The sequence below is a fragment of the Zootoca vivipara genome, chromosome 5 (assembly GCF_965207765.1).
Source record: "Zootoca vivipara chromosome 5, rZooViv2.hap1.1, whole genome shotgun sequence".
Taxonomy (NCBI): domain Eukaryota; kingdom Metazoa; phylum Chordata; class Lepidosauria; order Squamata; family Lacertidae; genus Zootoca; species Zootoca vivipara.
In genome coordinates this window covers 22,759,287-22,903,465 of record NC_142588.1, presented here as the reverse complement: position 1 = coordinate 22,903,465, position 144,179 = coordinate 22,759,287, and the positions used below count along the sequence as shown (strand labels likewise).

Sequence of the window (144,179 nt, the reverse complement as noted above, 5' to 3'; positions counted from 1 at the left end):
TTGCCTAATACTCTTCTCCCCCCCCACCTCCACTGTTAGCACTGATTCCTTTCTCCAATTCTCATTCCCGCCCTTTACAAATACTGTTTAGGAGCCCACCGTCTTGACTTGGGAAACAGTCCAACACTGACGGATAGACCATCCTAGGTGGGCCGGCCTCAGCGAACTGACTTGGGGCTTCCTCTGAATTGTTAAAAATGAGAAAATGTGAGCCAAGTAGCCTGGCCCAGCCCTGAAGGAAGGAGTGGCAGGCTAGAGTTTAGGAGATGGAAGAAAAGGCTCCCACACAATTTGGTACATCCTTGGAATAGCAGTGGGTCCAAGATAACCATGCTAGATGAGTTAAAGGGCAAATTGTTGATAAGCTAAGCCTGCCTTTTCCATACCCTGCACGTATCTTGGGAAAACTAGAAAATCCTGTTTTTTCTCACACAATTTCATGCTGTTATTTCCCTCTAAGAAAGCTCTGTTTTGGGGTTGCGATCTTGTGCAGCACCCCAAAATGCATTATTTGGGCATCATTCCTGGGGGAAAACAACACATTTTTTCTTGGGGAGGGGAGAATCACAGCACGAAATTGCACAAGATCACGACACCCAAAATGGCCACCATTCTCCTACAAGAAAAAAGAAATATGGCATCCATCCCGGTGTTTGCCTTTGGTGCGCTTTCCATTATTTGGAGTGTTGATATACTTGGCATTACAGTCTGCTCGTCTGCCATGCATATATAGACATCTGTCCTCACGAAGTGCTGTAGGACAGGAAGCCAGTCTGTAGTTAGTGAGCTTGGAGTCAACAAGGCCTACTCTAAGTAGCAAAGCCTGCATGGTGGAAGGTAGGTGACATTCAAGTAGGCCATTCTGAGCACTCCATGTGAGGAAGCCATGGATGTATAGACTGGCTCAAAGAGGGGTTAAAAGGCAGTTTCCACAAACTCCTCACCCTTCCAAGGCATTTCTGTGGGTGAAGCAAGGATTTTAGTCTGCCTTAGTGAAGTGGAAAAGTACACAAATGCATGGATATTAACACAAATGACAAGGACTCGCGTGGTCCTAGAGGACTCTGAGAAAAGGGTGTCAGAACTCCACACCTAATTGACATATACCCAACCCTACAGCTCTGCCAACCCTCATAAAAGACACTGCTCCATTGAATCACCAGTGCTTGGGGTGAAGAGAGACACCATCACCCCCAAGAAATGCTGCAGTTCTTTCCTCTGCCCTTGCAGTGAAACGACAAGACATGCATTTGAGAGAACCATTCGCTGGTTCAACTGGTCATCGTATCCCTTCCCTGCTAAATGCACTGCCCACACCTAAGCTTTCATTTTCTCTTCCTCCACTTGGAGAAAATCAACAAAGTACCATGTAGAGGCTCAACCACTTTCTTTCATATTCTGGATCAGGCTTACCTCAAGATGCTCTGTGTTCCCGTCTGCTGTGAAGCAGGCAATAGTCTCTCCTTTGGTAGAGGCCAGGCTCCACAAGAAAGGAAGAAGTGGTTTAGCTTCCACTTGAACCAGCCACCCAGCTGTCAGGTATTAAAATTAACCTTCATTCCCCAGCTGAAGGAAGATGAGCAAGCAAGCAAGCAGGCAGGCAGGCAGGCAGGCAGGGGACAACCAAACTGACAGCTGAATTCAATTCACTGGTATTCACTCCTGTCTTTTCAGGTGTACTTGTAGACTAGAGAAGGGACTTGTGGCGAGTCCTCTTTATGCATCTTTCTTTACACTTGACTAGGTCCAAGACATTTTGATGCCTGGGGGTAAGGCCAAGATGATGCTCCCCTCCTCCTTCTACGTAATATGGAAAGCTGACTGGATGGGCGACTGGATATTACTTAAATGCTGGCAACAGGAGAGAGTCTTCCATTGCACCTGAGGGCAGCTAGCTAATTATGGAGGAACAGCAGAGGTCACATGACACACCCTTCAACAGAAGGCTGCAGGTGGCATGAGGAAACACCTTTCCCCCAATCTGTTGAAGTCACCACATTTTCCCTTCTGGTGAGGCCAGCCCTGATGCTAGTCTAGAACAGGGTTTCTCAAATTTGGGTCACCACCTCTTTTTAGACTACACGTCCCATCAACCCTGACCTCTGGTCTAGCTAGCTAGGGATGATGGGAGCTGTAGTCCAAAAACAGCTTGGGAAATCCTGGTCTAGGAGGATTCCAGACTATACAGGAAAGCCACAGCAAAGGCAACTCCAGCCCCAGGAAGCAAACGGCGAACCTTAGAGCCAGGAAGGAAGCAGAAATGGTGGGGTGGAAAGACAAACCAGCACTAAGCAGGGCAGAAGCTGGCAGGAAACCAGAAGCCACAACTCACCACAAGGGCCATAGCAGTAGATGAGAATTTTAAAAAGAAACTTTGCCGGCCATTGGAGCCATGCCAGATGGGAACTCTAATGCTTTTTTGTGTGGCTGTGCTCAAGGGCAATGCATTTTAAGGAGTTAAGCACTTTTCTGCCTGGTGGATAAATCCTCCTTTTCCATATGGGCAGAACTCTGTTTTATAAATTTGTAAGTAGGAAGACAGCAAATAGGCTTTCACTACCTGCATTGCATATAAAGGTGGGGAGGGGAGGGAAAGCCCTTTGGCTCATCCCGTTTTCAATATTAAGTTTCGCTTTATATTGCGACTACAAATGGGAAGGAGAAGACCAAAATTCAATGTGCAGAAATGTTTGCCGTGTGTCAGCAGCTGAAATGAACCAGAATTTTGTTGTGGGCGCTAAAGGGCCAAATGAAGGATCTAAAGGCGCTTCCAAACTAGATGTTTAATCTGGAATAGACACCACTATTTGGTTTTAAGGGGCACATGTTGTTTCTACTGCTGTTGTTCTTGCGACTACAGAAAATCTGAGCTCTTTCTAGGCATGCTAGCATTCATTGCTTGAGGCAGGCATCGCACTCTGCCTAGCAGTGAGGCAGGTCTGTGCAGAGGGGACTTGCCCAACACCCAGTGGTTGCAATGTTCAACAGAGAAGTTCCAAGCTTGACTGAGTAGCATCAGAAAGGGTCTGTTTTTGGGTGCGGGAAAGTGATGGGGGTCAGTTGACATCATAATTATTATTATTATGGCAAAGCAAGAAATTCACTGTCTTTGGTAGAGATGCCCTTGGCTCTTCTGCCCAGTCCATTCTGAATGTCCAAACAGATAGTCCAGATTGCTGTTACTGTATAGATCAGGCTTCCTCAAACTCCAGATGTTTTGAGACTACAATTCCCATCATCCCTGACCACTGGTCCTGCTAGCTAGGGATCATGGGAGTTGTAGACAAAAATCATCTGGAGGGCCGAGTTTGAGGAAGCCTGGTATAGATCATATGGTGACAAAAAAACATAGAAATGTAAGATTATGGTTGCTAGACTTACTTGGCTTCACTTATAAGAAAAGCATTCAGAGCTGCAATTGCAGAATGGGAAATAAAAGAATTGGAGGTTATGTATATGGATTTCAAGCTAGAATGTAATTCAGTGCCTCATGATATCTTAGGGGAAGTAATATATTAGGTTGGCTTGGAAAGAAGCACAGGCAAACAGTTCCAGAGAAACCCCACCCCAAAAAACCAATTTGCAGAAAGGTCATGATTAACAAATAATTACAGATAAGCAACTTTGTATGTCTTACTTATTTTAAAAATGTGTTCCCCGCATTGCCAGTACACACAACTCTTGTTAAGTCCTCTTTAATCCTCCGAAAATGAAGCTGGATCCTGTGTTAATGATTAAGCAGAGGCAAACTGTTTAGCAGAAAGAATGTTAAATTCCAGGAGTAAAGTTTGGGAGAAGATTTGGGTTCAGTTTTCCACAACTAGCTAAATGCTAGTCAACAGGCCTTTTGGAGTTGCTCTGGGTCTTCCTTATACACAAGGTAACTATTAGACATGTACCGATGCCTCAGCATTTTTCTGAGCGCAGCAAATCTTTGCAGCGTTACGATTTGTCCAGGATGAGTATTGTGCATACTCAGAAATTCACATTTGATGGCCAAATAGAGGGCCAGGCTCTCGCATCTGAGCAGGAAGCATCAGCACGAAGATCACAGTGGCCAGTCTTTTGCAGGGAGACAGCTTCAGTGTGAGGTCACAACTAATTATGAAGTCAGCATGAAGTCAGAGTTTCTTTCAAGCAGGCTGTATCAGCAAGGGATCACAATGATCACATGATTCTTCAAGCAGACAGAATAAGCCCAGTGGTAGATGGTGCCCGATGGGGTTGGTGGGGTGGAGAAACCAACAGTAGATGGAACTGGTGTCAAAGAGCCAACTCATTTTGGTTTTGCACCCATCCTCCTCCCTGCTGAGTTCTACAATGGCAACTCTGAAACTAAAGAGGAGAAAGCTGGCAGGGAGCACCACAGCCCCCTGGGCTGGAGTAAGTAAGGCAGGTTGGGACTGACTGAAGGCAGATTGGGGTTGGAGGGATGGTGCCCCACTTGCACCAATGGACCAGCCTCCACTGGTATGAGCATGGGATCAACTAAACCAGGCATCCCCAAACTTCGGCCCTCCAGATGGTTTGGACTACAATTCCCATCATCCCTGACCACTGGTCCTCTTAGCTAGGGATCATGGGAGTTGTAGGCCAAAACATGGAGGGCCGCAGTTTGGGGATGCCTGAACTAAACAATCTACAGTACTAGATATTTGGGGATTGGAAACCCAGTGTATTGTGTATCTTTCCTTTATCATCCATGTCCCATGACTTCTGACACCCTTGTGTTGATCTCAAGACGATAGTGTGAAGCCCTGTTGACTAACGTTGAGCTACAGTACAATAATGAGAGAACTAAAATAATTAGATGGGCCAGTAGGTTGTTCTTTGCTATTGAAGGACTGGTCTACACAATATGGGAAATCCATAGCTGCTGCCTCTCAACATCTCTCCCCAGTAACATGACAGCCAGTGAATTTGAAATAGTTGTGTCATGTCAACCTGAAGTATTTAACCCCTAAAGTTGTTGGTTGCTTAAGTGAACTTTTAGGGACAAGAAATAAAATTGATGAGATTTTCATGATTTTCTGGATCTCTCTCTCTCTCTCTCTCTCTCTCTCTCTCTCTCTCTCTCTCTCTCTCTCTCTCTCTCTCTCACACACACACACACACACACACACACACACACACCAAAATATAATAACTTTCACAAAAAGCAGGAGTCCATAAGGGGGGGGGGAATGGAAACTACCACCGAACACATCTCATTTCCTTAACCTTAAAACTTATTTTCAGCTGGATTAAGTTCAGGAAAAATATATAGATCATTTCACATTTCTTTGTTTCAGCCAGTTTGCCCATGCAAATATTTAGCATCAGTTATTCAGTACGGAATTTTCGGCCGTTTCTTTGATTGATGAATTCAAGGAAATAGATATTTCTGTTCCTTAGTTACTTTTCAGAATGGTCTGGTTAATTCTCTTGCCAGTTTTTCCGAGCCAGGAGGCAGCGAGTGAGCTGTGTTGGATGCTTGATGCCGGAGTTTGTTTTTGATGCCCATGAATGTGTAGAATGGTGAGGAGGAGGAGGAGGCTACCACAAGTCCACCCTGTAACTATTTCAAGGCCTGACATTGTTCTTCAAGCAGGACATCTAATTTGTCAAAGGGGTTGTCATCCCCTCCCCCTTCACCCTTCTATTCTCATTGCACAGGGAAACCCTGGCTAATGGCTTTGAGATTGCTACTGAGAATGGGGGGCAGAGGGGTGTGTGTGTGTGTGTGTGTGTAAGGATGCATAATTACTACCGGGCCCTCATCACATTCAGTGCTCAAAGTTTTGTACAGCTGGCTAAGCATCAACTTACAGAAGGCAAGGGAAAGCCAAGGATGGGTTCTAACATTTGTTGCTAAGAGGACTAGCAACATGTAAGCGTTTATTTTAACCACTGAAAGTATGGGGGCCATTTTGCACATCAAACCAGCGACAATGCTGGTGCATCCTCAATAAGGAACCGTTTTTAGCAATGGCTAAAAACATAATGTGTGAAGTGGCCTTCATAGGCCAAGCCTACACCTGCATAATACTGCACAACAAGAAGTGCTCCTGTTCCGTGTTCTCTCCATTATGCTTCATTCCATTTCCCCTCCCGCCAGGTTTTCCATTCTCCCTTTCCCCAATAGTCAGCTCATTCTGTGGTCAATGAACATGCTCAGTCATCACTGGGTTGTTTTGGACATTCTCCCCTTGTTTTCTAAAGTATTTTGTTCTTTTGCAAACCTTGGAGTTCTCTTAAACTTGCTGATACCTCCATCCTGTCCGTAGCTGATGCTGTTTTTGGCTTTCTAAGAATCTACATCTATTTCCAAACTCTGGAAATAGAGGGAATGATGAGGTGGTAGGGAAGATTGCGCCCCTTCAGGCTATAGGTGGGGCATTCTGATTTTAATCTCTTCTCTGCATTAAATAAATGTCCTGCAGACAGAAAACCAGACCAGCTGTTGTTGTTTTTATCCTCATTTACAGTGTGTGTGTTTTTAACTTGGAGGATTAAAGATGCAAACATTTACCTGCAGTTTGAAGCGGTTCAGTCCATTAATCTGGAAATGCTATCCTATTGTATTCCACCATGAGATAGTTAAAAATGAAGGGTAGTCTGGAGATACTATTAAGAAACAATGAATAAATAAAAATCTACCTCTGGCTTTAGGCTATGCCAGCATCTTCTCTTGCAAATATGAAAATGACAATGGTCATATCTGTTTCTCTCAAGTGGGCGTCCTTTCAAATTACAGGTCCTGATCTGGAGAGATTTTGCAGCTGTATGTCCCTAAGCTTTTAAAGCAACCATTAAACCGAAAAGCAACATGAGTTCCTGGCATTGTCTATGGGAGATTATATTCTCCTCTGCTCCAAATAACTGGTGACCTCTGAAGCCTCAAGACGCCACAGTGAGGCAAAGGAGATCACAAGGAGAAGCGACGGTAAGTGGTGATGAAAACAGCTGGTGGTGAGGTTAGGAGAGACATCTGAGGAGGGATGATCAAAATGACTGTTCTGAGCTCCCAGCTGCATGTAAGGGCACCAGAGAAACAAAAACACATTGGCAATGTTGACGGGAAGGGCAGAGGTTGGGGGAGCAGCTGGCAATGCAATGACTGGTGGTAAAATTGGAGACACAAGCTGCTGGAGGAAAAGGGGTTTGTTTGTTTGTTTGTTTGTTTGTTTGTTGTTTTTGTTTTTTAAAAGGTCCACATACAAACTAGGCCACCCTCATTCTAGCTTTTGCTCTGTGCTGCGGGTGAAATTGCAGAAGAACCCAAGCCTTCTGATTTGAATATGGGGCCTGCTGGCCCTTATAAAATGCCCAAGTCCTCTGCAGTCTCTCATTTTAGGAGCTCATTGCTGCAAAAGGCCACAGAGATATCCCCCTGCTTCTCTACCCTTCCTGCTCCATGTCTTTGTCAACTCTCTGACAAAGCAATCTCAATTGCCTCACTAAAGCCGCTGGGTTTTTTTAAAGTCCTCATGAAAATTCAGCAGTCTTGTAGTGTGAGTTTCTCCTCATATAAACAAATTTCTCTGCAATTTTGCCTAAAATACACATTTCTGCAATGCAATTTCCTCTAATATAATGTATTTCCATATTTTATTTTCTCCAAAAGATTGCATACCTTTTTTTGGTACACATTGTTGTTGTTGTTGTTGTTTAGTCGCTTAGTCGTGTCCGACTCTTCATGACCCCATGGACCATAGCACGCCAGGCACTCCTGTCTCCCACTGCCTCCCGCAGTTTGCTCAAACTCATGTTGGTAGCTTCGAGAACACTGTCCAACCATCTCGTCCTCTGTCGTCCCCTTCTCCTAGTGCCCTCAATCTTTCCCAACATCAGGGTCTTTTCCAGGGAGTCTTCTCTTCTCATGAGGTGGCCAAAGTATTGGAGCCTCAGCTTCAGGATCTGTCCTTCCAGTGAGCATTCAGGGCTCATTTCCTTAAGAATGGATAGGTTTGATCTTCTTGCAGTCCATGGGACTCTCAAGAGTCTACTCCAGCACCATAATTCAAAAGCATCAATTCATTACTTGAAGGATCGTCTCCACCCCCATCATTCTGCCCGGACACTTATGTCCAGCACCGAGGGCCTTCTGGTGGTTCCCTCGTTGCGAGAAGCCAAGTTGCAGGGAACTAGGCAGAGGGCCTTCTCAGTAGTGGCACCCGCCCTGTGGAACACCTTCCCATCTGATGCCAAAGAGAAAAACAACTACCAGACTTTTAGAAGACATCTGAAGGTAGCCCTGTTTAGGGAGGCTTTTAATGTTTAATAGATTACTGTATTTTATTTTTCTGTTGGAAGCTGCCCAGAGTGGCTGGGGAAACCCAGCCAGATGGGCAGGGTATAAATAATAAATTATTATTATTATTATTATTATTATTATTATTATTATTATTATTATTATTATTTGGCTAAAATAACTGCATTGCAAAATTCAGACAAGCTTGACTTTCAAAGGCTGCCTGTATTTTGTTTCACACATTGTTTAGGAAAGTGTGGATTAGTTGGGTTCACCTTTAAATGTGAGCTGATTCAGATTTCTCCCCCATCCCTAACGGTGGATGAAAGTTTTGTGCATCTATCCCTAACCGGACAGGGAATTGCATGCACCAAATGGGAACTGCTGCATGCATGATTTCTCTCTGCATGGGATTGCATGTTCTTGTCAGTAATTTAGTCGTCTTCTTCAGGGCAAAGAAATATGATGCACTTTTCAGTCGCAAGTTTCTTAAAAGCAGAGGACAAAAAAAGAGAGGAATAAGAACAACAATAATAAAAAACACTGACAATCCCAGTGAGAAAAACCTAGCAGGAGAAATGAAAATAGCACCTGTCAGCTGTTGCTGAGAGGGAGCAGAGGGCTGGATTTAAAGCCTGACTCCCATTTCCCCACTAGGCAGCCAAATGGCATGATTTCAGATTGTCCAAAATGTTGACCCATACGCATAAAACGAATCAAGGCCAAGGGTCACAACTCTGCACCTAGTTAAAGTGGCCTGAATCCTATTGTAGTCAATGGGAGTTAAGCAGCCTCAATGTGTACAGGACTAAATTCAGCAGAAATGCACACCCAATACTATTCTTGCACTTAGTAACTAGGCTTCGTGAGTTTCATTCGTTTGCAAGCCTTTTAAAATAGCCCCCTGTGAGTCATAGTTCTGAAATGCCAATTATGTCTAAATAATCACATTACCTAAAGTGTTGTTGAACTCTTCCATCATAATGGGCCTATTATTCAGCTCCCTGTTATCAGTACAAAGGCAACTGATTGCATTTCTGCTACAGTGGGTGGCTGGAGACACGGGGGATTTGATAAAGAAAGAATTTTACATTCATGTTTTGGAAGCTTTCTGGAAAAGTCGAGCAATGTCAAATAACCAATAATGGAGGCACGGCTGAGGAAACACTGACAATTGTCCATGACCTTCACCTCTACTTATTAATTGCTTCAAGTGCTTGCTCTATCACTGATGGTTTATGTGTGCTTACCTCCTAACTCTACATTTTTGGGCCACCACCAAACGTGAGACGTGGATTCCTCAAACTGATGCAATGGCAGGATCCTGATGGCACTTGAGAGGGAAGTGCTTAGGACCTACATGCTGCAGGTTTGATCTGTGGAATTTCCAAATAACAAGGTCTCCGATTTCAGGGCTTGGAAAGACCTGGGCCTGAGATCTTGAGGAACCACTGCCGGGCCTCAGCTGAGGCAACACACTGCGGGTGGAAATGCATGGAGTTCCCATTTCAGACACGACACTGGAAGAGCGTATCGTCTCCAGTGTCTTTTTTTCTTTTTTTTGCTGCTCTGTAACCTTCAAAGGTGACCTTTGCACCAGAGGAAGGATGTGCAGCAACAGAATATCCTCCAACATTTATCTGATGAAAGCAGGGATGTCCTATAACAGGCCTCCCCAAACTGCGGCCCTCCAGATGTTTTGGCCTACAACTCCCATGATCCCTAGCTAACAGGACCAGTGGTCAGGGAAGATGGGAATTGTAGTCCAAAACATCTGCAGGGCCTAAGTTTGGGGATGCCTGTCCTATAACAACAACTATTATTATTATTATTATTATTATTATTATTATTATTATTATTATTATTATACCCCACCCACTCTGCACAGTGGGTGGGGTATAATAATAAATTAAACATTAAACATTAGAAAGCTTCCCTATACAGGGCTGCCTTCAGATGTCTTCCAAAGGTTGTATATTTACATATCTCCTTCAGGGGGAGTTCAGGGGTTGCATACCTCCGACATTTCTCCGATGAAAGTAGGGATGTCCTAAGGAAAAGAGGGATATTCCAGGATGAAATCAGAAACCAGGACGGCTTTTCTAAATCCAGAACTGTCCCTGGAAAATAGGGACACTTTGAAAGTCTGCAACAGGTGCTGGGTTTCCCCGGGCTGAAAAAAGCCTGAGGTAAAATTGTCCCCAATAGCACTGATTGTCTACTTTGGAAAGAGGACAGTGGTGGGAAGGATGAATTAATTCTGGCCTCGCTACATCATCCGCTCCGCTACCATATTTACACTGCCAATCAGACAGATCGTCAGCACAGTTGAGGACAATTTCGAAATCTTCTGGATCAGGCACTTCTTCGCTGGCTCACTCGTCCTTCTGTTCGACTTGAAACGCAGAGGTTTATTTTAGCTTCCTGAACTAAATTTGTTTTGAAAGACTGAGAAGAAAGGCCCAGCTTGGGGTACAAGTTTCATCAGGAAAAAAAATATATATTAAAAAAATCCCTCCTGTTTCGCTTGTTGTCCCCCTTCTGTCCCGGTTGCTATGGAAACAGCAGGATATGGGGCCAAAGTCCTCCGCTGCACTTTCTTGGCCCATTCCTCAGTGCCATGCCCTCACCTCGCAGCCAAGGCTGGCTTTTACCGCGCACTCACTTCCTTTCGCCCTCCCCTCAAGCAGAGTCGGTGGTCCCTTTCCAAGGACTTCACATGGTTATGATTTTAAATAATTTTTTTTAACAAAATGCTTCTATAACAACGTTATTAAATCACTCTAAAACCGTTATGGCTTGTGGCTCACTTGCGATTTCCCTAGAGCACCACCGAAGGGCGACTGGTGATTTTACACATGGAAAACTTTCAACATGAGAGAAGGAGCCGGTCAAGAGCAGTCAACTTTTCCAACACATTGGACACTCCAAGATCTCTAAATAAAGGGGCCGACTTTCAGACACAGAGACTGCGGCATGTTGTTTTGTGTTCCCCACTTCCCAGAGATGCCGTTTATGGGGCCAGTTTCCTAGGGAGGAAAGAGGCTCGTTCCATTTTTAAAATATCTGTTTATTTTCAAATATGCAACTTCAGCAGATGGGTTAGTATGGCCGCTTGCACACCATATACCATATTTTTCCGTGTATAATATGCCTCCACATATAAGGCGCCCCCTATTTTGGGGGAATCCAAATTAAGAAAACACCCCTCAGCACTACCCGTGTATAAGACGAGCCCCACTTTTAAACCTCATTTTTTGGTAAAAAACAAGAAGAAGAAGAAGAAGAAGAAGAAGAAGAAGAAGAAGAAGAAGAAGAAGAAGAAGAAGAAGAAGAAGAAGAAGAAGAAGAAGAGTTTGGATTTGATATCCCGTTTTATCACTACCCGAAGGAGTCTCAAAGCGGCTAACATTCTCCTTTCCCTTCCTCCCCCACAACAAACACTCTGTGAGGTGAGTGGGGCTGAGAGACTTCAGAGAAGTGTGACTAGCCCAAGGTCACCCAGCAGCTGCATGTGGAGGAGCGGAGACACGAACCCGGTTCCCCAGATTACGAGTCTACCGCTCTTAACCACTACACCAGACTGGCTCTTAACCACTACATCACCTAGTCTTATACATGGAAAAATATGGTATATAAAGCACACACGCTCTTCAAAGAATCCCAGGAGCTGTCGCTTGTTAAGGGTGCTGGGTACTGTAGTTCTGTGGGGGGTAAACTACAGTTCCTGGGATTCTTTTGGGGGGGGGCAGGGGTGATGTGCTTCAAATGTATGGTATCCATACTAGGGCAGACACAAGGACAGGCAGGCAGTAGAAAAGTTAATGCAACGTCAACCCAAAGCAACAACATGAGGTCTTAAGAGGTCCCTAGGGCTGCTTCTTGTCAGCCAACTACAAAAGTCAAGTTTCCTAAATCATCTTTCCTCACAGGAGCTCATGGTTTCACCACTCCGTACTTTATCCTCACAACAATCCTGTGAGGTAGATTAAGCTGAGAGACAGTGACCGGCCCAAGCTCGACCTTGTAAGAATAAATAGATAATAGGCTTGTATTGTGTTATAACGATAAAGAAATAATAGGCTTGGGATCAGTAATTCACATTCGATTCAGAGTTCATGCGTAATCTAATTATATCATATCAATGTCCTGACTTCACACATCAATAAAGGATAAATATTAGACAAGCTTAACGGTTTAGAAATGTTTACATAAATCTATGAAGCGCACACCCCAGTCTCTCTCTCTCTCTCCTCTGATAATGATATAAAGAAGGAATGGGTGTAAAGATAATGCTGTTTGGAAAGGAAAGGTTAAAATTGCTGGAGTTGATTCCTAGAGAGAAGAGATGGGAAACAGAGAAATGGATAGGGCACAAGACTATTGCTGAACGGCATAACTCAGAGCAACTGTGCAATGGAAAATCTGCACCTGATTACATTTTGAAGTTGTTCCATTGTAGTGGTGGTAGGGAGTTGATACTTATTTATTTATTTATTTATTTATTTATTTATTTATTTATTTATTTATTATTTGTTCGAAAAAAAGAACGACTGGAATACTTGTAATACTTTGGAATCTTTGCGATTCTGTTACAAAAACCGTGCACAAGTGTAATAATAATAATAATAATAATAATAATAATAATAATAATAATAATAATAATATATTTATACCCCGCCCATCTGGCCGGGTTCCCCCAGCCACTCTGGGCGGCTTCCAACAAAACAGAAATTCTAAAATACAGAAATCCATCAAACATTAAAAGCTTCCCTAAACAGGGCTGCCTTGAGATGCCTTCTAAAGGTCTGCTAATTGTTGTTCTCTTTGACCTCTAGTGGGACCTCTAGTGTAATCCGAAACTGCTCCCTTATGTAGCAACAGCAAGGTTCTTATGTACCAAATATTGGGAAAATGACTAATAGAGGAATGTGAAAATAAGCTGCATGTGTGGCATTCTGGGCAATACATTGCGTTAGAACTAAAGCACAAATTCAATGAAAGCTGCCAGTTGCTTATTATCTACTGGAACAAGGGTGTGCATTGATGTTGTATCTAACTATCTCTTTAGAGGACTTGCTAGAAGAGATGTATATATTAAATACATTATTCATACCTATGTGTTAAACATTGATAAGCTCTAAGTATTTCACAGCACAGAGTAATGGCTTCAGATGTTTCTCGTTTCCCTGCAGTGCATTAAAACAAGCCAAAATACCTTTGAGACGAAACTAGCGTGGGAAGGGAACTAGTAAAGATTTCAATGCAGATGTGCCAGCATCCAGTTGTGAAACACTTTTGAACAATGTTTGGAGGGTAATTAAATTCCCCAGTAAAATGCTGAGCACAGGTTGGTGGTTTTTTTTGTTTTTTGTTTGGTATGTGTCCATCCCCAAATTCCTGGTTTATTTCTTTTGGGCGTGCTTCTTTATTAATTGGATCTTTCACAGTTTGAATGAAATAATCAGGTCAGGAAGACAGAAGCTTTTATCAACCACATTCCAAGGGTTTGAATTGACCCCGTCTTAACAAGCTGTGATCTGCAGCTATACATTTATTAAGAGGGAAAGCTCTTTGAAACACAGCTTACTACATGAGAAGGGTCGATTTCCAGATAATGTTGGCATATATTATTAGTCCTGCTCAACTTGCAACTAGCCCAAGCTTTACACAGTCCACCAACCATGGACTTAGTCCCACAAGGGGCTTGATAAACATTTTGCTGACTGCCAATGGCTATAAAAAAATAGATGGGTAGTTCTGCCAACCAGAATACATGGATAATCAGCTGTGTTTAGCTTGATGGGTGACATGCTAGAGAATCTTCCAGACCCATCCATTCATTGCCTGAACGGCAGAACTAGTTGCCTGGAACTTTCATAAGGAAAGGAAAGGAAAACATAGATCTACGATCAGCCGGATGAGTTCTGAATTTTTCACCACCTGCATTTGAGGTTCTGCCCCACTGGCTTCATTGCTCTCTGTTTCTAATTAAATTAAGGAGTTGAGTGAGCTGCTGCTTATCACTATGGTACCTGACGTGTCAAATCCTTACAGAACAATCCCTACACATGTTTACCCAGAAGTAAACCCTACTATGTTCAATGGGGTTCACTCTGTGATAAGTGTGTTTAAGGCAGCAGTGTTCAGGGCACCATTTGTGTATGAAGGACAGCAAAAAGGCAGGGGCATGAAAAGTTCTTACTATCTGCACCCAATAATAGAGCACCTATCCACTGCAGACTCAAAAGTCTTGGACCTGGGCATTGTTTGGAAGCATTCAGCTGCTGGTTTTCCCATTGGGACTCAGGATTCAGTTGACTGAAACTGGGGAAAAACCCACTATCATGTTTTGCTGACGTTGGCTGTGTATGCACCGTAAAATTAAAGCACAACTCTCAATGAATCCTGGGAACTGTAATCTGTTAAGGGTGCTGGGAATATAGCGTAGGGGCAAAGTTATCAGGATTACCGTTCCCAAGATTCTTTGAGGAAAATCACGTGCTTTCCAAGAATGGTGTGTACTCAGGCATGTTGCTTTTCTTACCTCTTCCAAGCCTTTGGAATTGGGGAATGCTATAAATTGAAATAAATTCTATGCTTTTGCATATCACCCATTAATCTTACGAAGGCTTGCACAGGAGGACTTTCTGGCGCATTCTGCCCCAACTATTATAATTGCACTCTGGCGTCTGAAGACCTCAATGAATCATCTGGGATGTTTATAAGTACTGTAACTCTGCAATAATATTTCAATTTAGAGAGGTCTGTGGTGGGGGAGGATTTTCAAACATGAACCCTAAGACAAAATCTGTTTCCGCTCCTGGCTCCTGCATGTTGTTGTTTATACTGGGAATAGGCCTATCACTGGGAATGGGCAAACTGATGAATGGCTTGGAACTTTTAACACGAGAATCTTAATGTTGTCTAAAGACTGGGGATGTTTCCCTAAAGGTCTCAAACCTATTTTTCTATAGTATTTTAAAAAATGCAATGGAAGGGTTGTAATTTTAAACATTTGCTTTGGGAATGAAAATGATTGAAGCCTTCCCTGTATCCCATGGAGAGTGTCTTATCAGAAGTAGTGGTGAGGAAAACTGCCCTGGCCAAGCTCTGAAAACTTCGGAAAATAGCTTAGCTTATCCTGTGTCCTGGTAACATCAAATATGTAATTTGATCTGCCTTTATAAACTGCCCTTGAATAGTTGATAATACCTATCTAGAACATACAACATAGTTAATACCTATTTATATTAAATCACATGTGGCATATACATTCATAAATAGCTAGCTGAATGAATGGATTAAGTGTTACAAGTTTTACTGAGAGCTTGTAGCACAGATGTGGTGGAGGAAAATGATAGATACCCGGTATGTAAATACAAGCCCTGTGATTGGCGCCCCGATGGAAACCACACTGCAGGTTGCTATAGATCAGGCATCCCCAAACTTCGGCCCGCCAGATGTTTTGGACTACAATTCCCATCTTCACCGACCACTGCTCCTGTTAGCTAGGGATCATGGGAATTGTAGGCCAGAACATCTGGAGGGCCGAAGTTTGGGGATGCCTGCTATAGATCATGCTAGCATGTACAAAACCAGTCAATGCACCTTCAGTCATGGTTTCTCTGCACTGAGAATGGACTCACACATTCCCCAAAATAACATTTAGCAGATTGTTCTGTTTTCAATAACTGGAGTGGCAACAACTTCTGGAACTTTTTCAGTGGAGGAAAACTGTAAAAATGTGTTTACAGTTCTGCTTTTTTTTGAAGGAATGACTTCTCAAAGCTTTACTCAGGTCTTAGCCGAAATGAATGACAGGATCAGCAATGAACCAGCAGGAACAACAAGCCCTCGCCAATGGTTAGGACTTGTTCTGACCATAGCAGCTACCTGCCTACTTTGGGAGCAAAGCTGGGTTTGGGAGCACTTCCAACCTTTGAGCTGGCTTGAGCTTTCAACAAGCGTGCTTCGCCATCATAACAAGGTGTGTGTTTAATCCCAAGATCAGCATCAGTGCTGACAAAAAGCACCTGGCTTGTCTAGATTGAGTCTCAGCTTGCTAGAGTCAAGTGAAGCAGAGTGGTAGCGCTGGCAACTGTTCTCTGTGGAAATATGCTGTCTGCTTCCAATGAGCTTTGGATGCAAAGATGGGAAACGCCCCCCCCCCCCGCACCTGTAGGAATTCCATCTTTTAAAGATATAGAGGCTCTGTCCATCTTTGCATCTGTAAATCCTAGTTAAAGGATTTAAAATAGCAGTTCTTAGGGATAGAGAATCAATACCAGCATGGCCTCCCCCACTAGTTAGCACTGCAGCTGGAGTGACAGAGCCTTGTAAAGTTACTGTGCGGCACATTTTCAAACACTGACGAAATTCATCTGGTTCATGATTTTTCTGAAGATTCCAGTTGCATTACTCTGACAAGAATGTCCTCTTGGGGGATCAGTGAGAGATTCTTTAAAACACAGCGCAGGGTTTGCTGTCCCAAGATATGACTCAGATACAGAAATGTTATGTTAACAACCTGATGAAAACAGCAGATTTTGAGACATTGTTCTTCAACTATTTGCACTCTCGTTATTTAAACATACAATGAGCAACCTCTGATCTGAGAACATGACACATTCTCTATTGATTTAATTCATTGATTTAAAGCCTTTCTAAAAATCTCATAAGTTCTTGGCACGTAAAAAACACACCAAACATTTACATGACATTAGTTCCTTAGATCTGAGCAATATGATCAGCAGACTCACATTACACAACTCTTACTGGATTGGATTGCACTACTGTACTTCAGACAGCAAATGAGGGACTGAACCCTACATAAAAGAAACCCTGTACATATTGAAAATTAAATCTCCCTAGGCTAAGTGGAAATATTTATATGAGCTTTCAAACATATTAGATTCCTCACCTGAAGATATCTGTGGCTACTGAATTTATATTACAAAACCTACAAAAAATTTAGACATTATTGGTGTCAGATTAATGGGGTTCAGCATCTTACTAAGTTTCAAGAGCTGAAAGCATTAGACAAAACTAGCAATATTCTAGGAATACTTCACTCTCTCAGAAAAAGGGCACAGAAACAGAGTGATAAACTCAAGACGAATGCACACAAATGCATATCCTCGTGGCTTCATCCTCATATGTAACTTACACCAAAGATTGCCTGAGATTGCAATCTTATGCACAGCTTTTGTTGCTGTTGTTTAGTCGTTTAGTCGTGTCCAACTCTTCGTGACCCCATGGACCATAGCACGCCAGGCACTCCTGTCTTGCACTGCCTCCCGCAGTTTGGTCAAACTCATGTTCGTAGCTTCGAGAACACTGTCCAACCATCTTGTCCTCTGACGTCCCCTTCTCCTAGTGCCCTCCATCTTTCCCAACATCAGGGTCTTTTCCAAGGATTCTTCTCTTCTCATGAGGTGGCCAAAGTATTGGAGCCTCAGCTTCACGATCTGTCCTTCCAGTGAGCACTCAGGGCTGATTTCCTTCAGAATTGATAGGTTTGATCTTCTTGCAGTCCATGGGACTCTTAACTACTTGGGACCAAATTGCATTTAATGCAAACTTGCAACAGTATCTGGTTGCTTGCTATTTTGTCCAACTGATGGATGGATATGCTCCTTCTCCTCTGATCTTGGCTCCATCTCCTTTACCCCATCAATGCTTATTTAACACACACCGTGTGAACTGGCCAGTCATCAAAGGCAGTGCTGCACACCACCTACCATAGCATTTCTGTGCCCTCCTTGCTGGCCAGCACTTCCATCTGCTACCACAGCAGGGAAGTGGAAGAACCCTGGCTTAGTCTCGCATCACCTTCTGTGGAGACACTCTGCCATCTGCTGTCGCCTGCAAAACCACACTAGCAATCTCCGTGTTCAACATCTGCAATTGTTTTAAAGCAGCAAAGTATTTGCTGTCACATTGGCTCACAGTTTATAACAGGGCCGGAGGAACTTAGCAACTTGGAGAGGAGGAGAAGGCCAAAAAGTCTTTCCATATCGGCTGTAAAAGTTTATTTATAGATCTGAAAGGAATTTGCTTCCCAGATATTCCCTGAATACCCAAACATTTAGCAAATATTTGATACCTGTATTTGAAATCCAATTAGGTTTGGTTCCAGTGGTTGTCGTCGTCCCCATATTTGATATTCTGCAGTATTTGATAGCTGGCTATTTTGGTTCACCTCAGAATAGATCTGGATAATACGAGTTACTTTCTCACATATACAAACAGAAATAAAAAACACTCATTTCCCAAGCCAAAATGTGGCATCTTTAGGACTGCAATTGGGCCTGAACACCTCTCCCAACTTCCCACAATTCTTGAAACTCTTTCCCCAAATGTTTCCTTACAGTAGCATTGTTCCTTGGAATGCTAAAACCACAATATCTTAAGCCCCATGGGACTCTGGGAAATGGAGGTCCCCAGGGCAGCCGAGTACTTAGGATGGACATAGTTGTCCATTAGTAGCCTATGATGGTACTTGATAGATTACTTGTGATAGCATTCAAATACTGTGAATCATAAAACATACTTTACTGATAGCTCAGGAAATGTTGTATTTGCTGGTCAGACATCTTGCTGGTTCCAGTTCTACATTCCAAAGCCTATTGAACTAGCTAGCCATTAACTCTTACTTCAGCACTGGTGGTGAAGTGGAATTCTCCGCAGCTGAGGCAGCAGACCAGCTGAGGACAGGACCTGTGGCAACAGGTGCCTCTGAAGAAACAGTTTGGGCTGCTGCTTGAGGCAGTCACCTCACTTTCTCCAAATGCCACCTTCAATCCACTCAGCAGGATTGCACAGCCATAAAACTAATTCACAAAAATTCAAATATTCATTCTGAAGGTGGAGACCACCAGTGGATACAAGCTTAGCAGAAGCTTGATGCTCCCATCCCCTTCCTGGGTGGGTGTTCTGAATTTGCTGGCGTCTGAGGCCTGCACAGATCATACCATGTATATTTGCCACTTGTGCTCTACTTGTAGATGTGTGAAATAATTTCAGAGTTTGCTCTCTCTCTCTCTCTCTCTCTCTCTCTCTCTCTCTCTCTCTCTCTCTCTCTCTCTCTCACTCACTCTCTCTCTCTCTCTCTCTCTCTCTCTCTCACACACACACACAAGTAATATTAAGAGTGTGGCATTCCCAGAGGAAAATTGGTCCTGGAAAGACTGCTCTGAACTGTTCACCCCTTGGTAAAGAGGGAGTAAAACAGGAGTGAAAACCAGAGACAAGCGAGTCAAAGTTTCAGAGAGGTGTGCAGGTAGCTCCAGCAGCCAAAAACCCTAACACCACTACATGTGTCCTTTGCACTGTGCAAAAGTTACTAGCTTCGAGTTGTTCACACGCAGAACCAGGCACCGTCCTGTTAAGCACTCCTTTTGTATTGCTTGCAGATTTGGAAACCTTCCATGTTTGTCACTTTAAATGAAGACCAGGCAACGCTCTTATTTGTGTAAGTATAAAAGTCCACAAGACTATGCGTGGTTCCAAAAGTTGTTCTGGGCCTTTAACATTCAAAAGGTTGGAGACAGGATATGATGAAGAAATGATTAAACAAAAACGGGACAATCTGCAGCCAATTTCCACAAAGGAGAACCATGATTCAACGGTTGCATCAAGGAGCCTGGCTTTTATGTGTACCAGATGCACAGAGGCTCTTCCCAGTGTGCAGTTATTGCTGCTCGGCAGGAATCCTGTGCCACAGGAACTTTACCCTTTCTGTCACCCGGGTGATTTAGGGGCTTCTGGGTCTCACTAGGACAAAAGATCTGAGAAGCACCCTAAGCTGCGAGGAAAGCGTTTTGGGAAGTGAAGAGATCCTACTACTCTTAAACTGCAAGATTATAAGTAATCTACACAATTTGCCTCCCTCCCTGTCCGGATTTGTACCCTTTCCACCTTCAGCTTCCTCTGGATAGTTTATTCAGCTGATAGGTTTGCTACAGCAGAGATAAAAGGACAGAGGCACTACTTGGAAACAGCATATTTTAAATAATTTCAAAAAAGTAAACAAAAATTATTCTATCTATCCCCAAAAAGGCCTGATAGATGCTAAGGAAAACTGGGATGCTATTACACACTTAACAACTGGAAACTACTCCGCTCCTCCCAGATATACAATATCTTAGAAGCCCATACAGAAAACCAACTCTCCCAGGATTTATCTCCTCAGCCTGGGGTTGGCTCAGCGCTACTAGGATCAGCTAGTGCAGGTCCAGGCACCCACGTAGGCCAGGGCACCACAGCTGAGGGGGTCTTAATTTTTTTTAAGTGCAGCAAAAGCATCCTGCTTTCCCCAGTAGCAAAGTTCTCGGGCGAGTCTTTAGGCTCAGCACTGTTTCTTGGGACTCTCATGCAACTATACATTGCGGATTGTATGTGGGTTTCCGCAGCTGGTTGTCAGGGACCATGCTGAGGAGGGATGGTGGGAGCCTCCCCCTCCACCTGCTCCTGCTCAGGATCCTGAATCTTTCCAGGAGCAGTTTGGAACAGTGGTTTGCAGAGGGACATACCTCAGAAAACGAAAGTTGGGAAGAACTGGGTAGGGAACAGCTAGGAGAAAAATGAACCAGGGAGACAGGAAAGTCACAACGCACAATAGAAAGTGACGTCGTCGCAGAAAACCAAGAGCTTGGTATAAAATGTTTTCTACACTCCAAGGACAGATCCCAGCTCAAACTCAGCACCTGTGTTTGAGAACAGGAAGGGTGTAAAAGAAAACACGATGTGATCTGGTGTGCTCGAAGCTGGAGACAATGAACCCAATGGAATCAAAGTTTGTATGAATGTTTAGGACAATGCACATCATTTCATGTTAATCCTCAGCTTGAAACTCTGCACCCGTTATCCAAAGGGCAAGGAGCAAATGAGGCCTCTGAAGCTCTTTACTAGTACAAAACAGTTTCATTCGATTATTTTCCGTCTTTTCCATCTGCGAGTTTCTTGGAGGTTGCAACAGCCCTTGGCACACACTGAGCAATTTCCATCACAATTTATTCAAGCTTTGCCTCAATATCGCCTGGGACCGTTTAACATCTCTGCCAAGGCAGTGTTTTCAGGCCCCAGTCATGAGAAAGAGGACTGCGAACACAGGAACTCCACAGAGCTCTACATCTTAAGTTGTGAAATTGTTTCAGTTCCTGAAACCAAAAAGCATGTTTGAAATATATGCAGTTTGACCATGAGGTATTTGGGAAATAGCATTTCTATAAATTATTCACATTGGGTGTAGCCTTTCCCAGGGCTGTTGGAAAGAGTTACTTTGAAGTTTCAGCAAGGGATGGTATTTTGAAACATAGAATTGGGCTCTGAAGATCTACCGAACGTCACCCCATCATTTAAAAGCCTGATCTTACATTGCAATATCTCTCTCATCTCCCCCCACGCACCCCTACTTGAAAATGGGCATGTGATTGGTGCTGGTACCTAAACGTAAAGCAGGATTGTGTCCCGAATGTATTTTTCCAAATTTCATTCTAAAATTTCAGAGTTAGCGCATCCAAAAAACTGCCCTTCTTCCAAATTGAAGCCTCAGTTTATTTCGACAAAAAGCTTTAAGAAGCCGCAATTTCGTAACCGTTCCTTGAGGATGCTGGAAAAAGCAATGTCGTCGTTTGTGAATGATCCTGAAATGTGTAGATGAATTTGAACGGCCACAGATCTTTCTTGTTATGCCTGTATGGTAAAAATGACAGGAAATGTGGAATTGCAAGAGTAGAAATCAGCTACCCCAGTTTGGAAAAGAAGCCATTATGAGCCGGTCCTAAACCAAACCAAAGCTCAGTCTCAGTTCTCAATGGCTGGCTCCAGTGCCAGCCCCCCTTGCCTTTCCCCCCCGTTGCCAGTCCTCTGTTTTCTCAAAGTCTGCCCTGGTGAAAAAAATGACAGAGCTGGCTCATGTGATGGCCTTTGTCAGCTGCCTCAGCCTCATCAGTAAGACCTTCTTCCACCTAGATGCTTCTGAGAACATTTAAGACCTCCTGGCATTTTTCTTTTTCCATGATGTAACTTTGATAAGCATATAAACAGCCTGACAGTGATTTGTGTGTTTTGGTTTACCTTTTACTTTGTGTTTTGAACTCTTGGTGAGCACATAAAATTTCCTTGCCTCCGAGAGCTTCCCATTAACTTCATCTAGGGTGTGTGTGTGTATAGTGGGGAGATATTCAACACCTTGCTATTAAGGCAGAGATAGGGAACGTGGTCCCCCCAGACATTGCTGGACTACAACTCCCATCATCCCTGACCACAATGGCTGGAATGTTGGGAGTCCTCAACCCTGTATTAAGCTTTGCAGTAAAGATCCTAATGGAAGCCCCATTGCTGTGGGATGCAAGAATGGACTCAGGGCGAGGCTTTTTGAAGAGTTCTTTCCAAGCCTTCAAAATCTTCACTTCTTAGCAAAAAGAGCAATGATTCCACAATATCTGTTTCACTACTCTTACTTTTAGCATAATATCACCACTGAAGTATTCTGCCATCCCTTGCTACAGCTGTAATTTATTTCTAGTCTATTCCCAATTTGGACCTCCTTGTTCTTTTATACTCACCCTGTGAGGCCCATTCTTCATTATATTTTCTTTCAATGAAGTTCCTTTTTTTTTTTAGTTTTCATGTAGCCTGCAGCACTTTGGGGGCAACTACCACTGATAACTTTTAAAGAGCTTCACTGAACCTTGGCAGTTCCCTTTTACCTATGCATTTTGCTCTCCACAGAACATTATCTGTTAACTGCTGAAATCCACCATCGTGATGTGATGTGAGTTCCCTTTGTTCCTGTACTGTCAAGTTCCTTCCTTTTCAGAGAGCAAGTGCTACTGACATTCACAATTCTATGCTGTTCTGAAACTACCTCAGAGAAAGCAGCTTGAGAACGAAAACGAAGACAGGTTCACTCACAAACCTATGCGCACTTGCTTATTCTACATTGCAGGTTTTACGTCCCTTTTTAACCCAACTTTTCAGGATTTTAAATTGATTTCTATAAATCTTTTCTGGTTAGTACTCTAATTTACAAGATGGTCAGCAACAGTTGGCAAATTGGTTACAGTTCCACCAAGCTAGATACAAGGACACCCCTTTCAACTTATTTCCAGAGTTTGCTTTGATGTTTGAACATATAGTATGCACTTGTTAGGATTCTCAAAGCCTAAGCATTATGCAGAAAGCATAGCTCAAAAGTAGCTGCACAAAACCATCCTTGTCGAGGGACAGACAGCTAATCAGCAAGAGGGCCAAGAATATCCAAAGCAGATTATCTCACATGCAACAATGGAAAAGATTGGTGTTTCATAAAAATGCATCAATGCAAATGTGCACAAATCAGGACATCCTAATTTCTCGAGAGAGCCAAAACATTTCTCTAGCAATAATTCCTAAGCGAGAGACGACAGAGTGAGCTCCATAAGACAATGGAAACAGTGTGTGTTAAGAAGACTCTGTGCATAGTGCAGGCTTGAAGTCTCCAAGTAGGAAGACAGAAGTATCAGCTCTAAGCTGAAACAGTTGATTGTTACCGCCGCGGCACCGGAAGTCACTTCTACACACTTCCAGACATGCGTAGAAGCGACTTCCGATGCCGCTGTGCCCATTTCCAAAATGTCTGCAGTGCCAGAAGTCACTTCTACGCATGTCTGGAAGTGTGTAGAAGCAACTTCTGGCACTGCAGACATTTTGGAAATGGGAACAGCGGCATCGGAAGTCACTTCTACGCATGTCCGGAAGTGCGTAGAAGCGACTTCCAGTGCCGCCGGCAGGAGCTCCATAATCCGGGGGAATACGGGGTATTTTGCCATTCGGAACACCAGCGGGAAACGGTAAGAAAATATGGGGGTTTCCTGGGGAAAACGGGGTACTTGGCAGCTATGCTTATAATGCTTTTATTGCAAGTTGAAGCTCTTGCCATCCCATGACTGCAGAAGGGGAGCTGGAAGACACAAGGAGAGGATCCATCACAACTACAGAAAAATGTGGAGGAGGAGGAGGAGGAGGAGAAGAAGAAGAGTTTGCATTTGATATCCCGCTTTATCACTACCCGAAGGAGTCTCAAAGCAGCTAACAGTCTCCTTCCCCACCTCCCCCACAACAGACACCCTGTGAGGTGGGTGGGGCTGAGAGAATTCAGAGAAGTGTGACTAACCCAAAGTCACCCAGGCAGCTGCATGTGGAGGAGCGGAGACGCGAACCCGGTTCCCCAGATTACAAGTCTACCGCTCTTAACCACTACACCACACTGGCTCTCACTACACCACACTACTCTGTGCATGATTAGGGTTCCCAATGCATTTTCTCGAGGGAAAATGTTTTTGTTCCCTAATAAAAAGCTGCTTGAGATAAGCATGGGCAAGTTTGCCCACAATGTTTTTCTCTGGCTAAAATGACCTCAAAATGCATTGGAAAGAATGACTGCTGGTACAGTGGTCTTCTTTTATCTTCAGGAGAGCTGGGCGGATGTTGTTCCACTGAGAGGAGCCAGACACATTTCTGCATTTCCCCCATCTTCCCATCAGATCAGATAGCACTATTTGCAGGGATGAGGATGCCCTGTCTCATCTAGTCCACACAAACAGGATGCTTCAAGTGGCATCAGTTGTTTCTGGTACACACAGCTGACAATGAACTGTTGCAAAGACCAATGTTTAAAGGGCAACATGGTCTGCAGAACTGTATTTCTACTTTGAAGGTGTCCAGAATTGTAATGCCAAGCCCCCTTTAACTTGGGTATTGCCAGTAATTGAGTTTAAAGCCTTCTCTTAATCAAATGAGAAGTGATCTCCACATTCAGGAAAACGAACCTAATATGTGGTACTGTACAACCTTCTGGGAATTATACTGTTTCAGAAGCCCATCCTCCTTAATGCTAGACAAGGCATGTTCACTGAATTTCCAGCTTCCGTCAGAAAAGTCTCTAGCCCTTTTCCTTGTGGAAATAGCAAAAAACAAACATGCAAGCACTTAAAAAAAGAGATCAATTGCTCAGCAAGAAACAAGTAGCTGCAAATCACTGGGTATACATAAACTTCCATTTTAATTTGATTAAAAGCAATATTTTTATTCAACAACTCTAAACATCAAATGTAATGTTATAAACAGACTTAGCTGTTTCACATCATGCATCTGTAGACCCACTCCTCAGCATAGAATCTCTGGTTATGGGCCTTTGTAGTGGATATTAAACTTGAATGCTTCCCCATTTCAAAGGCTGCCTACTGAAAGTTAGCACAGTGGGTCTGAGACTAGACTGAACTCTGCTCCCATGACAACGGAATAATTGACAGGGGGGACAGGGTGCATTTGGGACCATGCAATCCCTCAAACAGCACTTTGAAGCACTGTGTTCTCAGTGTGCACCACACACAGTTTCTGAACATATAGATTGCACCCGTAAAGACCAGTAGCTCATGGGCAATCTGCATTTGTAACCTTTTCTTGTCAACCGTAAAGAAAAAGAAGGATGACTTGACTATTACTCACATGATGTGCCCCTTCACTTCAGAAGCATGATCAGCATTCTTTAGTAACTGTGCCTGTTAACAATGCCCAGTTTAGGTTAGTCCTAACAGGGCCTAGCATTACAGAGAAAATAACAAGCATGTATTTGCTCTGACTTTGGGAGCAACCATTCCATGTTAAGAGAACATGAAATCATCTCTGGAATAAATGTGTGTAAAAGACGACAGACTACATTTCATAGGCAGTGTAACAAGGGGATTATATAAATTTATTCTTTCATGTAACATTTGATTAGTTTGGAAAATTCCCATTTTTGAACCTTTAATTCCATCTTTCATTTATTTATTCTTTAAAAAAAATCAATAAAAAGGACCCCTTCCCTCCCAAAATACAATCTGTATCTGCTCTATATTTACAGATAACTGGTCGCTATAAAGGCACAAAATTTAAAACTAACGTTTCAATATCTTTTTGTGCATAATACAATATTGACAATACTGAACATTGCATTGCCATATATCCCTTTTGTGGAATCAAAAGGAGTGAGAAAGTTGTCCTTCCAGTGTGGAGTTTGTGTGTGTGTGTGTGTTGGGTGTGAGTGTGCAGCCCTATCGTTCTTATATCTGGGGAAATCTTCACTTCAGCATAGACCACAGCAGCTTAAATGCATCTTCCAGGTATAATACTGTCATAACACACATGGCATTTAAGTACAAACTGGAAAAAACTATGCACAGATCTGTGGGAGAAGAATGCCTTAAAGGCGGGGGGGGGGGGGTGCAACGGCAGCCGAAAGAGACTGGCAGATAGGTGCTCATCCTAGTCTGAATTAACTCTGGTACAGATTAAACCAAGTTAGTTTTAAATTTTGGTAAAATCATTTCCATGGACAAGCTGAATTCCTGAACTACTAAGTGCTTAATTCTACACATGAGGAGACTCATACCAAATGGCATATTCATGATGAAGAAGATAGTTTAAGTATCAGGATCTCTATATTACAGTGTGAACAGAAGTATGTAAGTTTTGAGGCAGGACTAGCTGATTTCCAGGATAATACGTAAGGCAACACACAGGAAAAGGCAACTGCAGTTGAGCATGCACTAATCTGGCCCATGCTTTTTCAAACACTGGAGAAAGATCAGCAGCTATTTGAGTTGCAGTGAGAAGCTGGATAGGGTTAGAACGAATGCCGGTGGGTAGCAGTTTACAACTGCATTATCTACCATTAAAGATTTCCTTTATGTGTGTTTGTGTGTTTTTCTTCGCCATAGAAAATAATTATCCACAGAAAGTGTCAAAACTATTTCTCACCCCTGTTTTGCATATATATATAAAACAGCTACGGTAATTGGTTAAATCTAATGCCTTCGTTAAGAGTGGTTTGCAACCACCTTAAAGGGTTTGTACATTGTACATAAATAAGAAATTACAGTACAAGTAAGTTCACAATTTTTTCTATGGGAATGTTTTTCTTCTTTCGATAAATTCATGTTTGGAAACATCGTATTGCATCGCCGAGAGGCACTTCATCCTATCCTTCACTTCATAAATTTATACCTAGTCATTTGCAAAAAGACAGAAATAGTATAACCAGATTTCTTGACCTTTCACAGTAAAAGAACACAACTGTTAGCTCTATCCATGCACAACACAGACTCTTTCTGGTGACATGTCAGTATGGATTTTCGGAAATAGCTCATCTCAAAACTCCATAGCTGACAATCACTAATTTAAATCAACCAATAAAACAGATGTCATTGCAGCTATTTGACTTATGTTGATCTATTGCTGAATGAAGAGTCAATGAAAGCAATATTCTTGAAATAAATGCAACAGTGCTGTCTTGTCAAATGAAATTAATGCTCTCCTTAAACGAACAATTGCCCAGAGTTCTGGCATGATGAATTGCCTTCCATCCTCTACCAAAAACTTTTTAGGAGATCCGTTTAATTTCTTATGCACTGTAAAGTGTACAGATTCTTAAAAAAATAAGACGTTTCCTATAAATAAAGTGTCCTTTAGTGGCAGTATATACTAAAATAGTCCTTTGCTTTGAGACGACCATTAAAATCAGTTTTAGCATTACAGGCAGCAGCTAAATAGGGATAACTGATGGCAATAGGGTTCATTTTGGTCTTTCATTGCATCTTTTACAGTGCACAAGCTGAACTGTGAGGATTCTTCGAATGCCTCCCAAAAGCGAAAAGAAGGTTGAGTCCAACGCTAAGAGACCTGATTGTTGATGACTGCTCTACAGTTGTTTAAGGGGGGGAAATAACCAAAATTTGATTTGCTAGTATGGTTTATGGCAAAAGAATTTCATCTAATGTGGGAACATACCTGGCAAACGTTGATAAGTGCCAATACAATATTTTTTCCCCATGGAAATTAAAGAGGAAAACAATGAAATTTCCACAGGACAAGCAATCAGAACACGTAAAGTGCAGAAAGACCTCAATTAATCATTAAGCAGTACCAGAAATACCTTCTTGATAAAAACCACATGCTATGCCCCTCTGGCATCCCAGCCCTTCACTCTCCATTCAAATAAGTAAAAAAAAAAAATTCAGTGCATACAATATAGTTATTATAAGTAATAAAATACTAAACAAAGAACCCTATATTATCATTATTGCAAATTCTGTCCAATCTACATGAGTAAAACATAATCCACATTTGGTGTTCAGAAAGAGACAAGTGTTCTCTTCCTTTCTTTTTGGCACAGGTATTTGTGCAGAAGGCTTTGGTCCTTGGTACCTAAATTCCCAAAGTGCAGGGGGTCGTGTGCAGTGATGTCTGTCCACAGGATTGCCATGTCCATTTGTGCAGTCAACTGTGAGAGCCTCGAATTACTGCTACCAGCGGCCACTCACACTAGCAATGTCCGAATGAAACTGACGCGGCAGTCTTCCACTAGCGCCGCCTTCCAGGAACGAGGCGCGGACATTGGAGGGGTCAAACAGTTTTCTTCGGTTTTTATTCAGTTCTGCGCATATGAGGGGTGGGAGTGGGGGAAGAAAAGAAAAGGGTTCATTAAAAAAAAATAGCAGCTAAATAGGGATTTATTTATTTTTTAAAAAGTTTATAGTGTTTGATAAACAAATGCAGATTAAATCCATACACGTCAAGGAGGGTGAAATTCATATTGGATTCTTAAGATGTAACAACTCAACCAAGCAAGGAAGATAGGAAAAACAAAGGGCCCTTATATGCACAAACAGTGCATTTTTCTTTACCTGAAATTGCAAGCAGCATTTTCCTTCGTGCACCAAAAGTAGTAATTCCGAGCTCTTTCAGATCCTGATCTGTGAGAGTGAGGAACGTCTGAAGATCAATCTGGAGAAAATACAAAATGTGTACCCTAGTAATTTAGTAATTCAAGATACAGAAGTCTCACAGTAAAGATTCAAAATGCATACTAAAGGGACTAGTATAGATAACTTCCCCAAATAACTTTATTTTTATCATCCAAAGAGAAAACTGAGCAAGAGCAGCATAGGGTAATTCTATGCTATGCCTACTCAGAAGTTAACCCCATCAAATCCAATAGCACTCACTCCTAGGTAATTACACATATATAATGAAAGTATGATTTACAACCATGATGAAGAAAAGAATAATAGAAATGTCCCATTGCCAAAGTTTTTCTTCATAGAGAAGCAGGTGAAAAGGGTGCTTTAATACGTACCCATAGTGCCCAAGCACTGTTTGTGGGCTATAACCAATATGCAAGTGGATCAGTTTCTGTTTACGTCTAGTGCAGGGAAGCAAACATGGTGCGCTCCAGATGTTGTGGACCACAACTCCCGTCATTCCTGATCATTGACCATATTGGCTATGGCCGATAGGAGTGGTGGTGCAAAACATCTGGAGGGAACCACATTGGCTACCTACCCTCTGTTCTAGCATCATGGGAGCAACCACAGAGGAGATGGGAACAGTACTATTAGAAGCGTGTGTAAGTCAAGACCTCAAAGACGAGAAACGGGCTAAGAGCTGAACGACCTCAACACCCTTTCCACCCTATCCACACATTCCCAGATTGAGAAGGGGGGGAAACCAACAAATGAGATGTAGCTGGGCAAGGAAACACTCTGTGTTCAAGCCTACCTGCTGATCAGCAATGGTGCTGCTGGACTGGATGGATTTGTCCATCCAATTTCATAAGGTCCTTACAGAAATTCCCTTTAATGCAATGCTAAATCTTTAAGATGCCAATGCATCTGTGCCTGATTTCTGTAACTAAATAATGCAGTGTCTGTTTTACAGGAGTTTCCATGCAACCTTTAAATGAACTCTTGCTCAATTCTAGTTTGTTAATGAGGGTGTGAAATCTCCGCTTACCAAAATTCTGTCTTACATCCATTACAAATGCCTGTCCCAGAAAAACAAAACAAAACAAAACAATGGCCTGGTTCACACAGCACAGCAAGTCAGTGTACAACTTACAGTGTCCATGTGAACATGCTGACTCCTGGAGAGAAACAGGCATCCTCTTTGCTTCTTGATGGGCTTCTTTGATTAGTGCAGCACAGTAGCTTGGGCTTAGTGTGTTGCCTGGGGTCACAGTTAAGACTTCTCCTCTTTAACCAGGATTTGTAAAGCAAGCTTTGTCCTGTGGTTACAGGTAGTAGTTAAGAATGTGAATCCCTAACCATGAGCCCAGTTTCCGAAATGCCAAGTTAGCCGTTGTGCTGCACCAAGCTAAAAAGCCTGTGTATTCTCAAAGACATGTGAACTTCATAATTTTCAGATGGTAAGCCATCAGATCTATACCACCAGATGGCATGCCTCTTTGCAAGAGTCTACTACGAAAATAAGAAAGGCGGCCAGTAGCAATACTGAGTGGATGAGGGCAGGCTGGTTGACAGATGGCACAATCAAATTCTAGTTTAACAAGCCAGGAGATGCTAAAGATTTGGATGCTCACATGCAGTCTCTTGGCTCCCGCTTCACTTCTTTTGTGTGATGGGGTAGCAAGCCAGAAATACACAGTTAACCCTAGTTTATTATGTGCAAACTGAGAACTGTGGTTAATGGATTCCAAACAAGCCAGAATCATATGTCAAGTTTAAGTCACAGTTTCATATCCAGGCTTTTATGGAAGCCACTGACCACCGTTTCTCAGTTTGCATGTAACAGGAAGCTATCGTTAACTGCAGCTTCCTAGTTTGTTTCCCTGCTTTCATGAAGGGAGTGGAGGGGGCAAAGCATGAGCAAAGCAGCTCACAAATATCCTGGTTTTAGTAAGGTAGAATTTGGTATATGAGTGTGGCCAATGTACCTGAGCTGAAGGTGGCCCACTCTTTGTGTAACTCAGTATGTCAGAAGACAAGCCCACAGGATTAGGTACTGCCACTCCAGGGTACACTTGATAACATCATAGTTTCTGAGTACAATTCGAAGTGTTGGTGCTGACCTTTAAAGCACTAAAAACCCTCAGCCCTGTATACCTGAAAGAGCGTTTCCACCCCCATCGTTCAACCTGGACACTGAGATCAAGCACTGAGGGCCTTCTGGTGGTCCCCTCCCTGTGAGAAGTGAAGCTACCAGGAACCAGGCAGAGGGGCTTTCTCGGTAGTGGCACCCACCCTGTGGAACACCCTCCCATCAGATGTGAAGGAGTTAAGTAACTATATAACCTTTAGAAGACATCTGAAGGCAGTCCAGTACAGTATAGGGTTTGATTTTTTTTTAATGTTATTATATATGTGTTGGAAGCCGCCCAGAGTGGCTGGGACAACCCAGTCAGATGGGTGGGACACAAATAAATTATCATCATCATCATCAATATATCCTGCCTTTCCTTTCAAAGGAGACCAGTGGCTTTACCGAGGTTTTGTGTAAGCCATGCCACAAAATATCAGATTTGTGTCCAGGCAATCAAAGTTTTGCTCCAATGAGAGCTGAATTCTGTGCCTTGTTCAAACGATGCCCAGGGATAAAAGCTTACATTTTTCAATAACCATCACTGATAGCCAGCATGGTCAGTGTTCCAGGATCACGAGACCTATAGTCCAACATGTTAGCCACCCATCATGTATCATGTTAGCTACCCATGCTTTAGTATGTTGAGCTGGGAAGCAGGCAGCACTATGCTGCAGAAGAGGCAAAGGCCTGATGACAACAGGCAGGGCCAGATGCTCTCCTGTTTCTTATGTAGCTGTGTCACAAGCCACTGACGCATGGTGTCACTCATGGAACACTCATACAGCAAGTTGTATGTGAATGCACTACGGAGCATGCATCCGCATATGCTTGCAAACACTGGAAACCAGAGTTGCTTCTCTCAGCACAGTGCTTTGAAAACACTTGAGGTTTGAAGCTAGCTATTCCTACATTCAAGGAATGAATATGTGGTCTTCACAGAATAGTAAATGAAAGCACAGCAGATGGTAGCAATTGAGCGATTTAGTTTGGAAAGTAATCAAAACACTCTAGCAGGAACAACAACAAAAAAATGCCTTTTCCAGACACTGACCTCTTGTTGCTGGAATATGTCTGTGTATTTGCCCAAACCCAGTTTGCTGAACAGCTCAGGCAGGTCAGATCCCTTAAATAGGCTGTTCAAGTTACAGCCATTGCTTCCTGTCAGCGAGGAGATGCAGTCCATGTAATTGCTGCTGCTGAGATAATGTTCAGCTGGAAGTTCAGAGAGGAAGTACCTTTGAGTTTCCAAACAGTTTGCATTTCACTTTTAAAAGATATCCCACTGAACTACTTAAACTGTGCATAAGCCACTGTGACAGGTAGACTTTAAACCCAGCCCACCCAAAGGCAAATGATCAAGCCATAATATTTTCCCTGAAGTGCTATGAAAGAAAGCCAAAGATTGAAACTACATGTGGGGCTGCTCCTGAATAGGGCAGTCTTGCATTAAGCCACCCCCCCTTTCGAATTTTGTGCTTCAACTTACACAGCATCCTAAATGCTGTGACACTGAGCATTTGCTCATTTTAGCAGCAGTAGCCAATGATGTGGTGTTGGAAATATGGCAACACTCAATATGGTGACATCAGGCCATGAAGTTGATTCACACATTACAGAGTCAAAGGGGAGACCCATGATTCAGTGCAGCGTCTTTCAGCAAGCTGTCCCCACCACCACACACCCAGTTTCTAACTCTGTCCTAGGATTTTAACACTTGCAATTAACAGGCTGAACTAAACAACCAACTTTGCTTCCACTAGACTCAGGAAGTGCACAACAAAACTCATGCTCAAGTTAAAAAAATAAAAAATAAAGCAGAAAATCATTACTTGATTTGTTTTGCTTCCTTTTAGGGCTGCCAATGGAAGAAACAAAGTCACCAGGGGCTGCTGGGCCAATGCCATTGTGATCTCTCCAGTTATCAGAGTCGCTACCACTTCCTAGATGTTCCCGGCTGTTGGATCGCGAGAGAGACATTGATGAACCCTGCAAGAAAGATAAGAAGGAATAAGCATAACCTGAAAACTGGGAGAAGGCTCCTTATAAACCTTAAAGAATGGTCACCCTGAAATGACTTTTTTTCTTTTCTTTAGGGGAGCCTTTCTCCCTGTAGGGGAGCCACCCTAGGAAGGTTGAACATGTGGAATAGGCAGAGATAAAGAGAGGAGGAAGAGAAAAAAGAGAGAATGGAGCACACCCTTTCTTGTTTAATCCCATTTCTCAGTAGAGGAACAGAATGACATGTTTCTCTACATTTCCAAGTTCTAAAAAATAAAATTCCACTATACAGAATAATTACACATCAAGGAGAAGTGTAAACTATCAACCTCTGAAAGGTGATAGATGAGCATTTCTTGACATGGAAGAACACCCAGGCCTGAAGGGGTGCAATTCACTGCACAAGGATATATTGCTGAGTACTTACTTTGGGCTCTGGGGTCTTATTAAATACAAAAAAGCTTGCAACCAACAGGATTCTGTACTCTCTGGCACGTATGGAGGACACACTACCTTACTCAGCTCAGGACCTCAATACCTTAAGGACCATCTCTCCCCATACAAACTGACCTGGACCCTGTGTGCTTGTTATCTGAGGCCCTTCTCTATGCCCCACCTCCCTGAGAGCTTTGGAGGGTGACAACACAAAAACAGGACTTTTTTGTGGTGGTTCCGCATCTGTGGAATGCTCTCCCCAGAGAGGCTTGCCTGGCACCTTCATTACATGTCTTTAGGCACCAGGTGAAAACATCCCTCTTTACCCGGGCCTTCAGCCATGGTTGGTTAAATGTGTGTGTGGGGGGGGGGTCCAAGGGGCTGTTGTTATGATTTTATTAGCATGCTGCGTGTTATGTTTTTGTTATTATGCTGCATAAATTATGTTCTTTATGTTGCATACTGCCCTGCGATCTTTGGATAAAGGGTGGTATATAAATCAAATTAATAAAAAAACCAACAATAGTTATGCAATAAGCCAAGATAGTGCCACCTACTCATTCATTTTGGCAGTAGCAAATTACTGAAGCACACATCAATCACTGACATGGTTGTACAGTAATATGCTTCGCATCCTTTTCAACTCTACCCTTCCTATTTATTGGGCTTGCTCCCATATTTTGTAAGAGACATCTCAATAACTTTGGTTTTAGCGAAAGAAACTCATGACCCATATCACAAGCAAACTTGTGAATCTCTTTTTAAAAAAGAAAATGGCCCCATCCTAATGCAACAGTGCCTTCACAGGGTCAGTCTTTAACCATGACCTGGAATGCTCCTCACCACACTGAGATTGTCATGTGACCCATTGGAGACTTTGTGACCACGCCCACACATTCCCAGAGCTCACTGGTTAACTCCTGGCTAATCATTTTGGAATCAATGATGTAAGGTACCGTGACAGAAGTGCTTTCTAATACCGATGAAAACAGCCCAGTATAAGCAGGAAAACAAAGGGATCCATGGTTTTTATTTTGCCCACATGTCTCAAGCAAAGCAAAACAATGAGCAGTGGAGTCTCTGAAGAAATAGTTTACAGAACAAGGAACCCAGGCTGTGGTTTGCTTCTGGGCTACAGCCAAGTGACTCAGAGACAGAAAACATTTTTAGTCTCCTAATAAACTCCTGTGAAAAAGGGAGACAAGTAAAATGGCTGGAAGATAATGTGAAACACACTAGACAACATTTATCTGCTAAAAGTATATACGAGGAACAGCATGCGCCAAACTAAACCTGTTCCTAAGGAAAATCCATTTTTATCATTTACATCCTATTCATAAGATGTGAAGATGGTTCACAAAAAAGCCTGTATCTCATTTAATGCAATGTTTTGACTTTGCAAAACAGAAAGCGCAGTTTCTGCCATGGGTGTTTTCCACCTATCAGTTAGACATCTGAACAGTAGACCTTCCACCCTGCCATTGTTAATACTGTCATGGGGGAATCCCTCGCACCCCACTCCCCAGAAAATTCAAGTGGCAGCAGAACCCAGATACATTTGGCGTTGGTAAAGATCTGGCATCATATTTAAAGAGATGCTCCTTTAAAAAGTGGAGTGTTTTGCAGTGTTAGCACAGTGGAAATTTGCTGTGGGAGGAGCACAATGCAGAAGACCTTGAAATGTTGAGCAGGGGAACTGCATGATTACTCTTGCTTTCTCATCCCTCCTTGTCAACCAAGAGTACCACAGCTCTGCTACCAGGAAGCCACAGAAGATCATGACACTACAATCCCCTCTCCTTCATCTAGAAGCCACTGCAAAATGATTCCTTGTGGGAATCTGCATTGCACTTGCCACGTAACTTAACCTTGTGGCATGAACCATGCATAGCTGCCAAGTACCCCGTTTCCCCCGGGAAACCCCCTTTTTTACTTACCTTTTCCCGGTGGTCCCCCGTATCACTTCGTCTCCCGTTTTTCTCCGTTATTTTCTCCTGCTGGCGGCCATTTTTTTCCTTTCTGATTTGCCCTTCTATGGGCACCAAAAATGGCAGCCGCCAGCTTCAAAAGTCGCATCTACGCATGTCCGGAAGTGCATAGACGCAACTTCCGGTGTTGGCTGCGGCCATTTTTGGTGCCCATAGATGGGCGGAGCGACACCGGAAGTTGCGTCGGCACACTTCCTGACATGCGTACAAGCGACTTTCGAAGCCGGCGGCGGCCATTTTTGGTGCCCATAGAAGGGCAAAGCGACACCGGAAGTTACGTTGACGCAACTTCCAGTGTCAAATGGCTGCCAGTTCCGGATTCTGCAGTCCGGAACTTGGAAGGTAAGGAACCATGTCCATGCTGGGATCCAGTTGCCAACAGGCAGAATCCACACACCCGGCTTTTGTTACTTTAGAATTCATAGGCCTTGAACCTTCAGTAATTATCTCATGTGTCTTATTGTGAAAGCCACAAATACAAGTTTTAAGTCCTTGTGAAGCCTGCAATTAGTTGCGGCTCCATTCTAGAAAACAGGCCATTATGATTATTCATTCAAGCTAGAAATGAAGATACTTTTGCTTTGCAGACACTTGTACAAAAAAACACAGGTGATCGCCACCGACTACACTGGGGCATCTGCCATGGAGCTACAGCCTTGGATTGATCCCATGTGACTATTTTTACCCTTTTAACATCAACAGGACCACATTTCTCTAGTTCTTTGCTTGATGTACAGACTATGCCGAACCTGTTTTTAAAACCCAATAAAATTAACAGGGACTCCATAAATCAATGAAGAGTTAAACCTAGAGAAGTCAAAAAACATGCTGCGTTGCACCTTCTTAAGATCTTGGAGCTTGAAATTCGCTGCAAATCGGTACTTATGTTCAAAATTCAGGTGAGCGACCCCAGTTTCTTGCACGCATAGTAAAACTCATGCTTGCAGTTTTTGCATACCTCATAAGTTGTCGACATGGATGGTTTATATGACACGTGGTTAGCTCTTCTCAATTCCTTGATTGTTTCAGCTGGCATTGATTTGGAGAACCCAAGGCCGCTCCAGGTGTTTGTCGGTGTCCTCACCTCCGTAACAACTGGCTTCTTTAACATAGCTTAAAGAAAACAAAAGACAGCCTACCCGTAAGCATGAACAATGTACGTTTTTTGGATAAAAATGGCGTCTTTCGGCCAAAATGATAGCTCATAGAAACCCGCAAAACAGGTTGCTCTTAACCTTTGCTCAGGGGCGGAGCAAGCGGGGGGTGGGGGCGGTCCGCCCCGAGCGATGCCGGGGGGGGGTGACAGACACTCGGCCTCCCTTGCCCACCCCTTGCCTCCGTCCACAAATGCGCAGTCCGTTCAGTGTGCCGCTGGCGTGCGGCAGCTCCACGATGTTCCACACGCGCTCGGCACCTCTTAACGGCTCACCATGCGCGAGCGGCGCTCTGTGGAGCTGCCGCAGGCCAGTGGCACCCCAATTGGACTGTGCAAGTGCCGGATCTAGCATGTGCGCAGTCAGCACGGGGTCACGGTGATGTCACTGTGACCCCGTGCCGACTGCACACGCGCTGGATCCGGCGCTACGTAACGACGCATGCATCATTACATAACACGCATGCATCGTTACGTAGCGACGCTGCGCCCCGCGGATGCATGGCAATTTGCGCCCTGGGTGTCGTGCCGTCTCCCTACGCCCCTGCCTTTGCTTCCCTCCACATATACTGAGATGGTGTGATGATAGGGGCTTATGATCCTGTATGTGTGAGGAGAAACCATGGAGTTACTATAACACACACAAGGTAAGTATCTTAGGTATAATAATGTGCGCTGCAGGCATTTGTACATACATGCACGCACATCTCATTCCTTATAGAGAAGTTCTGGCATATAAAGTATGCCATAAGAAAGAGGGAGGCTGTTTGGAAAAGAGAAATGGAGAACTGAGGTGAGTCCCAAGCCTCCATGATGGAGCACAGTGTTGCAGATCCCACTTGCCAATGACTTCTCTGATCCTTCCACATATATTTTATATGGGGATTAGCCAGATGTGCATATTAATGTATGCACGCAGCAGCCATGCCAACTGCGGTCACTTATGCTTAGAAATATGGGAGGCATTGAATCCCCAACCCTTCCCCTGTGTTTACAGGGTGTGCAGCCGGTAGGCAATCCCCTCCCTCCAAGTTGCTGTAAAAATGGGACACACGCTAAGCATGATTATACAAGAGGAAAATGGTGCAGTAGCAGATGAGGTCTGCTGTGTTTCTTGAAAACAAAGTTCCCAATGAAACATGAGTGGGCCATCCTTTCCAACCACCTGCCCCAAGACAAGTTTATTATGGACCAAGAAGTTCCAAGTTTACAGTGTTCTCCCACACTGTAACAGTAGAACCAGAGTTTTTTATACACAGAGAAGTTTGGATTGCAAAACATGTTGTCTACGATACAGCTTCTCGATTTGAGCAGCCAACCCAGCCAAATCTCAGAGCAGCAGGGGACTGTTCCTTTTTTTAAAAAAAAAAAAGGAGGGGAGGGAAGCATGAACCCTTTCATTGTTCAGCTACCAAACAGATATATATATATATGCTGCAAGTCACAGTTGTCCCACATACCTTTGGTTGCTAATAGCTTCTTCTGTTCATAGTCAAATGCCTAAAAATGAAACACACAGAAGGCAGCTTAATCACTGCTCTCACTAAATGTCATGCCAGTACTCTGCTCTCCAAGCCACAAAGATTTTGATCACGGTCCATAAGTTTGTCTAGGGGGAACACTAAGCACTGAACAACAATGTGCCAGCAAGTCCAATTAACATTTGATATACTTAAAACTTTTACTTAAAACCAGCTAATTAGGGCTGTAAATAGCCTCGTAGTTATTCCTAAACCTTCACCCAATCTACTATTTTCAAACACGGCCTCTTTCTCCAAGGTATTTGGAGTGTTAAGCATTTGGTTCTCTGATCGAAATAAAAAATTACTTCTTCGCCATATGATTACTTCTGCAGGAGCGCTGAAAAACTTCTGCATGCCGAGTTTTGCTTTGGTCACAAAGTTCAGTCACCAAGTTACCACAGTGTGAGCTCTAACCCCCTTGGGGTAGATTGGCTGCCTGCTTTTTCCTGCCATATTCATAATGGGACATCTTTTTGCAATTATGGACCAGGCATATGCAGACTGGCACATGCAGAATCCTTCTTAGGGTGGAATTTTAATCATGTGCATTTTAAGAAGGCTCTCTCTCTCTCTCTCTCTCTCTCTCTCTCACACACACACACACACACACACAGAGAGAGAGAGAGAGAGAGAGAGAGAGAGAGAGAGAGAGAGAGAGAGAGAGAGAAGGGCTGAAGGAGCCAGAGTAATTGGAGTCCAGATCTGGCCACTTCCAGGTTCTCACCATAATTCAGGCTTAAGCCACCATCTGCTCAGTACCTGCATATTCACATATGACGACTGTGGGGCAAGGCGCGCTCTTTCAGAATTCTGCTGGGCTGCTGCTGCCCTCTCAGCTGCTCGTTCACTTCCAGGAGCCTTTTTATCAGCCACTGGGTTCTCTGAGCCACTCAGCTCGGAATCTGAAAGGAGCCTGTCTGTGGTGCTGTAAAGACGAGAGGGGTTTCTTTTAGGGAGCAGGATTTGCTTTTAAAGTGCGCAGAGATCTTAACAGCATTTGTTTTGTTCTCAGTTAAAGCAACAGGAAAAGAAAACATTTTCGAAGGACAAGACAGATTAGGTACTCATCTTTAAGCACTGGAATGCAAATAACAACTTTGTACAGAATTTAAAGCTCGATTTTCCAGAGGTGACACAGCAAGCAGTCTGCTAATGTTGGCTTTAGCTTCCACGGCCACCAGTATTATTTGCATTAGCTTCCGGAAAAACCTCAATTCAAAGTGAGAATAAGGGAGTTTGGCGCACTCATTTCCCAAGAGAGCATCTTTGGAGGTATGTAGATCTAAGAGTGCATGAATGTGTTCTCTGTGGCCCATGTGGCTGCTCACAGAACAAAGATTAGTGCAGGCATAGGCAAACTTGGCCCTCCAGATGTTTTAGAACTACAACTCCCATCATCCCTAGCTAACAGGACCAGTGGTCAGGGATGATGGGAATTGTAGTCTCAGAACATTGGACGGCTGAGTCTGCCTATACCTGGATTAGTGGGAAAAGCTGTTTAAGTGTGGGCTGACTTATTGGTGTTTACTGATCTGGTCACACTGCTCCCTACTTTTAAGCAAAGTGGGGAATATAACCCACGTCCAACTGAGAAGTTGCAAGTACATCACTATGACAATATTAAAAAGCCTGCCTTATAATTACACATACAAGTTACTGAAGAGTGGTATTGAGGAAAGTATGCTGTGAACCCCACACATTTCTTTTGGAGAGCTAGTGTGGTGGGTATGAGACTGACATGTAAATCACAAAATTCCCTGCTTAAATCTCACCACTCGCTATGTAGCCTTGCACAAGCCTTGTTTTCTCAGCCCCAGGGAACCTCTTCTGCAATAGGGGGACGGTAACACTGAGAGACTCTCTGTTAAGTATTAGCATGCAGGTAGCACTTCAATTAAGCAAAAATCATGAGAGTCAAACGTCATCAAGAGATCACCATGTCCATATGAATTTTGAGAAGCTCTCTTACTTCAGGGCAGAGCCTTAACTCCAGAGTAAGACCGTTGTTAACGGCAGAGCCACCCGCCCTTCCCCAGAACATGTAAAATATGTTACTGCCTCCCAGTACTTTATAAAGTCATATTTATGAATGTGGCATACTGTAAGTGAGAGTTTTTGGTGCCTTGCAGCAGTTCTACTGTTTGCCTCTTTGCACAGGATTGCTTGGAGGAACTCATCATTTGCTTGAGATCACTGGCATTGGCAGAATGTGAAGGACTTCTTGGCATGCCCACCTCCACAAAGGCATCATTGCAACCTATGAAGAACAAAGAGCAGGATATTATGTATCTGTCAGGAATGATTTAAGGCTAGCACAAATCCTGTCACTATAGGAGCTGATTCGATAGCCACCAATATCCTTCCATAGTACTGATTCCACTGAAGCTTTGTCCATTTCAATTTATTATGAAGGATATTTGCAGCTTTCCACGACAGCTTACTGAAAAAATAGTTTCAGTAACACAGTCACTATGCACAGCAGAACTTTGCAATAAAAACACAAAGCATGCTCTCATATATCATTTGTATAGGGAAAGAATGGTTCACATTTTCTTGGTGCAAAATTTCTGATACCAAACTTTTCAGCAAAGCACTACACAGAGACCTATAGCAGCCATATACACACTTGAAGGTGTAATATTAGAAGCTATGTGAACCATACCACACCTCTATCATTCATCATGCCATGAAACTAAGAAATCGAATTTTACAGCGCAATATAAAAACCTCAATTTGAGCAGTTTTACTGGTCTGGCTCATATGTAATATAAAAGCATGGTTTGCTGTTTGAAGTGAAAGCTGCCGTGAATCTTGAGCTCATACATTCCCTTCTTTCCCATTTTGCCTGAGTTCAGGAAACTGCAGGTTAGAATAAATTGGGGACAGGAGATTTAAAACGCCTCCCTTTCCAACTAAGGGGAGGGAAAGCATGCAAGCCCAAGGCTCATTTCTATAACGAAGCATGGCTTGTTTTATTCCAAGCCAAGCTACTGACGAACTCATGTGTAAAATGAGTGACAATGGATTTAAAGGCAGCCCTCGGCCAGCTACTTGAACTTGAGCATCTCTTCAATATTTAGCATGACGACGACTTGGGAATCCTGCTGAAACTGGCAGCCCCTTAATTTCATGCTATCTGCTTAGTCGCTTAGCTTGCCGTTTACTCAGCTGGTGTTTAGAATGATTCATCACCAATTAAAATACAAGCTTATCCCGAATCTCTCAGGAGAGGTAACCCTGCCCATCTGAGAGGACAAGGCAACCTGAGAAAGCACAATGCTTATTTGATTATACCTTCGCCAGCATTTGCCTTGGTGGTCACTTGTTCGGAGGCACTATGACTATTTGTCTGCCTGGATGGATCGCTGTGGTTTGGACCCAATACATTTTCACCGAGTGATGCAGCAGTTAGTGCAGTATATTTCATAGCTGAGGTCTGGAATAGTCGCAAGAATGCTTAGTCATAATCTTAAACTATAAAACATTTTATTGAAAAAGATCCACCGAGAACAACAAAAAAGAGCAGTGTATCACTTAAGCATTTACACTAGCAAAAGTCCTTTGATGAATGGCAAGAGGGGTGCCCATACAGAGCAGGGCCTGTCATGAAAAGAGATGAGAAAAACCTAATGGCACGTTTCACACAACACAGAAAAGTAACCATAGTTCGAAACAAAACAAAATCCCTGTGGTTTAATGGGAAGAAGCTGTGTGCTACTGCATGCTGCTGAAATCCTGGGTGCTGCACTCCTCCACTGCTGCTGCTGCCGGGAAACAGGCCATGGTCTGGCTTATCGTGTCATCCAAACTTGGGTCATGGTTTCTTTCCCCCAAACAAACCACAAGCATTAGGCCAGGAACAAACCTTGGCTTCCAATTCATGTTTTGGAGAGAAATAAACGACGAGACAAGGTTCAGATGACACAACAAGCCAGAGCGCGGCTTGATTCCCAGCAGGAGAGGAGCAAAGCACCCGTGATTTTGGCTGCATTGTGCTAGAATGCTGTCCATTCACATTAAACCACAGTTTATTTTAACTATGGTTTAAAGTGAAATGCGAACCAGGACAATGTCATGAACAGGGGATTTGGCTCGGAAGGAGTGTCACAAGGAGCAGAACTTTAGCAACTCTCCTAGGAGGGAATGGCAGTACAGTATGTACACTCAAGGACACCACTAGAGTCATCCCCTGCTTACCCAGATGCCTTTCCCAGCAAACAGCACACTCACTCTTTCCCCAAGATCAAGCATAGTTTAACTGAGTGGAATATTTATGTCTGAACCTAATCCACAGAAGACTTTTGTCACATCCCACAGAAGCCATCCACTTATGTACTCTTCCAATACTGTGAGTTCAGATTGTCACTGTTGAAAATTATCTTTGTGCCAAAGTGGTTGAACACAAAATTAGGTAGATTGCAGGCAGAAAGAAACTCGAATAAGGGGGAAAATATTTGCATTTCCCCTACCCAACAACTGCAGGCAAACAAGTCCAGGTTTTAAAACAATGAGCAGCACTAAATCTGAGTTTCAAAAATCAATGTTCAGATTTTGGATTTATTCCCTACTATTTGAGATACTGAAGATGCCAAGTAGGAAGGAAGCTGCAATGGCAAAGTTATACTCTATACTCTGCAAAGCTTAGAAGCCAACCCTTTTCCTTAACACAAAAGCCCCAAAGTTTGGTTGGTTGATTTCTATTGACATTAGTGAGACATGTAGCTGGTTTGAACTGATTTCAAATGGGACTTAAAATACAACCATCTCTGTGGCTGCATTTGGATGCTATGTTAAACTATGGTTTAACAAGCGAAAAAGCCTGGGTCTCATATGCTCCCCTTTCTCTTCTCCTTTGGTACAGTAATGAGAAGATCAGAAGTGTTCGTTTTCATTTAAATGCAACTCAGCTTTATGTCCAAATCCTGAAAAACTGTGGTTAGTCTAAAGTTAACTATTATTTATTGAAACAAGCAAACATCAAACCATGGTTTATGAAGTTGACTGGTTTCAGCAAATCATCCTTATAACTAACCACAGTTTGTCTGGGTTGGTACATGCAACTAAACTGTGTTTAAATAAAAATTAAACCTAAAGCTTCCAAACTCTTCCTGGCAGCTTCACTGTAGGAGGAGAGGGAGCACACAGACCCAAGACTTACTTTCAGCCTATAAATAGTAAAAAGGTGCCCACCTCAGATTTGTCCCACCTGTACAGATGGAGATATATAAATTAATATTTGACCATAATCTCCACCTTTATTTACCTGCTGTGTTACAGTTTATAACCATTCGATTGACAAAGTGCCCTAATTAATCAAGGCAGGAGATTTTTATACTCTGCTTGCTGTTTTAACATAAGATTTCAACATAAGGTTTTTATTGTCTTTTAATATACTTAGATGTATTTTCAATATGCGTTGACTGTATAATCCTAAGCATAATTACTTAGTTCAATGGGATACTCTCAATGAAGAATGCTTAGGATTGTAGCCTAAGTCAATTTACCTTTACATGACCATTTAGAGAAGCTGAGCTTTTCTTGTTTTCCGCTTGCATGCCATTGACATGAATATCCACAGGGGTCAAGCCAGGAGGGGGAGATGGCGTGTTCTGGCTATAGTTTGGCACCCCTGATAAAAGAATACTGGTCAAAGTGGCTTGGGCAGTAGATGGCATCATCAGGTGGGGAATAGCAGAGAAGCCTGAAATAAAATGTAACAACCTCTAGATCAGTAATATTTCTCAATTGCATTCATGCACAAAATCTTAATTATATAGAGCAGCAATTATGGACAGCCAGGCAATTGCTCCAATACAGCTTTTTCTCAACTGCCGGTATCTCTCTATGGCACAGTCCTGCTACTTGAAATGTCAGTGACTGAACCTGGAACATTCTGCAAAGGAAGAGCTCTATCTTAGGATACTCCACTGTAAAGAAGTTCATTACAACGAAGACTTAATTTGATCACACCACTTTAATGCTATAAACGAGAGCTTTCCAAACAGTGACGCGGCACGTTAGTGCGCTGGCTGCAGTGAGCGGGTGTGTTGTGCGAACGCTCTTCCTGGGGCTGGAAATGGGTTCGCTTAACCTCCGGTTTGCTAGCAAAACTGAATTACTGTGTCGCAAAATGATGCATGTCTAAAAAGTGCGTCAACAACATGAAAAGTTGGGGAAACTCTGCCATAAACCTTTGTTGGAACTTGGGAATTCTTCATAATTTGGATCTCATGCTTCTCTCTAAAACATTTTTTACCGTTCACTACACAAAAGTTCAAGCTCCTCCCCCCCCCCCTTTTAAAAACAAATTAGACCTACTAACCTGTAGCACTTGTATTGGCAATTGAAGATGCCCACAATGTTGGGCTGGGTGTGCCTGAACTAGGACTCTGCAAAGGACTAACAGAACTATTTAGAGCATTTAGGAGAGAGTTTGGTGTGGTGGATGTGCTGACGGACAAGGCTGTTGGACCAAGGAGGCCTAAAAAGTAAAAAAAAAAAAAGCATGACAGGTAACTTATCTCTCGCACGATTGCACAGAATTAATGAAACAATGCTTTAAAAAAATAAATCAAATTCTTCAAATTAATTTTGCTTTAATATCACATTGGAGGGCTGACATTTTCAAAGAGGTGTCCACAGAAACCTATACTTCCCATGATAGCTACTTCCCCCTTCAGTGATGCTGGCGCTACCTAGACATGGGGGCACTGCACTTCCCCCTCTCATTAAACTCCAGCGTGGCAAGTTCAACAACATTCTTTGGAAACTGGTCACCAATGGACTGTACTTTAATCAGAAATCCCATTGACACCCAACTCTGTCCTATCCTCGTCTCATACCCCAGCTGTTCCTTCATTGCCAACAGCAATTGCCTCAAAGCAGTTATCTTACATCCCACCCTCAATATCTTCCATTACCCCTCTTCAGTTAAATACATGGTTAAAACACACAGCTCGTCCCACAACCCAACACATAGTGCAAAGTTTTCGAGTACAGTAAAGTACTGTAGACTTCTTACCGAGTCCAGTAAGTCCTAGCCCAGCGGAGGACAGGATATCCAAACCAGGACATGAGAGGCCAACAGGACATGAGACTGCGGATGGGCTTGTTGCCATGGGGACTCCACTGCTTTCAAGGCCCAGGAGACATTTTCGTGCCTCGTACATGTTTAAGGCATTTCGCTCAACACTTTTCACAATTACAGACTGTAAGGAGGAAACATGTAAGCAAGGAAATGCAATAAAATGTTCCAAGTGATTCTGATAACTGGCAACATTTAGAGGAATTTGTTTACAAGCCCACTCTCGAGCCAAACTCATCCTCTGGTATTAATAGAAAGACAGCAGTGAGGTCTGCAAAACTTGTAGGGATTACTTAACATTTTGCCTTTTTCTAAAGGAAGAACTGTGGAACACAGGGACTACAATGAGCCTTGTTTAATTCCTCCCTTACAAGATAAAACACAATTATCTTAATGATGTGTATGTTTTATAATCTTTCAAAATGGGACAAGTGTTTATGTATATATAAAAAAAATCCCCTGCAACTACTTAGAATTACACTAAATAGTTCTGGTATCAAATCTATGTTTTTATATACACAGGGAAAGTGAGATCCTTTCAGCCTTAATGGACTCCACAACTTCCAGCATCCTCTTTTCTGCCTGTTCTTCGATCACAGAGCAAGGTTTGCCAACAACCAAAATGCTGCTTGTACCTGAGCTAAAATCTTCCTTCTTTTCATTTTAGGATGAAGGCCTGCAAACCGTGTATGCTACTGATTATTCTCCCTTTCAAGTTTATGCCTCTTGAGTCCCTGTATCCTGCACCCACCCCCACTCCCAGCCTCATGAACTCAGGCTGTTTCCGCTCCATACACAAACAATGTTACATGTGCAATGTGTCAAGGTGGTTAATGCAAACCAAGGTTCACTCAAACCAGAAACTCTGCACAGCCCTGCTCCAAGCTTCCAATTCTGGCCACATAACTTAAAATTGCACATATTGAAAACAATATATCCTTTGGTACTTGTCTCTGAAGGGGAAGGGAGGCAGTTACCAACATGAATTAAATCAACAGGAGACCTGGAGATCAATTGATGTAAACAACATTTTGCCAGTTTGAACTGAATAGGTGCATGGTGAATAGAACTGCTATACTATAGGCTCAGATCCTTATTAACTTTATCACGGCAATACTTCCAGAAGATTGCTCTGGTTAAGGAAAACCAAATTCTGGCCACATGGTGGGGAGCTCAAGGAATTATTCTATCATTTAATCTTCCAACCCAGACTGCATTCCAATGGGCATTAGTTGCGCAACATTATTCTTACATCATGTACAATCAGCCTGAAATTTTAGTAAAAATGGAGTTTTTACAAACACCTGACAATTCTTCCCTTGCTTGGGTTTCTATATTTGTGTTGCTTATATCCCTAAAACAACATAGCAATGAATTAGAAACCTCCTATTCAGTGTTGGAAACTCTCATTGTTCTAGGCGCATTTTGTGACAGGGAATTTCATTAGTGTGAGCAGTTTCTGAGCTCTGGCTGCAGTACTGCACCTAAGATTTCAGATTAAAAATGCAGAGTGGAAGGAAAGGAGGACCTTTTTCTGCCTCCCCACTTCCAGTTACTCTCTGAAGACTGGAGAAGAGACCCTCTTAAGAATGGGGGGGGGGAGAGGAGGACTAGACCATGTGAAAAATGAATGTAATATTTTAGCTGCAATTCATTCATTTTCAGCTTTGTATTCTTGTTATAACAAAAGTCCGCCTGGATATTCCATAGTTGCGCCCATAACCTAGGTTTAAGGTGCCCCTTAGCTTTCATATCTTAGTTTCTAACACTGCTCGTGTTCATTGGAAGCCTTTATTATTAAAGCTTTACTGCAGTACCAGGGATATAAAGAAGTTTTCTGTTGTTCACAAATAACCAAAAAAAAAAGATCGTTTGATAAAGCCAGTTCAAATAAAGCCAGCTATAAAATAGTTAATAGTATAAGTTAAAATCAAGGTAATAGGATGGATATTACCCAGTGGTGATATGATATGGATGTTGCCCTGTTTAATGCTTTCTCCTATTAAATAGTGAAATATATATTTGCTCCTCTTCCCATTATTTCACAAATCTGTATGCAAGATTTGTGCAGGCCTTGCAACCCGTTTAGCAATTTGCTATACTTATTTTTTTGCTTTATATCCAAAGGAGCTTAAGGCAGCGCACATAACCCCACTCCTCATTTTTTCCATCCTTAAAACCCTGTGAAATAGGTTAGGCTGAGAGACAGGGACTTGTCTAAGGTCACTCAGTGAGTTTCATGACTGAGTGAAGTCTCAAGTTGCAAGATACTACTGGAAAATATGAACAAGCCCATTGGGACACATTCTAGGTTCTAAGCATAGACAACAGAGGCCCAGTGCCTTGCTTGCCTCTCACCAGAGCCCATCATCACAAGGGCTCTTTGGTGGAAACATTGCAATAGGTGGGGAACCATGTCCTGCTTAGCTTCTGGTTTCCCAAGTGCCACTGGTTTCCCAAGCCCTCTTGCTTGTGCAATATAGAGCTGGGTCTGAGTATACATGTAGGGTTAAAGGGGATAGTGTTTCCGTAACACTCCTAGTTTATTAGAAGCATTGGCTTCTCAGAGCTAAATGCATTACATTATCTTTTTTTAAAGAGTGCAAACTGGCTGCAGAGGTGCTCTGTGAATGCAGGAAATAATTCTCAATAAAAGGCAAGTCTTGTTTTCAGATGCTATACATCCATTGACTGGACAGCTAGTTTGGTTTATTTCTGGGCTGCAGGAGGAAGGCTTGATTTGCCTACAGAAAGGGAATGTTTTCTACCAACCTTGCTTGGCTGCTTTGGCTTTGGCTTAATACTAATGAAGACGTCTAGCTGTTCCATTAGCTGAGTTATAAAGTGTGGTTCTACATCAATTTCTTCCTTCATATCGAACATCAGCACAAGAGGAAGGCAGCCCTGAAAGATTAAATACAAAACCCAGTATCAACAGGCAGGCAGAGCATTATCCTATACATGCCTACTCAAAAGTAAGCGTCACTGAATTTGGAGGGGCTTACTCCTACGTAAGGAGGTACAGGATTTTCACAAGTGATTCTTAAAATTGGTTCACTCGTTTCCTGCATTTGCAAATGAATGAAAAAGAAAACACAAGAACCTACAAACTAAGACATATTTAATTTTGCAATGAAGCTTTCCTATTTAACACTGGAAGCCACTGAGAAGGGGCATTTGGGAAGCAGTGTTTTCACCCAACTATATTTCTTCCTCTCATTAAATGCAGGTGAGACTGTGGGGGTTAAGGAACCACTGTCTGAGATCGGCAATGGACTGCATGATGGCCAGTTTCAGTTAGTAATCTACTTACCATGTTCTGCACTATCTAGGAAAGGGTGCATGGAACTCATCCGGCCAGTCTTAAGACATTTGCACTGGCTTCTTGTCAATTTCTGGGCTCAATTCAAAATGCTGTTTTTATTGGTTTAATCTGCCCAGTTCTAGACATCCTCCTCAGAAACCTTTCTTGCATCTCTGCCCCCAATATCTTAGGTGAGCTGGGGAGACACTTATGTCTGCAGTGGCACTCAGATTCTAGAGCTCCTTTCACTGCAGAAGACTTGCCTAGCGCTGAGCCAACTGAAGGTAATTTTTTTTATTCACAGCAACCTATACTGCTTTAAACCGGCTTTTATTCTTTTGGATGCTTCACCTTCTTCTGGCTTGTTGCATTTTAATTTTTTAAAAAATAAAACCTGAACTGTCTGAAGAAAGATAAATAAAATTAATGAGCATGACATGCTTAAAAAAAATCATCCTTGCACTTGATCTGCTCATCACTTTTCACTCTATTTAAAAATATAAAAAACACTTCTGCTGCTCTTCTGAGCATTAAAAAAGGGCTTTTTAATTTAAGCTTTCTGTCATTCTTACATAGAAATTAATCAGTATCCCTGATGGTGTTTTCTATGAGCATATCTTAAAAAGCATACTTCTAGATTAAATTTCTTCCTCCACACTGAATACTACTAGTTGGATATTCAACATCAACAACAATAGATCAATGGAACCATAACTTACCATCCCATTATATGTGCACTCCCTTGCAGCATTGAAAGAAAGAATGGCCATGTTAGTTCTTGTCAACTGGATGTGTGTGTTACAAATCTGCTAACTTGAGCTCTCACTATTGCTGTTTTAGGCTATGGGAATTCAAAATTCAATTCCCTGTACTTATAATTCTCAAATTCCAAAACCCATAGTTCATGAAATCTAAGTAAACAGTTTTTGGGCTGGAACTCAAATGTCACTGATTTGAGCCACTAACGCTAGAATTTCTCAACAGATCTTTGCAAACTTTTGTGCTGAGGTATTTGCAGGTTTAAATTACTTAGAAAACAGACAAACATTGGCTTCATGTTAGTAACTCATTGGTTAAATCATGCATCATTTAATTAAAGAGTCCCTTAACCCTATCAAACCTATTATGCTTGTGTACACCTAAGAAGGTAGCCTGTGAATAGGACATATTTGTGTTTGGAAACACATACATAAATCATCATATGCTCAATGCAGAGTTCTCGCTGAGGTGACAAACCTGGTATTGGCTCACATGACTGATTGCTACTCCATGCACAAAAAATCCCTCTTCAAGAGGAAACTAGAAGTGAAGTAGGGAGGATTAAACCCAGGGCTTTTTTTTCAGCCGGAACTCAGTTCTGGCACCTCTCAGGTGGACGCCATTGCCATTGTAAGAGAACAAGGGAGGTGTTCATGGTGAGTTCCAGCACCTCTTTTTTCTAGAAAAATAGCACTGGTTAAACCCAAACCTTGTTCTTAACATTCCAGTTTTTTATATTTTCCTTTTGTATGGAGGAGCATTTAAATCACACAAATCCACATCAACCTGAAGCAAGACAGTCTAGACACAGATTTACCACTCCAGCAGGAACTGGGAACCCCTGGTCTTTGCAGATCTGGAAACAGCAGCTGTGATCCCTATTGACTGCATAACTGCTCACAAACCTACAGCCTTATCATTCATTTGAGTACCAGTGAATTGGCCTGTGATTGCAGTGTTTTTGTTGTTATTGCTGCTGCTTGACAATTTCCACAGTTTTTAATGTACATACCATGAGGTACTGTCTGGCAAGGCAGACTGACTCAATAGTGCCCTGGAGGTAGACTGTGGATTTCTTCTGTGGGTTACTGGGATCGGGGAAATGGATCTGAGCACCAGTTCTCTGCATTATATGCTTGATGTTGCTGCCGTTCCGACCCATCATAAAGAGATGATGCTGAGCTGCTATATCCAGCTGTGTGCTCACGGGGATTGCAGAAGCCAAGCTACCAGCCAGGTGCTCCAAGAGCATAGCTGTTCCTTCCTATTTAAAAGAAGTTTGAGAAAAGTTTATATCAGGTTCCTCCCCATATATTCTGCATACAGAAAGGAATGAGACTTATCTCAATTAAAGCAAAGGGGTTAATATGCAGGCTTGTGTATCCAGTGCTGTAATTATATTATATATATATATATATATATATATATATATATATATATATATATATATATATAATATTCAGTTTTGTTCAATCCATACTAGATGATCTCCTCCCCAACACACAGTCAGTCTCATAAGGCGGCTATATTTTGTGTGAGGATAAAATGGGAGTAAATCCTACGTAAATACCCTGAAAATGGCATTAAGCAAGGGTAGGTTACAAGTGCAGTAGAGACAACTTAAAATTCAGGGAGTGGCAATTTGTATTTGACCACAATGGATTGGGTTTCTAAAATAAGAAAGTAGCAGCTTCCTTTAAAAGTCTGATTGTCTGGTATTTAAAAAACGAATGGAATAGGTGAAAGATGCATCAACATGACATCTATGGACAGGCACAGGAAATCACTCATGCTGGAATGCATAACAAATTCTCTAAGAGATCCGTCCTTTTAGTATTCCACAATATTCCAAACTGGTGAACATACCACATGTGGCATGGAGATCATGACTAGCTGCCTGTCACCAGGCCTGCCGTGCTTATGTCTGTCAATAGACTCAGTGTATCCACACATGTAATCCAACGTGGCTTTGCCCAAAATGCTACAATTGCTACCTAGCAAAATCAGGACTAAGGACTATGAGGCCTAAGCACAATGCATGATCAGTGCACAGAGGTAAACCATGTCTTTCTGCTAGATGGCTGCTGTCCTCTCACTCGAACACATATTGATCTTACCCACTTAGCCTGATGTGTGAAACAGGCTCAAGTTTCAGTCTCTAAACATATGCAGGTAACACATGGAACTCCTGTCTGTACAGTGGTACCTCGGTTTGCGACCGCAATCCGTTCCGTGGAGGCGGTTGCTCGCCGAAGCGGTCGCTCCCCAAAGGCACGCTTCTGCATGTGCGTGAAGCACCGATAGAGCGCTTCTGCGCACACACACACGCAGTGCAGATCGCATCTGCGCATCCAACACCGTGGAACCCGGATGTAAACACTTCCGGGGCCACAGCGGTCACTCGCCGAAGTGGTCACAAACAGAGGTAGACGTAAACTGAGGTTTGACTGTACTAGGATACTGCAGGGTTATGACCTGAAAAATAGCGCAAACTGCAGTTTCCATTATGCATATGCACACCATTGAAAAAAGGCTTTGTTAAACAATTCACTCCTTTCTCTTGGGCAGAAACAGGCAGTTTCAGCCACACAAATCCAAGCAAAGCGACAAGAACAGATACTACATCCATCTGTGCCTTCAGTACAACCACAGTAGTATCAGCTAAGATGTTACCTTCACAGAACTAGCATTATTCTGAGATCCTCTGATGATGACTGTAGCTCCATATGTCCGAGAACGCTGTTTAAAGGATACTGAAATATTATATGTCTGTGATATATGCTGAATTGTAGGAGAATTGGGATCAGGGATTGGTTGAAGGATTCCAGCTATAGGTAATTCAAACATCAGCACCAATGGGAGCAGCTCCTGGAACAGTGATTAGAAACAAAAGTTCAACACAAGGAAGAACTTATCTGGCCTATCATGAAGGTATATATTCAGAATTCTAAGTCAAGCAGCCAGCCTTAAAAGCTGTTTAATGCTGCCCACCATCTTTCATTGCACAATCTCTACCAGAAAGCATCAAATTATTACATTTCACCTCTATTTAACAGTGGAATAGGTAGATATGATGCCAGAAACCTAGGGGGAGTATTAAAATCTACAAACTGTTGTTGCATCTTCTGGGGCTTTAATCCACAGAATGTGTCTATAACTTTGTCAGTACAGCACATAAAAATAGGGTGAACACAAGTGGTTTGAAAGGAAGTCTGTAAATATCTGCTACAACTAGTATATCCTCAGAACTACGCAGTTCTGCAGCATCCCCAAAGTAGACAGCAGCCAGGGTGGTTTTCTACTTTCTGGGTCAAGTGAACTATATAAAAAACTTATTTCAAGGACCTGAGGAAGGAGCCAGGAGGGCTCGATGGAAGGCACCAGTTAGATACCAGCATATGATAATTACCCGTATTCTAACTCTGGCCGACTCAACTCCGGCTGGTTGTCCTGCAATTGACACCTGCGGAAATATGAACGTAAGATTGAAATTGTAACAATGAATTCTACCATTGTGATTCACAGTTATGCATCTGTTGGTTATCCTTGACGCTTAAAACATAATTGGAAGTTCTGGTTTCTTACTACCCTCCCCCACTACAACATTTTTCAAACTATGCAAGGTTTCTATTAGATACATTATCAAAGTTAATTCAAGAAGTGCTTAAATGTTATTTTAAAATTATGTAACAAAACAGACTGGACCACAAGAGGTGCTATTTCAAAGATAGCCATTGCATTTGTAATAAAAATGCAATCTAATACTTTCTGATCACTTCAGCAAGTGATTTGTTTGGCTGAGAAAAGTTTTAAGATTCATTGCTTCAAGTTTCTCTCTATACTCACTTACGCCCAAGGACATAAACAAAGCCACTCTTACTCAGAGGCAAGTTGAAGGCAGTCGTCTTAGGCAAAAGAGGCTTGGGAGTAGGACAGAAAGGTTTCTGGGGTAGGGGAACGTCTTTTGTCTCAATTAGCAAAACGTCTTGGGGTGCCATTGACACGAACAAAGCCTTGACTCATATGTATGGATATTATGACTCAGTGCAGTGGTTGAAAAATATATACTCACTTGATTGCTTTTTTCTGCTTGGTTATTTCTATTAGAATCTGGAAAGTGGATGTGGCATCCTGTTTCCTCCATCACCTTTTTAATGTTATTTCCTCCTTTGCCAATCACATGAGAATGCTCTGTATGGGATACATCCATCTTCAGAGTGACTCGATTACTCTGCAGGGGGGAAAGGTCAGAAGTTTATTTTATTGCGTCCTTCCAATACAGAATATATATATATGAAAGTTGCCTTTGTCCCACACTTCATGAAAAACCTGAACGGAAGCTTAAATGGAACAGTGGGCGAGTTTTCATTTTCAAATCTGAGTACTATTCTACTGTTGACATTTCAAATCCATTAAAAAAAGGCCACTTATTTTGCCCTGTAATTTAACAAGTGAAGCACTGTGGAGTAGGTGAAAATTGTTTTGATACAGAACGCATAAGGTTCTGCATACAAATGGTGGATTAATGAAACCTCCTCCCTCCAAGAGGACATCAAAAATTGGTAAATGAAAGTTACTTGCTCAAAAAAAAAGCACCACCTATATTCTTCTGTATTTGTTATCAGATGGTTATGTACTTGGGAGACATCTGTCGACCAGAAATTGGGGGATATGTGGCCCTCCTGATGTTGCTGGACCTCCAACTCCCATCAGCCCCAATGAGCATGCTCAATGGTGAGAGTGGTCAACCTTTGGAAGGCCATAGGTACCCCTAGACATAGGTATCTTATGTTCTCAACCCTTCACTGGAGCTGCTTTCCTCGCCTCTCTCCCAGCCTAAAACTGGGTACGGAAGTTGAGCAAGTGAAAGTCCTCTTTATCTGCTAACTTTCTGTGAACCTGCCTGCTCTTAAAGCCACGGGAGCAGAGAAGGGGAAAAAAGGGGGAAGCAGTAATCCTATGCCTCACAGTTCCCATGAATCTAACCATTTTCCTTCTTTCATTAAAGGAAGATGCTTGCGGGAAGGACCACTTTTCTTGAGACTTATGAATCCACTCCCCACTAGAGACACAGGTTTTGAGCTTTGAATAAGCTACTCTATGCGATCTATTCAGCAAAAAAAACCAAAAAAAAAAAAACCACTGCCCTCCACAGTTCTTAAATGCCTGAGATTTGCCTTGGGCAAATATTAGGGCTGTAAATTATATTGAAATTGCTGGCACATCCAAGGGTTAAGGCAAATGGATGACATGTTATAAATACAAACCAAGAAAAAAACCCATACTGGAGTAATGACAATTTTTTATGATAAGGTGTGCCTCAAGGACCATTACCTTGCATTTTACTCTGGCATTTATTAAGCCTCTGACTGGTATTTGCAATAAATACTACTACTACTACTACTACTACTACTACTAAGTAGCTACTACTACTACTACTACTACTAAGCAATAGGTAAATAAAGGTTTAGAACAAGGAGCTACCCCTCAGCCGACTCATGCTGGGAGTGATTGCTAAAATCTGGGGCAAACAGAAAATGATTGTAGACCTTTAATGGAACACCAAGGTTACATTGCTGAGGAGCATTCTTGCTGTATTATGTTATGCTAAGCTCAGGAGGCTTGCTTGGTGCCATCTTTATGTATGTTTAGGTGACATGCAAAAACTTTCTTCCGTAACCAGGACTTTGACATTTAGCTATCTGTGGCCTTTTAGAAGTGCGTAGGATGCTTTTAATGGATTTATCTTTCCTCTTGGTTTTAAGGTATCTATGTGGGGTTTATTGTCTGTTTGTTTGGTTGGTTGGTTGGCTGTAAGTCACTTTGAGTTGCCCTGGGAAAGATGAAGTGACTAACAAATTTATAGAAGAAGAAGAAGAAGAAGAAGAAGAAGAAGAAGAAGAAGAAGAAGAAGAAGAAGAAGAAGAAGAAGAAGAAGAAGAAGAAGAAGAAGCCAAATCATAGTTTGGCACTAATGCATAAGGATGCAGGCTCCCAGGAAAAAAACCTTCATGACTACTACACTCTTCTCTGGTTGTTTTGCCGCTGCACTGTTGAAAGCTAAGCTATGTCTGCCTTAGCATGCTATGTAAACCTAGGCTTGTGGTTTAACTCTCCAGAGTATGTCATGAACTATAACCATGGTTTGTTCTGTGGTTTACACAGCTTGTGGTTTATCTGGGAGAGCTAAGCCAGGTTCAGATGACACATTAAGCCAAACTATGTCTTAGCTCCTAACATGTCGCAGCAGCAAAAAAAGAAACCAGGGAGGAGGAAAGTGGCCGCCGCAATATCCTCCCCCGCATTCAGCACATTTTGCACACCATGGTATTGCTTAGTATGATGTATAAGCAAAACTATTTTGCCTGCTTAAAAGCATTTGCAGACAACAAATGGGCTGCTGCAGCACACCAGCATCACACATCTATTTACTTCTCTCAGCCACATCCATATTTAAGTGGTTTAAAGGGCTCCACTTTGCTAGGCTAAATCTGAAGAGAAGCTTCAGGGCTAACCTCATGGGTCACATACTGCCCTAAGTGTCTCTGCAAACTCTTATATGTACTGTATAACTTTTCCAAATGCTACACTGAAAATGCAGTTTTCTTTTCGTGATAATTACACAATACATAACTTAACATTTTAACAAATATTTCTCATGGCCTTCAATGCCCACTCTGTGACCAAGTACAGATTGTGTGCCCATGGCAAGTAATTTTTACCCCACCCATTAAAACAACTGCATTAGCACATCTGCATGACTTGACAGCTCTTAGGGGGATTTTCCGTGAAATTGTAACCAAATGGGATGTAGAGCTCCAATCAGTGCAGACAGTGGCTTGTGCCAAAGCAGCTTTTTGGGGGGTAAGGATTCCGTGGGATCAGGCTGCTCATGAATTAGAAAAGAAAACTGTCCAGTTACAAAAACCCCAAGTTATTAAAATAAAATAAAATAAAATAAAATACTCCAGAGTTCCTTTTGGATGCTGTCATTGACTCATTTTGCAGCATGCAAAGCTGTACTACTTGAAATTACTTGAAAGCAGATCAAATTTAAAGATGGAAACAATCACTGGCTGTTTTAAGCCATGTAAATGTTAAATTTCAGTGAAAATGTTTGCTTTTTAATGTAACCTAAGAAGGTTCAGGAACGCTAAGTGCTGGTGCACTGCTGAGTCTCAGGAATCAAGAACTTGGAATTCCAAGCCCAAGGGCTGGTTAATTGATTTTCATCTTACTTTTGTGTCCAAAACAGACATGATCTTCTCTTTAGCTTCTTTGACATTTTCCTTTTTCCCGGAGACTTTAATATGAGGATCTTGAAAAGAAAAACCAAAGAGAAATATTACTTTGGTAAACGGGCTATGCAAGCCATCCAACAAATTACCCCTTCTTTCTACTACAAGCCAACACAAGCCCTTAAGTCATGTCTCACTGTTCATATGCATTAATTTTTGTAAGTTACACTATGCTCACACAGTATAGGCACCGCCGTATACGTCTTTCTCTAGAGAACGGTGCAAAAGCTTCTGTAGCTTTTAAATGAATTTGGTTGTTTATGGCCAAGCAAGTGTGCTTTCAGAGCTTTCAAACGGAATCTACTGCGGAATGTGCCAGCCACTTAGGGTTACATATTAACACTTTGGGAATGTAAAACTGTCCACTGCCAAGCACAACAGGTTCAGTCTTTATCACAGAAACATGCAAGATAGGCCATATGAAACAGTGGTGTTGCATCATTTGCCAGTGCCTGGGGCGTGGAGGGTTAACAGAACCCACAGGGCCACCCCAGCCCTTACCACTGATGCCGCTGGGTGGGCGGGTTCACGGAGCTAATGCACCAGCCCAGCCCTCACCGCCTGCCCGTCCACGCAGGGAGGAGCACAGCTGGCCAATGCAGCCCTTGGCAGGCACCTCCCCAACTCTGGGTGGGCAACCATTCAGCAACAGGACTGGAGACATGGTGGTAAGGCAAGGCTAGGTTGGGCCCAGGTGCCCAGAGACCCCCGTCAGCAGGCAGGGTGGGATGGAGATCCCTGCATGGGGGGGCCTAATTCACGCCCCCTAAATTCATGCACCTGGGGCTATGGCCACCCACCACGCTACACCCGACGTGAAGATGTAAAATTGTTTTCCTGAAGAAGCCCAAGAGTAAATTCACAGTTAGTAACTACAAAAGTTAATCCGTCCACTTTTCTTTCTTTTTACTAGTCTTCCTGTCCTTCTCACAGTGTTGTTAATTTCTGGCCAGTAGGCTCTCTCACACTAGTTGCCTGGAGGCAATTCCTACGTGACACAGGAGGCCAGTGAATTATCATATTGGCCCAAATATAAGCTGCACCTTTATAATTGGAGGGGGGGGGAATACCTGAATATAAGCCCCTCCATTCCTGGCTGCTCCTGGCTGCATACTGGGTGTGGCGTGGCGTGGCGGGGGGAGTTGCGCTGCATTGCTGGCTACCTTTCCCCTTCCTCACTCTCTCCCTTCCCGGCCTTGGGGGAGAGGATGGGGAACTACACTCGGGGCAGGCACTGCTTTGCCGCGCTCCTGGCTGCATACCGTAAGGTCACGAATATAAGCCACACTTTAACTTTTCACAGTCGGAATTTGGGGGGAAAGTGAGCCTTATATTCAGGCCAATATGGTAGCTTTCACAAGGCTGCTCATGGCATGTCAACATAAAAGCTTTCATCACTTCATAGCTATGCCAAATCCCATTGAAATAAATGGAAATGAAATGTTTAATTCTCACTGGTTACAACAGAGGTAGGGCTGAGGTGCCAATCCTGACTGTGGCCCAACAGGTCAATAATGTCTTTGTGAAGGGTGACCACTTGCATTGAAAAGGTCAATACAACACACATTTCATTTAGAAGTAAGCATCCACTGCCCAGCACAATAACTACAAAGAGAAAACTGATTATTCTTTCATTGTTAGGAAGAATGTTTTGTTTAATATTATTTAAGTAAGAATTGTAACTTTTTAGCTTTTCCCTGGGTCTCTAGGACTGAAAGAGAACAAGAACTGTACTATTCAGTTTCCTGAATATCATATACAAACACCTGTATCACACAAAGGTTTTCTATATACCTTGCTTGCAACAGCTTAGAATTTCGCTATTAGGGAAGTTAATTTCTCCCCTCACCTAAAAATTAGCTTAAGTTTTTCTGTGTCATATTTTAAGGAACATCCTTTTTTTTCATATTTTCCCCCGACTAAAAAATGATCAAGGCACTTTTTAAAAACTGTAAATATATTACAAAAAATGTACACATCTACCAGGGTCCCTTCAGGAAATGCAGAAAATGCTGGCATAAAGCTAATAAGAGCCATAATTTATTTTAACAGGCATAACAGGAAATACAGGTAGAAATCATCAGTATTCCTGGATGAGACCTCAGTTTGTTTCTACTTAAAAAAATACTTGTCATGTTCAGTCTTTTAGATATTATTCCAAACATGTTTACATCATGATTTGGGCCATTGTGTGTAGAGAATCTTGTTTGTATAGGTAATATATACATACATAATTTTATCTGTATGCTGCCTTTCCATAGTTAAAACCATGCTCAAGGCAGCTTACAACATAATAAAGTCACGCTACACCGAGAGAGGAAAAAACACCCCTAAATATGGTAATATAAATTATACACACTACCTATTATGGCACATTATGGTCACACTCCCCAGTTATGGATGTCAGTTCACATCAAGCAATGCATATTACACCACCGTGACCATGGAAAATTAATTCCCCTTGCAACGGTAACAAGTACTGACTAATTGACTTTATTGTTTTAAGCTTTCTTGGCAGTTCCTTATCAAGACAAATTGCCACACAACACAGTCACAGAGTGAAAGCAAATGCCCACTTACTAGAATTGCTTCTTCAGTCAAAAGTTCTCCCGACATGAATTTGTCTTTTTACAGGGATGTAGAACTAACAGAAATATGTAGCTGTTGTTATAATGCAGAAGGACAGCTCCATCTGGTGTTTTTATACATTACCAGCCCAGCTATTCCCATAAATGTAAGTTACTGTACATTCTGATTTGAACTCAATAGGCTGACAGCCTGGTGCTAAATATTGCTACTGAATCAAGATGTTTTTGAGAGACATGGCGCTACTACAGTCCATTCTCCTGGAGCACAAGGCAAGGCAATGCGAAACAACCTGAACATGTTTGGAAACAAGGGTCACACAGAAGGAAGAGAGGGCAAGCAGAGTCCAGTGTGCAATGAGAAATCTCATGCACAGACAGAACATTTTGCTTAGCGCTGTGCTAAGCAGAACCTGCTACGTTGTATATTGGTGTAAATGAACGTGACATCAAATGTAACAAGAATAATAATGCTTAGTGTTGCGTTGAAACCTGGCCTCCAATTTCTTCCCCTCTGAAAGAGGTTTCCGACTTCCTCATTCTCAGAGCACCTTAGAGTTTCACTTTAATTTCAGTGGGCGAAAGGTTGAGCAGGGTATAACTATGAGGATTGTCATGATGCACTCGAGCCCTTCAAAATTTGCCACTACTGAAATCTATCCCAAAACACAGTAAAGCCAAAGGAAACAGGGTGGTATGATCATTCTAACTGGGTTAATACTTTTGATCACCTTATTTGTTGTGGAAGGGGTGACTTTTTCCCTTTATTGTGACAATCTGCCCACTCCGGGCACAGAAAAGCTTAGAATCTAAGCCTTAGGTAGCTATTTGGTGATGACAGCATGGCAGATTATCCGAAGCCCTTGTGCAAGAGAAGGGTTGCAGAATACACCTGCAATAAAACACCAGTCTGGAGTGGCCGTTCATAGCAAAACACAGCTCAAGATAATGTAGGCTGAGTGGAACTATACTTGAGACTGAACTCCAGAAGCTAGCTAAAGTTTGCAGGGGGGGGGGGAGGGAAGATAGTGTTAGGGTGCAATTAAATTCTCTCTCAGCAATAAGAGGCTTGTGGGGGGACATGAAACAGGCCAACTACAGGGCACTTTCTGTTACCAAGAGCATCAGACCACACTGATTTCTTGCCTAGCATAGAATGGGCAGCAACTGTAGCCACTGATATCTATAGCCAAGTAGTTCTCAATGTTTATGATTAAAAGCTACCATAACAAGCACAGGTATTTGAGGAGGGTGCTTCTATGGAGAAAACTCAAATCCATAAAGAAGAGCTGGTTTCAACTTACTTGCCTGTAGTTTCAACAGGATGGCAAGAAAGCCATTTATCCAATTTGTGCACCCTTTAGCAGAAAATGTTTGTTTTGTGAACATAACCACAGCACACAAATACCCCTCAACTTCTTATCACAGTTTATTGTGCTTTTTACGAAGCATTCCATTAGAAACATTCAGTTCTGTTTCTAAAGGATTTTGGCAAGTGCTGCAACCAGCTAGCAGCCAAATACCTTAACATCTTTGTTCCCAGAGGTTTATTAGTTTTTGGCTCAATAAGTTTAAGACTGTCCAGTAAATGCAGATGACAAGAACTGCTGCAGCAATTACATTAGTTGCCCCAAGGCATGAAAACAAAACTTCTTCCACACAAAGATATACTAGTGTTAAAAACAATTCATTGGAGGGAGGGACACACGAAGGTCTTGAATTGTCCCTGTTGTGGTCACAACAGGGAAAGCAATACTGTATTTGAGTTTTTAAGAGTATGGCACAAATACCCTTCTTAAGCAACTTTAACTTTGGATTTAACAGAGTAATATCAAAGGCTGCTTCCTTTGCACTCTCATGGAAAAATAGGCCATATCCACTGAAAAAATAGCCAGGCAATTTTTTGAAGCAGCAAAATCTGTAACTTTTAGACCTGACACAGGTCATGGAAAGAGAAAAGAGATACTCTGTTGAACACTTGAAGTTTACAAGGTACACATTCCTCTGGATTTTTGCTGAGTCCCTAGATTTTAATAAATAAGTGAAAATCCATTATAGGCTCCACAGTTTAAAACTTTTTTTTTTTGCAATAGTGGTGCACCCTGCTTTCTGGAATTTAAAAGGCTGGCAAACTCCTCTAGGTTGAAGCTGCATAGTATTCAATAAGTTTAGTGGATCAAGGATTTGTGCAGGACTCTATGACCATATAACCCCTTCTCAGACATGCTTTAGCTTAATTATTAGTAGGCAATTTTAAACTTTTATTTACAACTTTAAAATTGTGATAAACCAATATGGCAGGGGCATATCAAGTCAGCTTCCTTCACAAGTAAACAAAATCTTAAAAGTTTTATCTTTTGTATTTCTTTATGCTTAGATTATGTGCCATCTTGAAAGGCAGGGTTGCTGTTTTTTGACCTTTATTGGGAGAACATCAACCTGTTTTTCATTTGATACTGCTTAACAAGCACTTATATTAAAGAGACCCTGATTTGCATGAGCTCAATGGATGCCAAATTATTATATAGCTAAACATTTCCAATAACATTGCTCAGTATGAGCCAGCCCTTAGTGGAGGAGGTGAGGGTGCCAGAAGGAATCAATATGGGAATAGAAATCATGTCTTTAAAAGAATGTGAGATTTACTTGCTTCATATGTTTATGTTTATCTCCCACCCCCCACCCCACATCAGAATTTGGTAACCATGTGAGCTAGTAAGTTTTAAAACACAAGGTCTTCAGAACTTGCAGGCAGGCTACATCAAAAGGGACTCTGAAGTGCCAAGCCCATGTACACTACAATGGTACCACGGGTTATGGACTTAATTCATTCTGGGGGGTCCGTTCTTAACCCGAAACCATTCTTAACATGAGGTGCGCTTTCGCTAATGGGGCCTCCTGCTGCCGCTGCGCCACCGGGAGACGATTTCCGTTCTCATCCTCGGAAAAGGTTCACAACCTGAAGTACTACTTCCAGGTTAGCAGAGTTTGTAACCTGAGTTACCACTGGATAAGGGAAGTAACAAAGTATAGAACGTGACAATACATTCTTTAAAAATGTAGCAGTCAAATATTTAATTGCAAAAGCAATGCTGCAACAGTCCAAGTTGGCACACACACAAGTATAGGAAGCAAATGCTACGAATCAATACAACATATGATTCGGTTCCAGAATTCACTTATGGTATACTGCATTAGCATCACAAACACACTTGGTCGAAATGGAATAAAGCAGTTAAGTTACATTTGCTGCTAGGACTACAACTGGCAAAGTGGCTTATTTAACGCCTTGGGGAAATCACTTCCAAGCAAAGCACATGTGCTTCAGATCAAGAATGTCAGAAACAAGGCCTTTGGCCAGACCCTGTGCAGCATAGGTCAATACTTCAGTCCCTTAGTTTCTTTTAGTGTGCTTCTCTCTCCCACGTTCCTGGCTGTTCTATAGCATTAGGTAGAGTCCTAGCCAGGCCTTCCCCCACTGGCCTGCAAGGAAAATAGAATTCGGCACACCTGATACCTTAAACCTGAATATCTGCTCATCATACAGAATGCTTTGGTTCTCCACACATCTTCATTTGGGATACCTACTTGATTAACAAATTGTGCAATGTGCAATTTCTGTTAATTATTTGTGACATCTAAAACATGGTATTTTACATTGCTTGGGATATTTTTCTTTCATTCAATAATACTGATAATTTGTTTAAAGGCAAGATAGCTTAGGATAGCATTGTACCACTGATCTATGACTGGCTATTAAAGCTGCACTTTTTATAATTGTTTGTCCCCTCCTTCCTTAAGTTATGCATGGCTTCTCCAGACAGACAATATTTTATAGATTTAACAGAATGCACATTAACATATGGCTCTAGAATTCTGCACCATATCCAAGTGCCAGCTATATTCCTTGCCACACAGAGGAGAAAAATGACTACTAGACCAGATGTACTGGGCCTTGCTATACAATGATTAATTTAAACTTCCAACTTGCTTTGAAGCTTCTTCTTTTTTTTGCAACAGAGTATAAATAACTTTAAGATTATATTATTTGTTCTAGAAAGTATGCACTACCATGTGCAACTGTACACTAAGAAACCAAAGGACACAACAGACACCAAGGCACTCAATCTGTGGGTGTTGGCAAGAAGTATATCAAAATAATTTTTGCACACAGAGCTGCATCATGCATACTTTTGTGTATATTTGTGTGCATAACAGCAGACACACTCCCCACAATTAGTTTTCAGAAGCTCCTCACATCCACACATTAAGCAGCTGCTAGTTCATTCCCCTTACTATGTAGCAGAAACAAGTTTTTAACTAAGCATGTCTGCCATTGTGCACCCTTTGGATGGTGCAAATTAGAGTGGCCTCTAGGGTATGGGCCATGTTAAGGGCTGAAACTACGCCACCAGCACAGCATCAGGCCGAAGAGGACAAATTACTGCTCTGCAGTGAAGATAAAGCATGAGACTCTTAATCTCTGGGCCATGGGTTCGAGCCCCACATTGGGCAAAATATTCCTGCATTGCACAGGGTTGGGCTAGATGACCCTCATTGTTCCTTCCAACTCTACAATTCTATGATTCTATAAATATTGCTAATCATGGATTTACAGCTTCATGTTCATGACTGCAGGACTGGAATACAATTGTATTTTCCCTTCCGCTATTTTTTAGTATACATTCCATAATAGTCCACTTCATAAGCTGCAAGTGAAGCAGGTTGCCCCACAGGTTCCTCTTTCATCCACAACTATAGATGAGCAAGTTGCAACTTATACAGAAAAGGAGTGGACTTGGGAGGATGGAAATGAAGCTAAAGCCATAGATCCTCAAGGGCAGCCCACTTCCTCGGAATAATCTGATATGGGTGTATTTCTAATATGGAGGCACTAATATAAGCAGCAAACAAGAAACAGATGTGCCATAAAGCAATGAAAAACATCAATATACCATACATGATTTAACTTCCAGTATGACATCCAGCAAATATCCTGGCAAGTAGCTTGGTATTCAGCTTTGTTTTTCATCATGCACACTATACTGAGAGAGTACAATATATTATTTCTTGAGCTCACTTATACCAAACTGTTCCAAGTTACTGCTGGACTGTGTTTAAGAGACATGTGGCTTTCTATTGGCTATGCCAGCTTCAAATCCAGGGAGAAAAAGAAACTGATGGACACTTCTCTCTTAACAGCCACAGACATGCCACTAGCTGCTAAATGGGTTCCATAATTCATTACATCCATGTACATTTTCTCTCTCGATTCCAAAGTCCCGTTAAGTGGTTAGATCACTACCAACTCATCAATTCAACTCCTGTTGGCAGCCCATTTCTTGGTTAGCCTAATAAACACCCCCATATGCCTCAGGAGGTGCTATCTGCTACTCTACAATTCTAAATGAAGAAAGGAAACCAACAAAGTCTCATAGGACCTGTTGCTGGTGTCATTACACCCCACATTCATTGCCTACTATGCTCTGTTTTGAAAAGGTTGTCACACAAGTCTATGCACCTCTTAAATAAACTTTCTTTTATACAATCAGACTTTAGTTGTGTCGTGTTTATCTTTACTTTCCCTATAACGTTCATCTTCTCCACTTGTTCTTTCGAACTGGACTTCCTCCTGTTTCTTTCTTGGTTTTATTTCCCATTCCACCATTTTCGGTGCCATACTTTTTCTTGCCTGTCCTTATCTTAGTTAGAATTTCCCTTTGTATATATATATATATTCCTTCCCTTTGTTCTTACCTATATTTAACATATAATTTTACTTATATTTTTGTGGACAATGGCTTTATAATTCTTTGTTGTATTTTAAATGTAATTCTACTAGTGTTTCTAATCATTTAACATAATCCTTCAAATATTCCATGAACTTATTCCACTCCTTTCGATACCTTTGTTCTTTTTGGTCTCTTAGTCTTCCTGTCATTTTTGCCAACTCTAAGTATTCTGTCATTTTCTCTCTCCACTCATCTATGTTTGCTTTTATTTATGTATATGTATTAATTTCCATATACATTATTTATGTATATGATATTTTAAAAAAAAGAAAAAAAAGAAAAAAAAGAAAAGAAAAGGTTGTCACACACAAAGGCTCAAATCTCATAGAGTGACCCATGGCCCAGTATTAACCTGCTTTGGATGCAATGCTAAAGCACCATATTCTATGTGTTACAGCATCACAAGCATGAGCCTCCTTCTGCATCTTCCCTCCCTCTGGTGTGAGGACATAGGAAACAATAGTTTACGATAATGGTTACATTCAGACACAATAACTGGAAGCATCTGCTTCCATTTTCAGCTAACCATAGTTTGCCGTTTTGTCTGGACCAGAACTGTGGTTAGTTTAAGGATCAGTTTGATCTTGGCTTCTTAGAACAAGCCATAGTTTAAATTAACCACACAGCGTCCTGATTTAGATGGCACAGCAAACAGTGGTCAGGAGTTTCCTGCTTGGCAGGGGGTTGGACTGGATGGCCCTTGTGGTCTCTTCCAACTCTATGATTCTAACACTGAAACAGATGCTTCTCATCTCTTCACAGCCTGGATAGCTCGGTTTGTCACAGCCTGGTGCCGATAACACCAAGGTTGCAGGTTTCATTCCTGTATGGAATAGCTGCATATTCCTGTGTTGCAGAGGGTTGGACTAGATGATCCTCAGGGTCCCTTCCAACGCCACAAGTCTATGATTCCATGTTTCAGGAAGGAGTCTGAGGCTTGTTCATATTGCACTAAATTATGGACTGCTGTTAGGTCTGGATGTGGCCATTATCTTCCAATCTAACTTCCATCATAGGTTTGCTGAAGGAATATAAGTTTAAAAATCTAAACTTTCTTTCTTGAATATTATAACATCAACACATTAATTTCACAAGTCAGAAAATTCCTTCATTGAAGTCACTCTTATTTTAGTATTCGCCACCTTTTCAAAGAAGCTATGTTCCAAGTGGCTATGGCAAAACATCCAATAAGAGAAAATCAAAACTTAAGCTGAACAATTAATACAAAATTTACTTTAAGTCACTTTGCATCTTACTTTTAGAAAGAGAACAAGGATGCATCTACAAGTAGGGCTGGCAACAAAAAAGTTGCATTGTGTGCTGCTAACTCACTAATAGAGGAAGCCTAGGTTCAGGGTTCCACAATCCCATACATTGTATAGGATTCTATACAATCCTATACAGTACATTGTAAAGGACTCAATCCACTTTCCTCCACACCTTCTGGTTTTCTTTTCCAAATAACATTTATTTTTGGCTCCTAGAGGCTTCAGATCATACTCTGTCCCCATAAATCTGTTTTTTATCTTGTGAGTTGCCCTCTGTGGGGTTTAAAGGGTTTTTGCACTTATGCATATTTTGGAGGTTACTCAAGCTTGCCGATATCTCTCTTCCTGATTCTCAGTGGCCCTCTTTTGGCCCCAGTCCCACTGGCACAGAACCAGCTAATTTCACTATCAGAGGGAATGATAAACAGTAGAAGAACAAGGTAAACTACCAGCCTGAAACCTAGCCGCAAAAGGAAAGTCTTTCACAGCCTCTGTCATTAGGTGACAGGAACAGGAGCTCCACTTGACAGATGGGAAGAAAGGAAGGTTTTACTTTGTCCCTCTACCAATCTAGGGACACTCATAGATGAGACACAGAGTGCATCCCCTGAAAAGTTGAAATGATGGGGTTCCCATGGGCACTGGTACTGCCTGACCTCCAGCAGTGTCCAACCAGATGCCCATGAGATGCCAGCGAGCAGGACCTGAGCAGAAGAACACTCTCTCCTCCTCCTCCTGTTTCCAGCTACTGGTGTCCAGAAGCACACTGCTTCTGACCATTTTCTCTACCCACTTTCTGCATGCCACGCGTAATTTTATACATTCCTATAACGTTGCCTTACACATTTCTGTCACTTTGCCATTTACACTTCCCCTAAACCAGGCATCCCCAAACTGCGGCCCTCCAGATGTTTTGGACTACAATTCCCATCATCCCTGACCACTGGTCCTCTTAACTAGATATCATGGGAGTTGTAGGCCAAAACATCTGGAGGGCCGCAGTTTGGGGATGCCTGCTCTAAACTAATAAGCCCCGATTACTGTAATCTTTCCTCAAAGGGGATCTTCTTTAACCCCTTTGTCATTTGGGTTGTTCTTTTCTGAACTGCCTAAAACAGTACCTATTTTGAGATGAGGCAACCAGAACTGTACACAGCATTCCAAAAGTGGATGCACCAGAGACTTGTATATATGTTTTTTAAAATGTTTAGTGTTTTATTATGTTTTTAAATATGTTGGAAGCCGCCCAGAGGGGCTGGAGAAACTCACTCAGATGAGCAGGGGTAATAATAATAATAATAATAATAATAATAATAATAATAATAATGCAAGTTTTCTTGTGTAAGCTCCCAACAAGACATTCTACAGTGGGTGTGACAAGCTTTCAAGTAAAGCCTTGGACTGATGTGATAGCTTATTACCTTCACCTATGCTTTTTGAGAGGGACTGATAAACTAGAGAGATCCCATGCAAGAGAGTCCAACACAAAACACTGCAAACATGAAAGCATTTTTCAAAACATAAAGCAAAGCAAAAAAGCCTCATTTCTCTCACGGACACACATTGTACAATTACGAGGAACACTCTTAACAAAAAGCAGATGTAGCTTCCAACGTAAAGGTCCAAAACATATCGTAAGTCATGTGGCATTCTAAACAATAAACATGTCATTAGCGAAACATGCTCTACAAATCTTGATTTGAGCAAAGATAAATACTAATGGCTTTAATGACACTTTTAAGTCAAATATTTCTGATTTACAAGGGGCACTTAAGAAGCAGCAATTTAAAAATACTGTGATACATGTATTTTGCAGGCTGATTTTAAAACAACAACAACAAGCGAAATATGTGGAAAGCAACTGCTTGGAGCCACAATGACTGGAGTGCAGATTCCTTCTGTTTACCCACAAAGCCAATAATCAAATAAAAGCCACATTTAAAAATATGTGTATCCAGGGATTACATGCTGCAATCTTGAAATGAGCGACCACCCATTCAAGGGAGGTTCTTCTTGTTTCCAGCAGTTCAGGGTAAACATTAAGTAGAGTCATCCACTACTGGCAAGTTACAAGTAAAAAAATAAGAGAGAGGAAGAAATATGGGAGATCTGAGGCTTCAGAAGGATGACGGAAAACACAAGTCAGCATTATGTATCTGACAGAGAAACAAGAGCAATCTAGACAACTTCATCGGGTTTCACTTCCTTGGATAGATTGAACACTAGTACCCAGTTTTGGAAGTATTAGTTAAGCTGGGAAGAACATCCCATGATCCAACTCTGTACTTGTGTTTTATATATATATACAGTGACTGTGAGCTCAAACTCATTTTTTTTAAAGTCCCGGTCAATTTAGGAGTTTTTAAAAATAAGTTACCAAGAAGCTGATATTAAAAATCTCATTCCCAAGTATGTTTTAAAAGGTTTCTATAAGTTCACACCTTATAATAAATTTGTGGGTTTTTTAAATTGCTTTCTATTTGGAGGAAAGTCATTTTAAAAAAACAAAAAACGCAGTTGGTAGTTAGCAAATGCAACTGGCATTTCCTTAAGGTAAATTGTTCCGGTAATACTATGAAATAAGGTATGATACACAAACATACACATGAAGAAGGAGCGTGTTATTTCTGCTGTTTTATCTCCCTACCCCTACATGGCATGGTTGTAAGTTTTCATTAATTAAACTAGGCAGCCATTCCTTACATCCTAGGACAGGGATCAGCAACCTTTTTCAGCCATGGGACGGTCCACCGTCCCTCAGACCATGTGGTGGGCCGGACTATTTTTTTGGGGGGGGAGTGTGAATGGATTCCTATGCCCCACAAATAACCCAGAGAAGCATTTTAAAGAAAAGGACACATCCTACTCATGTAAAAACACGCTGATCCCAGCACCATCTGTGGGCTGGATTGAGAAGGCGATTGGGCCGCATCCGGCCCACAGGCCTGAGGTTGCCTACCCCTGTCCTAGGACATGCACAATCTCTAATGTCTATAGTAGGCCCATAAGCAGATCCCACTCCAAATTGTTTTCATTCTAATAGGTATTGCTCAAGTATAGCTGGAGGCCATTCCAGCTCCTTATACACCCTCAGAAGAAGTTTATTATGCATCAACAGAATAATCTCAGTTCTGTGAAAGTGGAAGAATTCCTCGAAACCAAAGTGGTTTGTTGTATCAAAAGCAAAGAGCGGAACAGTGGTCAAAATGGTTCTTCTCCCTTTTCTCTGACTTGCAAGGAAATAAGCAATGGGAGTGCAACTGTGCACTTGATAATAGTCTTTCTACACTACCAAGTCAGATAACTGAAGAAGGTTCAGCAAATGAAGCTTTAGAGGTGTAGCAAAGATCTCAGATACAACAAGTATCTGCACTTTCTGGAAACAAGACATTTTTGTTCCAATAGAGGTTTTCCCAGCAGGATAGAAGAGTCTTTACCATTTTGTATGGTTTCAGTTATGTTTTGAATGTATTTGCGGTTTTAATTGTTTTGAATTATCCTTTGAATTATCCTTCATGTACATTGCCTTGAAATGGTTTTTAAGAAGGCTATTAATTAATTAATTAATCAATCAATCAATAATAATATGATGCTGTTATCAGGGTGATGCACCCTGGAGGGTTTGCCAAAGACCCAGGGGAGGCCTCTAGTGGATGTGGAGGTCTCTGCTAGAATTGGGGTGACAGTGAAGATCTTGGGGAGGCACTGTTCCTTCAATAGGCCAACAGACCAAATCAGATGGTGGGGGAGAAACATTCTAGTTCTCACAGTTCAGGGCTCAACCTTTTCACTCTCAACCTCAGCTCCCTCTCTCTGCCTCAATGCCACACATCAGCTGTCAGATCAACTTGACTCCTCCTCACCAGGGCCGGATTTATGTTTGATGAGGCCCTAAGATACTGAGGATAACGGGGCCCTTTATATGTCCAGCTGTCCTTTGTCAACAACAAATTGTCGCTGTTTTTTGTGTTGAATATATGCTATATGGTAATTTATGGACCTAATAGGTATCTAAAGCCATTTGCACATAACAAAATATGTATTTTATCAAAGTAATTGTTGAGCTTATATTTTGGAAATGTAGCTCCAGTCCAGTGGGTCCCTAAGCTATAGCTTGTTTAGCTTATACGTAAATCCGGCACTGCTCCTTTCAAATGTATGCAGTCAAGTTTTACTGAATTACAGCACTCAGTGCCATTATCCTAAGTGGACAAATCCTGCTGTTTGCTATAAACAGTCAATATCCAGTTATCAATAAAAAGTTCTATCTGACATTCATTCCTAACTGTCTCTCACCTGCTCAATTAATAGTATTTGGAAGAGGACCAAGATAGAGTCTGGCAATGATATCGAATCATGTACCACAACCAAGAAGAGTGACACCAGCAGAAGTACCGTAGCATAGAAGTAGCATAGAAGAGGCATCTGAAATATGAAATGCAATACTGCTCAGCATTCAGTGCCATTTTTCATGTGCATGGAACAGTTAAAATCTCTGCTTTATGGGGAGAAACATATGGAAACTATTAGCCTCAGTTATGTGGTCCCAAGTGAAGCAGAGCTCAATGGTATTCTTTAGAGCCTATGAGCATGCCAAATGTTAATTTCTCTTATCAACTGCTAAGAAGCCATGCAACCATTTATACAATGTGTCGTAGAACTCAACATGCACCACAGAGTTTTCTGCATTTAGGGGAGGTTGCCCAGGCTGGGCAAGGCAAAGGAAGACACTTTCTATATCAAACTACACATAGCATGCAGTCATGCTTATGCAAGGGGGAGGTCTAATCGTTGTCAGAATCACAGTATTCAATGACTGGAGGTTTATTCCTTCTGTCCCCAGCTATGAGCTCCCTCAATTGTGCCCCTTCTCCCGCCCACTATGGCTATGAGGCTTGAGGGGGGGGGGACTTTCCTTTGTTTTAACCCAGCCTCATAGATGTATCAAGCAGGGATTTCAGGGAGATGCAACTGGGGGTCAACAACCGATTACTCTTCTACAAAGACTGTAATTTAAGGTTGGGGGTGGAATATGGCTGCATGCTACACATTAAGCACAGTGTGTGGTTTGAAAATATCGGAGGGAATCAACCTCCATTATCACCATCTGATGGCTGACACATGTGGATTAGTGATAAGTCATAAAGACTCTCTGCTGCAAAAAATAATTTTTGTGCATTGGCTAAATAAGGGGTGGTTGGGAGAAAGGATGGTCTTGCAGCAGTCTTCTTTAATAAATAAATAAATGCAAGAGTAAGGATTTAATGCAAAAGCAAGAGCCAAACCTCTATAGAAGAGTTATATTACTGTTCATACCTATTTTATTCTGTAGTGATCACTGCCCTGGAATGCTAAGGGATGAAGGGCAGACTATAAACACAAACAAATAAATAATCATATCTCATTTCTTTTTTTATGTAAAATTTGTCATAAGTTTATGTTCCTGCATCAGCCCTCCATGCTGCTTATTGATATGGTCATTTGAATTATTTATTTATTTATTTATTTATTTATTTATTTATTTATTAGGGGAGAGAAACTGCTAAACTAGAAGATAGGACAAAATACAAAAATAGCCAGAAAACAAGAAACCTTTAAGAATATGATGGAGAGGAAGCTTCGAAGTCAGTGCTGGGAATAAATATTGGAAAAGATTGTGTACCGTTTCAGAGCATGACATATCTGAGACTTTTTCCAGTAGCATTACAGTAACTGAAAATGCATCTCTTCCACAAAATTAATGATATGCATTCAGAGATACTGCAGCCTAGGTTATTACCAACCATTTCCTCCCATCACCCCTGAGATTGAAAATGCATGCTTGCTCCTTTTGACTTAATACAACCTCTGCTCTCCCAGCTACACAGGCAACTTAGGCATGAGTGGTACAGATTCCATTTTGCTGCCAATCCACACCAGCTGAGCTAGCACTAACCACATGTCCTTTTTTCAAGCACTATCCGTATTGGAGAAGAGAATGCTAAAATAAGCTTTTCTGGAGGCAGACACCATATTTATTGTGTTTCTTCCCATGGAATGCAACAGATCTGCTCCACGCACTCAACAGAAAGAGCTTTAACACATTTTTATTATTCCAGGGTTTTGTCTTTAAGGCTACTAGAACCTTTCCACTCTGGCTTTTTCTCTCTCCCATTCTTTTTTTAAACATGTTTCATGACTTAAAAAGATGTTTGTTGATTTCAATGTTTTCTTACATTGTAAACAACCTCAGACATCTTTTAAATATGGGTTACAACTCTATAAAAATGAGAAAGTCATTGAAATACCTGAACCAAGCATTTGCTGAGAAGTGAACTTTCAAATGGTTTAGTTCAACTCATATGGGTTGTTTATTACCTTTGAATATTTCAGTTGTAGCATTAGTTGGAAAACTGCATGACAAAGGTCAGAGAAATAAAATGTTTGGACAGATTTGTTTGTTTGTTTAGTATACTCTCATTCATCCATACCTCTCAGGGTGGTTCGCAACATATGGGCTTGAGAAATATGATTAGTTTGGGTCACCTAAATATTATTATAATTAAACAATGTATAACCTAACATGTCAAACAATTTCAGGGTGGCGTGCACAATCATTAAAAACCACAATTCCAATGATAGTACTTTTAAAACACAAGTGATGATGATTATGAAGTCAACCTGTGAGACTGACAGTTCATTATGCCATTCACAATGTGTGCCTGCCATAGCAAATATCTACCCATGCAGCAGCCTTAGAGACACTGATCCTGCAATCTTATGCACATGTTTATGTAAACAAGCCCTGTTGAATTCAGGTGGCTCACTTCCATGCCTAGGATAACACTGTCAACTTCTCAATCCTGAAAGGTAATACAACCTGAAGAGTCTAGGGATTATTATTTAATTAAGCTAAATTGAGTAGTCCCTTGCTGCTCAAAAATGTATCCAAGTAACTTAGAATTTTTAAAAAACATAAAACATAAATAAGAGCATACATAATACAAATTAAATCCGGACAACCCCCAATCAAACAACATCAACAAATTACAGGGATGTGTTCCTTTCCTGCTCCATTGCAACAGAGACAACGAATAATGGCCACAGCCTATAATAGTTTTGAGATTGCAGCAAAAGTTTATGAAGAATGTACCGTATTTTTCACTCCATAAGACACACTTTTTTCCTCCTAAAAAGTAAGGAGAAATGTCTGTGCGTCTTATGGAATGACACATTGTGAATGGCATAAAAAGTAAGGAGAAATGTCTGTGCGTCTTATGGAATGACTAAAAAGTAAGGAGAAATGTCTGTGCGTCTTATGGAATGACTATGTGGTCCCTGGAGCTGAATTGCCCAGGGGCGAAAAGCAGATCATGCTTTTTTTTTTTTTAAGAAAGAGCTAAAGGCTAACAAGAGGGAAAGAGGAAGCCGCTCAGCAGCTGATTGCAAGAGATCGGGGAGGGAGATAAGGGACTGTACCTCCCTTCCGCCCCACCCCTTTGCCCAGGCCTCCATTGTTGAATGTTCTGCAGAGGGAGGCTGTTTGTTTCCCCAGCAACATGTGACTGGCTGATTGGATTATCTGGCTGGTTAGATTACCAGAAGCTGCAGAACTGTGAGTTGAACAGGATTTTTCCCCTTTGCAAAGTAAACTCAACAACTTTGAGCTGATCCTTTAAAAATGGGGCTTTTCCTCTTTGCAAAAGAAGCTGCACAACTGTGAGCTGATCCCCCAAAAAACGGGGCTTTCCCCCTTTCCTCCTCAGAAAACTAAGTGCGTCTTATGGCCAGGTGTATCTTATGGAGCGAAAAATATGGTAACTGTTGGGACCAGTGGAGTACTGAAACAAGGATAGCTTTAAGGAGGATTCCGATTCTGCCAAAGGAGTGTGGTTAATAGCCCATAAAGTCGCTCCCATTTGTGTTTCAAAGGCATTGTCTGCTTTTCATTATATTTTCAAAAGAAACCATTCCCACCCCGTGTCCATTCTCTCCTTGCTTGCCTTTTTGGTGTGTCTTACTTGCCCTACCAATCCCACTTTCCCTTCCGGCATAAGTGCAGCTCCACAGGGGCCAGGCCTTCCTTCCACTCCCACTGCCTGAGCTTGGGTAAAGACTGTAATGCTCCAAGCTGCTTTACTGGCCAAACCACACTTCTCCAGCCAACATGCAGACACACAAAAATGCAGGTTATATCAGATCTAGCAAAGCCCATTTATAGAAAAAAGATATATGAGTCATTCCCTTACAAAGAAACATCTGCTTGCGATCATCCTGCTTGGGTCTATGGATTTAGTTCCACTTTTTGGCTGTCTTTACCAGAGTAGCTCATCCTATGGGTAGTCTTAGGCAAACAGTGAGCGAAAAGGTGTTTGAAAAACAAGTTTGCATTGCTTAAAACCAGATTCTGGAGGTTTGAAAACTCTCGTAATTAAAGCACTGGGGTGCTGTTTAGTGCTTTTTGCTGATGTTAAACGGCTGTTAAAACCCAAAGTTAAGAGGAAATTTGGGAAGCAAGAAGTGCTACGGTAAGAAGTGGGGCATGGCAGTCTTGAGGCTGAGGCAGTCCCACTTTGTATCTGGGTGCTTAAGATTAATGCCTTCTCAGTTAGGAAGGTTATATTCACGTATGATGCAGTGTGTCAACATGCCCTGTACAACTGATGCTACGCTTCTGACTGACAGACATGTATACAGTGTAAAGCCTGAAGAAGAACAAACCCAACAAAAAAATACTTGGGCAGGACAGTTTTGTTTGTTTGTTTATAAACAATAATATAAATAAAACTTAAGCAGTTTAAGCAAAAATACAACACTGAGTAAAGGTAAAGGTAAAGGTAAAGGGACCCCTGACCATTAGGTCCAGTCGTGACCGACTCTGGGGTTGCGCGCTCATCTCGCATTATTGGCCGAGGGAGCCGGCGTATAGCTTCCAGGTCATGTGGCCAGCATGACAAAGCCGCTTCTGGCAAACCACAGCAGCACATGGAAACGCCGTTTACCTTCCCGCTGTAGCGGTTCCTATTTATCTACTTGCATTTTGACGTGCTTTCAAACTGCTAGGTTGGCAGGAGCTGGGACCAAGCAACGGGAGCTCACCCCGTCACAGGGATTCGAACCGCTGACCTTCTGATCAGCAAGCCCTAGGCTCAGTGGTTTAGCCCACAGCGCCACCTGGGTCCACAAAATGAAATAAAAACAGAATGAAGGGATGCATCACAAATACAACTTACTTAGTCTTTACCTAGGGGATAATATTAATCTGAATTTTAAGCACCTTATTGGGCAGCTTTTCATTAGCAGCCTGGCTAGTAATAGCTAGATATTACTGGAAATTCTTAGAGGGTCTGATATTGACCACATGATATTAAAAAGAAACCTCTGGCAATTAGTACTGATAGAAAAATTAACCACTAATGTATAGTAACCACTAAACTCAAAATAGCAAAGGGAATTCCGTTTTCAGTGGAATGACATACTTTAGTTATGCACAGTGCAAAAGTGCAAGTGGTAATGGGAAATGACACACAACTGAAAGAAGACAGCTTAACGGTAAAAAAACACACCCTCCAATGTAGTCCATCCTCTCAACTTCAGAAAGGACGGGGCTTTGTTGTTTTTAAAATCTGAGTGTAGAAAACTATGAAGGAAGAGCAAGCAAAAACAGTATCCTGGAGCCTGTGGATTCCCAAGCCAATCCATGGTTTGTCTTTCTGTTGTTTATTGAGTCAAAGGATTTTATATCTGTATTATTATTGTCTGTATTTGCATTAGGATAAAGTAACTGCCTTTTGGTTCCAGAGGGTACAGCTACTATTGGTTCATTTAAGCTGCTGTATTTGGATCCTCTGTCTTATTGGTTTCCTCCAAAAGGCAGCACTGTGAATGCCTGATATTGTTCCCTCCAAAATGTATCCCTTTCTAGCTAGTCCCCCGTCCCTATAAATGTAGCTTTCCTCAGAGCTCAGTCTTGTTTGCTTGAATAAAGAGCTGTTACTAGAGAACTGTCTCCAGCATGTTATGTCAAGAGAGCTGAAATCACAAACCCCACGTCCCAACACTTTCCATGATGCCTGGACCTGGCCAATGAAAATTTTAAAAAAGAAGGAATTAAAAGCTTCATATCTCCCCCTTGTGGCCATGCCAGAAGAGAAGCAGGGAGTGCTGGAGCCCAAGGTTGGCCGTGGCTCATTTGTGCCGTAACAAACCATATGCTGAACTGTACATTAAAACATCGAAACCAAGTTGACACCAAATAAGCAGATTCCAGCCTTTAATGCCTGTAAAACAACTTTACAATGCCAAACACTGTGCTGCTCTTTTAAACATCTGCATACATCATGACTTTTAGAGGCCCCTCCCAGCCGACAAGGACAATGGAACTGCATAACCTTTTCATTGATTCCCCACCCCCCTCCTTTGGGTGAGTGGAGGTCCAAACAAGAGCCATGATGGAATGCTGCTTGATACATAATCCTGAAGCAAAGCTGACGGAATAGTTATGAGCAGTACAGTCGCCATGGGGACCAGTGAGGAAACAACATCTAAATGCCAAGATTCACACATACACACACGCCTTGGCGAATAATAAAAATCGAACCTATACTTTATATCTTGGGAACCAAAAACTTAAGAAAAACGCTTTAAATAAAACTCTTGCTGACAAAAGCACACAGGCCTCAACAAAGCAACTCATCTCAAATTCTCCTTCCATCAGAGGGTTCTGCCTGACACCAGGGCATACCAAGCCAGAGGACCGAGCTGCTTAGCAAGTAGCTATGGAAACTAAGAGACACATGGTAAGCATGCAGTAAAAGCACGGGAGATAAGACTACAGACGCACAGTTTAGACTGTTTTCACAGCTGCCGTTGCCTTGTGATATTTCATTTCTGGTCAAAGTAATAAGCAATGCCCTTCCTTTTTAAGGGGCTTGGAAACACAAGCCTAAACACAAAGGAGGATAATCATTCATAAACGCAAAATAATGAGATCATCTCAGATGTAGGGAAACTCAAAACCTGCTTGTTGAGCTCATGTGATATTATCTCACTATAAGCGTTAGTTCCCATTTAATGTGGAGAGCAGAAAAACTAACTCCTTGGAAGGTTACCCTCCCACAATCTCTACACTACCACACACACACGAACACACACCACACCACTAATCTTGGAAGGCCTTTTTTAAAGAATTGTCTAGGGATCTGGGTACATGAAGATCTGCCCTCTGCCACTCTGGTTTTTCCTCCCCTGAAATGACAGTACAGTGGTACCTCGGTTTATGAACACAATTGGTTCCGGAAGTCTGTTCATAAACTGAAGCGAACTTTCTCATTGAAAGTAATGGAAAGTGGATTAATCTGTTCCAGACGGTCCGCGGAATACTCAACCGGAAGCATACTTAACCCGAAGCATGGGTGTAATTAGTTCTGGAAGTCTGTTCATAAACTGAAGCATTCATAAACTGAAGCAAACTTTCCCATTGAAAGTAATGGAAAGTGAATTAATCCATTCCAGATGGGTCCGCGGCGTTCGTAAACCGAGGTTCCACTGTATAGGAATACAGTGGTACCTCGGTTTATGAACACAATTGGTTCCGGAAGTCTGTTCATAAACTGAAGCGTTCATAAACTGAAGCGAACTTTCCCATTGAAAGTAATGGAAAGTGGATTAATCCATTCCAGACGGTCCGCGGAGTAACCGTTCATAAACTGAAGCGAACTTTCCCATTGAAAGTAATGGAAAGTGGATTAATCCGTTCCAGACGGGTCCGCGAAGTACTTTTAAACTGAAGCGTTCATAAACTGAAACATGGGTGTAATTGGTTCCGGAAGTCTGTTCATAAACTGAAGCGTTCATAAACTGAAGCGAACTTTCCCATTAAAAGTAATGGAAAGTGAATTAATCCGTTCCAGATGGGTCCGCGCTGTTCATAAACCGAAAATTCATAAACAGAGGTGTTCATAAACCGAGGTTCCACTGTATTTGAATAAATAAACAAAACACACCAGCTCATTATTCAGGCAATCTCCATATTAGACAATGTGGACCAGTTTCCTGCCAGGATTAGACACAAAATTATCCCACCATCAACCGGAAATCTAAGAGTAGTCCAAAATTCTTTTATTAACTGGAAGTTACTCTGAGGGTCACTGCTGTGAGTGGTAACTATTGTGGCATTTATTTTTATCTGTCTCCCTCTTCACCCCCCCCCCCCTCTTTAAAAATATGCTATTCTGGAGGACAGATCAAAATCCCATAAATCTGCAGCAAAGGTGCAAAAAGAATGCTGTCATTTGCAACAGAAATAGTACAGAGTTAAGGATACAAGCAATTAACCTAATGCCTATGACAGGAATCCCCAAACTGCGGCCCTCCAGATGTTTTGGCCTACAACTCTCATGATTCCTAGCTAACAGGACCAGTGGTCAGGGAAGATGGGAATTGTAGTCCAAAACATCTGGAGGGCCGAAGTTTGGGGGTGCCTGGCCTATGATCTTGTGAGTTCAAATGCCCAACAGGAAATGACTTGAATATTACACTGACTACTCAGTTCCCCACTGCCAATGTCCGAGCTGATCTTTGTATGTAGGGTTGACATCTCCTTTGTCTCGCTAAGCATTATTGCAGGACAGGGGAATCCAAACACAGTATTTGTAAAGGTAAAGTATTTACAAGTATGCATTTTTAAAGTAGGGCATTTTATTAGGAGTGGGTTTTGTTGTTTTCCAGGCTTATCAACAAGGCACTAGAGAGGCTTAAAAAGCAGCCTGGCGGTAAGTTGATCCAGTGATGAAAAGCAGCCACAACTGCCTCTAGCCGTCAACCTCACCAACAGTGGGGGGGGGAAGGAAACCAATTGTTTAGTAAAAGAGTTATACTTTACTATGCACTTAGTATGACACAGGAAACAATAGAGGAAATTCAAACTCATATTTCAGAGTATAAAGCAACTGTCTTTAACTACAGCTAATTATTTTTTCTATTTCTATTTGCCAGGAAGGGCAAAACCCTTTAAATCATTTCCCCATTGACATGCTTACTGTTCAGACTTCACTTATGCAACCCATCTTCTCACCATTCCTTGAATTGTAAAGACAACTTTGTTACAAATTACAGATGAAATAAGTATCACAGGAATATTTTCATTGTGGTTGTATTTAGAGGGGATGGGGTGGAAAGGGAGAAACTGGTAAGTAACATGCTCCTCTCGGCAAACTTCGGCCTTCCCTAACACACAGCTATGAAATGGATTTTTTTAAGTGTTGAGAGTCTTGGCCAAGAGAGGATAAGAAAGTCAATGTGAGGATGTGCATCAAGGAAGAGTTTTCTGTTCTGAATCAAGTTAGGATGTTAGGGAAACAGTAATCCAACTGGATCGGACCAAGAATGAAAACTGGATTTGAGGCAAGTATGGTTCACAATCATCCCTCCTCCGTCCATCCATCTTTGACTATCATACCCCCTGATTTCTATCCAAGGCTGGTGGCCCAAATGTTTTCAAATGCAAAGTGGCTTTCATAACATGACGCAACCTGTGTGTTGTGTTCACACACACACACACACACACACACATATTTCCAAACACTACACTATGCTGTGAAGACCATGTTGCAGCATCACTATACTGTCACGTATTTACAGTGCGAGTTCAGTGCCATGAACCATACTGAGAGCAAATTCAGTGGTTAAGTGAATCCAGCAATTTCCTTTAACCCCCCCCCCCCAAAAAACCCTTCACTTAACTCTGCTCAAGCTGCCAAATTCTTTGGAAAGAATCATTTTACAGAACTGGATTCTGTATATGTTAGCCCCCTAGGTAGACAAAGTCTTGACATTTAGAAATAAAGAATGATCCAACAGAAAGGGTCATATTTTTTAAAAAAACACCTAGAGATGAATAGCATACAATTCTTTAAAATAGATGACTGCAAAAAACAACAACTAAAATTGCTTGTTCTAGAGATTCTCAGCCAACCATCTAACCTTAAGAAAAAGGTATTTACTACAAGAAGTCACTACAAAAAAGACACAAAACAATAAATTGGCTTTAAATTTATGGGTTCTCTCTGAACAGGTGGGGAGGTCTTTATGCAGACATTAACTGTTAAGACGCTTCAGCTTGAATATTGAAAAATGAGTCTAAGAATTGTGTACATTTGGAAGGAAACAGGTTTTGTCTTTTCTGTTCATTCATCACACACACAAAATATCTCGGGGGAAAAGACATCCTAGTCAATCTTATTAACCTTGCATATATTTGAATATGATCAAATTTAAAGGAAATAACACTGTTTTTAGATTATGCTTACACATGTTACAGCCTGCATCATCTTAGAGAGCACAGTCTCCACTCTAAGGTGGAATACCCTTGAATATTAAACTTTTTTTAAAAAAACCATTTTTAATAAATTGGGATACCCCTTTAATCAATTAAAAGGTTTTATAGACTAGTGGATGAACATTACAGGCCTAAAATATCCCCAGCCTGAATTTCAATGATTGAGTCAACATGCAAGCCCAGCACTAGGTGCCCTTTATGTAAAATTCCAAACTATATAATTCCCACAGATGTCACCACTATTCACCTATGCATCTTATATGCCAATGTCCACACTCTTCTGTGACACATGCACATCTGGTTGTTCTTATAAAAGAGAAGCGCTGCAATAATTTATTAATGTGATTACCAACTAATCTTTCACTTTCACATCAAACTGGATGACAATAACCACTTCCCACCAAATGAACAAGCGGCTTCATATGGAAGGATAACAGTTGCAGACCTAACTCATGTACTCCTTGAAGGCCCTTTTTATAACAACCTTCCAAACAATTACATCCACCCATGGTTAAGATCGCAGAAGGGAAGGTCGTCTCTTGCAAAGACTTGTTTTTTGTTGTGTGATGTGGAGAGGTACATATCTTTTAGAACATCCAAATTTCTTGCCGAGGCTTTACAGATTCGCGTAATAAAAGTTAAAGGGGGAATGGGAAATGATTTATCCACTATAGGTTGGGGAGCAGAAATGTAAACCACTATTATTAGTAGTAAAGGTAAAGGTAAAGGTAAAGGGACCCCTGACCATTAGGTCCAGTCGTGACCGACTCTGGGGTTGCGCGCTCATCTCGCATTATTGGCCGAGGGAGCCAGCGTATAGCTTCCAGGTCATGTGGCCAGCATGACAAAGCCGCTTCTGGCAAACCAGAGCAGCACATGGAAACGCCGTTTACCTTCCCGCTGTAGCGGTTCCTATTTATCTACTTGCATATTTTTTTTACATGCTTTCGAACTGCTAGGTTGGCAGGAGCTGGGACCAAGCAACGGGAGCTCACCCCGTCACAGGGATTCGAACCGCCGACCTTCTGATCAGCAAGACCTAGGCTCAGTGGTTTAACCACAGCGCCACCTGGGTCCCTTCTATTAGTAGTAGTAGTATGTGTGTAAACAAAAAAGACTGACAGAAGAAGAAGAACAGGGTGGCCAATTCATACCTCAGTAACCTCCAACTGGACTACTGCAACACTCTCTGGGTGGGGATGCTCTTGAAAAAGAGCCCAGTACCGTCAATTGGTCCCAAACAATGAAGCCAAACATCACTCTCGTTGTTTATAGTCTCAATTGGTTTCCTATTCATTTCCAGGTTCAGTCAAGGCGCTGGTCACCTTTAATCCCCAAATGGACCTTCTACCATAATGTGCTCTCTCAAAATATGCTTTCAACAACTGCTCTAATTGTCCCCAGCTTCTTAGGTTTCACATGAGGAACAGAGTGTTCATGATGTTCAATGGCAGAGCTTTGCATGTGAAAGATCTAATCCTTGAGCGTTTTCAGGTAGGGCTGGGAACAACTGCCAGAAATGCTGCAAAGCCACTGCCAGTTAGTGCAGCCAATACCAAACTGGATAGACCAGTGGTCTAAGGCAGATTCCTATATTCCAAATGCTTCCACTAGGGATGCCTGCATGGCCCCATCACCACCAGCTTTCAACCCCAAGTGAAGACTCTGATTCCTTTAAAGAAGGATTTCCCAAACTTGGGTCTCCAGCTGCATTTAGACTACAGTTCCCACCACCCCACCCCTGACCACTGTTCCTGCTAGCCAGGGATGATGAGAGTTGTAGTCCAACAACAGCTGGAGACCCAAGATTGAGTAACCCTGCTTTAAAGAGATGCTTCGCAGAAGCTGGACAGAAATATTGCTGTTTTTTTTGTTTTACTGCTAATGAACTGAATTTTCGGGAATGATCTGCTGTGACACCTGATTTTGTTATAGCATTTTTTAATGCCATTTTGGTGCTGCTCCAACTGTTTCAATGCCGTTAGCTGCTCTGTTATTTGCTAGTGATGAAATGCTGGACGTAAGTTTTCAAAATAAAAAAGTCAAAATATAAATGTTGTCTGTGATTTCCTGGATGCGACTGAAAAATCAGATTGAGCCATTTCATTTTCAACCTAACAAACCTTTTGTATGTATAAAGCAAATAAGCAGCTTGCACATAGGCAATGTTATAATTTACTCAATTTCGATTTAAAATAAATAAATAAATAAATAATAATAATAATACTTTGTTCTTGCCCAGTTTCCCCAAAAACATAATGATTAATTAACAGCACATGAAGACATGGAACTACACTGATTTCAAAGATGACATTGATTTAAGTACGTTTTTTGCACACAAATAAAGGGGGGGGTACAGTAACCATTTTTATTCAAGTCTGAACAGCAAAAGATGTTTTTTTTCTTAGAATGGCCCATCACTGCACCTTCATTCTCTCTCTACAAAAACTCATGTGAATACATATTTACAGGAAAATATATGGGCTGTATTTAACATAGTGCTAAGCAAAATGTTCTGTCAGCACAAGGATTTATTCACAACAGAACATTCTCTCCTCCTCCTGCTCACATGCCCCTAAATATACCCTGAGGAACCCCCAATCCTGCAGAGTAGCTTGCGGAACCAGGGGCGGGAATACCACTGCACTCATGCTAATCCCTGCACTAATGCCACTATTTAGTTGAACACTGCCCCTTACGTCCTGTCAGTGCAGCGTAATCCCCGAGGTTACTGAATAGTCTGATGTGCACATCTGTCTGCATTCAACTATAAAAACACGTCTGCAAGCTTGCAGCTGAAAAGACACTACCACTCCGGCCACAGAATAATAGCTGGATTTTAAAAATCTGATTCCTGTTCTTGGAAAGTACAGTGGTACCTCTACTTACGAATGTTTCTACTTACGAATGGAGCTCCGCCCGCCATCTTGGATGTGGTTTAGATAGGATTTTTTCTACTTACGTATTTTTAGATAGGGTTGCTTCGACTTATGAATTTTTTCTCCCAATGCATTCCTAAGGGATTCGACTTAAAAAAATTTTTTGACTTACAAATGTGCGTTCGGAACGCATTAAATTCGTAAGTAGAGGTACCACTGTACTGTCTGAAGAGGACCAAAAGCTTGCTCATAATGTGGTATTTAATCATGAAGCACTAGCAGGAGCCAGCTATGGCACAATCTTCTGCTTCACTCACCCACACATCCTACTTTCTAGCATTAAGAGGTTTGGCGTCCTAGATCACTAGAACACAGTAGATGATTCTAATGTTTGATATTATTATGAAAGTCTTGACGTCTCAGTAGTCACCATAGCATGTTAACGACCTTGAAGTACTACTAAAAAGGTTAAGCTTTTCTGTAGTATTCAGCTCTCAGGTATTCAACACCTTTGTCAGTATCATCACTAGGTGGAGAGGCTAGCAACCAATTTTTACAAACTAGTGCTTATAAGTACTAAAATGCCTTGGAGATTTAGGCCATACACATGAAGCTGAATTTGCAGCATTTACAGGCTCTAGAATAGGTGCTGGCAAATCTTGAAAGGCAACCAAACAGGTAACAGGCAGAGTATACTTTTTAGATACAATGAATTCAGCACACCTTTACATACTTATGTAGATTGGTTTCATTGTGACTATCATAAAATGTGCATCCAAATTACCATGATCTTACAAAACATTTTACCTTTCTTTGATTTTGCACCAATCTTCAGCTTGGATGGCCAAGCAATCTGAGTGTTTGTTTCTTCCATAATCTGTTAAAAGGACAACAAAAAAATCAGTTTAAAATACGTTACCCTCTGTACTTTACTGCTGACAGGAGCAATATCTGGTAGTTTCGAACTGCTAACATGTTACCAAGGAATACCAAGACAATCAGATGTCTGAAGATTAACCAAATATAGCTTTAATGGAAATTATGACAAACCAATTCCAGGTGGGTCCCCCACCCCCACCCCGGCATTACAATATTTGTTTTCTGTATTTGCAGAGACCCAATCCTCCTACTTTTAAAAAACAGCAGGGAAGACTCAAACTCAGCTGTTTGAATTTGGGAATGCTGGCCTAAAAATAAAATCTAGTTTCCAGTACCACAGTTGCAAGAACATATGACTGTAGTTACAATTAAAGAAATTTCAGGTGCATCCTTTGCTGGCCCATTAGAGCAAAAACTTTTAAACACATACCCTAAAAATCCCATAGTCCGTGTTTATTTCTACTGCCTATATCAATAGAATTCTTTAAAGCCACTATTTCCAGAGCAGGGTGCCATGTGGAAAAAGGGAGAAATGTCAGCCAAGGCTTAGTACACTTTGCTTTGTATGGATTTCAGCTGCCATGGGATAATAAATCGCAGATGGAAGACCATTTCCAAACGAGTGAAATTCTACCATGACATGCTTCCTATTCCCGAGAATTCCCAAACCCAGATGTGAAATAAGAAATCCAGTGGAATTAAGTTGGAATGTGAAGTCCTTCAGGCCTCTGTGGGATTTCAGCTGATAGACAAGAGATGGAAGCATGCACAGGTCCTGACTTCCAAAATTTTAAACTGTTTGAAATAAATAGGCTGGCAGAGCAATACTTCCTATCTGCCCAACTGGCATAAATGCGACCTTCTCAGTGGTTACTTCCATGCCAGCTGGGGTCCACACAAAGGTTTTCTAGCAGCATGTTGAGTATATCACATTTGACAACCCCCAAGAAGTTGGGCACCATTTTACGGCGTGCTAAAATACGCTGTTAGAGGATCTATGTGAGCAGAAACCTTTTACGTCAGTAAGCTGGCTAGCCTAAGACCCTTCACATGGACTCCAGCCGCCATCAGTTCCAAGTCAACACGGCCAATGGTCAGGGATGATAGCAGTTGAAAGCGGTGTTAGAAATTAGCTAGGTACTTTTTGCTACTGGCACGAGTCCAGCTTCTGCCACATGGGAGATCTCCGGATGCCAGGTTGGCAACTGACATCTCCACCTGGCTGGCCCCTCCAGCTTTCTTAAGCAAGTAAGCAGAAGGGTTTATTCACTGCATTTATATCCCACTTTCTTCTCCAATAAGTACATGGTTCACCCCTTTCACAGGTTAATCCCTACAATAATCCTGTGAGGTAGGTTAAGAGGCTGTGACTGTCCCAAAATCACCCAGTGAGCTTCACGGCTGATCTCCCAGGTCCTAGTCTGACATCTAACCACTACACCACACCGGCTACCTAGAGTACTTCTGCTATGGGGCAGCTCTATAAACTAGGTAGGAAAATAAATATGGGGAAAGCAAAATGTCATTTGGAGAAGGATCTGAAATATTTTCCTTGACGCTTGAATTTGTTTTATTCTAGATTGTTTTGTTTGATGTTTTAATGTGTTGTAAACTGCTCTGAGATGTTTTTTCTTTAAACTATAAGGCAGTATACTAATGAAATGAAAAGAAATAACAACAACAACAACTCCATGGAGGAAAAAATGGCACCTGGACATTCCTTTGTTCCTGAGTTTAAGAGTACATGAGGAAATGACATGGGTAATTTTCAGTGGCTATGAACTTAAACTTTGAATGAACATGCATGTTATAAATTCATTCTTAAATACACATCTTCTTCACTGATGCAAGTGCAAAATTGCCTTCACGTTAGTCAGTGGTTGCATAAGCACTTGAGTGAGCTCTTCTGCCCACATCTATGGAACAGCTACTACACTGCCAACATGTTTGCCTACCATTCCCAAACATGAAGACGACACAGTGAGCTGCAAACGAGAGCGATGCACTTGGATAAATGAAATCAGAGTTGAGATTTTAAAAGTTTAAACGGATATCTTGAAAGGTTTTTAGTACAGAGCCAATGCTAACACAGGCCCATTTCCAATGCACAGATGGGAGTGGATCACAGTTACTTTGAATCAAGGAACAACAATTCAGTGTTGTGCAGAAAGTAGGATAAACTAGATTACTTCATTATTTTTCATCACGTAAAACCTTTGGGTATACTTAAGTTGGCCAAGATATTCTGTGTCTGACCTTTTCAGGATGCAACCTTTAAAAAAAAACTGGAAGAGTTTGAGGGGAAGTTTAACTCACATTTATGCTCTTGCTTGCAAGTAAGTTGGGAACCTGATCTTGGCTAGCAGGCCTGGAAGTGGTGAGAGTTAGAGGTGGTTCAGTGGTTAACAGTGTTGGACTAGGACCTGGGAGACCAGTTGCAGTGAGCATTTGCACATTAGGATGACAGGTGGAAACATGCAATCCTCAGGATTCACTGCCAAATCCTACCCCAGGTAATGCTGCACAACACCTCCATAACGAACTGATTTGGAAGCCAGGGCAGAGCACACTCCATATAGAAGACTATTTAAGGCAACTACATAAACAGGGTTTAAGCCGGTTGGGTAAGTTACAGAGTTCTCATATCCAAGAGAGTTTCTAATTCATAGTTTTACTAGCCTGGGTTTGGCACAGTATATTATGAACCAGATTAGCATTTGATTTAGCTCTGAAAGGAGTCATTAGCGGCTCTTGTGAAGCAGCATGTCTGCTCAGCATTCAGCCAGTCAGATTTCCATCCACTACAATCATTTCAACACATTATTTTAAGCAGCTTAAGCTTTATAAACTTAAACAAAACCAAATGATTGCTGCTAAACAAAGTGATTCAGACGTCTGGCTTAATCTACATCCCCACATATAAAATCCACTAGAATATCTAGGCAAGTTAGATACAAAGGAGCTTTGCACATTAAAATGGCTTCCGAATATCTACTAAAAATGCTGTATATTGTTACGCAGGCCCCAGAAATGAATACACTGAATGATCAGGCTCATGAAAATCCTTGTCAGCCACTACATTGGGTTGTGTGTGTGTGTGTGTGTGCGCGCGCACACACACACACACACACACCACAGAGAGACAACTATTCCTGCTCATTCAATTCATCCTCATTGTTATTGCAGACAGATTGCATGGGCAACATTCAGACATGGGGAATATTGCATTAGCGTTCCTGATGAAGCTCGTGCTTCTGTCCCATTTCCTAATGTTCCTTTCACACTGCAGTACCTGGTGTGTTATGGAACTTTGGCTTTTTAAGCAATATACCAGCATGTCACACTAAATTTCATTCACACCAGTGGGTGCGGTATGACACAACAACGACTACCACTGTACAATGTCACTACTCCCACACCCTTTCGGCACATGCATCTTTCTGTTCCCTCATGAAAACAGCAGAAAAGAACTGGTATGGCACCCAAATTTCATTACTTTGCTCCAATAGTTTTCTGGGTTAAGGGGACAGCAAATGGTGTTTTTTTTAATAAGCATTTTCTTGGGAACAAGTAACATGGAAATGAGCACTGAACATGCACTATATTCTGTTCATTTTCCTGAAGTGGCTCTTACATCATGTGAAAGCTCAACTCATGTAGAAATTAACAGTTACAGAAGCATCAGAGAAATGGGACGCACGGACGGGTGAATGAAACCACACATAAACACATTTCTTTCTTCATGTGTGTGCATTTTCCATGCAACCATGAGACTCACTCTGATGAAGTTTTGTTGTGAAGTGGCTCTAGATGGTGCAATGTGCCCAACCTAATTCACTCAATTTCTAAATCAGGAAAGCCAACCACTGACCACTGACCACTAATAGCATAAAAAAAGAGGAAACTAATAGGTCAGGTCTGAGAATAAGTAACATTGAACCGGATTTATATACCACTTTAGCATCAAAACCCCTAAACAGTTTACATAAAGAAATACTAAAAGTATCAATAAATTAGATGTTAGAAACAAGTTGGCCTTTAAAAAAAATCAAAGTAAATGCAGCCTAATTATCGTTCCCCCTCCATGAAGGCTTTTTTCCTTGCTCTTGTGGTGTGCTTGAGAAATCTGATGTTCTCTGTTGCTGCCTCTGGGAAATTGGACCCTATTCACCCCTATGCTGTGTGAGTGTGTCACACGCCATGTTAGAAACTCAGGTATATAAGCTAGGTACCAAAAGGCTTCTTAAACCAGGGTTACAGTCGCTAAAATGGAATGCCTAGTTACCGTTTTTAGGCTAGACAGCTTGATAATTGCATTTTTCAATATGACTTTTTGGTTCCTAAAATTCATTCTGCTTCTGCAGATAAAATATAGCAGGTAGAATTCTACAGGATGCGTTGCTAGTGTGTGAAAGCAGTCAAGATCCAAGGATCCCCAGACATGTACCTCCAGATGGTGGTGGTGTCAGGCACTATCCAGGTGCCCGGGCACTTGGTCACAAGTGGCTGGTAGCCAGGTGCAAAATGTACCTGGTGCCTGGCAAATACCGAACACGGTCACGTGATTATCCCAAATGTGTGTGGGTTAATCTGGCAGCATCCAAACTTGGAGTCGGGGGCCTGCTGAAAACCTTTCCATGCCATTAAGTAGACAATCTTTCTGTATATTATTATTTTTACATAGATTTTATTGTATATAGTTGTTTTAAACTGCCTTGATTTTTTTTATTATATAGTAGTAATTTTTTTATATATAAACAAACTGAAAATAACCCATTCTGTCCTGCATTAAAGCCAGAAACATCAATGCAATAAGAAAGTTTTTCTTCACACAGCACATAGCTAAACTGTGGGACTCACTTCCCCAGGAGGCAGTGATGGTCACCAAAATAAGCATCAAGACACTTACAGAAGTGTCTTGGTATAAAGCAGTGCCTGTGAATACTCATGAAACAAAGCCACAAAATCAGTCAAGACATGGAAGCACTCTAGCAGCAAGGTGGCATAGATCAATATGACTCATCTTCCTGAATGTATCAGTTGAATTCATGTTATTCCAAGGGCTGTCTCCACATATGCCACAGCAACTAACCTGGGATGGTCCCCCAAGTGTTCTATGTGGCCAGCCACTCAAAGCTCTGGTGCATGCACTTGTACGATACACATCTGCAACATCTGGTTATCATATTCTCATTGTGTTTTTCAGAGCTTTATCTAAGCTTTAAGCCCGCACCAGAAATGATGAGAAAATAATGCAGTTATCTGTGAGCATCCATTATTTTTGGCTTCTTGTTATGCTGCCTCCATTTCTCTCGATTCTGAAGTGTCTTTCTCAGACTTACAGGAAACCAAACTGAACAACCACTATCCTCATGAGAAATAAACAAAACTGAGTATGATGCCCCCACTTCTTTCTTTCTTGCACAACAAGCAAAGGCTCCCCTCCCTACTTCACAAGTCATTTCTCCAAGTAAGTGCCCCTTGTGAAAGAGTTTCCAGTTTGGGAAACAACAACTGGGCATTGTTGCCTGAAGCCACTGTATCGTATTTCCTCCTCCTTACTCCTTTTCCATTCTTTGCAACTTCTCTCTCCACAAAATTGACTATTTCACATGAGAAGTTAAACAGACTGAAGGAAGCTCTGCAAACAAGACAGCAAGAAGACCATGAGCAATTACCCAAAGAACTGTTCTAAAATTCTTGAAGGACATACCCGAGCGCTCCCTACAAAAACTTTGCCATTTCATAATCTTCAAAATGCAAGCTTCTTGAACAAATTTGTATTTTCCTGTAACCCACAGATGAACAACAAACATTCCTGCCTAGCAATGTCAGCTAACCACAAGCAATGGATCTCTAAAATCTGTTTGAATGTATTATGTAATATGAGTAGCTTTAAAAACCAACATCCATAAACAGCAGCTGACAAGAGTGGGTAGAGAGATTTGTAGTTGGGAGCCTGGAAGAGATGGGTTCAGGACTGAACACTATCAAACTCCCAGGGTGGTCCCAAGGTAATTTTTTTATCTCTCAGCTTCTGCTGCTCACCTGTAAAGCTCAGCCGCCACCACCACCTACCTCAATGGGCAAAACAACATAGAAGAAATAGGGGGCTGCTGTGAAAAATGCTATCTCCTACATCTCTCCTTGCCAACCTACAACATTAACCATGTGTATTGACACTATCATGTTTATCATAAAAAAGGTAAAGGACTCCTGACAGTTAAGTCCAGTCGTGAACGACTCTGGGGTTGCGGCACTCATCTCGCTTGACTGGCCGAGGGAGCCAATGTTTGTCCACAGACAGTTTTTCTGGATCATGTGGCCAGCATGACTAAGCCGCTTCTGGCAAAACCAGAGCAGTTTCCCTTCCCGCCGGAGCAGTACCTATTTATCTACTTGCACTTTGACATGCTTTTGAACTGCTAGGTTGGCAAGAGCTGGGACCGAGCAATGGGAGCTCACCCCATCGCGGGGATTTGAACCGCCAACCTTCTGATCGGCAAGCCCAAGGCTCAGTGGTTTACACCACAGTGCTACCCGCATCCCTATGTTTATCATACTGAAACCCAATAATGAAAAGCAGGAAAGAAGAAAGTAGGATTCTAAGTCCCCTGCCTAAAAGTTTACCTGCCGCACAGCACTGACTGTCCCTGACATTGGAGAGAATGGAATGGATTCAGAGTGTGTTATGTTGGGGCTAATTTCAATGGAAACTTCAATGGAAGTTTCACTCATGACCTGCTTGTCTGCAGTTGACTTCAATGGAACCAAAGTTCAACTAGTTCACTCTGGATTCAGCCCAATGTATCTCAGCTGAACAGAATGGTTCAACTAATGCTCTAGGGCAGTGTTCCTCAACCTTGGGCCTCCAGCTGTTTTGGGACTACAACTCCCATCATCCTTAGCTAGCAGGACCAGTGGCCGGGGATGATGGGAGTTGTAGTTTCAAAACAGCTGGAGGCCCAAGGTTGAGGAACACTGCTCTAGGGTATTCGAGGTTGACCTCAAGTGCATCTGTAACATATGAAAATCCTGAACAAATGTGATCACTGATGCATCACAAAATTGTTGCATTTCAATAGACCAGCCTTATGCAATGTCATGAAAGAAGAGCAGGGTTCCAAACTTAGTGAAGTGTTAAGGCTGTCTCTGCACTGTATTAGGATAAGTATGTGTTGAATAACTGAGTAAAACTGCCACAGTACAGCCACAATTTAATATGGCCGTTTCTATTTTTAACTGTAGATGAATGTTACATACCAAAATAAAAGTTCTGAACTCTGAAAATCTTTTTCTGTAAGCGTGTTTGAAACATACTATCAGGTGGAGAGAGACAGTCTCACAAACAATACTCGTCAAATGAATGGATTGAGGGGGTGGGGCTGTTCTCATGTTAAGCTTTTTGAGAGATCCCCTTTGGAAGAGGGGAAAGGGTGAGTGGAAACCACAAATCATGGCTGACTTGTAAGCCAAGCCAGAGTTTGCAAAGCCAGAGTTTGCGAACAAATGTTCTTAAACCTACCTACTGCATAACTGCAAAGCTGTGCTTTCATTTAAAATTAACCCTCAGAATTCCCTTGCCTGTGTGTTAAAGGAAAGAATGCCTTTCAAATACTTCAGAAAACCTACAAGTATAAAAAGATGTAGACAAACCCCTTAAATGCAGAAATTACCCCTCCCTGATCATTCATATCAGAAGCTAATTCTAATGTTTAAATACTAGCTTTTAACAGCATCACATTTTGGAAAAGAGTGAAAGGGCTGACTAATCCTGATCCAGATCTGAAACATTTATTCTCCAACCCAACTCTACCGGTAGCTTCAGCTAGAAATGACTTCTCTGTTCTCCGAGCAAGGGCAGAAAGGCGAGACTCAGTGTATTTACACCAGGCTTGGTTAATCCAGTTCCGAATTCCTATTCCTCACTACACCTGAAAATTGCAATGGAGACTAAATGCACAGGCATACATGTATAGGAAGAAGAAGAAGAGTTTGGATTTGATATCCCGCTTTATCACTACCCTAAGGAGTCTCAAAGCGGCTAACAATCCCCTTTCCCTTCCTCCCCCACAACAGACACCCTGTGAGGTGGGTGGGGTTGAGAGACTTCAGAGAAGTGTGACTAGCCCAAGGTCACCCAGCAGCTGCATGTGGAGGAGCGGAGACGCGAACCCAGTTCCCCAGATTACGAGTCTGTCGCTCTTAACCACTGCACCACACACCATATGGTCAATGCTCCAGAGATAAGTGACTTAAAAGATCAATCACCATGCCTTCAATTATAGTGATACATGTAATACTGTTAGACAGATGACTAAGTGCAGTTTTGCTTACCTTCTGAAAAAAGTCTTCTCCACTTTTGCCTTTTCCTTCAGCAGCAGCTGAAAATAAAATGACACACCATTAAACATATGCAACACCTGTCATGTCATGTAGCATTTTCCTACATACATGGATTTTATCTCAGCTTAAGGCAATTCTGGTTATGTCTCTCCTTGGGTGCTTTCATACTTAAAGCACTGTTGACCCCCAGTTTAACAAGGGTTGCAACCCATCCATCATGAGAATTTCCTTTAAAAAGTCACTCTGGCAGTGCTGCTAAAAATGGGAACCAATTCTGTCTGGAAGCAGAAGAGTTTTTGCACAGCAATTAATCCTGCACATATGCTGGCAACCTCCTTTATGCAAAATATGGTTGGGGTGAAAAGCAGAATGTACCGCAGGATGCGTGGTGGTTAACAAAGACTTCGATTTCTGCCATATTCCCTTGTACTTAACGTGGAGGAAATGCCTTTCCAAAGAAGTAATGCACTGTCAGTGGGGAAAGATTATTGAAAAGGGTGTCATGGTGGGAAAGATCAAGATCCAAAATGCAATTGGATAGTCTCATTTCATAAAGCAAATGGCATATATGCCCCTGTGTACAGCTAGTTCAGCTCATTTTCAACCTTTTTGGATATGGTCATTTAAATTCGAGAAGCATGCTTGGTTTCTCTATTGCACTAAAACTGGTGCTCTCTAACAGATTCACATGCCTATAGAGATCTGGGCAGGTAGCCTGCATCTCTTCAAGCCCAGGGTGGGGATCCCAAAAGTTACTTAGTATTTGCTCAGTGGTATTTTCCCACTTTTTTTGAACAGCATACCGCAATGACTGCATTGTCACAGAAGCTGCCTTTCAACTACGGTCCACTCAGTTTCAACTATGGTTTTCTATACAGAGGGCTTTAATTTAATGAACTGAAGCCTAAAACTGCCTAGGGTGCACAGAAATTATAGCATGGTTCTTTGGATCTTAGCCTAGGGCTAGATGTAATCTAATGTTTTACTTTGGCTTTTTCATCTAAAATATGCCAGTCTTTGAACTTCCTTCAATGAGCAAACCAAGTGTGTCTGCACATTTGAAAGTATTCTGTTACACATCACTCACACAGCTTGGCCCCTTTATTTAACCATAAAGATACAGTTTCCAAGATGCTCCTTTTGATCATCTCGTTTTGAAAATGAAATTTACCAAACAATTCCAATATGCTTTATAAAACAGTTGCGGTTACTGACCATTGGTGATTATTTTAATGACAAACTAGGACTAACTAGTTGTTCTTCAGAGTGGGAAAAGCAGCTTTTCTAGCAAATGCTATGATAACACTGAAACCCATGGTACATATGCTAAAAAGCAGGAAAAGTTCATGATCTCAGGTACCAGTGCCAACTTCAACTTAAAACTTGCTAGGGGATAGAGGAGGCAGGCTAGCATAGCGTTGGACTGAAAATATTTGAGTTTTCTAGACATGAGTTTAGACACTGGAATACCCAGGAACCTCTCAAAAGTTATTGTTGTTATTCAAAATATACTACTTTGCCACACATAACAAAAAAGACTAGCAAGATATAATGAATTTTGGCAAGACTTTATCCATGCAGAGGAACATTAACAGTGTTCAGTAGCTACTGAACTGAAGTTTCAGATCTACTGGTGCAGATAGCCATTTAAGAGAGGAGAGTTACCACCCTAAATGCAAAAAGAGATTGGAATTTGGAAGAAAGCAGCTCTTTGCTATTGTACCAAGCTGAGCATGCAGGGGCAACTGAAAACAGGCAAGTATTTATTAGTGCTGTCATATGTATGGATTTTCCCGGACATTATTGGGATTTTAAAGGCGGATGTGATGTCTGGGGATTTCCAGAAGGTGGCGGTTTGTTCTGGATCTTTGGCAAGTAAACCCAAAACAACTTTCAGGGTGTCCTGGTTTTTACTTTTTGAAATATGGCAACCCTATAATAATTAATAGAGCCCACCAATCTCTCACACACACTGGCACAGTATAGCTTTGAGTTATCTTCCCTTGATTTTATGCACATTTCCAATTTAATTAGAATAAATTACTGCTGCCTTTAGCCAGAAACACATTGCAACATCCATCACTTACACGTGATTACAGCTAAAGATTACAGACATTCCCAACAGAACGATACACAGGGACTGCTACTCACAACTATATTCTAATCCCTTTGATGCACATTCATGTATCTCTTCATCTATCAAGCACTTATGCCCTTTTACATTAAAGTTAAACAAATTGCTAGCCTGGCCTAAGCCAACAGGGATCAACTGGCAGTCCTTGGGGTAAATATTGCCCTCCAAATGTGAGAATACAGTGGAACCTCGGTTTATGAACACCTCGGTTTATGAATTTTCGGTTCATGAACACCGTGGACCCAGCTGGAACGGATTAATTCATTTTCCATTACTTTCAATGGGAAAGTTCGCTTCAGTTTATGAACGCTTCAGTTTATGAACAGACTTCCGGAACCAATTACACCCATGCTTCAGTTTATGAATGCTTCAGTTTAAGTACTCCGCGGACCCGTCTGGAACAGATTAATCCACTTTCCATTACTTTCAATGGGAAAGTTCGCTTCAGTTTATGAACGCTTCAGTTTAAGTACTCTGCCGACCGTCTGGAACGGATTAATCCACTTTCCATTACTTTCAATGGAAAAGTTCGCTTCAGTTTATGAACGCTTCAGTTTATGAACAGACTTCCGGAACCAATTGTGTTCATAAACCGAGGTACCACTGTATAGCCTTCCAGGCCCATTTTATGTCTGGTCCCTACCAAATATGCCAAACTTTACTGTGGCAAATTGAAGAAGAAGAAGACGACTTTATTACGGTCAAAGACCAGCTCTTATAAAAATCCCTTTGGAAGAACAGTTCCAAGGAACATAACATATATGTGACACTCATAAAACAATAAAATTGATATTTGTAAATGCAATGTGCATGGGAGTACTTAAAACTTAAACCTTAAAACTTAAAAGCTGCTGCAGAGAACTGGGCCTAGATTGCTCAGGGAACCGTATTTTGGGACGTTCGGATGGGCTGGTTATTCTCAGGAGAAAGTCTGTGTCTGCATATCTGGACACAGAATCTGCCGACTGTCCTGGTTATCTTCTGGTCTTTGCCTAGCAGGAGCCGGTCGTATACAGTCATACCTCGGTTTAAGTATGCCTCGGTTTGAGTATTTTCAGTTTAAGTACTCCGCGGACCTGTCTGGAACGGATTAATCCACTTTCCATTACTTTCAATGGGAAAGTTCGCTTCAGGTTAAGTACACTTCAGGTTAAGTACAGACTTCCGGAACCAATTGTGTTTGTAAACCGAGGTACCACTGTATTTGCTTTTCCGGGAGGCCTACTGACCTTGCCAGTATGGGGTCCAGGATCTCCCTCCGTGCCTCTTCATAGAAGGGGCATCTGAAGAAAAGGTGCTCTGGGCTTCCTATTTCCCTCAATGGGCAGGTGCAGAGTATTTGAGCGTATGGGGTTTTTTTTTTTTTGTATGATCCATCCAAAACAGGCGTCTGTGGCAAATTGAATTTGTTTTCAAAGGAACTAAGGGATTCATGGAATTAATGGAACCTTAGAGTTGGAAGGGACCCTGAGGGTCATCTCGTCCAAACCCCTGCAATGCAGGAATCTCAACACAATGTACCCCATCCAATTTGAAACCATACCAGACCCTGCTTAGCTTTGCAGATGTGCTAGCAGTTTTACTGCTGCACCATGGAGCTAAGTTAGAGCAGTATTCCATGTTAAATCTCTCTGGGTTTTACGGGATGATCTGGATACGGACCCCATAATATAAAGAAACTCTACTTTACTTTGTTCTGCTCATGGCTATGAAGCCTGCGCACTGCCAAGGGGTTTGTTTGTGTAACAAAATATACTTCTGTACCACTGTCTGGTGAATAGGCTAACCACGAAAATTCAGAAATTGACAACCCCTGGCATAAGCCTTTACAGCAAGCTATTTTCTCCCACGCACAGACTCCTGCTAACATCTGAAATTTAACAGACCTTGCATTTTTTTTCTGTTACAACGTTTGTAAAGACTATCAGGCTTTTCCTAAGAAAGCAGTCTATTGTATATAAAGGGCAGGTGTGCTGAAAACTGTATCTATTTCTATTCAAATATATACGTTAAGCATTTTGTATTTTCAGCTTTACTCTTGCGGCTTCCACAGTTATCATGCAATATTGCATTTCACACACTTCTCATTTTCAGCCAATATGGGGCTGCAAAACGCCTATCCAAAACTAACATGACAAAGTTGAAACAGGTGTTAACTATTATGGCATCCATGAACTTCAAGGTTTTGTCTACTTAACCATGAGAAAGTACTATTGAAAATCCTTGAGATCAAATTTAAATAAATGATCTTGAAATTCTACTTGAGTGTTATTTCAATTCTAGTCTACTGCAGAGGCCTCTAGTATATTTCAAAGAGTGAAGATTTATGAAGCCAAGTAAATTTAGAATTGTTGTAGGTCTTTTGCAAGTGTCATTCATCTTTGGACACGCATTTCTTTCCAAGAATTTTTTCATCCGTATTGACACAAATTGCAGAAGCCATCCAGGGGTCATAGTCCCAACACAGTTAAATTAGCACTTCTGGTATTGAGCCAATATGGCCACCATTCAAATGACTCCTGGTAGGTAAATAGAGCTTACATTATAGAAATCTGGTACTAGAGTATCTATACTGTATTCCTAAATTGTATGCAGATTTTGAATTTATTCTTGGACATCTAAGACTTGTGTCAATAGTTCCACCCCCCTTTTCTGTGCCAGTCGCCGGCTTCATTTCTAACACACCTTGATTAAAGCTCTCTGTTGGAGAACAAGCCATGAGCCTGGGTTTGGAGTTAACAGCTTGGATAACTCAGTTGCTTAGAGCATGATGCTGATAATGCTAGGGTTGCCAGTTCAATCCCCGTATGGGCCAGCTGCTTATTTCTGCATTGCAGAGGGTTGGACTAGATCAGGGTAGTCAACCTTTTTATACCTACTGCTCACTAATGCATCTTTCTTGATGGTAAAATTTCCTTACCGCCCACCAGTGCTCAATGGAAGGAGGATTCAGCTTGTGCCGTAGAACCCCCTACCACCCACCTAGAATCCTGAAACGCCCACTAGTGGGTGGTAGAGACTAGGTCAGGGGTAGGCAACCTAAGGTCCATGGGCCGGATGTGGCCCAATCGCCTTCTCAATCCAGCCCACAGACGGTCTGGGAATCAGCATGTTTGTACATGGGTAGAATGTGTCTTTTTATTTAAAATGCATCTCTGGGTTATTTGTGGGGCATAGGAATTCATTCATTCCCCCCCCCCCATATAGTCCGGCCCACCACATGCTCTCAGGGACAGTGGACCGGCCCACGGCCAAAAAAGGTTGCTGACCCCTGGACTAGGTTGACAACCCCTGGATTAGATGATCCTTCTGGCCCCTTCCAACTCTACAATTCTATGATATACTAAGCCAGCTTGCGGCTTAGCTGCAGATAGTAGAAGCAGCAGAGGAATGAAGTGCTCACAATTTCAGGTGTTTTAACTTAACTATGGTTTAAAGTGACATGTGAACCAGGCCACTAGCTCAGTTGACTCACACCTAGGATACATACAAGAATTTTTAATTAGCTGCTAACCAAGTTTTCCATTTTCATTTGAAATTACTAGAAACTGATCACAAAGTGCTGTTGCTATGTAGTGAGTTCTACAGAGCTTCTCTCATTCCTCCTCACAGCCTTTGCTACTAAGAAATAATAGACCAGGAATGGTATTTGGGGCCAGAAGACTCTCAGCAAATTTAGGGAGGGGCCTGGAATTGTACCAAGATATATGGATTTGTACTAGGGGTATGCAGTGGGTGCATACAAGTCTCAAGCTGAATTGGGCGAATTCAGATTTAAAAAATTCAAAATCTGGGGCTTATCCAAGTCAAAATGGGATCCCTCCATTGGGGGTCTCCAACACTGAAATTATGACAGCCCTAGGAGGTCTGGAAAGTCTCACTTTGGGAATACAGACAGCAAGTTAAAACAGTTGTTGTTTTATCCCCTGGACCAGAGTATCAGATGCCAGCCCTTGTGCATGATATAGTAGTGAAGGAAGGTTTCAGAAGGGTGGGAAATAAATACATTTCTCCTGCAAATCCCAAACACTGCCACAAAGTTCCTGTTCTAGGCTTGGGATACATTGGAACTGTTTGTTGCAGGTCCTGCACTTGTATTATGACAAAAATTAACTGAGTTCTTATCAATAGAACCTGCATTGTCCTTAAATTTGCCATCTTCAATTTATGGCTAGCTGACTTCACATTTGAAACTAGCCCCCTCCAAAAGCACTCCATGGTCAGTCTTTAAAAAAATAATAATGAATAAGCCTCACTCCATTTTACAAGCAGACAGAGGCTACGTAGCAGCAGCTCAACCAGTACCACAACATGGTAACTTCTACGTAGCTCCAGCTAAACTTATGCAACTGTATAGTGCAAATTGGGAAGGCGTGCCAAAAGTGGGGTGTCCACAGATGTTAAACTATCTTGGCACAAATGTAGCCCTACTGTTTTTAATTCCTGCATATTTTATATGTCACCTCGAGAAAGATTCATTTCATAAGTGAATAGAGTTCAGAACTGTGAAGCACAACAATGCTGGTTCTTAGCTCACATGTGGAACTATTACAGACTGGTTGTCTGCATTAAAAAGCTACTTTTCTAAGTGCAATCACATCAACAAAATATTGCTTTTGACAGCAAGGAAATGAAGTCATTGTTGAGACAAGATCAAAGCACATACTGGTACGGTAGGAAACTGATGAACAAAGTTATATTATCACAGCTGCTTGTGTACAGATATTTAGAAAAGTGACTTCTCAATTCTTGCTCAAGCATGAATTCCATAGTATGGAAACAAGCTCCCTGCAGAACTGGGGCTGGGGTTATAGAATCCTCTTAGGGGATAGGCAAACACTGCAACATTTTGCTAGAGGTCTTATTGGTTAATAGAGATCATCACACTACATATGTTTATGAATGAAGTCTCACAATGAGAAGAACAAATAAGCTGTGAATAAGGTATGAAATGAATCAGTTAAGGTTTTACTTATTTCTTGCATTTGTTATTATCATAATTATGTATACCACACCTAAAATTACTAGGAGGCACACAGGTGTAGTTTTTTATTAAAAAAAAAATAAACCATATTATTTTTAACTTAAGGAAAATTAAAGATGGATGTTCCCTGCAAGCACACTATCTAGAATGCAACAGATGCAATGAACAAAACAGTAAGAATGCAGCAGGTGAACTCAACTTTCAAATCATGTTTACCTGCTACTAACACACTTACTGTTTCATTGTTTGTTGTTTTGATGGACTTGTCTATATATTCTATGTCCACTCAACCCATCTGGTTAAATGCTTATTGAGTAAAATCATCTTAAAGCGAATGGCAAAACAGGTCAAGGGAAATGGAGCTACTTGGGGTTGCCACTAAGCATTCCAATGACCCAAACATCCATCCAGGGGGAAAGTTTGACTTTTTAATATTGTACCTTTCCTCCAAGGAGGCCAAGATGGTCACGTTTCTCTCCCTGCCACCTACTCCATTTTAACTTCACATAACACTACCACATATATTCACTCTGGGAGGGAGGTAAGTGAGGCTGAGGGGGAGAAAATAAAGGGAGTCGCCAAGGTGAGCCTAAGATTTGAATCTGGGTTTCCCCAGGCTTGGTCCCACACTCTCATCATTATTCCACTATGACTCTACACACTCTTAAAATGAAGCTACAGGTAGGTGTTGGTAGCATAATGGTAGTTCTGAGATGCAGCCCAGCCATTTACGGGGACACTTCTTTTAGTTTTTTGCAGCATTTCATTCTTGTCAAGGTATTCTAAAAACTGAGAAGGCCCAAAGGGATCATATGCCCAAAGGATTTTTCTCTGCCCTGCTTATGAAATCAGTCAACTCAATCAAGCAACAGCCAGAACCAAAATAAATGTGAATGCTCTTCCTCCTTATGAGTTCAGGGTCTTTCTGGAAATCTGAGAGCAAAGTGCCAAGTTATGGGAGGATCAGACACAGTTGCTGAAGAATGGTTGAATTTTTTAAGCCTTTCCTCTCCTCTCCACCTCCAGCGGAGTTGTTCCATTTAGCTGAAGCCACAGTTTAGCTTTGGACATCTTTAACTATGGTTTCAAGCTGGCTTGCTTCAAAAGAACAAAATTAGGCACAGTTGGTTGGATTTAACCGCAGGTTGCTGTGTCCAGTAAACAAAAACAAACTCTTCTAAACTGCTCTTTTCAGCCATGCAGGAGGAAGAGGATGAGCAAAGTTCTCCTAGGCTCATTCGAGCAATGCTATTGTATAGTTAAGTATCACATCCAAAGTAGCTCTATGTGTATCTAAGTTTCAGGCACATCATCTTAGCCAAGAGGTTCACCATCACCAAGACAGTGTAAAGTAACTACTGTAGTTTCAATTCCACATAAGCTATACAAGAGATACTGATAAAGTTCCAAGGAGTTTGCATATATTTAAGGATATAACATATTTTTATATTTTCAGGTGACAGCTCACCACTACATATGACTTCCAGAATTGGCTGCAGCATTTACATACAGTTATTAAACTGTGAGAAGCCAGCCAACTCTTTAAGCCTTTGCTGTGCATTTCCCCCCCAGGTAAATGTGCATCCGTAAGATGGGAATGAAAAACATTAATCTTTATATTCTTTCCTAGAGTATTTTTCTTTTGCTTCTACTGCTACCAAATATGGTGCTTCATTCCCGTGAAGAGATCAGAATATCTTTTATATGCATTCCCATTTTCCCCAATGATCAGTTTTGAAGCATTTTTTTTTAGGGATGGCAGATGTCAAACCTTTAGCTCATCAGTTTCTCATCCCCTGTCACATATTGTTTTCATATGAATTTAGATACTTGTGATAATTGTGGGACTAAACTAAAACTTTGTCAGGCTAGAGATGCCAAGGCTGGGGTGAGCAATATTTTCAGGTCTGAAGGCCACATTCCCACAGGGGAATGTAGTCGTAATGTCACACATCTGGTCAGCAGAGACAAAGTGGGCAAGGGCATCCATTTTCTCTTTCCCCTTTTTCTCCTCATCCATCCAAACTCATTCACACCATCCCTGCTACCCCATCTCCATCTGGGACCTTCATCCTCCTCTGGCACCCAGCCAGACAGCTTGTTCTCTTCCTTCCTTCCTCTCTCTCTCCTCAAATCCACTGAGATAAAGGAGGAAGTGTCCCTTGGCTCTTCTTCCTCCACCCTGTGGCCAGTTCTTAGTGACAGTGGAAGAGGATGTTCAATGGGTGAGGGAGGAAGAGACACAGGAAAGCAATCACCTGCCCACATGTTCTCTAAAGTGAGACAGACTCATGTTCTTCCTCATATTTCAGAGACAGAGCTGTCGACTCTATTGAGTCTCGATCTATCATTAAAATTCATTTCCCTCAAAAGGATGGCTGAATTATTTTTTGTCGGTACTGAAAAAGTGAAAGTTTGTAAACTTAACCGATTATCTTCCATTTTTTTCCCCCATACAAGAAAAATCAGATATGCAGAGTGATTAGGGATACTGTGCTCCTCTGGATAAGGAAACTAATTAATTGCTACATATTGCTCAAACTGTGGCAGTGGAATATAAGCTTCCAAAAGTCACAAGTCAGATTTTAGGTCCATCTGCTAACATAATTCTTCCAGGAGGATCTGTTTACCACTGGGATTTGAACAATGTTTGAAAACAAAGCTGGAGTACTGTCAACATACACTGCTGCCAGATTAAATGCTCAAGAATGAGCATGGAACTGCATTTTTCAAATATATTGCTGCTGACCAGAAAATGACCAATATTAATTTTAACTGTCTAAGCCTTTTGCAGAAAGCTGCCTAAATACCCAGGCTGCTGTCTTTCCAGACTCTTATGCATTTCCTAAATATGGCTCTTTGCCTAAATATCTAAAGTTTATGGCCAAGGTCCAAAGAACTGCACAACCTGCTCTACGTGATCAATGTGGTTTGGGAGCCATGCTTATCACGCAGAAGCTTTTGTTCCCACTCAGGTGCAAATTATTTTCGAAACTGAAGTGCAGGGGTTCACAAAGACTGGAGCTGAAAGGACAGTGTATCTTTTAGTCTGGAGAGAGGGGTGGTGGCTTGTCCCAGATGTTGTGTGAGGCTTTGGAGATACCCATAAAACAGTGAGAAGTCTGGCAATTTCCAAATGCTTCCAAGCCCTGCACAGCATCACAGACAAACATCAGAGCGAAGTCTAAAGAAGGGAGGGCAAGGAACTCAGCAGCGAACACATCCCCAGCAGCGAACACAGAAGCAGCAAGACTTTGTGCTACTTTTACGATAATCTCTGAAGTTCAAGGGGACATCAGAGATGAGAGCTCGGCCATCTACCAAGGGTCGCTGATACTGATACATCAATTCAGCCTAAACTGACACAAAAGCCAGTTGCTCAAAAGAGGGGGGGGGATAAAATCCCATTGCGTCTGTCCACACCCCTGGGCAAGCCTAAAGTAGCTTTTTGGATGCTAGCCTGTATTTACAAACCATTTACCAATCTGGCCTTAAGTGTAACTAGCCTTAATAATGGAAAAACACAGATTCAAAACTATTGCTCCATTTTCAGTCCCTGAGGCTTTGAAGTATGCAAAACAACATTTGTATAGTGCTTTCATGTGCTCAAAGTGCTTCACACACATTATCTAGCCATAATCCTTACAAATTTATTATTTTTGGTATACACCTAAAGAACAATGCATGAAGTGGCCTTCTAATGATATAAAGGAATAAGCATGGAGTATAGCTAAATGCAATTGGACTTAACATTTTCTTTTGTTTCCAAATTTCCTATATTCAGAATATCCCCACAATGTAACTGAATATTTATTACTCAGTATGTTAATTGCACATGAAATGATGGAAGAGAAAACAAAGTATCATGCACTCCAAGAAACCTGAAACAAATGAAAAATTAAGCTTGTTTGGAACATTGCCCCCTGACTTCCTCTACAGCAACTCCAAAGCCAAGTAACATTTCATTTCTGCATGAGCAAAAAATACTGAGCAGCAAATGATTAACTGCAAAAACTGTAGTAGATCAAGTCAAGAAAATTAAAATAGAATGAAACCATCATAGGCACATCTGTGTACTTTCCTAGTTCTGCACGTGACACTGTTCACGTCTTCTACTTTATTTCCCAGTTGAACAAAACATTGAGGTTATTGGCTGATCTCAGATGCAAACAGAACTCAACACAAGTCGTGGCCTGGACCAATTCTGCGCTCAAAACCACAGCATGCTAAAATGGATGCTTGTAGACTGGGGAGGAGCATCTGAACTAAGGAACCAAACTTGTTGGTGGGGCTCAGTAGGCAGAGACTCTCACCAGATCAAGAAATAAATCTGTTGATCCTCTGTGTTGAAGATTATTACATCACAAGGGCAACACTCAACACCTGCTCTGGACCCTGTCCATAGATTCACCTTATGCAAGCAAATAGTTTCAGCTACAACAAGCTGCATAAGAACTGGGATCTGGGAACTAGATTTAGATATAAGAACACCATTACATAAAGCAGAAATGGGGGGGGAGTAGATCCTACTTGAACTACACAGTAGAAAGTGCTGCACACAGCTAGCAGCAGATGACAGATGTGCACTTTCATTTAAACCATGATGAAATCAGGCACGCTCACCAAAAAGCAGTGTACGTAACTAAGGACACCTAAGTGTCTCAGAGATGCTCACATACATCCATGCATACTAAAGGTCTGCTATGCATATTTGCTAAAGTAAGTTGCATGTTTTTAACAACGGTCACTTCAGTGCAGTTTGTCACACTAAGGCAGGCATCCCCAAACTTCGGCCCTCCAGATGTTTGGACTACAATTCCCATCTTCCCCGACCACTGGTCCTGTTAGCTAGGGATCATGGGAGTTGTAGGCCAAAACATTTGGAGGGCCGCAGTTTGGGGATGCCTGGACTAAGGGGTTTTTTTGTTTAGCAGCACAATACCTAGTACTTTCAAACACATCTTACATGCATCCTCTCCTCTCACAGACTGTAAACTTTTCATGGTGTGTCAGATGTTTAGAGGATGAGATAGCATAGCATGTGACTTCAGATGCAGCCAGTCTTAAATTTCCTACTAAAAATCCCTCTAGCAAAATACTCTCCATGTGTTTCTGTGCTTTGCTCAAAACCTCCTGCCAAATGGCCTGTTCTTTTTAAGGAGACGTAGGAATTGCACTAATTTGGAAGGAATGTTAGGGACCCAACAGGAAAAGCCAACACTACTTTTTTTACCACCCTGGATATTGCTCTACATGCCTGTTGCCAGTGTGCATTCTTCAGACAAATCAGTTAAGTAAAACCAGCTCTGTGCATTTGAATTAAATGCCCTTCCATATTCATTTCCAGCTGTGTATTTCAATGCCCTCTCTCTTTCAAAAATATGCAGGTGCTAAAGACACTCTCATTTGCAGAGGCAATGAGTAATATTTTTAAAACCAAGACATGAAGAAACTGATAAGGACCCCAATATGAACTTAATTCCATCTGCTCTCCTTTGTACTCTCCAAATCCCAAATATCAGCTACTCATCCTAGACAAAGGTTAGCCAGGGACATCAGGGTGCCCAAGGCAGAAAGCCCCTTCTTCACATCAAGCATAATCTACCTGAAAGTTCTCCCAAGCAAGTCTTACTGAAATTGACAAGAGTGACACAAAGCTACTACTTTAAGTGATGTGTACATGGGGGAACTCCTATAGTCAATTGTGCCTAAAGGTTAGAACAGAGCATCACCTTCTCTGCCACCCTTAAATGGTCCCCCACTGTTTGCTAGCTGAAGGAGCTGCCTGATGTTGTCCCATAGCAGAGGTATTTGTGGACTGGACAAATAAATGACAGTGGACACAATTAATTGCCACCAAGACAAAACTCTAATTCCTCTGTTCCATACACTCTAATGGGATGGTGAAGGAAACATTGTTTCTTTGACAGGATGTACAGGACAAACCGCTAATAACAAGGCTGGATGATATTCCAGCTGAACTGTTTAAAATTTTAAAAGATGATGCTGTTAAGGTGCTACACCCAATATGCCAGCAAGTTTGGAAAACTCAGCAATGGCCAGAGGATTGGAGAAGATCAGTCTACATCCCAATTCCAAAGAAGGGCAGTGCCAAAGAATGCTGCAACTACCGCACAATTGCGCTCATTTCACACGCTAGCAAGGTTATGCTTAAAATTCTACAAGGCAGGTTTAGGCAGTATGTGGACCGAGAACTCCCAGAAGTGCAAGCTGGATTTCGAAAGGGCAGAGGAACCAGAGACCAAATAGCAAACATGCGCTGGATTACGGAGAAAGCTAGAGAGTTCCAGAAAAACGTCTACTTCTGCTTCATTGACTATGCAAAAGCCTTTGACTGTGTCAACCACAGCAAACTATGGCAAGTTCTTAAAGAAATGGGAGTGCCTGATCACCTCATCTGTCTCCTGAGAAATCTCTATGTGGGACAAGAAGCTACAGTTAGAACTGGATATGGAACAACTGAGTGGTTCAAAATTGGGAAAGGAGTACGACAAGGTTGTATATTGTCTCCCTGCTTATTTAACTTATATGCAGAATTCATCATGCGAAAGGCTGGACTAGATGAATCCCAAGCCGGAATTAAGATTGCTGGAAGATATATCAACAACCTCAGATATGCAGATGACACAACCTTGATGGCAGAAAGCGAGGAGGAATTAAAGAACCTTTTAATGAGGGTGAAAGAGGAGAGCGCAAAATATGGTCTGAAGCTCAACATCAAAAAAACCAAGATCATGGCCACTGGTCCCATCACCTCCTGGCAAATAGAAGGGGAAGAAATGGAGGCAGTGAGAGATTTTACTTTCTTGGGCTCCTTGATCACTGCAGATGGTGACAGCAGTCACGAAATTAAAAGACGCCTGCTTCTTGGGAGAAAAGCAATGACAAACCTAGACAGCATCTTAAAAAGCAGAGACATCACCTTGCCGACAAAGGTCCGTATAGTTAAAGCTATGGTTTTCCCAGTAGTGATGTATGGAAGTGAGAGTTGGACCATAAAGAAGGCTGATCGCCGAAGAATTGATGCTTTTGAATTATGGTGCTGGAGGAGACTCTTGAGAGTCCCATGGACTGCAAGAAGATCAAACCTATCCATTCTTAAGGAAATCAGCCCTGAGTGCTCCCTGGAAGGACAGATCGTGAAGCTGAGGCTCCAATACTTTGGCCACCTCATGAGAAGAGAAGAATCCTTGGAAAAGACCCTGATGTTGGGAAAGATTGAGGGCACTAGGAGAAGGGGACGACAGAGGACAAGATGGTTGGACAGTGTTCTCGAAGCTACGAACATGAGTTTGACCAAACTGTGGGAGGCAGTGCAAGACAGGAGTGCCTGGCGTGCTCTGGTCCATGGGGTCACGAAGAGTCGGACACGACTAAACGACTAAACAACAACAGGACAAACCAATCTCTCTAGGGCCAAACTTGATGCAATTAGCTTCAAATGGAGTGAAGAGGCATTTTCTTTCCTATGCCTAAAGCAGGCATAGGGCCTCTCATTCTTGATGAGCACTACAACAGAGGGCATCCCATACCCATTTCCATTAAAAAACAAAATCCAGTTGCTAATTGTGCAAATGGTGGCACAATTGATTATGACCCTGGTTATGCAGAGTTCAGCGTCTTGCTCACAAGTTTAATTTTAAACTAATATTCTCTGTTGTTGAGGCCCTCAATGAAGTTGCTAAAATTGCAAAAAAGGAAGAAAATTCTAAATCTGACTCAGGTTGCTAGTACTACTGGTCCTTGAAGGATGCACAAGGCCTTTGCTGGGTAAGGCACTAAAACAACATTATGTTGGGGTTTGTAAGTCAAAGCTTACAGTTGAATGAGGCTTGGAAAAGCAACATGGATCTAACGCAGGCAGATGATCCAATATTATATTAGGAGCTGAACTATCTTTAGAAAGGCATGAGAGGCTTAATTGGAAACATCCACAATTTTCTAGATCCTTAGAAAACAGTCAGCATCTCTTCTTCTCAAAAAGCTTGGCACTGGTGGAATTTCCAACAGCTGGAAACAATACCTGTATTGACCACGTTACCAGAAGCATTCCAGCAAAAAGAACACATTTTGGCAATCAATTTACTCTACTTTTTGCGTAGTAACATTCCCAGCTCCAAAGTTGCAGGTAGTTTGTCAGGGACAAAAGGAAATGCCCCACTAAAGAACTGAATAAATATGGTTTAAATAAGTAAAGAAATAATGGCTGGTGTAGCTTGAACAATTCAAAAGGGTCATGCTAGCATATTCTCTTCCACTGACTGTCAGCAACAAACAGGTTGGGAGAAAGCTCCAGAGGTTGGGGTTCAAGAAAAGCAATAGGCAAGAGAAATGGAAAGCCAGGATTGACAACCTTTTCGGGCTGGTAGACACATTCAAATATTTATTGGCAACCAAATTGGCTGGGTGCCATAGCTGCCAAGTTTTCCCTTTTCTCACGAGGAAGCCTATTCAGCATAATGGAATTTCCCTTAAAAAAAGGGATAACTTGGCAGCTATGCTGGGTGCCTTTCTGATACAGTTAAGCTGCATCCTAACTGTTTACTGGTTCTTTGTTTATGTTTCCTGTTTTCTCCTCTCAAGCAGAGATAATGTGTAAGTGTGGTGTCAGCTCCCTAAAAAAGGTCAACAACTTTGGGATCCCCCCCCACACACTTAAAAAAGGTTGACAACTCTGGAAAATGGAGGGAGGGGGCGCCAGGGGGATCTTTGCACCACGGCGGTGGATATGCTTAAGATGGCCCTGAACATGGTACAAATAACCTAAATAAATATTGCCATGTAATATTCCCCGCTGTGGTGAAGGAACTCAATAAAGCTACAGTATTAGAAATTTCATAGATAAGGGGGGGGGCTTCACTTTTGATTCAGGTTGCTATCACTACTGATCTTAAAAGGTACACAATGGCTCTGCCCTAGCTGAGCCACAGAAATGCTATCACTCCCCCCACCCCACCTCAGTATGCAGAATGAGAGGCACTGAATGGTATGAAATTGGACCATAATGTGTCAGAGGCACTTAACTAAAGGCAAAGGAGTGTGGCAACAATTCTCCAAGGATGATTGAACCCTGCTGATTCTGGTACGAAAGCAGTATGAATCTATTGATTTGTTTTTCCAGAAGGCTGATTCACAAAGATTTTCACTGGATTACATAGAAATTAAAAAGCAAGAAAAACCAAAACAAAATTTCACGGAAACAAAAACAGAAACAACACTGCAACAGTGCTCTTTAACTGGATTGTTCCACGCTCGCTGTCAAATAAATGACAAATGAGTAAACACATGCCAAAAATGTCAAAGGGGATGTGAAATAATGGCATTTAATTTGCTCTTCATCCCTCAAAGCCAAGCAATCCATCGCCAAGGATTTTAAAGTTGGCTTTATGCTATTAGGCTGCTTCTAATATCCAGGATTAGGACTATTCCTAATAACCTAATTTCCATGTAAATTAAGTATTGAAAACCTGTTTCAAGCATATTTTTGGAATCAATACTGTTTGAGGAATCTAAATTTGCATAAGATTTCAAAATTATACACATGTGTAAAATGAATGTAACATTCATTTTAAGAATGATACACACAGCTTTATAATCCCCAATTTTTATACTTGGATATGGGGCAGAGGTTTTAACACATCAACAAAATTTACACACTTTGGAAACTTAGGCATTTTCTCTTTACAGCAAACAGTGGCACGGAAGAAGTTCAAAATAGTGGAATGTTTAACTGTCAGGAAAGGAGTCAAAGGATCTTTACTGACCACTAGTGGCAATCAATTCTATTTTTGACTGCAACTAGCAACAAGACAGTGAACTGAATTACTAAATTAAATTTTGTCCCTGCCATTCAGGCTGGAGCTATCTTGTATTTATTTGTAAATTTCAAATGCTGACACCGCAGGAAAGGAGAAGAAATGCAAGAGGTTTTACATTCACTGAGTGCAGGCAATGCAAGTGTTTTGCCCTGTTATAAATTGCTCAGTTACATTCAAAAGGTGGAACAGCAGAGGTTAATTCTGAATGATGTATCCTCAACAGCATTGGCTTCTTTCCTTCATGCATTGCGGTGGTTCTGCATGTTCTCAAAAACACTTCAGCTCTCCCCATCCCCAGCTATCAGAAGAAACCAGAAGACTTGGAAGACATTCCAAATAATGAATTCTGCTATTTCTCATCTACATGCCACTTTCAATTTTGAAGGCAAGTTAATACCCGCATCAGTTGTAAGATGGCCATTCTTGTCAGAAAAAAATTATTTTGGCCGGCTCAGTTTTTGTATCCATCAAACAATCAAGCTTCTCTTTTCTACCACGCTCCAGAATTAAGCATTGCTTGAGGCAATGAAACACCCAGCAGATTACAGCTTATGTGCATTCAAGTTCCATATTAACATCGTTGACATCCTGCATTGTGTGGTTGGTTTCCTTTCAGAGAATCTTAGAGATCACTCAATCTGTGCGCCTCAGTAATTTGAGAGCCTGTAAGACCAAAGTTGCCAGATACTCCTTGAAGTCAAAGACGTCTATGTAAGTGGCAGGCAGTCTTTTCTATTGCATCATGGAGCCAACTACAGTGGTACCTCTACTTACAAATAACTCTACTTACGAATTTTTCTACTTACAAATGGAGCTCCGTCCGCCATCTTGGATGCGGTTTAGATAGGATTTTTTCTACTTACAAATTTTTGGATAGGGTTGCTTCGAATTACGAATTTTTTCTCCCAATGCATTCCTATGGGATTCGACTTACAAATTTTTTTGACTTACAAATGTGTGTTCGGAACATTAAATTCATAAGTAGAGGTACCACTGTAACAGCATTGTATAACGTTGATGCAGACACTCCCTTTGCCCTGTTCCCTTCCAGTTAAGCCACTGAGCAGCTCAGGGGTCACCACCATTTCCTGTTGAATTTCAATTCCCAGAATTCCTGGCCATTGACCATGCTGCTTGGGGCTACAGGGAGTTAGGAATCCAGCAATATTTGGAAGGCACCATATAGGTGGCCATCCCTGGGCCTAGATTCTCCCACTGTTACCTGATGTAATTCTACACATACCTAAAAAGAACAAGGTATGATAATGTACTTTAGCCTCCAAACATGGATTGCAAAACCACAAGCCAAAATTTGGAGGCAATTCTTGATTAGCAATAACCACACCTTGCTAAATTCAAATGTCTCAGCAAACTATGATCATAAAATCCAGAAAAGTTAGAAGGGGACCTGCAAGAGAGTTGGGAAGGGAGCCTATGGAATGTTGTTTGTAGGACTGGGAACGTGACTTCTCTATTTAAGCAGGTTTCGGGGGAAACGAGAGACACATATGTGTTTACTCACATGTGATTAATACAAACACACAGGTGATATATGCCAAAGACAACCAGCTGGAGCTTCACACTGAGAGGTTATATGGGCATCTAGAAAAGTATCTGTGATTACAGTTGTAGCAGTGATATGAAACTTGAAATGAAGTAGTCGTGTAATTAGTAAACCACTACTACAAATATAGCAGGCAAAATGGGTAACTGGACCATTGTCCGTGCTGCTTCAGATTCCTACATGCCCTTTCTTGATCCTAAATGCTGAAGCTAAAACGATGACTGGTTATACTTTCTACAGACTTCCTGTGACTTCATCCTGCAGACGTAGTGAATTTTACAAAGGTGAAGTGTTGCTGAATTTCTATGGGCATATAAAAGGTTAATGTGGCACTTTAAAGGGTTAGAAAGGAGAGCCAGGTTGACTGAAAAGGAGTTCCAAACTAAAACGTTTAAACCTCAGTAGACTTACAAAATGTCAGAAGCATTTCCAGAGTGGGCTAAATGAATTAAAAGTAGGAAACTGTACCAAAACCTTTGTTTTGGTTACCAAGATCCCTTGGTTCCAACAAAGAATCCAAAGTGATGAAACAAAGATGAAGTTCCTAGAAAGAGAAGGGCTCATTTTGTTCTTTTCAAAGGAGGAGCCACCATCATGGGGGGGTGGGGGTGGTATCACCTCTGACAGCTTAATGGCAGTACCTCCACCTGCCTCGATTACCCTTAGATCTTGCTATAGGAATGTCTACCCCGCACCCCCGCCTGCAATTACTGTACTGTCCCTTTTCAAGATTATCTGAAGAACACCTGGGTATCTTGACTGGTCTTCTCTGTACATGGTCATGTGTGTCTTCTTTTGAGAATCATCAGGTTGTTAGTGTGCTCTGGCTTCCATCACGGTGTTCCGTTGAGCCAGAAGTGGTTTAGTCTTGCTGACCCGGAAAGCTGTCTGTGGACAAACGCCGGCTCCCTCGGCCTGAAGCAAGATGAGCACTGCGCCCCATAGTCGCCAGGGGTCACTTACCTTTACCTTTTTAGTGGTAGAATTATTATGCTCCAAGAGCCAATGGATGTCAAGCAATACAACACACCAAATGCAAAACTAATAAGCAAAGTCATTCTGAAGAAAATAGTCACAAACTAAAACTGTATGAGCAGTTCAAAGCCAAACTGACAACTCATTCTGTCATAATTAAACACAGACTATGCTAATAAAAAAAAAAGCCTACAGGGAGAGGGGAAAGCCAAGATAACAGAACAGAAATCATTATTCAACAGGGAAAGGCCCAACACAGTAGTGGGGAACCTGTAGTCCTGGAAATAATGAACTACAACTCCCATCCTTCAATCACTCTTGGCAATGCTTGCTGATGCAATTTAGTGTCTATCAGTACAGTACATGTAGGGCCCCAGATTGCCATCAGCCCCAGCTAGCATTTATCAATGGTTAGGGATGATGCAAAACACCCAGAGGACCACAAATTCTCCCAAGCCCTGTTCTGGTATTTGGGTCGTGGGCATTTATGACTGGCTGGAGAGAGCTTCTGCATGAGAAACAAGAGCCATGTTTCTCTGTCCAGAGCCTTCTGCTGATGTGATCTCTTCTGTATCCTGCTGATGCTATTAAATTGGTTACAGTTGGACAACTGCAATTGCATCGGTACACTCAAAGAGCAAAAACCAACAAAGCCTTGCAGAAAATAAGCCACTATGGCTGCTGTAACTATGAAAGCAGCCTGGGGAATGAGGATAGATAATTGTACATCCTATTTTTATTAATGGCCAGAGACAGGCTGCGTTGCGTATACACATGCAATTTCAGAGTAAGAAGGAAAAACACAGGCCAGCTAACAGGCACGGAATTCAGATTCTTGCCGATCTTAAAGTTCCTTCAGAACAAGAGAGCAAGCTTCCAGCTTTTGTGGCTGTGCAGTTGCGTTGGAAGGCAGGTGAGCAATGCCTGTTGAAATCTCAGAAACCGGGAAGATGGCTGAATTTCGGCTAAGAGAAGGGATTCAGTTCCCTTGACTAGAAAAATTAGATCAATGCCATGGAAGAAAGAGTGTAAAATGGCTCAATTTGCATGATTTACATATGTTGCAGAATTCAGACTGCTGAGATACAGACTGCCTCTCTCACACACATTCCCTCCCGCTTTCCTAGTTTGCATAACCATGAACTTCAATCTATGAGGTTCAAATCAGCAGGGAAACATACTTGCTAGAATAACTGGCTGAATGAGTCAGGTAACCTCAGACAAATGAAATTTGCAATTCTTGGGAACACATTTCTCAATCTACATGCAAGCCACTGTTGCTCATTTGTTTTTAAAGCCCTGGAAACAAACTATAGGCTGTACTGAAACAAAATAATAAAAAGGAGTACTCCTTAGAGCAGTGTTTCCCAACCAGTGTGCCTCCAGATGTTTTGGGACTACAACTCCCATCATTCCTGACTACTGGTCTTGCTAGCTATGGATGATGGGAGTTGTAGTCCCAAAACATCTGGAGGCACAGTGGTTGGGAAACACTGCCTTAGAGAAACTTTCAACAGCATATTCAACAACACTCCCACCCACCCACTAAAAATGCAAACCATCCAATGAAGCATAAACTAACTTTCAGTCTGAAGATTAACAAATGCTGTTTAGGGTATACTAAAACATGGTGAAAGGAGAATACTGGATGTACACTTCATGAAACATTCTGAATAATTTCTCTGTTCTACCAGATAGCAATATTTAAATATACTTTCTGGGTATATTGATTTGAACAAGCCCTACCATCCCCACCTCTGTTCTTCAAATCAAAGTTTGTTTCATGCTTAGATTTTTACGGACAAGGATCAGTTAGACTTTTTACACTGATCACTAAACTGTGCAATTATCTCACACAATGCAACTGTAGGCAGGGCCGGCTCTTCATAGACCCCCGGTGGCGCAGTGCCGCGCGAAAACCAATTGCGCCCTGTGAGGGCGGGGCGGGCGGCGGAGCGATCTCCGCCCCTCAGCACCAGGGTGCACGATCTGCTCAAGACGGCCCTGACTGTAGGCTTGTCGACAGCCAATTGCCTGCTCACTTGTGGAAAGCAAAACTTTCCAAGGGACCAAAAAGGAAACCTTTACAACAGTTTGGGTGGGTTTTACTTTACACCAATGAGTGGGCACCCTATAGTTTACAATAGTATTTCTTGAAAATAGCTGAGAGTCTTGGTGGACCCTTTAATTATGTTTCTGTCTATTGTATTAATGGTCATGTTTTGTGTTAGATGCCGCATGGTTTTAATTTTATTTAATTGCTTCTGTTATTTCTTATACAATGCATTTTATTATATGACAATTTTAATTCCAAAGAATTAAAACTGTAGCATAATAAAAAGCCCAATGTAAGAAAAAAGCAATTAAAAGCAATATGAATGTGTAATTGTGATGCATGTGCCATCTTCTGTCTTCAACCACAGATCCACAGGCATGCTGCAGACCACCTGAATAAAGCTCGTGGACTACTAGTGGTACACAGATCACAATTTGGGAACCCCTGGTCTACAACATATGGTGGAACACAACACCTAGCAGCCCCAGCCAGCATAAACAATGGCCAGGGATAATAAGATTTGCAATCCAACTCATACTTAGGGGAGACCCACTGAAACAAATGAATCTAAGTTAGTCCACTAATTTCAATAGGTCTTCCCTGAGCCAGGGCTCTGAGTAGGCCAGATGTGACAAGGCCACAGGTTGCCCTCTCCAGTTTTACATAAGTTGCAAATTACACAGGGGCTATCAAATGTTTTAGTGGAGTAGTTTGTAAAGCTGGTCAATAAGACTATGCAACACTCTTCATACTATGCTAGCATAACTTGGGGGCTCAAACTATGCAAGAAGATGAGTGAAATGCCTCAACACAAAGACTGTGACCATCAAATGGATTAAAGGAGGCTCAACAACTGGATGATCCATATGGCTCAGGCAATGGATAGGATTTCAATGACATGCAAGCAGGTCCCAAAAATAAAATCCGTGCCTTATGAGGTTTTTTTGGGGGGGGAGCGATGACACATTGTACTAAAGTAAATTAATTCAATACAAAATCTTGGATAATCCTGAAATTGGGGGTGGGGGGAGAGTATGCACCCAAAACAGCATAGTTAGAGATACCGTAAGAGACCAAACCCCCAAAATGAGAAAAAACATAAGTTAATGCTAACAAGTTTAATACTATCAGAATGCAAAATTCTGCAGGTGGGCTCATGATGCTTTAGAATATGAAGACTACATGACTTTCATTGCTTGGGGTAAACAGAAATCTCAAACTTTCCACACTTACTCATTCTCTCAACTTCTTGCACTCATTAGCCACTTCAAAAACTACCCACATTTCTCAACTAAGACTAGACAGAGAAAGTCACCCAAAAGGAATTTTCAATTAAATACATATTTATATGGGAATATTCTGATGGGAACAGAGTTCCAACTTTCTGTTACTACAAAGTACATCATTAACTTTAGATTTAGCTAAATGTCTGTTAGCAACATCAGCAGTGATAGAACTACTCAGTGTTCTTTCTGCATGACAAATTGAGATAACTGAGATCCATCAATCACTTCAGAAATCTCCTAAATTTCATTTGTCCAGGCTTTTCCTGACCCATAAGGCTGGACCCTGTTATTACTGAAGTTATATATTTTTTATTTTACTATTCATGTTGTACCTGTTTTTTATTATATTGTTTTTTATTATATTGTTTTTATGCTTTATTTTTGTATACCATGTAGATATTTTAAATATTAAGAGTTCAGAAATGCTTTTTTATTTTGTCATTGTTTTACAGAAATAGCAGAGGGAATTACCAATATGCATTTTCAAACTTCATCCTTATGAAGCTAGAAACAGCCAGAAATCATATGCATGGTGTGATCTAGCAGGAGGCTGGAGATGGCCAGGAAAGAGTGCTTCTTTCTGAAGATCCTTGTTGTGAATTTACCAAGTTTATAATATGTTGTCCCAACAAGTTGTCCAAAGCAGAGTACAAGATTCAGAATACACAACAAAAAACTGTTAAAATTCAGTATCTTAAAAACAAAATTGTGGTAGCAGCAAATCAAGCTAAGGGCCTTAGTGCACCAATAGGTCTTAATTCAAATTGCATAAGGAAAGGAAGAAGAAAATAGTTTAGCGGGCTTCTCTTCCAAAGCACAGCTCACCTCAGAAAGGAAAGGGCTGAAGAGCACCTACTAAGGCAATTTCTTTATCCACTATCTCCATAACTTCATACACTTCCATCATTTTTCTTCTAGGCAGAACACTGTTGTGGTGGGTGAGTTTATGTTAGAAAGGCTAGAAGATGTGGACAAGGTGCTTGGACTGGCCAGGGCAACCACGTCGTAGTAGTAGTAGTAATAGTAGTAGTAGTAGTAGTAGTAATAATAATAATAATAATAATAATAATAATAATAATACTTGTCTTTTCTCTAAACCAAAAAGCCCCAAATGCTGCAACATTTCCTCAATGGTGAGTTGCTTCATTCCCTTGATAATTTTGGTTGCCCTTCTCTGAACCTTTTCTAACTCTTGTTGTTGTTGTTGTTTAGTCATTTAGTCGTGTCTGACTCTTCGTGACCCCATGGACCAGAGCATGCCAGGCTCTCCCATCTTCCACTGCCTCCCGCAGTTTGGTCAGACTCATGTTAGTAGCTTCGAGAACACTGTCCAACCATCTCGTCCTCTGTCGTCCCCTTCTCCTAGTGCCCTCAATCTTTCCCAACATCAGGGTCTTTTCCAGGGAGTCGTCTCTTCTCATGAGGTGGCCAAAGTATTGGAGCCTCAGGGCAGATTTCCTTCAGAATTGATAGGTTTGATCTTCTTGCAGTCCATGGGACTCTCAAGAGTCTCCTCCAGCACCATAATTCAAAAGCATCAATTCTTCGGCAATCAGCCTTCTTTATGGTCCAGCTCTCACTTCCATACATCCCTACTGGGAAAACCATAGCTTTAACTATATGGACCTTTGTCGGCAAGGTGATATCTCTGCTTTTTAAGATACTGTCTAAGTTTGTCATTGCTTTTCTCTCAAGCAGCAGGCATCTTTTAATTTCGTGACTGCTGTCACCATCTGCAGTGATCATGGAACCCAAGAAAGTAAAATCTCTCACTGCCTCCATTTCTTCCCCTTCTATTTGCCAGGAGGTGATGGGACCACTGGCCATGATCTTGTTTTTTTTGATGTTGAGTTTCATACCATATTTTGCGCTCTCCTCTTTCACCTTCATTAAAAGGTTCTTTAGTTCCTCCTCACTTTCTGCCATCAAGGTTGTGTCATCAGCATATCTGAGGTTGTTGATATTTCTTCCGGCAATCTTAATTCCGGCTTGGGATTCATCTAGTCCAGCCTTTCACATGATTAATTCTGCATATAAGTTAAATAAGCAGGGAGACAATATACAGCCTTGTCGTACTCCTTTCCCAATTTTGAACCAATCAGTTATTCCATATCCAGTTCTAACTATAGCTTCTTGTCCCACATAGATATTTCTCAGGAGACAGAAGAGGTGATCAGGCACTCCCATTGCTTTAAGAACTTACCATAGTTTGCTGTGGTTGACACAGTCAAATGCTTTTGCATAGTCAATGAAGCAGAAGTAGATGTTCTTCTGGAACTCTCTACCTTTCTCCATAATCCAGCGCATGTTTGCAATTTGGTCTCTGGTTCCTCTGCCCCTTCGGAATCCAGCTTGCACTTCTGGGAGTTCTCGGTCCACATACTGCTTAAGCCTGCCTTGTAGAATTTTAAGCATAACCTTGCTAGCGTGTGAAACTGCAATGTTCTTTTTGAGGTGAGCTGGCCAGTATTTCCAGTTGCAAGCATGCCATACATGTGTATACTGGTATTATGGTATCAGCAATTTTGTTTTCTATTATAACTCCCCATCTGCGTATCAAGCTTAGGTAGACAACCCAGAAGCACACACAGGTGCTAGTGGTCATTCCACAACAACTGTAGTGTCAGGAGTAGGAGACAGGGTCATGGCACAGTTGTAAGAGGAAATGAATAGAGCAGCCTAGATAAGGCCACTTCACGTCCATGATCCATGGCTACTTATTGGCTCAGAGCCAAACTAATTGGGCTGGTGCACCCATCCTGATACCTGCATATATTATTTATATATAAAATATATATCCAAAAAATCTAAACACAAGTATTTTCCACACCGTGTGATTTTAATTACCCTCAGGACTTCTGTATGCATGACAGTTTCACAGAGTTCTTATTTAGTCCACATCTGAGATGTAAATTGCCCTAACATTCCAGCCAGTACACACTATCTTCAGAATATCTCTCAGTGCACTGAACATTTTGCCATAATGTGAAGTGCTTCAGTGCACCATAGTCTGGAGTTGCATTTAATTTGGACCATTTTTATCTTAAGATATCAAGAAGCAAATGAAAGGCAAGAGCTCTAATACATAGCTGGCGAGAGAGACAAATGCTTGCCTGTTTTGAAGTTGAGGTTGACACTAATGCTTTTAGGGAACAAGTTTTCTGAAAACACTTTATAGTTGGGTACATGTATGTGGATTTTGACCCTGCTGTTTCTGTGCTTCCTCCACCACTGCCACCTCTTCTGAGCTTACTAATTCCTGGCAATGGCCACACAGACAATTCTAATCAGGGTTCATGTACTTAATGTGGTGATGTCATGAGGTTGCATAACAAATAGTATTTGTCCAACGTCACTAAGGGAATTCAGAGTGAGGAAAGTGCTTTCTAAATGGGCAAAAAAAAGGGCCTTTTGCAGTAATCACTCACACAATAACTGCAAAGCACTGCCAACAACACTTGGGAACACTCCCCCTGCAGCTCAGCCCTATCTGTATTTTCTTTTTTAAGAGGCATGTGTTTCAGTTTTTTAAGAGGCATGTGTTTCAGTTCAATAATGATTCAAACTTTGATTACCAGAAGCTACATTCTGCTCGGAGCTTGTTGTCTTTGGACGACAGCTGACAGCTTTATGAATGCAGTGCTATGAACATCCCGGAACATAATGAGCACTGGAATACTATAGCCCTGCCCTTTGACTACTGCAACTTTTAAGAATTGGGATCCCAACCACATGGCATATTCTCTCCCATCTTTGCCATAATGTCTAGGGTACTCTTAGGCATTGCAGCAGAGATGGAGAGACAGAGATGCTCTGCAGTTTTCACAATATAGTCATCTGCTAATCCATCCAGCTTCCAAGATACTGCCAGGCATTGTCCACACTCTTTCAAGCACATTTTGTACCATAAGCAGAAAGCTTGGAGGCTGCAGCTCTCTGCTGTCTCATAGACCAAGATCTGAAAGCTAATGTCAATAAAGCTTCATGGAAAGAGACAGCTGTTGCAGATACCATGCTTCTCCTTCTCATCCCTATCTCCCACCTGTTGTCTAGAGTAGTAGTGGGCAAACTCCCCTGCACTCCAATCAAATCAGTTCAGTACTCACACAAGCAGCTTTGGTAAGCATGTGCAATGAGTTCGTTTACACTCTGCAAGTTCTCCCTCTGCTCATAAACATGTGTGCTGATGCTGCTATACAAACACTACAATGGCCTCTTGATGTTGTAGTTTGTGGTCTCACCTGCAGTGCACCCATCATACCAGCGATGGGCAGAGGGCTGCCTGGAAACTCACCTGCTTCCCTTATCCTAATGGACATATCAGGGAACCAGGGAGAGGTTTAGAACTGAATAGTGAAATATCTACCACATAAACATTACAGTGGCCTGGTCTCACAGGGCGGTATTTGACCAAGTTGTTCTCAGAGGAGATCTAGAGAAATTGATGAACATGACTAAACTAGGCCCATTAATGTCAATGGGTCTACTCTAAGTAATACCTGGCTGAGTATCACCCACAGTTCACGGCAATTGATGTGTTTCCATCAAGGGTAGGGGATTAACATGCTTTTACAAAGCAGCTGCCTTTCATCACCTCATCTGCCAAATTTCTCCTCAGAATCTCATTGAGAGAGGTTTCTTAGGGAAATATTGCTCAATTCATAATGTAGATTAGCAGGACAGGCTAGACAAGTTCATTTACTGGAACAGCTAGTTATGAGTTTTGGCAACATCAGTTATCCAAATCTAGTGTGACACACTGGACAGGAGTATTGGGGGTGACTGGGCAAGCGAAGTTGCAAGTACAACCATGTAGGTGCATCACTCTGAAGTCCTGAAAACAGTGACACACCAAATGTGACAGAAAAAGATAGCTGCAGGACTAAGAGGAAAATTCTGACACTGTTTCAGGTGTTCATTGATCCCAAGCTGACCTACAATGCTTTCCCTGTATATGACAAGATGTTGGTGAATGTATTGTCTGCATAAAAGTATGAGAAGGAAAGGTTCTGAACACAAGTCACCACAATTCATAAAATTAGGCATAAATTGGAACTTACAGAGAGGAGACAAATAGCAAAATCAATAAAAACATTTTACCTGTCGCTCCATGCATCTAATTGTGTTTGTTGCACATAGTATACTTGGGAATTTGGTGCACAAATTGTCAATCTAAGGTGATGACACTGAGCAACAATGGACAGGCACAGAGACTTAATTTTTATATATTTTTCTAAATCACAAGGCGTTTCAGTGCTCCAGTCTCAGGAGAAGGCTCAAACTAGAGCAGGGTTTCCAAAACTTGTGTCTCAAGTGGTTCTGGGACTACAACTCCCATTATCCATAGTTAGCAGGACCAGTGGTCAGGGATGATGGGAACTGTAGTCCAAAACAGCTGCAGACCCAAGTTTGGGGAAACCCAGAACTAGAGGAAGGCTTGATTAAAACCTAATCCAATTATCAAATTGCCCTAAACAGCTCTCCTTCAGCTTGCTATTTGTACCGGGGCTATGAAAAATGTTTCAATGAACTTTACCAACACAGTTGTGGACGTAAGATGAAAGCAAAAAGGGGTGAAGAGGGGAAAATTGTGTGGACGAAATCCAGGTGCATTTCACGGCAACTCTCCTACCCACCATTTCAATGTGAAATATGCAGAATTATGAAGACAGTTTTCTAGCTTGTATAAGGGATAAACACTGGCATGTTTATTCACTAAATAGGCAGGTTTTTAATCAGGTTGTCCACAATGAGCAGTTAACAGGGCATGTTTTCCAATGATAGGTAAAGATTGTAATGTAACCAACAGGAATGTGCAAGCCAGCAATACTTAACCAAGGCATTCATGCCAAACCAAGATAGCCTGTTATACTACTAAGGAAACACTGAAATTTGAGAAAGTGGTATTATTACAATAGTTAACAAAGGAATGTAAAAATGTTTTAAAGACTACAACTCCCACAAATCCATTTCATATATTTATTTTTCTATAGGAAAGCCTAATCAGCAGATTTGGCACATGAAAGCAAAAATAGTAACTGAAGCCTTTCCTGCTATGCACACATGAAACAAAATGTAAACGCTATTAAAGATGTTCCAGTTACTACAAAATCTAGACTGCTAACCTGAAACCTCAGTATTTTGGTTTTCTAAGCAAAGTATTACAGTGGTTCATTAAAAACTAGACACAGGGAGGAAGAGGCTTGGCTCCTTTTAGTGGTTTATTATTACTAAGAGATATTTATATAGGAAAGAATGAACTTCCTGCATTACATATCTACCTATTCCAGAAGAGCAAGAACTTGATTCTTATTCGGAACACGGGCTTCATTTTAAGTGTTAGGAATGGTTTTACACCACTCACAGAACTTTTATCATGACAGTTAATACCAAGCAAGTACACAGAGAATTGCAATCCAGCTCTTGCTGCAGATTTTCTAACTGGTAATGTTAATCACAGCTTTTCACAAAAACACATTGAAGACTGAAAACTCAGGAACGGTCAAAGCCATTTCCATGTCAATATATCGTCCTTTAAAGATGCATTTTATTTGTAAATCTAAAAATGTTCACATTGCTTCCTTCTTACATAGAGACATCTCTGTTACCTAATGCAAGTTTCTATGCCAGGCTTCCCCAGCCAGGCGCCCTCCATAAGTTATTGGAATACAAATGCCATCATCCTTGACTATTGGCCATGCTGGCTGAGCTTGATGGGAGCTATAGTTCAATAACTTCTGGAGGGCACCAGGTTGGGGAATGTTGTTTTACACTGTTAAAAAAGGCATCCCTAGTATAATGCTCTAAGGCACTGCCTGCTACAATTCCTTGAGCTACAATTCATACAGTGCTGAACAATGGCAGAGATTCCAAACTGTGCCACAGTCCCTCATTATTTAATGACTGTGTTGCATTTACTCAAGTATAATTTAACAAGGGGTTCCTTACATGAACAGACCTCCATCCCTATTAAGGTCTAGGATGAAATGCAGATTATAACTGGCTACAGTTCTAAATGATGCCATAAATTGCAGTAAGCCTGCAACTTATGTGAATTTAATTTGTGCACTTGGCAAAAAAATTAAAAAACAAATGAAAAGGGGGCAGGGCAGAAGTCTGCAGAAAAAGACTTTGGCAATCCCATCTGTCACTGAACCCAATGTGTTTTCCCTATACAATGAAATGAAATTTATTACTGTCCCAGACCAGATTCACAGTTTTCCCTATATAGTGGTGCCTCGCTTAACGAATATCCTGCTTAACGAAATTTCTACTTAACGAAATGTTTTTTCTAGCGGAGGTTGCCTCACTAGACGGAATTCGTTTTATGAAACATTCGTCTAGCGAATCGCGGTTTCCCATAGGAATGCATTGAAATTCAATTAATGCGTTCCTATGGGCAAAAAAAAATTCAAAAAAATTTCAATGCATTCCTATGGGATTTGCTAGACGAATTTTTCGTTATAAGAAAAGACCCGTGGAACGAATTAAATTCGTCTAGCGAGGCACCACTGTACACAATTTTGGCTTTAGGCTCAATTCCCGGAATATACCTCCCCCCCGCCGCCCAAGTTGTGGGTATACTGTACAATGCATCACTCTGCCACTTGGAAAAAAAAAACAAGCAAGTAAAGATCTGCATAACAACACTGAAGAAAATTCACCATATTGACCAGCAACTTATAGGAGGATACAAAGGGATTTCTGTATACATGTATTGCAAAAATAACCAAAATGCTATTAAATGTAACACATGTGCATTGGATGTAAACACTGTAGCACCCTGTGTGAGAAATTCACAAAGTTGCATAAATAAAAGAAGTTTACACACACACAAAGAACCCTCCCCTTAAGAGTTCTGAAGCCCAAACACACACCACTGAAAGCAATACTTGACATGCTTGAGCTTTGTTAAATAAAAAATCTCAAATACAAACTGCCCAATTTTAATATGCTCATCTGGGGGTGGGAGATGGGGAGAAAGTATGAATAAAGTGAACTTGCTGCCAAAGCCTTAAGTTTAAGAGAAAAGCAAGAGTTTTTTAAAAGCATTTTACGTCTCCCAGCAGTCTTTTTTGATGCTCATTTTCAGGAAACCCTCCCTGGCATGGAGCCTGTCCTGACAACAGGTATTCAAAGTTACCAGCACATCTGCTGAAAGGAAGTTTGAGAATGTCGTCTTCAGCCAGAATCTCTGGTTTGCCTTAACTACATTCACAGCTACTGCTATGAGATTTTTTTTCCAGTAACACAAAGAAAATGTTAGCTTGCTCCCTTTGCAAGGTCCACAGATTTCTATAGTGGGGGTAACAGAATTTATACAGGTAGACACAGCAGAATCCTTGCTTTTATGTAACCTTTAGTGCCGATTTTCATGTCTGTAGCTGAGACATCATTATTTTGCTGAATTTAAGTTCTTTGAAAATGATATTGCTACTTTCCATCACTGCCCTTTCTTTATCAGAGCACTGGCTTGCCTTCTGCACTGCAGTGGGGATAATATTTTTGCTGCTCTCTCAGCTACCATTTTTCAATACTGGGGCTATCTCCTTGCACTGAATAAAGAAGCACTGAAATTACTTGCATTTTACAAGGGCAATTTTTTCTTTCTAGGAGAGAAACATTACACCAGAGTAATCGCCAGGTAAAAAGGGCTTGTCAATCAGAAGGTCGGCGGTTTGAATCCCTGTGACGGGGTGAGCTCCTGTTGCTCGGTCCCTGCTCCTGCCAACCTAGCAGTTCAAAAGCCTAAGTGCAAGTAGATAAATAGGTACTGCTCTGGCAGGATGGTAAACAGTGTTTCCGTGCACTGCTCTGGTTCGCCAGAAGCAGCTTAGTCATGCTGGCCACATGACCTGGAAGCTGGACGCTGGCTCCCTCGGCCAGTAAAGCGAGATGAGTGCCGCAACCCCAGAGTCATCTGCGACTGGACCTAATGGTCAGGATACATGTGGGCAGGCAGGTTAGCAGATTGTTGTACACTACTAACTTTTGTGGGATTTGCAAGGTTGTGTTGCATGCTAGCCCCAAACTATCTATGCTGCCTCTTATAAGTATGCCAGGAAAAGTGCAATAAATTACTACTGCATTTCCCAAAAGCAATTTAGCAGCAAATTGCAGCTGACGAACTCCAAGCCCCAGAAGCTTTGGGTCAAGTCCTGAAATAACCTAGCACTGCATTACCAGCACAATAATACCCAAACACAGTTGTTCTTCACATTCAGTTACGTATGGGGAAGCATGAAAGGGGGCATGGGCTGCATGTCATGTCCAAGGGACCCAGTTCAGATTTCTGATTGTTGTTTGACCTCCAGCCTTCAGTGAAGCTAGGCCATTAATACACAAACTTAAAGTCATTGTGTTTTAAAATAGAGTGTTTCTATAAGTACAAAGCAACATTTCCAACAAACACATCACTTGTTTGGGATCATTCTCATTCAGTACTTCTAACAGCAACTCAAGTCTAGAATTAATGCCAATTACTTTCCCGACAGCTTAGAATTTGTCGTATTTGGGAAGCGATATTCAGATTTATTATATATTATGCAGCAATTCAAGTCAATCATGGCCCTCCAAACTCACAAGTATTTGTAACAGAATCCCTGGAGTCTAAGTGCTGGCCTGGTTCGCATGATGAAAAGGGTGGGCTCCTGGGGACGAGATTGTGGTCACTTTGCTCCTCATTCATCATTTTGCTGCTGCAAGGAGCTGAGCTGTGGTTTAGCTTGTTGTCCGAACCCAGACTTATGGTTTAGCACTCTCCAGAGAAACATGAGCGGTAACCAAGCTTTGTCCTATAGTTTACAGCTCATGGTTTGTTTGGGAGAGATAAGCCATGAACGTGGGATGGGATGACATGTTAAACAGAACTATGGCTTAGCTCAGTGCTCCCACCCACCAAAAAATAAAAAGGGGAGCAAAGTGAGCGAGCAATAGGGAAAGGGGCCTTTTCAGTAGTGGTAGTCTGCCTGGGGGACTTTTCTTCAAGGCGACTAACCTGGTGACCGCATCAACGTATTTTAGGGTTTTGGTGTTTGTTTGTTTTAAAAAAAGAATCCTCAGGTTTGCAGTATCTGATGCCCTCCCTGCCTCCAGCTACAATTATTAATTGTGTTTTAGAAGCTACTGTAAAATGGACTAGAATTTTCTACCTGAATGAAGGTACAGGCTTAATTTTAAAAATTAGTAAAAATCACTTTATTGTGGACTGGTTAAATTCCTCTCTGATAATGTTTGTAGAGAAGAACAGTGTGGCTTAGGCACCACCAGTCTGAGAGTGGGTGGAATGCAGGCATGAGATAGAGCATCGTTCAATGACCTGTGCAGTTCTTCTCTACAGGTATTACCAAAGTATCAACTATGCTGCTCCAGTAAATGTTTCAGTTAGGCATCTGTTCCACAGCTGCTGATCAGCTTCATAAGGTGAAACAAGGAAGTACTCTTGCCTGAAGCACCTGAAAAATTAAATACAGTATAAGGACAAAATAAGCATGGTGCACTGATGGGAAGTTGCATCGCTCCAACTAATCCCTGCTCTCTATTATGGCTTTTCTGCATACTTTGTATAAGGCAACATATACCCAAGCAGATAAAGCCACGCAAAACAGATTAGTGGAAGCAAGCAGAGTCAAGTGGAACTACAAAAAGAGCAGTAAAAATATAAGCAGATCCAGAAGGAGGTACATATTATGTAAACTACATTACTTCTATTTTAGAATATATATACGAAGACAAGCCTGGCAAGAAAATAAACTAATCTTGTAAAAAAAAGTGTTTTCTAGCGAACAGAAAGCACATGAGCACCTCCTGTAAATGGGAGGCTTCTGTGGGAGAATGCTGACAATCACCGACCAAATAGTAATTTATCAATGTGTACCTGTTGTGACCACTTATTAAATCTGAGTTCCTGAGCCAGGTATATGGATGGGCAAACACCTCCAAAGACAGGTAGCCTTAACTGTCCATCTGCCTAGCAAGAGATAAAATTATCCGTATGGGCTGCCCTCTTGCCCAGTGGTTACGTGATTTGGCCAGTGTGGTACAGAGGTTAGGGTGTTCAACTCTCAAACCCCCTCTGAGCTGCAAAGCTTCCCGAGTAGCACTGGGCTAAATGCAATGCCGCAGCCTGTGTAAGAACTAAGAGGGGGTCATAAATACCTCCTTGAGCTGCTTGGAGGAATGGGGAGGGGGAATCCGAGAGCTAGAATTATATTCCACATCAGGTAAAACCTCATGGCATTATCTGCCATATGTTCCACTACTCAGCTCTGATCAGCTAGCAGCACAATCTCTCACACAAACTTCTTTCCAATGATTATACCATGCCTTTAGGGTTTAAAGGCCTCCTCAAATTTTAAAGTTAAATTATAGTCATTACAGTAAATACTGTGATCTCTGCTCAGTTGCATACCAAAAATCCCTCTATCAGCAAAACAAAATATTAACTGCTTAAAGATTAACCTACCCCCAGGAGACTGAATCTAATTTGAAACAAATTCCAAACATTATAGTCAGTCATACTGACTGCTTTTCTACTACCCACAATTCACTGATCTGATGATCAAAAGCTGTGCTCTAACCATCTGAATAGAACATTCAGAACTGAACACTGAGGCAACACAGCTACGGGGATATCTTGTAAGAAGTAAACACTACTTCCTATTTTGTGGCCGCAAAATAGGGAAAAGGAGTTCTTTAAAATGTGGATCAGCAACAACCTAATTTATTTGTGTGCTGTAGAGACTTAGAAGAGCTACAGAATATTTGGAAAGGTGCATTGGAGAGTTCAGTTCCGGTGTTTTGCAATTGTGAAGTCATGAAGGAAAAAAGTATAATAGTGCTCACTTCCAAAGCCTTGATTATAAATATAAGTTAGCCACATACATGTTGCAGAGTGCTGTACATGTTTGCCAGCTTGTTGAACCATTGCAGGCCAACAATGTATGAGGAGAGCACAGCTTCTACATCTCTGATCTGCACACATTATAATATGAGCCATGTTATGATCAAAGGTCCACCAAGCCTAGCCACCCTACACCCAGCATAGACATACAGTGGGATGTTTTAGAAGGGACATTGTCCCTCTCCTGAAAGCTCCTAGCAAGCTAGTGAGCTTTAAGGGCTTATGTACAGAGTTCATAAAATTGTTGTAATCCTGCTTTCCCACTTTTTAAAAAAATGCTACAGGTGGTTCACAACATAATCAGCATATTGAACTGCAAAGCAATAAAACGGAGTTACCGTATTTGCTTTGATCAAAGGAAAGGTTTCTGGATAATTTCTGATCTCCATCACTAAAGCACAGGGACCATTAAAAGCTCAATTAGGTACACAAATGCTGAGGATTTCCAAACATTTCTAATCTACACATCTGCCTTCATAACTAGCCCTCATAAATGTTTTATCAAAAACTGTTTACTTAAGTTTCAGCAAGAGTAACATAATTCAAAACAGAACGAAATCCACCACAATCACAGGCAACAGAAAACACTCAGTTCTCCTCTACAGGATGCACTCTTAAACATTTCCACTTTTGTTAGTAAACCGATGCAGTTACTTTCCAGCCTACCTTCCACATTATAGGAGTTCAATAATACTATGTCAATTTTCTCAGTACTATGGAGTTTTCATTCATGGAACAATGGTTTCCAAACTGCAGAACTCTAGGATACTGCAATCATTTATGGATTCCATGATGAGAAGATAAGTAATGGTGGATATGCTGCCCAAAGCACTCTTTTGTAGACTACTTCCAATCTTTCCCTGCAACCCAAAAGCGCAGGAGATTGTTGGGTTCATCTTAATGAAAATACGTTAAAAAAATTTGTATGATAGAGTTATTAATCTCCATGCCATGCATTTCTGCCCCATGATACCTGGTCACACCCACCCACATTTTCAAGTGCTGGAAAAACATGCAAAATCCATTGTAACCAGATACTAAATGGGGCAATATAAAATGAGTATACACACCACAAATTAGGGTATTGTTGTAGCACCTACTTAAAAGACTGCAGAAAAAGAAAAAAGACAGCAGCAACAATTTGGACTCAGGAGAACCAAACAGCACCCAATGTCCTACAAAGTTACCCAGAATCCTTTGCAACGTCAGCCTTATGAAAAGGATCCTGGGGAAGTTTGAACTCAAGTAATTTAGAAAGTGAAGCACAAGTTTACTGCTTTATTTGGAGCTGTATAAGGAAATAATGCATGTCAGATTATACCAGCTGCAAATATTTTTAAAGTCTGGCTTTGGATAATTTCCAAAAAGCCTCCTATACTACAGATGTTCATTTTATAGTCTTCAATTTCCTTAATGCTTTCCCTTCTAAAAGGGTTACCCCTAAATTGGTTACAAAGTTATCTTACCACTTTGACAGTCATTCACACTATGCAAAAGAGTATTCCCTTCAGAGTGCAGAATGCATATGTTAATTATGCAGAGCTAAGAATTTGCCTGGAAAACCTACAACTCTGAGATTCTGTGAAGCAGAACTTTGGGCCTGTGTTAATGATTAAGTAAAAAAAAACAACCACACATACACACACATAGAAGCTATTGAGATTCATTTTGCACCAAGCCCCTAAAAACGCTAATTTCTCGACAAATGTGGACTCCTCAGCTTAGTGAAACAAACACTTCCAGCCTCTGAAAAACAGCAGAGGCTCTAAGCACTGACATCTGTAGAAAGGAGAGTTTATCCACATCTGGAACCTGATATGTTTGGGAAACACACGGGAAGGAAAGTTGAGAGGAGGGAGGAGAAAACAAAACAGCCAGCAAAGTTTGGAGACAGCATATTTCAGTGTGTGCTCTGCAAACTATTTCTAGCCTTGCAGTTTAGATGGCACATTGGAGTAGGAAGGATTGGGGGGGGGGGGAGTGAAGAGACTGAACTTGCAAGCATCCCAGAAACACCAAATTACTGTACAGCAGCCACTATTCCTAGAATGGAAGAAATGACACCCTGCTTTAAAACAGGGTAAAACTGAAAGCTTTGGCTGGAAATTCACAGTAAAGAAAAGGGACCATTTCTCCAGCTTTGCTAAAGATCTCTGCACACTAAGGGTGCCTCTAGCCCCCAATTCTCTCCATGTCATGTCAAGGCCAGTCCCTTGACTTCTGACAGCCCCTTCTCCATCCTCCTACCACCATCACCAAAGCTCTGTTAATGACATCTTTTCAATCAAAAGGGGTGAACTGCTCCTCTTGGCCATGCAACACACAAGCCCTTGAAAGCATCTTCTCTGAAGTCCACAAAAGGAGGAAGAAGTAGATGGACACTACCAGCAACTTCTAAATGCTGATAGAGGGGAAAGAGGTGCTCCTTAAAATTGGGGGTTGGGTTTTCCCCAATAGCTGGTGCTGAACACCTTTCCTGCTTTACCCTCACCAGCAACACCCCTAAAGATCCCACACGGGCACTGGCCTTGAAGATCACCCATGGTGCTAGGACCATTTCTCTGTTAATTCATTGTTTAAGGCCACGCTATGTAAAGCTAACTGGGGACTGAACTCTCTTTTCTGGAGGGATGCATGGCTTTTTTTAAAAAAAATGTTTTCCAGTGATGCTGATAATGCCAAGGTTGCAGGTTCAATCCCCATATGGGACAGCTGCACATTCCTGCATTGCAGGGGGCTGGACTAGATGACCCCAGGGTCCTTTCCAATTCTATGTTTCAATGGCCAAGCAGAAAGGAGAATTTTACCACACACGTTAGGATGCAGAAGTATGGCAGAATGGGCTATTCTGTCCGCCTCCTTTGGAGACACTCCAGGCTGCTGTTTCAGTCCCCAAAAGGAGGGAGGGGAAAAGTGGATCGTTGTGTGAAGAATAGGGAATCAATATAGAATCCCTGAATGGGAAGGGACCTCAAGGGTCATCTAGTCCAGCCCTCTACAATGCAAGCATCTCAACTAGATCACACAGATTGCATAAGCCAACGATTCTTCCTTCTGAGGGGAGAACTGTTCAAAGGGCATAGCTGTCAACTTTCGGATTTGAAAATAAGGGATCAGCAGCAGCCTCACCTGTCCCAGGGACAGTCTACGCTATATCTAACAATCCAGGATAGCAGCGGGAAACGGCGCTGGAATAAGGGAATTTCCAGCAAAAAAGTTAGGGTTGACAGCTATGGCAAAGGGAATCGACAAGATGGAAAAAGACAAAAGATCAATGCCTGGATTTCACAAAAAGTTCGTGGAGAAATACTGTACATCAAGTAGTGGGGGGGGTATGTGCTTTCACTACAGCCCAGCAAACCAGAGGCGCCCCCTTCCTTCCAGGCTGGAAAAGCAGACGAGTCCGGGGATGGGGCTTCCTCACGAGCCGCTGGCTGCGTGGTCCTCTCTGCCACGTGGTAAGGAGGACGTTCCCCACCGCGCGTCTAACGGGCAGCGAATAGCGGCGAGGGAGGCAAAGCGGAATCCTCGGGCCGAGTTGCGCAGGCGCCGCGCGGCCGCGGCTCCCTGGCGGCTCCTTGGAGTCCCTCGGCGTCGCCCGCCGCCCGCTCGCTCGCCTTTCCCTCCCGCCGCTCGCCCCTCACCTTGCAGCATGGCCTCCAGCTTCTTCCTGTCCACGCGGAACCTCTCCTCGCCCCACTCAGGGCTGGCCGAGGGGGCTCGGGCGGGGCCGGCCGCCGAGGAGCCGCCGTCGTCGTCGGGCAGCGGCGAGTCGGCGCTGCGCTCGCTGTTGGAGCCCGGGTCCGAAAGCGGGTAGCCGTGAGGAGGAGCCGCCATCCCCGCGCCCCACTCGGCGGAGGCGGCGGAGGACGCGGAGGCGGCGGCCGCCCCGCCGCCCTCAGCCTCCTGCCCGCAGCAGCAATAGCAGCAGCCGTCGTCGTCGCCTCTCCTGACGCCGCCGCCGCCGCCGCGGGAAGCTATTTGGCCCCACAGCCGCCCGCCGCCCGCTTCATCCCAGCCCGCCAGAGCCTCGCTGGTCCCGCCGGCGGCGGCGGCGCCTGCCTCCTCAGCCTCCAGCTCAGGCTCCCCGCCGAGCGTGCGGCTGTCCTTCTTGCTGCTGCTGCTACAGCCGTTCGCCTTGCACAGCGCTTGTCCCGGGCCGGCTGCAGCTCGGCTGCGCCCCCATCCCGCGCGCAGTCCGCACAGCATCCCCGCCTCCTCCATGGAGCGGCGAGAAGCGCGCGCCGACGGGGAGGGAGGGATATCCGAGGGGAGAAAAGGGGCGGGGCGGCGCGCGAGGGCGGGAGCCGCCGACGAGGGAGCAGCATAAATAGAGCCGGCGGAGGCTGCGCTCGCGCGAGTCGCCAGAGGCTCCGCCCAAAGATATAAGTAGCGGCCTCCTCCCCCCGCCCTGGTGGGTTTCTGTGGTCCAGACGCTGCAGCGACTTCTCAGAAGATGGGCCTGGGTGGATTTGGCTCTGGGATAGGTTGCTAAGCACTTCCAATCCCAGGCATTTTCCCACTCAAAATTGCCTCCAGTGAGAAGGAGGGGCTGCAAGAGACACAGATACACTGTAGCCTTCCCACAATAGGTGAAAAAGCAATGGTTATTTTGAGCTGAAAAATCAATAGGGGACAAAAGGCTAAGAAGTCTTTGACTATGTGCCCTTTCCCTATTCAGACTACAGGCTGTGTGAGAGAGCTCAAATAATTCTATGTAAAATGTGTTTTGAACTTTACTGACAGTAATAGAAGGATTATATATTTTCCAGGTATGCCAATAGTGTTTGGAGGCAATGGTGGATAGGGATGAATGTTTTCCCGAGAAGCTCTCCCACTTTAAAAACAAGCAGTCAAACCTAGGGTTAGGAGAGGAATGCAGCCAGGCCAGATAGCCCTACTTCCCTTTGTAGAAATTAATTCATTGCAGGCCCAGGGTGTTGTAATGACCACTAGCTGCAAGTGACATTTCAAGTATTCCGCCAAATTGATGAAGGGTGTGTCTAAAAATTACTATTGAATAGGATTGCCATACATCCAGAATTTCCTGGGCATAGCTGTTGGTAACAGTGTCTGGAAGGAAAACGCTTAAATGTCATGTCGGAAGTGTAGAATTTACCAAAACATAGCTTTTTTAAAAAAAAAGCTCAACAACTTTTGTGTCTGGATTTTCACTTTTTGAAATACAGTATGGCAACCCTACTATTGAAAGAAATGAAACCCCCATGTTCAGAGGCAATGTATACCTCTGACTGTCTAATAGTAGGGAACAAGGAATGGCTATTGCCATTGTACACTCTTTGGGATCAAAGGTGCCCCTTATGAAGACTTATGGCCAAATAGAATTATTTCCTGGTAAAAATGCAGAACATTGCTTTGTTAAATAGGCCTGTGCAGTTATTGTGCATGCTAAAGCACAAACCCTTTTGCTTTGAAGAAAGCGAGAACAAGGAGAGGTATTACAAATTAACCAGAGGGGTTGCTGATGTACTGGGGCCCAAACTTGGCACTTAATTTAAAAATAAAAAAGGGGGAGTAGTAAATCTCTAGCCCTCCTAGAAAGATAGTTATGAAGTAAAAGTGAATGAACCCTTCCAAGCCACTTCTGTGAGATGAACTACTCTGACTGCTCTCACATTATATCACTTTGAACCAATGAGGGAAGTCAGAGCTGTGATTGATGAGTGAATTTGGACACCAGTTGACAGGAATCCCTGTGGTCCTATGAACTGCTCGCTTATGTAGTCCTTTGAATCTCTGTAGCTTGCCCTTTTTCTACTAGCAACGAAAATGCATCTTTCCTGAGGGGTAGATTTATCTGAGAGCTGGAACTTCCTACTTTTTTCTTTCTTTTTGCAAATACTACTACACAGATATTAAACAGCACTCCTGCCCTGCACTGACGGCAAATGCAAAATATGAAAACTTTGCAAGGAGACTTAGGAGCGTCTTCTGCTAGGGAGGAGCTAAACCAGGCATTGGATATTTCACTTGCAGTACAATGGTGTGAGTGACTACTCAGAAGTAACAACTTTGTGTTTTAAGTGAATGCAGGATTACAGCCTAGGCTTGGGGGAAAAGCAGGGTTCTTGTGCCTTTATTCAAGAAGCTAAGCTCCCCTCCCAATAAAATTGTGGGGAAAGCTTCATATTCTGCCTGTCAAAAATCTTATGTGTGTGGCCACTGATTTAATCTTGTGCCTTCAACTCCAACTGCAAAAAGATGCAATTTTATGCAAATCTGTGTCCTCTTGGGTGAGTGGTTCAGAGAGCCCAATCCACATACAGTGTACTGGGCCCAGAAAATCCTGTTTGCATTCTTGCTATACTCAGCCTATGTCAGTTTGCATTTCTTACCGGTAGTACAGAAAGTATTGATCTGATGTGTAGATATCTTTCCTATTCTAAGTAATTCAAGAGGGTTCTGGAAGCTTCTCTGCATGAAAGAAGCAAGCAGAAGGTTCATGATGTTTGGGTTATTCCTTCAGAGAAGCTGAGTACAGCTGACTTAAACTGGTTCTCTTATCTCTTCTGTCAAGGTCATGCTGACTATAAAAGTAAGGCTAGAAAGAGCCTGGGTTTCACTTTTCCCTTTCTTTCTCTTTTTCTTCTGGTGTGGTGTTCTTTACATAGTATGCTTAGTGTTCCGGTTTAGTCTTATCCTAAGTTATTGTACGTTTAAGTTAAGTCTGCTGCAACTGGATTTCTTATGGACTATGCCAATCCTGAATGTATTGGATTTGTGACCATTATGCTCATTTGCCTTCAGTAGCAGTAAAACTCTGCTGGATGAAATATAATTGCCTCTGGTCTGTTTTTTGGGAATCCTGCAACGTGTTTCAGTTTTTACTCTGCTAACTATACATTGGAATCTGCTCTGGATCCATATTGAGTAGAATTTCATGACAGCCTAAGCCTGTAATCTGTAACACAGGCTGAGACTTTATGAACATCTATCTGGAAGTGAATCTTACTGAGCTCCGTGGAACTTACGGTACTTCTTTACTGACAAGCATTGCAGCACATATAGTAATAATGGCCTACTTTCTGCGGCTGCTGTAAGGGTTAATGACATTGAATGAAAAGGTCTGGGTAAAATATATAATATTCAGACTACCAAGTACCACCACTGTATCAGCAGTAAAATAAACAATGAAGTAAATCATTGGTTTTCTGGGAATAACCCATGCATTTATATGTATTTCTTTTACCATGGAAATACACCCTTTAATAATGGTGTCTTACATTCCAGTTAAAAGAAAAGGCTCAGCATTTTTAAGCAGAAGTTTGTATGCAATTATTGTATTGATTATACACATTACGGTATATTTATCCTGTTATATCCGTTTTCTGTTACTCTGCTTTAGTAATTACCATATTTTTTCGTGTATAAGACTAGGTTTTTGTTTTTTGTTTTACTAAAAATAATGTTAAAAGGGGGGATAGTCTTATACATGGGGCAATCTCCCCCCATTTTCTTAATTTTAGACCCCCAAAATAGGGGGCATCTTATACACGGGGTGGGGGTGTTATACACGGGAAAATATGGTATGTATCTGGGAAGAAGGTGATAGGTACTTAAATCTTTCTCTATCATGCCTTCCTTTCCTCCCACTTCAGGTCCCATGGGATCTATGTACAGAGAAGACCAGGGATCACAATCTCTCCTGGTTCTCCTCCTGTGATGAAACCATGCAACAGATGCAACAGATGCACCTATAACAGGCATCTATAAGAGTTCGGCCATTTGCCCTGGATGGAAGCCATACTTTTTTAATTCTCAATGTGTGTAGGAAATGCTGCAGCTGTTCATTGCTGATGAATAGGCACCCTGTACATGTTTGGATATATATTTCCTTTATTATATATTATCACACCAGACACATTTCCTAAAAGAAAGAGCATGGCTTGAGTGTGCTTGAAAGAGAGGAGTGGGACTACAAAACCAACAGTGCTCACTAGAGAAATCTTCTGCTTATACCACTCATCCTCCGCCACCTGCCTCTTTTCCTGGGCTTCTTCTAATGCACCTTCTTTTCAGCTACCCCCACCATCTTCCCACTTTTCTTCACTTCTGTGAAACTGGGGTAGCCAACTTGGTGACCTCCAGATGTTGCTGAACTCTGGTCTCCAATATTCCATTATCGAACTAAGTGCTGGGGCATGTGGTAGCTTCTCAGCTTCAGGAGTTCCTGGATGACCTGTATCCATTCCAGTATGACTTCAGGCCTGATTAAGGGACAGAAACAGCTTGGGTTGCCTTGGTAGACAACCTTTGCCAGGAGTTGGAGACAGAGGGTACCCCTGTTGGTTCTGCTGGACCTCTCAGTGGCTTTTTGATACCATTGTATATATACCATTATGGGTGTATGCACACATACACATTCAGGGATTTTAGCTGTAGCTAATTCATGCTGTGAGCTGCCTTGGGTCATGTATTAGGAGAAAGGTGTGGCATTAAATAAACATATACATAAATCTCCCATCAGTCCCAGCCAGCATGGGCAGCAGTCAGGTATGATAGGAGTTGTTGTCCAAAAAACATCTGGAGGGCCCATGTTGGTTATTCCTGCTATAGAATCTCCTGTTGGGCCATTTATCAAAATCCTGTGCCAACATCTGGCCCAGAAAGAGCCATGGTACTGACTCCAGAGACTGCTCGTGGAGCCCCCCCAGAGCCTGGATGCCATCATTGCCCTATCTCCTGTATGCCCCCTCAAAGCCTTTGTAAATCAGCCCATCACATCATATAGCATGTGTTGCAAGCAATATGGAGTGTTTCTCCCACGTATTCCAAGGAAGGCCTAAAATGCCAAGTGCATGATTTAGTTTAAGTTACCCTTAAATGAAACTGAAAGCCACATTCTTAATTGTTAGAACAACATGACATGGGCAGACGACTGGAGAAAATAAGGAGAAGTTGGCAGATAGCAGCTCCAGTGCTTAGAGAGAATATTGGTTGGGGTTGACTTTGGCATGTGTTACTCCATACTTTTTTGTGTGTGGCTAGTAGTTTTGATCAAAGCAAAGAATAACAAGAGCTTTTTCATTCTGTTATATCCCTTTATAATGATTCCTGTAATGATTCTCAGGCTCCTTTGTGGCCTCGGAACCCCAAACTCAATGAAGGACAAATTTCTTACCAGCCCCCAAATATGCAACACAGAATCGGTAAAATGATACCTTGTACTGGAGCCACTGCTGTTGATGTAGGAGCAGGGAAGCAAAATTTACCCAAGTCTCCTTTTAAAAGAGGGAATTTTATTAGCACATTAGCCATAATCGACCCTGCCCCGAATTCCTTCACTATGTGGCCAGCCATAATGGGGAATAGGGGAAAAAAGAATTCCTTTCTGAGTCCTGACCTCCAAAGAGGCACTAATGAACTTCGAGGCTGAGGCCTCAAGCAGCCAGAACTTCAAGCAGTTCATTTCTCCAAGAAGGGAAGCAACTGTGTTTTACCCCTGTGCCTTTATTGTGAAGTGGAACCATTTGCATCACACCTGAATGTTCCCAACCAATGTTCTTTAGCGATAGTGGGTGAGAAAGGTGGGGTTTCCTCCAAATGTCAGAGAAGTTCTGGTCCAGTTTCTTAACCAGCTTGCCTCACAGATAGCCCTGCCCATGTCCCTTCACCACCCAAACATATCTGACAGTTGTGACAGCAACATACGGTAGTAGAGGGTAGTAGAGGGTTGGCAATGGGAGCTCCCAGGAGTCAGGAACCACAAGGAATATATAAAGTGCCATCAAGCTAACTTGTTCCATAAGCACAAGGATTTCCACTTGTGCAATGGAACTCCTCTCCCCAAATCCAGTTGCACAAGCATACATCCTTACAATGATAAAACAGTAAATTAGTGCTACTTTGGATACAACGCACAATTCCTTCAATCCTACTAGGAACATCACATTTCCCTTGGTTTCTGATTTTTGGAATTTCATCACCAGCATGCATTGCAGCATCCTGGGCATCAGGATTCATGGGAAGTGCAATTCTCCTAGGCTTCCTAATAGGGATGTAAGAGCCATGGGATCTACATTCCTTATGGTTCGTGATACCAGTGGTGCCGCAATAAAACTGCTAGCACATTTGCATAACTAAGTGGGGTCTAGTATGGTCTTTCCACCTTGGAAACTGCCATTATGATTAGGTGGGAGGCACTACCATAAATGTTGTTTGTTGAGTTTTAAGGGGGGGAGGGAGAGATTAACTGGGGAGGGTTGGGGAAAAGGAGGCTTTCTGGGGTGTGTAGTTCCAAGTGGGCTTGGGGCCGGGAATCTTTTTTTAAAAAAACAAAACAAAACCCAAATCAATTATTTTCCCTAAACCCATTCTGGATTGAGGTGTTGGAGTAGGGGGCTCACCCATTATTAATATTATTCCTACCTATCTAGGTTAGTTCTAAAATGAAGGCTGACATTTTAAGGCAGAGTTCCCTGGAAGTTCAACTCAATGAAACTTACTTCTGAGTTGCAAATGACTGGGTCTCTACACAATGAAATAACAGTAATAATAATTAGGCCTGTTGGTTCAGAACATATAGATATGAATTAACATACCACTCTGGTAAAATGAAATGAATAGCTATTCGTAGATTATTTGAGTTTCATTTGTTCATTTTAACTGAAATGTGCACAATAGCTGTCTATTTCGCTGTGAGGGAGTTTGGAAATATTTTCTCTGGCTTAGACATTCTACCATATAATCTGGACCTCATTAAATGTAAGGCATATGGGTCTCCCCCCCACTTTGTGTGGGTGGGCATGCCCAGGGCAAAGAGGCAGCTTGAAATGTAAACCCTTGCAACTAAAACTGACCACCGAGCCATCTTGATTTTGTTCTCTTGGATGAATCTGGTTGTTGAGATGGGTAACAACAACAACAGCAGCACATAGCTGTCAAGTTCTCCCTTTTTTAAAGGGAAATTCCCTTATGCTGAATAGGCTTCCTCGTGAGAAAAGGGAAAACTTGGCAGCTATGCGAGCAGCAGCAGCATGAGACTCTTAAGGAGTGCATCCAGTGTTGTCTCACATGCTGCTGACAGAAGGCTCTTGGAGCCAGTGGAGGCTTCTTTCAGCAGAACAGAAAAATAAGGTTATTGTGATATATTCACCCTCCCCATTCCATTCACAATCACCTCCAGAGGACTCAGGGATTTTTCAGTTCACTCTGGGAGGTGGCCAGGGAAAGCATAAATCTCTCTCTCTCTCTCTCTCTCTCTCTCTCTCTCTCTCTCTCTCTCTCTCTCTCTCTCTCTCTCCCTCTCCCTCTCTCTCCCTCTCTCTCCCTCTCTCTCCCTCTCCCTCTCTCTCTCTCACACACACACACACAAGCTAAAATGTCTCTTTCTTTATTCCACTGACAGGAGCCTCTGATGGATCAAAGAACATTCAATCAAAGATGAGGCAGCACTGGATATATGATTTTTGGGGTGTCTTTTGCATCCATTTTCATGGTGAAAAGAAGACGAAATGGATTTCCTTTGGGGAAGGGCTCTCAAACAAATTTTGAATCTGAACGAAATGCACATCCTTGTCCAAGCCATTTCTGCGTTATCTTCCACCTAAGGCACTCCCTTCAAACTCACTGCGATCCTCTGCTCCCATTGTGCTACCTCCACACATTGCTGAATTTGCATTTTATTACAGTTTTACATAGAAAAATATACTAAGCCAGGAACAGTCACTTTTATTAAAAGAAGAAGAAGAAGAAGCTTGTTTCCTGATCACTGCCCTGTAGGGTGCAGTGGGTGCCATGAGTAGAATTTCTTTAGACATAATGCTTTCAACGGTACTTTCTTTCTAGAAAAGCAGAACTTTTAAAAAGAGTGCTCCTTTCCCTTCACCATCTCTTTGGCCTGCAGTTTGCCATGAACTGGAGAAGTTTGTGCAAGCCCATGTCCATCTAGGTGTGCTTGTGTTTATGCAACCTGGTTTTTATACTATCTCTGAGATCAACTTGGCCAATGAACTGTTCTGGTGGTGTAGATGAGAGGTCCAACACAGGGAAATGATGCTGAGGCCTGTCCCAGCTCTGGTAATAGGAGGCTGATGATGTGTAGCATTGAGCTGAGCCTGCGTCTTCAGGGAGATTAAAGTAGGAGCCGTGGGCAGCCTCACTGCAGGCAGATGACAAACCATGGTATGGTGAGGAGTGCCCTGCGAATAGGTCATGATTATTATTGCTCCAAGAAGAAGTAGCAATCAATGGCAAGTTCTAACCTAGGCTAATGCACTGCAGCAGCTAATGACCTCCCCGCTGTCTCCCTTTTCCCAGAGCCTCCCCCCATGAGTGAGTGAAGTTGGAAGCCAGCCAACTTGCCCACCATGATGGCTATACTCAGATCCAGTTCTAAAGGTAACAATGGACCATAGATGAGGGACAGAGCACATGCTTTGAATCCAGAAGGTCTCCAATTCAGTCCCTAGCCTCTCCGGTGGAAAGGATCACTGAGAGCAAAGGCGCTTCCAGGCTGCCACTGTTTCCAGCATATTCAGGTTATGAATCCACAAGTAAAGTGGATTTGGCGATCTTGGACAACAAAAGCAGTCCACCCCACCCCACCAAAGCGGACTTTTTTTCAATAAGGAAAACAACAGGAAAATGCCTTGGAAAGTGTGGTAGAACTCTTACTTGATGCAACACCATATCGCATATCACACCCATCACATATTGTGCCCTGCCAGGTGACTGTCAGCCTTCCATGGTCTGCAGTTCCCAGCAGGTGGCAAACCCACTGATGACCTGCCATGCCTGGCTGTGGGGCTGTGTTTGGCTGCGTAGCTCACAAGTTGCACAGCCCTGGTTTCCGGATAAACAGCAGAGACTGATAAACCCCATATGAATCCCATGATGTCAAAACACAAAGATTAATTAAATACAATTGCCCTTTTTTTTCTTTGAACAGAGACAGCAGAACATTCTCTAGCTCCTTCCGTTAATTATTAGAAGGCCTTTCCCAATAGCCAACCAAGTGTAGTTACTTATTTAATCCCCCCCCTCAAAAAAAATGATGTCACAAGAATTCGGTCAGACAGTAACCTTTTAAAACTATTTTGCCTTACATCATTATATTGACAGGAGCAAATTGCGACAGGATCACATTTTGTGCTCTCCCCTTTTTTAAAAAGCAGGATATTCCACGAGAGCCTTTTACAACGTCAGTTTCCCTGTACCGAGACTGTATTAGAGACTTCGAGCGTCACTATCCTATCTAGGTTGTTGCTGTTGTTTTAGAAACACACAAGCTGAGCTAGGGAAAGTGCAGCAAATAGTAGCTTTTGCCATGTCAGGGTTTTACCATGTCAGGATACAAATATATTATATGCATTTATAACTCTACCCTTCGCTGAATGGTCTCATAAAAAAATTGGGAGCGCTGCATTTTCATAGCTGCCAAGTTTTCGCTTTTCTCGCGAGGAAGCCTATTCAGCATAAGGGAAAATCCCTGTAAAAAAGGGATAACTTGGCAGCTATGTGCGTTTTATGTATGCCACTTAAAAGCTCTGGTAATTAAGCACTTAAATAAAATAAAAAAACACATCTCAATATGCACTCAGATTAATGAGTTTAGTTACCAACAGGTGAGCTATAAAATGCCCTTTATTATGGATCACACATTCACCCTCCTGACGATGGGAAGGACTAAACAGGTGCATGTAAAAAATAAATAAATGCACCAAATGGAATAGCTAAGACTTTTGATTTCTCAATGAAATATTTTGGCAGACTTTTCAAAAGCAACAACCGAGGATGGAAGAGTCGGAGCAATAAGTAACCACCCTGGGCCGTCTTTCTTCTCATTGCCCTCATTCCTTCACAGCTGCAGTTAGGCAGAATTCCGACAAGCTACATTCCTTATCGCATAAAGCAAACTACTATGCTAATGTAATTCCTGAGCTATGAGAAAATGTTTCCCTTGGTTTGCAGGTAGGTTAATATTGGAAATTCCAGTGGAGGTTGCACGATATCGCTGTTTGTTCTGATAAGGGGGGCAATACTTTTGCCTTTATCTCCTGTTCAGGAGGAATACATCACGGCTGTTTTTCATCCCCTTATTTATCAGCTGTCATTGCTATTTTCATGCGAAGGAAGCAATCTTTGTGCAGCCAATTTCTAAGTTGAAAGCAACCTCTGAAATTATTTTCAGCATTTCACACATGCGTATAACACATAAAATAAATAATATTTGAAGTCAGAGACATGTATGTTTGCCTAACCTGTACAAAAAGAGTCCAGGTGGGTTGAGTGTTTTGCCAAAATTTGGAGAAACTAGAGTTCATTTACAGTGGGTTTTTTCCTAGCAGGACAACCACAAACTGCAGTTTATGAAGATGGGTTCCCATCCCCTGAAATAGACCATAGTTAAGATTAACCACAGTTTGGGGTTCAGCCATAGCACTGTGGTTCATTTAAAATGGAAGTGAAGGCTTCCAATGTCATGATGACAATCCCAGGTTTAGCCCATAGTTTATCGTTGCATTCAAATAAGGTTTCAGAACAAGTGGCTAGGAGCAGAGACACACATGTCTGTGTAGTCCTAGCTATCAGCTTCCTCCTCATTGCTGTCACTCTTATAGAACTTAGCAGGGAAGAGGATGGGGATGAAACAAGAGTTAGCTGGTTCCACATTGTCACTGGCTCTGGCTCCGCTTCTGTTGACCTCTCTAATAATAATTTAATAATAATAATTTATTATTATTTATACCCCGCCCATCTGGCTGGGTTTTCCCAGCCACCCTAGGCGGCTCCCAACAGAATATGAAAAACACAATAAAACATCAAACATTAAAAAGTTCCCTAAACAGGACTTCCTTCAGATGTCTTCTAAAAGTAAGACCAGGGGGTCCCCCAAACTAAGGCCCGGGGGCTGGATGCGGCCCAATCACCTTCTAAATCCAGCCCGCGGATTGTCCAGGAATCAACATGTTTTTTTACATGAGTAGAATGTCTCCTTTTATTTAAAATGCATCACTGGGTTATTTGTGGGGCATAGGAATTCGTTCATATTTTTTTTCAAAATATATTCCGGCCCCCCACAAGGTCTGAGGGACAGTGGAACAGCCCCCTGCTGAAAAAGTTTGCTGACCCCTGAGTAAGACAGTTGTTTATTTCCTTGACATCTGATGTCAAGGGCACCACTACTGAGAAGGCCCTCTGCCTGGTTCCCTGTAACTTCACTTCTTCCGCCAGAAGACCCTTGGAGCTGGACCTCAGTGTCCAGGCTGAACGATGGGGGTGGAGACGCTCCTTCAGATATACAGGGCCGAGGCCGTTTAGGGCTTTAAAGGCCAGCACCAACACTTTGACTTGTGCTCAGAAACTTACTGGGAGCTAATGTTAACTGGTGTTAAGTGGTCTCAGTGGCCACTCTCAGCCACCAGTCTAGCTCTCTACCTTTGCCCTGTCAGTTCTAATGGAGTCCCGTGACATCTGGGAGTCCGTGTTAAGGATCCAGGGCAAGCAAACATGTGCCTTCTTGTACTCTTTGGCATGTAGTTAGTATGCCAAAGAATTATTAGCCATCACTGGCACATGCCGTCAGACGATAAATAGAAAACAGGGAGTTTCAGAAATGTCACCCCACAGCTGCCTTGTTCAAACAGTGGTCATGGTTTGTGATTCTTGGCATCTTTCATATCTTAGTCTTTAAAGTCTTTAAAGAATACTTTTTGGATGCATCCACTGAAACATGCTGTTTTGGGTTGGGGAGCATGTGCTGCATAGATCTGGACAAATACAGTTTCGCCATATTAATTAAACAACGAGATGACATAGCTGAAACGACTCTGGGCCTCAATGATTTAGCGAAACTGGCTGTTGTGGAGAGACAGCTCAGAGTTGTTTTCCAGAGATTAAAACTTCCAGTTACCATTAAATCATGATGAACAAACAGGCTCTGGGCTTGCAACGTGTGATTGTCTGTGACGTGGGCCTATTACAGAAGAGAGGAGGGCCAGCTGTCTTTGTTGGAGAGAACATTGTTATTTTTTTTTCCCCTAGTCAAAATGCTGCAGAATTTTGCATCAGTTTAATGAAGTTTGGCAACTGAAGTGCAGTTTCACTTGTGGTGGAAGCACCTGAAGCCAGATTAAGGATTCGCTGGAATCTAGCACACTTTGCTCAGTTCCAGAAGGCTTCTATGATGCCATGGGCCAGCTGTGCATGTGCATTGTCCTCTGCTTCCCCACCCCCACCCCCCAGCATGATAAATGTAATCACATAGTGCAGGGGAGCATCAAACCTGTATAGCCAGGTCTCTGCATCATAGGATTGTAGAGTTGGAAGGGACACCAGGGGTCATCTAGTCCAACCCCCTGCTATGCAGAAACCTCAACTAGATCATCCATGAGATTAGAGGTGGCCATCCAACCTCTGCTTAAAAATTTCCAAGGAAGGAGAGTCCATCACCTCTTGTGAGAGCCTGTTCCACTGCCAAATGACTCTTACTGTCAGAAAGTTCTCCCTGATGTTTAGTTGGAATCTCCTTTCTTGTAACTTCAAGTCATTAGTTCAGTTCCTACTCTTTTGGAGCAGGGGAAAACAAGCATGCTCCATCTTCCATGTGACAGCCCTTTAGATATTTGAAGATGGCTATCATATCTTGATGTCATCACCTTGCCTACAAAGGTCCGTATAGTTAAAGCTATGGTTTTCCCAGTAGTGATGTATGGAAGTGAGAGCTGGA

The 144,179-nt window shown here is 42.0% G+C and overlaps 1 protein-coding gene across 2 annotated transcripts; it reads right to left on the bottom strand.

The window, feature by feature from the left end:
• Positions 1–25,955: 25,955 nt before the first annotated feature.
• BICC1 (BicC family RNA binding protein 1) lies at positions 25,956–134,273 on the bottom strand. 2 transcript variants are annotated; one of them, XM_088670188.1, is made up of 22 exons: positions 131,134–134,273; positions 92,741–92,787; positions 84,332–84,401; positions 56,624–56,703; positions 53,458–53,616; positions 52,795–52,848; positions 52,059–52,253; positions 50,398–50,649; positions 48,095–48,226; positions 45,260–45,446; positions 44,561–44,719; positions 43,743–43,939; positions 41,533–41,674; positions 40,339–40,495; positions 39,046–39,163; positions 38,998–39,012; positions 38,176–38,215; positions 36,521–36,675; positions 32,971–33,127; positions 32,193–32,353; positions 28,948–29,047; positions 25,956–28,697 (listed from the first exon to the last, which is right to left on the bottom strand). In XM_088670188.1, exons 1-22 carry the CDS (start codon positions 131,711–131,713, stop codon positions 28,567–28,569), a joined length of 3,288 nt encoding a protein of 1,095 aa, XP_088526314.1. In that variant the 5' UTR covers positions 131,714–134,273; the 3' UTR covers positions 25,956–28,566. The 2 variants fall into 2 exon arrangements, with proteins under 2 accessions (XP_088526314.1, XP_034993397.2); XM_035137506.3 differs by having other exon boundaries at positions 38,998–39,163.
• Between the last annotated feature and the right edge of the window lie 9,906 nt (positions 134,274–144,179).

Excerpts from the sequence above, each read along its gene's own strand:
- BICC1 (XM_035137506.3), bottom strand. The coding sequence starts at position 131,713 with ATGGAGGAGGCGGGGATGCTGTGCGGACTGCGCGCGGGATGGGGGCGC. Across the intron at positions 53,617-56,623 it reads TGTCTGTTTTGGACACAAAA|AGTAATCGAGTCACTCTGAA; the intron begins GTAAGATGAAAA and ends TCCCCCCTGCAG. Across the intron at positions 48,227-50,397 it reads TTGCCAGACAGTACCTCATG|GGCTGCCTTCCTCTTGTGCT; the intron begins GTATGTACATTA and ends TTAATCTTTCAG.